This window comes from Chrysoperla carnea, chromosome 4 (genome assembly GCF_905475395.1).
Source record: "Chrysoperla carnea chromosome 4, inChrCarn1.1, whole genome shotgun sequence".
Lineage (NCBI taxonomy): Eukaryota > Metazoa > Arthropoda > Insecta > Neuroptera > Chrysopidae > Chrysoperla > Chrysoperla carnea.
Genome location: NC_058340.1, coordinates 28,429,781 through 28,573,959, shown reverse-complemented (window position 1 = coordinate 28,573,959; position 144,179 = coordinate 28,429,781). Strand labels below are relative to the sequence as shown.

At 28.4% G+C, this 144,179-nt stretch overlaps 1 protein-coding gene across 1 annotated transcript; it reads left to right on the top strand.

The window, feature by feature from the left end:
- Nucleotides 1-40,757: 40,757 nt before the first annotated feature.
- On the top strand, nt 40,758-143,572 carry LOC123298650. Its single transcript, XM_044880742.1, has 4 exons — nt 40,758-40,917; nt 88,370-88,598; nt 112,766-112,906; nt 143,440-143,572. The coding sequence occupies exons 1-4, from the start codon at nt 40,794-40,796 to the stop codon at nt 143,570-143,572; spliced, it is 627 nt and encodes a 208-aa protein (XP_044736677.1). The 5' UTR covers nt 40,758-40,793.
- The last annotated feature ends 607 nt before the right edge of the window (nt 143,573-144,179 follow it).

The following is a 144,179-nucleotide window of genomic DNA, read 5'->3' as shown; positions in this document are numbered from 1 at the left end:
TCCCAGCTAGTATTTCATAATTCATATTTTTGTAATAACGCTTAATAATAAAATGTCTATTTTAATAATTTGAAAAACACGCCGCAACCTTTTTTTAAAACAGAGACTAGAGATCTCAAATTTAAGTCTTAGACCGATCAATTTTAACATAAATCATAAAACGGCAGAGTACAGTCTGTTCTTTGGATTACCCCAAAATGAGATAGTTCGCACATTATTTTAAACAATGATTTTAGGAAGAAATCCTTTTCAAAACCCTCATTCAAGAGCACGTAGACGGAACTACTAACTGAGATATATACTATTTAACTTTCAATATCTAGAAAACTTTCTGTATAAAACCTCTAAAATCTAACGCAATATAACAATTTAATTGGATATATTGGAATATACGCCAAAACATGACACTCAATATTATACCGATTGTCTAAAAAAATTTGTTACAATTGAAATTATCCATGTTTAGAATAATTAAATAATTGGTTATAGTATTATTTGAAAGATACTATAGAGAACTTATCCAATTATATATTGGTATACCGCACTATTTCCACAAACTTTGTATGGGAAAATTTCTATCTATATAATTTAATATTACATATTATATTGTGTATATAATACAATGTTGAATATATATAATAATATACATACCATCATAATTCCCCAAAAATATAATCAGTAAATGCTATCTAGTGTTAAGTTAAGAGAGAAATGTGTAAAATTATTTCTAATAAAGTTGAATGAAGTCCGTTCGTTGTTATACTCACTACACACCAATAATACTCTTTGGTTTTAATTACATTATACATTTTACAGGGTCTTTAATAAATTTTGGAATGATTATACATAGGTCAGTTTCTACTGTAAAAACTATCTCATTCAAGTGGTAAAATTTTTGTGAAAACTTTGGTGGTTTATTATCACAATGGGCTCTATAGCCTAAGTGTATCCTTCGTGGACAGCCAATATAACCTTAAGGGTTTATACCATCTCTCATATTGACAGATAAGTTGGACGTTATTTCTCATTCAATCTTTCATGATACAGATTTTGGGAGGTCTATATCATTAAGTGATCAAATGATAATAGCGGGAACAGTCAGTAGGGGGAACTTAAACACAAACTCTCAACAGTCAATTTACTGTTTCCTTGAAATGCTCCTTCAGAATATATAATATTGCTAAACATGAATAACTAATTAACTATTATTTTTATAAGTAGAGCAATCGTATATTCTAAGGAGCATTTCAAGGGCAATTTTTTTATACATAATTTTTTTAAGTATTCATATTTGGCGCTAACTTGCTTATAGACCAAAATATGATTTAAAAAAAACCTATTTATGAATAACGCTTCCTCATAAGGAAAACGCTATCCAAATTTTTGGGAAATTAACCTTGTGTTGACAGAACTTTGAAATAAGCAAACAAATTTCCTATGATATAGAAAAACAGCCAAAGATAATTGTCCCATCTCCTATTTTCCACCAATGCCCAATCTCGTAACTCTATTTAGCAGAATGATATATGAACACCAAAAATATGTATCACGTCAGTTTGAATAAGAGAGAAAGACAAACTCATCTGTCAATCTGAGAGAAGATATACTCCCCCAAAGTTTTCGCAAAAAACACGAAATTATGACTACAGATGAACAAAAGTTTGACAAATGTGACTCAAAGTGGCAAACAAAAAAAAAACCTTCCTTCTTACTATTTTAGATGTTAAAACAAAAAAGTTTGAGAGGCTGATATATCTGATGGAAAGCTTCAGATATCTTCCAAATAGTGCCCAATTATTATTACTCATTAATTTTATTATTTGCTTAAATAAAGACACTGTACAAATACAATAAGAGTTTGTATAAAACCTTTTTATATGTTATATTACCCTGATGTCCGTTATATATTGTATGAGAAGGTCCACACAACCACTTTTCTTCGTTAGCCAAAATCATTATCGTGAATGAATTGTTGCGAACACAATTTTGTACCCATTAACTTTTAGTGTAGAAAGAGGGATCGTATTATTAAGAATATTATTGACATTCTGACAAACAACTAGAATTATTTCGCAGAATATATATAATAAATATTACCATGACATTCGTCTAGTGTATAATTCTAGTCCGTGTATTGTGTAGTTTATTAATGTTGGTAGTACTTATATTATGAATACAGGAGGAACCCTTTACTAATTATGGAAGTATGTTCGTTAATATTTATAAATTACTTTTTAAAGTTATAAAATCATACTTTACTCTCTAATGCTAACATATTTATTCGAAAAATTCGTTTATTATTAATGATATTTCTATGCGCCAGCAGATTAATTATTTCAAAAAGTTTTAATTTGTCTCAAAATTCTACGAAAATAATTTTGGTAATCTAAGAAAAGAGAAAAATACATCTCAAATAAGTACAAATTTGTAGTTATACTCTGTATAAGATACTAGAAACATGATAGTAAGATTGGAGCAAAAAGGTTGCTGTTTTTTTAATGACCCTGACGAAATTGTCAAAAAATCGAAATAAATGTTTTGTGTCTATTTCTGTGAAAATATTTTAAAAGAAAGTTATTTTTTAAGGTAAAAGTTGTTTATGAATTTTTGAATCGACAATAAGTAAATTAAAACATGAAGGATTTTGAGAATCACGTCTCCTATCCAAATTTTCGGTGAATTTTTGTAAATTGTAGTTCAAATTCAGATAGAAATATGCTATAAAGAAAGCGAAAAAGTTTTGTTTTGAAATTTTACAATTTTTAATGGGTAAATTTTTTTCAAATTTGCCAAAAATTAGAAATAAATTTTTTGCCTCCAAGTTTTGTGAAATATTTTTTCTAGTATAGGTAATTTTAATCCAATAAAAAGAAAAATCTCAGCTCAACTAAAGACAATTTTCTAGTCCTTATATTTGACTTTTTGAATCCATAATGTCGAATTAGAAAACGAAGACATTAGTTTCAAAGAAATATTTGGGATATTGTTTTGATAGATACTATCAAAATTGTGAGTGAATTTTGTTATTTTTCGGTCAAAAGGGGCTGGAAACATGACTCACAATAAGTTTGAAGCAATGACGTTTTAGACCAATTTCGACCCAAGTAAAACGGAAGACACTCATAAAGTAATGGTAATTTTATAGTTCCCAAGAAAAGTTGTAGGTAGGTAGAAGAATTTTAAAATAATGGCGAACCAGAAAACGGAAACAAAAATTGTTTGAAAACTATGTTTTCTATCAAATTTGTTTGTAGTGCACAGAAGCTTTCTTGATCCATGATCTACCGGGCTTTGACATAATTTTATGTATAGTAATTCTTTATATGACAAAACAAATGAAAAAACAATTGTATTGCCTATTGAAACACGATTTCGAATCTGTGTCAAATATATTCGATATTGCACCACGCTTACTGAATAATAATAAAATCGATAAAGTAACAATCTGTAAATATCGTATAAAGAATTCATACTGTTAATAGTGTGATGTATTTTAAAATGGGTATTTAACGCTACTACTAACACATACACGTAACCAATTATTCCCTGAATTTGTGAACAAGCAACAACCCAAAAAAATCCTAAACGAAACAATACAAGTACTTTATTGTAAGGTCTAGGGACAGATCTAGTATTTGACTTACTGATTTTAAAACGAAGAAAAATTGTAGAGGCTATTGTATAAACTTTTTTCTCGACGTAAGTTTTCAAATCCAGGTGTTTTATTTCATATTCGCCTGGAATATTTTGTAATTATGCTAGTTTGTGATTAAAAATACACATATACTAGGAATCGAACCAGGATCTTTTGGATTCATATCAAGCGCCTTAACTGGGTCATATTGGCTATAAGCTATATAGGCGAATTTTCACTTTTATTTGTATGCCAACACTACACATATTTATTAATGATTTTTGTTTGAATGCTAAATTTTGATACCAAAGTCTACTTTCGATTAATATAACTAAATATTTTATGATAGAATGGCGTAAACTGTAAGGACAAATAAATTTTCGAGCGAACTATAATAAAAGAGAAACATCAAATGTATTTATAGGTGAATTTTACGAATTTATTCTCAAAAAATTTCGTTTTTGTAACTTGTCTTGATCTTGGTCTTTTGTTGTCTGATCTTTCGAGAGTCAAATAAAACAATTTTCGCATTTACCATTCAATTATTTTCTAATTTAAACATCGTCATTGATGAATATTTTTTAATTTAAGATTTCCACGTAATTAGTTGAAGATTGTCCCCGACTGGAATAATTTCTGTGAAAAACTGTTACTGGCCCTAGACACATGCACAATACTACCAACCTTTAAAAAAAACAAAAAACTACTAGAAAATGCATATGCGTCGAGTGTACCCAATGTACATCGTATGTATTCTGTTCGTTGTTTGGTGTGCACTATGTGTAACTACTACTTCATGATGTTTCTTTTTTTTTGTGCTTTCTTTTTTTAAAACGTGTACACAATTTATAAAGAATCGTATGTGTTGTTCTTATACGAGAGCATGAATCACGAATATGCCGGGTGTTGCAAAATAATCTTCCAAAGTTTTGAGTAAATAATCTACATATATGTATGAGCGAAGTACAACTGATTCACTGATTCATCACGAGATATCTAAAACTGTACACCCGATCGACTTGAAATTAAGCAAAGTTGTTCCTTGTGCAATGAGGACGCTGCCCAAGAACGAATTTCTGGAAATTTTACTCCTGAGGTATTGGGAAAAGTGGATGAAAGGTTTCCAAACGAAGCAAGTAGTTCATTTCGAGTCCTTAGATTGTAACTCACCAATGGATTTCCGCTCGACTGGTAACTAAAAACAAATCATAAATTGAATACCAATAGGAATTTAGCAAATTGTTAAGTTTAAACTCAAAAGACAAAATAGACATCTGACACTTTTCTCTTGGAAATGACTTGTTTTTATAAAATTATTTAGTATGAATATGATAAAAATTGATTTAAAATGAACACGTTGATTATTGATTAACCTTGTCGTCCCTGTTAACAAAAAATTAATCAAAGTGTTCGAAAATAAAACGATGGGACCATGGTTCTACCAATCATAAGGTTAGATAAAGAATAGGATTTTGCGACTCTGTGTACTTACAAAGAGTATATAAAAGTGAAGTGCTTAAGTATTGCTCCTAGCAATGATGTAAAGGATTGTATACAGGTGAGTTGTTTAAACTGGCTATAGATGAAAAACTCGAAAAAAGTTTTATATAATTAAAATTACACTTGAAATACATCAGCATTTATTTACTATCCTTTATAAATTGAATTGGTTATCTACAAAAATGTTTATTACTTAACCTTCTTGTATATATTGACCATTTCTAATTAATTTTTCCATTTTTTATTCGATCCAAAAATTGGATATAGACATTACGTCCATTCTTCGTTATATCTATATTTTCTAGGTTTCAAAATATAACATGATTATTCTTTAAATTATGAATTTGAACCACAGTATAAATGAACCTCAAGAACAAGAAAAGAAGAAGTATTGGAGTATCATCAGCATAATTCTAACTTTGGTTAGTAAAATTTCGGAATAAAAGATTAAAATACTTTATTAAAAATATTTCTACTTATGAATACATTTGTTGAAGACGTTTTCACGTCTTTGTTTACATAATTGATTCATTAAAAATATTTAACAAAAAATTGTCGTTTAATAATATAATAAAAAAAAACTTAAAAAACTGACTATATAAAAATAATATGGGATCACTCATATATAATACATACAGCAACTCTCTTGGTTCTCTTGATGATATATAAAACATTTTTAAAAAGTGTATTTTTAAATGTGTAAAAGCTTTCGTAATTTCACATTATATTCTTTGCCCACAAAGCCATTCTTTACTATTAAGGCTTCAAGTGTACTTGAATAATATTCATGCAAAGTAAACATTATTTCTCTGTGTTTATTTATTTTTATTTATATATTATACATATAAAAAATTTTCAACTTTTTTGTTTATAGTTAAAAATAAAGCATTGTAATCGAGCTGGTTGGAAAAATTATTCAAGTTTGGACTTAATCTTAAAGTTTCAGGCTTTTTTTTTCAAAGCTTCTTTTATCAGGCTACTTTTGAGTTATGAAATTGAAATTTTCTGTAATAATGTTTTTATTTTCGTTATTTGACAGTAGAAAAAATAAAAAAATAAAAAAATGGTTTTAGAATTATTTTGAAATACTTAAATTTAGTTTATTAACTAACTTAATAAACGTTTTTATATTATTTACACAAACAAGTTTTGCCCATTGATCGATAGTGAATTTCGTCATAAACACTTGTTGTTAGATTACATCATGTGCCTAGCTTCACAAGCAAATTACACGAAAATTGTAAATCTATAAATGTTCAACTATCAAATATAGTTGCATTTACATAAAAATTATTATTAAGACATTAAGTGAAATTTTGGACAAAAATTCTTAAAAATTTATTAATTGAATTGAGATATTTTGTAACTGAGAAAATATGCAACCAAGAAAGACTAGGTATATATAAAATATATTTTTTGAATAGCACATATACATGCAATAGTATATCACAATCTTAAAAGTAAAATATTATTAATGCAGGAAAGAATACTTGACTTTCTATGCACTATAATTGGCTGTTGTTCCAATATTTAATTTTTGTTTTGTTTTTGTTCCAAAGGTTTAATTTTAATCTGGACTATGAATTTACCTACTGATAAGGTTTTTAGGTTTCCTTGTAATGGATTGTTTCCTATGGGTTAAGCCTTGCATTTGGAAAGCCTTGGTAAAATTGGAAAAAATTGGTAAGCCTACTAATTTTTCTTCAACTGAATCAATATCCTAGTTTTTAATGCTTTATTGAGTCACTGTCAAATTGCGGTCGCTAAATAACGTCATCGCTCTCCAAGTAAATCCTAGTCTTAATAAAAATAAAAAAGTAAATCTTTGTGACATCATTTTCGATACTATTTTTTATATATATTTATTAAAGGTATTGTTATGTCGATGCGTTACAACATAGAGATGTTGCTTACTAGTACATTATATTTTTAAAAAAACACACATTTATACTTAATGTACACAAAAGCCATTTTCATATTATTATTTTCAACTTCCATTATAAATGCTTACTTTGCTTACAATCACTACTATATACCTACTCTTAAAAAAACTGAATCTAATGAAACTTGACATAAAGTGGATATTTGTAACATAAAACACATTTCATATTATATAGGTTGTATACGAATAAGTTCCAATAATTTGTGTGTGATTGATGTAACGGATTCAAAGCCTACAGATTTGTCCCTTTGAAATAAAATACTCTCAGTGGTAAATAGGTAATAACTTATGAAAAAATAACAAATTATTTACTGTCGTGAATTAATAGCAAACAAAAGTTTTAACTTTTCTTAATTTCACGGAAAAACCGCGCTTAACCGATTTAATAAAAGTACAATCGTACATTGTAAAAATTTCTATAGCATCCAAAAACTTCGAAGTATATAATACTTCACATAAAAATATTTCTATAAAACTTTTAAATTTTATTTATTTCTTCATTTGTATATACTTTTGTATACATTCAAACATACATTGACTTTTAGGAGTTGAATGTATTCGAAAAAAATTACGATAATATTTTTCAATACATCTATTATTTATGTACGTACTAAATACGCTTCCACATACATTTAACTTATACAGACTTGAAAGTGTTGCTTAATATTATTTAAATACACATATAGTAGGCATAAACAGTTTTAGCACATCTCCAACACCAAAAATATAGTAACGATTACAGGTTTTTAATATGAAAGAAGAAAGTACTTGTGAGTACTTTCTTCTGGCTTAAATGCAATATTATTGTTTATTTTATTTTTAACCCCCGGCCCAAGAAAAAGAAAGGCACTCTGAGTTCAAGGTGTATATGTGTGTTTCTATCTGTGGCATCGTAGCTCTTAACTGATAAAAACCGATTTTTTAACCTCCGACCAAATAAAAATGAATGTTCTTAGTTCCACGTTTGTGTCTGTGTTTAAAGATCGGATAATACCTAAAAATTGCCTATTGCCTGAAAGCTGTCTGGTACCCCATTTCACTCCTCCCCCTTTTTATTTCATGTAATTTTAAAATTTTGTATATTTCGCTTGTTGAAATAAGAATTATTCTATTACCAAACGCAAAGAATTTTGATTTTCGCAACCTGTCACATTTGATTTGTGAAAACGTTCAAATTTTGAATGCCGGGTACTATAGTAACTTAAGCAGAACAAATTCGAACTCGAAGTGGGAATTTATTTTACTTGAAAAAATGTAAAAAACTAACTCGTTAATTTTTCAGCAGTGTATCTCTACATATATTTTCTTGAATGTTTCAAAATGTGTCCATTTTAATCAAGTAATGTTTTCATAAAACTTTCATTCATTTTGTTATTCTTGTTCTGTCGGAAATTTTAATTTTCTTTAAATAATATACGAATACATTGATTATTAATACATTGATTATTTAATTAATTGAAGATACTATCGTTCAAATGAAAATGGAAGTGAAATTCTAAAAGAAGTAATCTTAAAGCTTTCTCGTTATTTAAAATAGTATTTTCTTTCTCAAAATCATTCTGAATAAATTTTTACCACCATGCCCCTGCATTCCTTTTTTACTGCTAGGTATAACTAATAATTTATAATTTATAAGTTTCAAGTGTCTGTACATCTGTTTTTTTATAGCTTCTCCAAAACAAATGCGTTCTTTAATTTGAAAATAATCCACTTTTTTTCTTGATTTCAAATGTTTAGAAGTTGAATAAAGATTCTAAATTTTGGTGACCAAAAAATGATAGACATGATAAAGTAAATTTTTAACCATTTTGTTTGTTTATAACAAAAAAAAAAAAAAGAAAAAACTTAATTATTCAATACTAACAATAATAATAATTTAATAATTAGTCAGTCAGTCTCAATCAGAGTCTAGTGGTTTTAATTTTTAGGTACAATTCTTCAGATTGGCTGAATATTTTAATTAATAACTAACTATCCGTGCATCGGATTAAAAAGTGGAAGAGGAATTTTCGTCTTAGAATTTTATTTTCTACCTGATGCAACAAAAGCGTACGGTACTTGAGGGACACCTTGTATAATAAATTAATGGTAGTTACAAATGGTATTTTAAAATTTTTTGAATTAGTCTTGTTTTTCATATTTTTATTATTTAGATTTTTTAAATTATAAATTATTACTCAAGGTGGAATTTACATTTGAAGATCAACCCACTATATAAGGAATGATTTACGATTTAAACGTCATCAAAGACACGAGATATACATTATACTCATTGTTGTGATAAAAAAATAATAATAATACTAGCATTTTACATGTTTAAATTTTTATTTTTTGAAATTGACTTTTAATTGTAACAAAATATACTTCAAGAGATATCACCTTTAACCATTTGACTACGGACCAGGAGGTTGCGGGTTCGAATCCAAGCAGCGGCAGTCTGATCAATTATAATTAATGGGGCTCTTAATTGATCACACTATCGTCCCTTGGATAAGAACGAATTAACCGACTCCACCCACATCATAAACATTTAATTGTATATTCGGATGTAGTTTAAAATATTGATGTGGGTAACCTCTGTTATAGATATACATCTGATAACGGAGGTTAAACCCCATATTTATTATTTTTATTATTATTATTAAAAGAGGTATTTAGAAATGCAAGTAGAACAATCACTTTAAAAAAAAATTATTTTTTTATCAAAATTTTAATTTTTGAAAAAAGGTTCCTCTTGTTTTGCATTTTTGTACCCTAAAACAAATCGATCGGGGTCCATTTCTGATCGATGAATAAAGAAAAATCAGTCTTTATAGGATGGATCTTCTCATCTTTTCTGCATGATCCGTACATCTGAAAATGAAGAAAAAGAGGGTAAGCATGAGGTTATCAGCCATAGCAATGAGATGTGCTTATGAATTCAGATGAAAAGGTGATAGTGTTTACTTCGGCAAGCTCTGGCGAAGATACTTGGCGAGGGTACTCCGCGAAAGTTTAGAGGAAAGTCCAAAGTTTGCTTTCTAAAAATAATCATACAAAAATCCTCGTAAAATGTAATTAGAGATTTCGGGCTACTATTTCCACAAAATACTTTTTAAATGCATATTTATATACTTTTAACCACAGATAATATTCTATGATAAAGCATGTAAGTAACTTTATAATTTTCCCAAATTCCCTAAAAAATCACAGAAACGCATGTTAAAAGTTTAAATCACTTTTTTTGTTTGTTTTACTAATAATCATAAGAACACCACCCTTTTCTATTTTTCATAGTATTTTGATTTTAATCAGTCATAAATAATTATACACCTCACTAGAGACATATTTCAGATAAGTTTATTGAGTCCCATGTTTGTAATTTACTTCGAAAATAAGGTACATACGTAGAAGGTAGAAGATAGAAAGTGGTTTGGTATATGTTATGTTTTCTTGTGTATATTTGTATTACATTTACATACGTACTTAATTTACATACATGTTACACAATATTACATAGATGAAAACTGCTTGAAAATAAATCTTTTGTGAGCTGTTTCCTTGTATATAATAAGAATAAACTTGTATAACCAAATTCAATAAAATATGAACTGCAACCTGGTAAAATTGTATTTTTGGGTCAAAATAACCTTATATACTTAGTTTTATCGAAAAATTTTCCTTTTTGGAATTTGATGAAACTTGGTGGATGGGGTAATTTTTATCCAAAAATTATAAAAATCAAGTTAATTTAATGATTGGATCTATAGAAAGTTACAATGCCAGCGAGTATCATGAGCAAAACTTCATTTTCAAAAAATTAAAATCCATCAAATTGTGAACAAAAGGAAGGATAAGGGAGGGCTATAACGTGATAAGTCCTTGTTTTTAAAGTAGAAATTGTCCAGCAAAATAGGCAGGTATCTGATAGTAATGAATAATAGTCTGGTTTAAAAATTTGTAACATAGTTCAATAAATAATTTAAGAAAATTTTTTAACAAAGTATTTTTAACAAAATTTAAGGAACTTTATTCCGATTTTTACATAGTACACTCAAATAGTTTGATTTTTAGTACACAATTTCGTTATATTATCTAACCCCTCAAAACCCGAATTGCTAATGTAAAAACCACATTCTATTATAATCGGTTATATAGCACCCAGGTGTCTAAAAACTTTTTGTATATTATAAATACTACACACACATACACACACTATCGTTTATACTCATCCCAACACTCTCCCCCTACTCTTATTCCCACTCCAATTCACGTATTATTAATATACTTAATGTGTGTATACCTTATACAACGGAAGCCTGAATGGCTCACTGTCAATTTATGAGAAAGTGGTGGAAAAACACTTGCTTATTTTTTAAATATATACTACCCACTAGTATAAAACCAACTTTTCAAAAAATTACTAGTTCTCTTTCAACAAGTGCACTTGTGACTTGTGGCATTATGGAACTGAACCCTTTTGAAGATCGGTATTTTTCAAGTACAGATTTCTAATTATGCTGTCATAATAAGCACTTAAGAATTTTTAAAGATTAGAAAGTAGAAATATGCAGATGTAAAAGAAAATAACAAAAATGACAGTATAATATTTTTTAAATAATAAGTACTATAGCAAATTTTTAAGTAACTACATAAGACAAATTATAAATAAAGTATCATTAATATGTATATAATTATTAATAATACCAGACAGTTTCGGTAGTGTCTTATTATAGGATTTTCATCCCCGACTGACAACTTCAAGAGGGTTCGTTTCCATAATGCCACAAGTTGCACTTGTTGAAAGTGAACTAGTGACTTTTTTAAAAGTTGGTTTTATACTTGTGGGTAGTACACATTTAAAAATTAAGCTAGTGTAGCACCACTTTCTTATAAGTTGACAGTGAGCCAATCAGGCTTCCGTAATATACCTCCTATATGTAATATTTATGTAAAGGTTTTAATTTAGTTTATTGCTGGCAAACCAATCTTTTGTATACACTTAATTTAATTACTTAAAATTAATCAATTAATTACAGTTTACATGTTTTTGTTATTGTTAATAATTTTTAATGAAATTTCGGTTAAAAATGAGGTTTTGTCACGTTCGCATGTATGTAGTACTCGTTGATGTGTACTTCAGAGAAAATCTTACTTGGTTTTTAGCTTTATTTTTAAGGCGGTTATTTAAATTTTAAACATTCTTTGATTGGCGTGAAATTTTATAATTTTTTATAGGAATCCTTAAAATATTTATTGGTGAGCAAAAATATTTACCAAGAAAAGCGGTTTTCCAGACAAGAATGGTTACAAGTTACAATTGAATTTCAAGCACTGCGATTATAGCCTTTACACTATCGATATGTTATAGGTATTCATTCTCTACCTGCCCCGGGATTATATTTCGAAATTTGATAATTTTCCCAATTTTCATTTTTCACACCCAGGTACAGTAGAGTAAGAAAAATTCCTATAGTTCTAGAGCAAGTAAAAATATCCTCCCATTATAATGGTGAAAGAAAATTGTAAAATTTTAATGGGAGGCTATTTTTACCTGGCCTAGGACTATAGAAACTTTTCTTATTGCTCTGTACTGGGGCGTGAAAAAAGAAAATTAGGAAAATTAACAGCATTTTTGAAAATTACCGTACCGTAAAGTACCGTAAAAAGTAGTAAAAATTTTGAAATATGGCAGATAGAATACCTATAACATATACAAATTTCTAATCGATAGAGTAAAGAGTATAATCACAGTGCTTGAAATTCAATTGTAGAATCAAGAATTTGTGCATAGTGCCGGTCTTCTACTAGACGAATAAACAAAAACAAAACTCAAACTCAAATAATTTATTTTTCCGTAGACTTTTTGCAGACGGTTTGGCGTGTTTTGCGACAGTTGGATAATAATAATAATAATAATAATCAAATATGGGTTCAAAAAATTATAAATGTCCAATGGGACAGTAAAGGTTTTTTTAAATGATAAATACATACTTGAAACTTCGTGAGCGGTTTCCTTTTGATGAGTAAACAAACAGGCTGCGTTTTCAAATAAGCGTGTTGACGTCATATTTGAGTTATCGCTCTAAAAAAACGCAGCAGAGACTTTGTCGCACTCTATCACCCCTTGATAAAATAAGTAAAGAATTAAAGAGTAAAATATTTGCCCGAATACACTAATGGTTAACTTTTGCTGAATTGTATAATAATTATTCACGTTATCAAGTGGTCATAGTGTTTGACAAATTTCCTGCTACCTTTTGTTCAAAATTGTATTTAAAATATATTTTGAAACAATTTCAAAAAATATTTTACAGTAATTCAATTTCAAAGAATTATTTTACAGAAGTAATAGTTAAACTCAATTTCATTGAAAACCTAGGCATGCAAATTCTTTAATAATAATTCGACCATTTTACATCGTTTAGAAAACTATATATTTGTTCCAGGTAACAAAACAGTATGAAAGTTTTTCAAATATAAACTTTCCGGAAGTAATGTTTATAATTACTAACATTGAAATACAAAATTGAAATGCATATATTCTTTTATCAAAAAACAAAGTCATAAACAGGACCGTGAACCCATACCGAATTAAAATTTACATAATTTTTTGTTCATATTTAAATCATTAACAAGTTTGATAATAAAGAAGAATGAAGTTTTAATTTGGGGCTTCAAGCTTATGGAATCGGGTCGTTTCAATTTTCGGGAAAACTTTGAAATAACTGTGTTTTTTTTTTTATAAATTTTTTAATTAATTACAGTATAAATAATTAAAATTCCATAATTCTTAAATTAACGTGTGTATAAAAAACTGTTATAAATATACCCACCCGCTTCGCTGGGTTTAAACGTAAAGATTATAGAAAGACCCTTTTCTATAACACTCGAAATAATGGGAAGGATTGTTTTACACAGGTAAAATATATGTATGGTTTTCTATTTTTGTAAATGTATAATAGCCGTAATTATTCATTGAGTATAACAAAAAAATTGGCTATAATATATTTTAAACTGACTATTTTTCCAGAAATCTGTAATTTATGGTAATATCAAATTAAATTAATTTTTATTTTCTTTTTTCATTAATATATCTTTATAAATTATATCTCATGTGTTAATCTGAAGTATGAGCTATATTGATGTACAGTTTCATTAAAAACCATTCTCTAGTTTTAGCTTGAAAGTCTTACGAAGAAACAAACAAACATGCTTACTTTCGCATTTATAATATATGGAGATGGAGATTTAAAAAAAAAAAAACAACACAGAGTGTTTTAAAGCGCTTAAAGAAGTTTTATCTTCATGAAGTATGGAAACGCGAAAATCGAATTCGAGATAGACTCGACAAATGAGCAACAATTAAAATGCCATTTTTCTTTCTAATGAAACTAACCTTTATCAATTTCCACAATGGTATTATGGACTCACTGTCTTGAACTATATAAAATAATAATAACCTGTATGCTCTATATCGTCTTTATTCTCTCATATATTATAATAATATCTCTTTGTTTATTAATTAAAAATTTCATTATGTTTTTCTTTTCTCTGTATAATATTGAAACTAACAAAACTAAACTCTGAAATTACCTATTCTCAGAACAAAGAAACAATTATATTGTTGTGTATTCAATGAAAAAAATTGTTTTAGTTGTTAGGTTTTGTTTTCGAAACATTAATTCCTGTTTTTTTTTTCGTCTGTTAGAAATATCTTTTATGTATGTGGATGAAATAGCAAGCCACAAGCTAGCGTGATAATTATATTTCATTTCACCATTAGAACTGAAATGCTCATCAATTTGAAATGTACAAGAATTTGCATTCAAACGTCTCGAAAAATTCATTCAATTTTCTGGTTCTCATTATCCCATTGTGGTTTTATATGTTGACTTACAATTTATAACGAATTTCAAACAAATAATATTGCAAATTTCATTCCTTAAAAGAATTTATGTGTATAAAATTGCTTTATTCGTTTAGTTTCGTAGAGAAGTGAAGGATTAATTGTGAGGCAATTTACTATCAAATTGGCAAAGCATGATTCGTTGAAAAGTTTACTTTTAAAATATTTTAGAGGACACTCTTTATTTTTGAGTATACATACGGTTCCTACCTAAGGAAACATTTATTTTCTTCAAAAATTGAGAAATTGTCGGAAGCGGTGATTCGGCTGATGATAAATATGAAAAATAGGAATAATTTCTAATGGGTAAACAAGGGACACTATTTGGTCATCATGAGACAGAATTTAGTAATATACAATCATTTTTTACAATTTGTAGAATTTTTATTGCAATTTTACGAAAATTAACTTTAACACGCTAGAAATCTGATTAATTATTTTCACATCAACATGTAAACTAAACGCCTCATCCAATATTCCTTTTACATAATCTGGATGTAACTATCATTTTAACCATTGGTTATAGAAAATACAAACTTATATCTCTTATACAGGATGATCAATCTGGGATTATACTTGTTTAATTTGAAATAAAAGCAATACGGTATGAGATTTATATGAATTTTATTTTTTAGCTATTGTATCTTTTTTTCTTCAAAAAATATGATTTATTTACGCTTCCATAATACAAACCAAACCAAGCTGTTAATTTTTGTGGGTGGCAACATGATAAAAGAACAACAATTTAAACTTCAAGGAGACAGTTTTAGTTTACTTTCGCCGATAAAGTAATTGATCTGCTGGAACACAGAAATTACCACTTTTTTTTTTGTTAAATGTTTTACTACAGATAACCCATATGTTCATGAACCACTATCATATTCACAAAAATTCATAGGTTTTTATGTATGGAGAGGTAATTGGATAGTAAATTTGAAAATAAAAATAGACATGCTTTTCAGAGAAGTGTTCATTTACATGACTTCATTTTTAAATAAAAATAATCTAATCTACTGTCTAAAGTTATAAAAAAATATATTGATATCTTATAGCTACCATTTTATTTCTATTCCAATTATATAATGTATAACTCTAATTTGATCATCCTATATAACAATCACCAATAGATTATTTACAGAACTTTGTCACGTTCTCATTCGAAAATCCATTACATTATAAATGAAAATCTTATAATGATAATGAAAGTGTCAATGGTTATCATACTACATGGATATTGGATTCGTTATTTGTGGTAGTATTTTGTGTTCAATAGTATTCTCACGATAGTTTTTTATCAAATGTTTCTATAAAAATTGTAATTTTATTAAAATAATTTTTCGATAATATTCGATCTATATTTTAAAGGTTTTATGCATACAAAATGCGTTAAATATTATGCACTCTAATAATATTGTTAATACCATCCAAGAATATAAAATTGACTCATGGGAATTCAAATATTATTTGTACCTTTTTGTGAAAGTTATTGTAGACACTAATCACAAGTTGTCACACAAATTATATGAAACAATATAAGCTGTTTTTTCGATTTCTCAAATGTAAAAGCTGTATAAAAAGTTTACAAGAAGTTATTTTTCTACCAAAGTTCTTCACCTTCTTTAAAATGATATTGATTTGTATTTTATTCTACTCTTATAGAACCACATTTATAAAACCAATTGGAGTAAAATCACGCTAGGTTTTACTTGCTAATCGTTCATATCAGTATTTTTCAAGATTTTTATCCAAGAAGTGTGACAGAGAATTTTTTTCTTTAATTCTAAACAGCAATTGAAAATATATTGAACTAGAAGAAAATAATTTATAAATTCATTCTTAAATTATATTTTTTTCTAAATACGACCATATTCTTCGAAAAATTATTTATTGCCAAATGGTTAGCCGAAAGTTATGTGAAAAATTAGAATTATTTTTTTATAAGTCTATTTGTTACATGATACAAAAAAATTCCCTGTAAAAGTAGCACTTTCTTTTAAAGGTGCTCTAAAGCTAAATGAATGTCGTTATTTTTGTTTTAAATGATTTAAAAAAATCATTTTCATTGAGTAACTTGGACGAGAACATCTTTTACCTGGCTACTAAAGTTATAATTTGCAATTCATCACTTTTTCTGAGGAACAATTTTTAAAGTTTATATTTCTAGAGCAGTTACGTGGAACTTTTTTATTTAAAAAATTTACAAATATTTTCTCTAGTCTCTATATATTATAAATGCATGTTTCTTTGTTTGTTTGTTTGTTTGTTATGCTTTCACGCTAAAACTAGCGAATGGTTTTTAATAAAACTGTACAGCAATATAGCTCATACTTACTTCAGAATAACATATGAGCTAAATTTAAAAAGATATATTAATAAAAAAAAATTAAAAATCAATTTAATTTTACATTACCAAAAATTACAGATTTCTTTAAAAGTAGTCATTTGACATTACCATAAATTACAGATGTAAAAATAGTCAATATAAAATATTTCACGGCCATCTTTTCTGATATACTCAATGAATAATTTAAAACAAAACGTGCAAAACAAACCTTACCATTATTTCGAGTGTTATACAAAGGGGATAAGCGAGAGCAATCTCTATCAATCTTTACTTTTAAACCCAGCAAAGCGGGTGGGTATCACTCTAGTATTTAATAAAATGACAATGTATAAAATTCAATTATTTTATGAAAATATGATTAATGATTACTATAATATTTTCTAGAATTGATATAACTTTTTGAAAATATTCATGCATCAAATTATAGAAATGTGAGTGAAGTGGAAAATTAAATTCATCTGAGAAATCGGAAAAGTTTGTTTTTTTCTTATTTTTTTACGTAAAGAAAATCAAACACTTGTCAAATTATAACAAATAGATGAAATAATAATAAAAACAAAAATAATGTATAAAAATTATAATATAATAAAAAAAAGCAACAAAATCGAAAAGTTTCGTTGTACTTTTAACGACTTCATACATTTGTTTGCTGTATACTATTTCAAAAATAAAAAAATTACTTTTCATACGTGAATTCAAAGTACCTGAATATAAATCAATACAGGATGCCCTAGTGTTTCGAGAATAAATTGACATTTGATATCACACAAGAATCGACCGAATTTCAGAGCAAGATTGGGTGCCAAAACAAAAAATAATCGTACCAATAAAATATAATTCTTCTAAACATTACAAAATTTAAACAGATTGCAGGCTATTTTTTTGTAAAATAGTATAAACAAAATTACACGGGCGTGTCTATTCGGAAATTCTCTAATGACGTCAAATAGTCAATATGGTAGTCATGAGCGGGCTTAGACATAAAAAGTGTCAGTGGCCATTGGAATAACTAGACCACTAAAAGAATGGGCTATTAATGACTACTATGTGAATTCATACATTTGAGCATTTTTGTTGAAAATTACCATGGTTACTCGTCTATACTCATCTTAATACTCTTATTCAACGCCTGCTGAAACCCAATTTAAGCCTGTTTACGTTCTTCTGATTTAATCCTTCGAATGTCGCATGTCAAAATGATTTTTTCTATAATAATCCCATGGCCATCATTTCATTCTGAAAATAAGTATGCCTTGCATTACCTTTTCTTGCACTTTCTCTCGTCTTTGAATTGGAGCAATTTTCTTTAGTAATTGAATTGGAGCGTTTTCAAACTTCTCCTTTCAAATTACTCATTTTTTGCTACTTCTTACTTCTTACACTTTTAAAAACATAAATAATTTATTAATCCATGCAAGTGTATTTATTCGTGACTGCAAAGCTAACACCGGAGGCCGGCCACGTGCTCATTTAAAGACTAATATGAATTGAACTCAAGTTTCAACCATACTTAAAAATCACCGCACCAATGTGAATTTGCCATTTCACAAACCTCATATTATACCGATTTCTATGAAACTCAACATTCATTCGAAGTAGATTGAAATGTAGATCATAATTTATAGGGACGGCAAACTTAACTTTTAAATCCATCTCTGCATATGCCCTCTTAACTGGTTTCATATGTTCTATTATCATATTTGCATACATACATTTCAAACCATGAATCCATATTTGATACAAACAGTTATAAAAATACAAACATTTTTTATAATACTTTCATATAAACTTTTTGAAAAGCCACAATTTGTTCTCTTTTTACCTCGACTGAATAATAATTAAATGGTAAAAAAAAGTAACTTAGTTTTAAACTTCCCACATAAAGGCATTGTTTTGACCCCGATTCAGGAAATAAATTTTGTGATGGATTTATATTTTTAGGCGTTTTGTAGATGGTGTAACAATTTAACCCAATTTTGTTTGGCTTAGAAAACTTTAAGCGAAGGAAAAGAAGCGTATAATGATCAAAATTTGCAATTATTCTCTTCATTTCAGTCAAACTGTTTACCACTAGTAGTTTTTAAAACTAAATACAAGTCTAGAATAAGAATTTAGAATTTATCCCTAGACCACTTTGAAGGAAAATTTATGAAAATTACAAATATATTTGCAGTCTTAAGTTTAAAAACAGGAGTTTAAAGGGGTTTATTGAATAGTAATACACAATCAGAAATATTTACAATAATTAATTTCCCATGCCTCTTCTCTGAAAATTCAATTTTTCAAGGACGTTGACACATAAATAAAAAATTTATAAAGAAGCCCCCGACACAAACTCAGGTCTGATCGATTCGTTTGTGGTATCGTAGATACTAAACGATTTTTTTTGAAGCGTACCACCCCTCTTAGTTTTTTCGTGTCCGGAAAACTAAACTCGAACTTAAAGTATAGGCCTGATCGTTTCGTTTGTGGCAACATAGCTCTTTAACAGTTGAACCAATTTGATTTTTTTTTTTTTTTTTTTTTTTTGAAAAGAAGTTTGATCGATTGTGTTCTGAAGCTATGCTTTAAGAAAATCTGACTTGCCGTTTGAAGATTGTCACCTATTTACCAGTTGTTATCGTGTACAAAACCCTTCACTTGAACTTAAAATATAGCTAAGAACACTCTCAAACAAATTACCTTTCAAATTAAAAAATTAAACAAAATCGAGTAATGTCTTAAGGAGCAATGATGCCGCACAGGTATGAAGACAAGTTAAACTTATTACACCCCTCTTTATTAGTCGGATGTTAAAAATAGAATATTTTGAATGCGTTTTCTTTCATTTTTAAACGATTTTGCCAATTAAAAAAATTTCTGGTAGGAAAAAATGTTAGGAAATGAAATTATTCCGCCAGAAAGGTAAAGCACTGGAGTTTTAGAGTAAAATCCACTGCAACTTTGTTTTATTTTATTTCCTACAACATATCATTCACATACGTACAGGGTAAAAAAAAATTTTCAAATGTTTTATTGCGGATGGAAAACAGTAAAATAAAAAATAAAAAAGTTAAAAAAAAAATTCATATAATTTTTTATGATAAAAAAAAAAAAAAATTTAATTGTTACCACTCAAAATATAAAAATGAAAAACAAATTTAATAAAGTTGGAAAGTCTCGGATAAACGGCAAAGGATGGTTTTTATAAAAAAAATATATTGTGTTTGTTATTAGTAGTTGTTATTAAGTAATTATGGTAGACATTAAGATAAATGGTTATTGTTGAAAACATTTCATAATTGGTGAAAAATACTTTTTGGTCAAAAAAGTTTTTCTGTGTTTGTGTGCTATTTGTCTCTCTTTTTCTGTTTTCGGTTATTTTTCATAAATTATGATGTAAATAAAACTTATTTGTGTGTTACAATTGTTTTATGAGTTTATTCAACTCGAAGCACATTTTAAATATTCGGAAAATATAAAATTTTTTTGTAAATTTTGCAGGACATTGAAAACATCTGATTTTAAACACTAAACCCTGGCCACAATCATAAGCGTTAATCTTTGAAATTAAAATATACATTTTTAGGCATGATTTTCAATTTACTAAGATGGAAACAAGAAATTTTTGTCAACAAGAGAAGTAAGTTAAAGGCTAGTATACTAGCATAACGTGATTGTTGAATGAGGTTTGAGAATGAAAATATTTGAGCAGAAAAATAATGTAAATAATTAAATTCATTTCAACTAATTTCATCATATTTCTATCAAAAATTTTTTTTAAATTTTGTACAACTTATAAACTAACGAAAGTACACAAAGATGCCCGAAAATTTCCGACGTTAATATTTTTTTGCCTACACCTTTACTCCCGTACTGGGAGAAATTCTGCATATTTCTGAAGGACTTGAAAAAATAATTTAAAAAAACTATAGATAAATTTGAAATATTTATAATTTGAATATAAATAAAATTATATGCATATATACCATTTGAAAAATAAAATTTATTTATATTTAAAAGTGTGATCAAAATGCTGAAAACGGGGGTATTTACGAGTTAATATCAATGTTTTTATTCAACGCCTGCTGGAAACTAGTTTAGCTTGTGATCGTAGTTCTATTTTAAGATCCTTGTTGAAATATTTTTCCAATAGAGATAATTAGACTTTTTTAATGTCCCCCAAAGGTTCTCTCGTAGATAATGTACACAAAACAATACTACAAAAACACTATCCCTTAAATGTTTTATTCTAAAAATCATCAAAAATACAACAATACAACCGCGTTATAATAGATCGTCAATAAATATATCAAATATGACAAAACAAAAATATTAGTTTATCACTTGTCATTTTTATTTTGATTGTATTTTAATATCATGATATAAAGTATATATCTTTATCTATCTATCTAGGAAGGAAGATATATAAAATGAGATATGAACTCTAAAATAAACGACATTATTTTTGTTATGTTTCACATGAAAAGAGATTTACAATAAGCTGCTGAGATTCAGAAGTTTTATGAAAGGTATATAATATATTTTTTTTTTTATTCGATGTGTATATAAAAAAAATACTGCACTGGTACACAGTTACAGTTTAGTAATATGATTTTGTGTGTTTGTAAATAAAGGGTGGTTAATTGAAGCGATCAAGCTCACAGATACATCCCAGGTAAGGTTAAATATTGTCAGGTCCAACCGACAGAGCGGCAATTTTCAATTCTTAATTGAATAAAGTTTATGGAAGTATGGTTAACAGAACGATACGTTTAAGTATATAGGGTGTACCATTATGCATGAAGAAGAACAATGTAGGAAGTACCATGAATGATATCACCGTTTAAAATACTTGTTTCCGATAATTTAATAAACATTAAAAAATAAAAAGTTTTATGACACAAGTTCTTTCAGTTCAATGTATTTTTTTTTTAATTTAAAATTTTGAACGATAATATTCCTGCAAATATGAATCATGAAGAAGAAATGATCAGAGAGTATCAATTTGTCGACAGTTCGTTAAGTTTTCGACAGTCTTCTTTACACTACCTGCTTCATGAATGTAATTGGATACAGTTTTCGATGGTGATTAAAAGAAATGATATTAGTGTTCTTTTTAACCCACAACTGAAAAAATGGTATTGTGAATTTAACGTGACTGTATATTTGTGTATCAATGTATCTGTGTGGCTGTCTGCGGCATAATAGCTCCTAAACGTAGGAAGCGATTTAAAAGTTTTTTTTTAAAGATTGTTTGACCGAGACTGCTCTTAGCTATGTTTCAAGTGAGATTTTAGATTTCCTTACTCACACACAACTAGAGAAGAGATGATGATATTGAAACGGCTGAGTATGTTTTCTTGAAAAATAGCTAAAAACGCTGTTACTCAAATAACCTTTGCTAATAAAAAATCAAAATAAGTTGATCTGTTTAGGTGGTATGATGTCACACACAATTTCATCAAACCTGAAAATATTGGTGATTTCATTAAATTTGAAAGTTAATAATATTCATAGATGGGTTTACTTTTTTACTTTTAAGTTTGATGACCACATATCTTAGAAGCCCGAATATTTCACATATGTTCCCTGAACGTTTTTTCGTAAGACATTGGACGGCCAACATTCTCTTCAATCGATAAATCGTAAATTTTGTGCAGGCCTGTATTAAATTTCGAAAATATTTGGTACTAATTTTGTTCCTTATATTTTTTTTTTCTAAACATCAAGAAACTTCTAAAAGAAACTTTCTAAACATCACCTTATATGATGTTTAATAACAACCAAAATCCCCAATACATATCTACTTGAGTTCTATATATCTATAATATGGTTTATCGGATTACATGTTAATATACTTCTTTTTTTTTGTAGTAGAAATAAGGAAAGGTTCGAATGTATCTTTAAATATTCTGTTTATATTCGATAAATGGACTTGACGGTATAGGTTATTACAGGTTTGCCTGACTGTGTGTGTGTGTATTTGGGTTTATTGGTTACTAAAACTTAGTTATTTAAAGAATTTGTAGTTATTTAAAAAATTTGATAGCTTTGGTGCTTTTGAAAATTTTGAAAAAAAATCGACAAAGTCAAAAATTATTGGTCAAGATAAAGTTTTGAAAAATTTATTGGCAAGACTGCAAATAACTAGGCTGAAATGCGTTAAATTGTTCGTAGTTTTAATTACCCCTTTTGATGCGGTTCCAGTTTTAATAGATTCCACTACATCAACCATCAAAATTTTACAAAATGAGTAGTGGTTGGCTATCCGAAACGCCCAAAACTACAGATTTTAAGAGAGCAGACAATCTTTTTTTGCGTAGTGTTAGTCAAAAGATTAGTAAATTATCTTTTTACACGATTTTCTTTGACGGTTACGATCAAAATTAGTTCAGCTCGCTCCAGGTAGCTATTCCAGTTAACAATCCAATACAGAATATTTTTTCACTTGCAATACAGGGTTCCACACCCGAAAAAACTAATGGCGATGATCTCCAAAATCGATTCAGTTTGGAAAAGGCATGACATATAATTTTAATATATATATAATTATTATGGAAATGAATGGTCAAATAAACCTGGCTCAATTCATTTCGAGAAGAGAAATGGTAAAATAATTAGGTAATTCAAAAGAACAACTCAAATATTTCAATTTCAATTAAAATTTTTCCAAAAATTTGTCCCAAAAAATGGTAGCTCTCTAAATATCCTTTTCATCTCATCTAATGTCCTTGACCAGCACTTTGATATTGATTTAAGAAGGAGTGTTATAAGTTTAAAGTATTTATCTGTGCATTTGTGTGTTTCTCAGTGGCATCGTAGGCCCTAAACGGTCGAACCGACTTGATTGAGAACATTTTTATAGCTAAGTCTCCAAAAATGGGTTTACAAGAAATAAATCGCATTTGTCGGAGGTTTTTAAATGTAAATTTCACTTGTATTATCTGTGTACTGTGTGGAGGGATCAAGTCTTTAGACTGGACAAAAACACAATAATTTTAACAATATATTATATTGGAAGTAATAAATTTTATTACCGTGGCTTATTGTTCAATTTATATGAAGATGTTGTTGAAGAAAAATATTCTTCATACATAGTTATATAAAAATTTTATTCATTCAAAACAGGTATCATATTTTGTGATCATTTATTCTTCTTAAAACAGAGAAGAAAAATGTTTACCTCGAACAGATCATAAGAAAAACAATGCAAATTATTCCACAAGACCTGAAATTCTCACTTTAAACGCTTGGAAATATTTAACATTACGCACAGGTCGCACATTTTTTTGAGGATTTATAAATAATTTCGTGTAAACCAAATTAAAAAAAAAGTTAAATTTACCAAATTTAAAAATCCTCCGACAAATTTTTTTGGGTACGGAACTCTATACTCGCACTTGAAACATATACAAGAATACTCCATTAAATTACCTTTTCCCTTAAAGAACTTTGAAGATCGTCGCCAAATTTTTTGGGCACGGAACCCTAACCTGCACTTGTAATTTAACTTAGAACATTCTCCGTTAAATTACCTTTCAAAAGATATCAAAAAAATTAAAATCAGTTAATCTGTTTAGGTGCTACGATGTTACAGACAGACACACACACACACACATAGCGGTCAAACTTATAACACCCCTTTTTTTAGTTCGGGGGTTAAAAAGCTACCTACTCTCAATAATTTTTTTCGGAAATTGTAAGATTTGAAAATGAATATTTGTTATTTGAAATGTTTGGGAAATTATAGAGGTTAATATATGTTTCTGGATTGTCCCTGCCTTAAAACAAAATTTTTGAAACAATATTTGGAGACTGTAGAACCCTCTTACACCTTGAGAGCAATGTTTATATTTGTGATAGGAAACCTTAACCAAAAACAATGGAAACTTTAAGAGCAATGTTTATATTTATGATAGGAAACCTTTACCCAAAAAAATAGCTAAGCAGTGATAATTTTTGCACTTTATATGCTTTGAAACGCAACACTTCAAACTTTAGGTAAAGGTATAAAATTACTTGGTTTGACTTGACTACAATTGTTGTCTGTTCCCAATTGCGGAAATGAGAAATGAAAGTCAAAAAAAGAAAAATAACGCAAAAAATAAAAACGAAACCATCATTTTTTATCAAATAATAACTTTTTAATATCTTTCTACTGTTATATCGTGTTTAGTGTAGTTTCATGATATTAAAAAAAATTTTGTTTTTTTTGTGTTGATCAAACTAAATAATGTTCATCTATCTCTTCGTGTTTGCTACTTTGGTTTAGTCGAAATTGATAGAGATTTAATGGTTTTTATGGTTAAATTACTTGTGTGCGTATATAAAAGTAAATGATCATCATGGCTTGTTAATGTCCTCACCAAAAAAAAAGAAAAAAGAAAAAAAAAAAGAAAAACTAACGAAGAAGTTAGAAAAGTTCGAAGTTATTTAATAAAAAAAAAATACATTTAAGAAACGAGGGCAGAAAACTATAATATGTGTTTTATTGGGTTGCAATTCATTATTTTCCGCTCATTTTCCTGAACTTGTTTTATGTTATAAAAATTAGTTAATGTTATGTTATTTCGATGGTATTGAATCAATAATTTAATTTCTTTACGAAATTTTTGATAAAACATTAAATCCTCAATAACTTGAATTCCTTGATTATGTATGTTTCTTTTTATTTCTCAATAGTACTTGGATTCATTTCTGTCTCCAGAGGTCAAACATATCAAAATAGGTAAGGACCTAAAAATTAAGAAGGACAAATTTTAAGCTAATATATGTGTGTTTACAGTATTAATTAACACTGACCATAATTTGATTATAAGAGTCTCATTAAACTGTAGCTCAATTTAATATTTCAATAGTGAAATAAACCATCGTCTTTAAATCTGACAACAAAACGTTGTTCCTTAATCGTAAACATTTTATCAATTTTGAAAGAGATTATAAATTTGAAAGAATGTCTTTATTCCTAGAAATAATGAAAATTAAAAAACCTTAGATAATGCCTTGTATTTCATATTTATAAAAGAGATTACTTATTTGAAATGAAACAAAAAACTCTGAATGGTTGCCATATAATTTAACATAATGAAAATTATTGATAGCGTTTAACATTTTAATGAAGAAAAATTATAATTTTATTTTTTACGAATCAGCAATTTTAAAAGAAATACATTCAGAAAAGAAACGTATAAATTATGAATACGGAGCGACTCAAGTATAAAATGACTTATCGTTAATACAAAGCCAAATCTTGATTTGTTAAAAAGAGCGGATTGTTTTGCATATGCCTGTCAGAATTATTCATGGCTAGAATAGAGTTGTTTAAAAAACCAACTGAATTACGGTGGCCTTTTGGCTGCCATTTATTTGATTTTCGAAGATTATGAAAATTATGGAAGGTATTTTTTAAAAGCTACCTGGAAATTTGCACCTCTTTATCTTTTATAGTTTTGGAGCAACACTAAAGTTTTGTCCTAATTGGCGCCCTCATGGGTAAACATTGATGTTCAAACAAATGTTGTTTATTTTTTTATAAGGAATATTTTTTATAATAATTAAACTTTGCTTTTACCTCTAACGGTTTACAAGAAGAGTCCTACGGAGGAACCAAGCATAGATAATATAAGCATGTTAAAAAAAAGTACTTGTTGCAAGAAAATATGTTCTGAAATAGAGAGAAAGTAAATATTTTCTTGTTTTAAGAAAATTTTACGTAGTCAAATTCAAATAACACTAACGGCTTGGAAAACGAGTTAACTTCGAAGCATTCTTTGCAAGGTTAATCTTGACCTACTTTTATAATTTGCCCCAAGTTTTTAAAACATACTATCTTAATATAGCATATTATATAATAAAAAAATTGTTTGTATTAATATCTCAATATGTGTTTCAACATTTTTTTTCAATTTGTAAATGTTGTATTAAAAGTTGTTTCTTTATCTTTGTTGTTGATGCTACGCCTTTACAGATGAAACATTACAACAAGGTATGAGTTCTTATCTGGATCATCATCGCCATTATAACTATACGTAAGGTGGTAAGGTACGAACGTAGTACATACCTTATTTACGTAAAATTTTCTTTTATTTTCCGTACATAGTATACATATAAGTGCGTGATCTGAATATAACTACGATTATTCAATATATGTATATATACATTTAATGAAAAATATACAAAATGAAAGTATGTAGATGAATATCATAGAGCTTTATTTTTCTGCTGATGTAATAAAAAATATTTTCAACAAAAATGAACGAATATTGTTTTGTACAAATAAATAATTATAATACCGACGCAATATATATCTGCTAAGATAGCTCACGGTACCAGAACTAGCAACGTTTTAGGGAGTTTTTTTTTCTATATCAAAATAGTTTGTTTTGGAAATCGCTTTATATTTAACTTCCCAGAGGAAGTTTATGTAATAGGGATTTTGGAAATCTTCAGTTTTACATTTTTCCGCAGTTTCAAGGTCACAATATCCGAATCAAACCTTTTCATTGTGATGCCTGTGTGTGTGTGTGTGTGTGTGTGTGTGTACGTATGTGCGTATGATCGTTCGGATTCTTTTGCCTCGATTATCTCGCGAACCAGTTATGGCATTAACACGTGATTGGACTTATTCGACCCACAATCGCGTACTTAAGGACTGAAAGTTTTCAGCAGAATTAGTTGAGCCGTTTTTTAATGGTAATAAAAAAACTGGAAAAAAACTGAATAAACAGAATCTGAAAAGTGGATAAAACACATCATTTATCTATGGAGATAATGATCTTTCCAGCATAAGCAGCAATACATGGTCGAATAATAATCTATGAAGGCTAGCAAGACTTTTTTTAATGGTATTTCCCCCTCTGGGAAGGTAGTCGTGTGGACCACAGGGATCGCATTCACACGACTTCAGTACCACACCAACTATGTACTGCACATTTTTTCTGTAATAATTTATGATTCGAATTTAGAAAGTTAATAAATGCTAGAAATATTCCCGGTCGAAATTTTCGGAATGATTACTTTTTTTTCTTTTTGTTAATCTATTATATAACAAGTGAAAACAAACAATTGACTGAGTTAATTGTTGAAATACCATGCATAGACAGTTGCTAATTGCGTTTACATTTTACCCAGAATTGCTTTAATCTAAGATCCCACTTTCCCAAATGAAAGCTTACCCTGATAAAAAATAGAAAGAGTATTAAGTCTGTTTGAGTCTTGAATCACTTTTGTAAGATACTTGAACTATGTGAGGCGTGCCATTGAATTACACAAGAAAAATTTAATTAAGATAAAAATCAAAGTATCAAAATATTTGGAAGAAATAAGAAAGATATCTAGGACATATCGACAAAGAAATTGAATTTGAAAGAAAAAAAAAAAAAAAAAAAAGAGTCTAGTAATCAGATTAAAGTAATTATCTTGTAATAAAATTAAAAAATTGTTTAACTGTTGAAAACAATACGTATTACACCGCCAGTATGCCTCTGCCCCGTAGAACAGTCATGCACAATGCCAACGGTGGTCGATCGACGTGCTATGAGTGAAAGTAAATAATTTTGTTAAGACCTACTGTGTTGAAGCCGGCTCAACTCGACTCGGCTCCTATTTATAAATTCATGATATTCATAATTACATATTTTGTTTCAAGTATTAAATAATGCCCTTAATTTATTACATGTACTGCAACTCTGCAAGTCATTTTATTTAATATCAAGTATTTTATAACGCAATTTTACTGTAATTACCTGTGAATGACATCGGTAAAGATCGATTTAACACGATCTTAAGAATTCAGTGCAAATTTTAAATAAAAAAATAATAAAAAGTTTAAAGCTTGTTTCTTTCTTGACAATCGAAGATACAAATAGGGTTTTTTATTTCGCATTTTATACTATTTTACGCATATAGGGACTGATTAATCTAGTTGGGAAAAATGTTCTGGGAACATGAATTCTGGATATACAGGGTACAACATTTTAATCTATTATGGCTAAAATAGTTCGTTCAGATTGAAGCTAGTTTTTGGGGTTGCTTTATTAATCAATTTTAATCCTAAAATGTAAGAGATAGCATAACACATTAAATTAGGAAATTGGTTGAAAATATTCTTTCGAAAATTGTAAGATTTGGGAGGAAATACGACGAAATACGAAAAATATATCATTGTTGCATTGAATCGAAAGAAAAAAAAAACGCAAGATACAGAAAAATGCTTAAGCAAAAGTTGTCCAAATGTTAAAATAATAAAATAATATTTGCAACTAATTTAACAGCACTTAGAATCGATATCCTAAGCCAATATTTATTTTCTAGTGATCAATTAATAAATTATTAATTTATAAAGAAATAAAAAGCACAAATTTTATTACAAATTTTATATTTTCCGGCATTGAAACTTTATGATACCTTCAAATATAATTTATATGAAACAAAATATTGAATCACGAAAACCATTGAATCTTGTTGAGTTGGATAAATGTTGTTTTGGATGACTTATTTACAAGAAACATAAAACAAATACTCACGTGTGCTGTTAAGTCTGTTGTTTGTTTAAATGTTTGTTGATATTATTTATATTCGATGGATATACTTGAAATTTTGGCAGATCGTTGCATTTTTAGCCAAGATTGTCATTTGTAACCCAAAATTCTCACTGCAAAAGAAAGGCATTATAAAAGAAATTTGTATCCGTTTCCACACTACCATTGAGGTAGGATACATCAGCGCGTTTTTTTTTACGTGGTATCCCCTATAGGCCTAATCCACGATCTTTTCCTTCTATTTAAGTGCATCCGGTTACATTTAAACAGAAGAAAAAGATAAATAATCATCCAATTTGTCGTGACCGGAACATGACAAATTGGATAACATTATCGCAATTCCTAAAAAAACAAAATCACAATCCCCAAATACTATCAGCCTAAATTTGACATCACTTAATATAATTACAGGACAGGTATTCCTAAAATATAAGAAAGAGATAAAAAAAAACATAAATATCCCTGGAAAAAAATTCAATTATTTCAAAAAGAAAAGGAATAAATAAAAATTGCTTATTTTACAATAACCTTTATGCATAAATATTTCTGAAGGTCCATTTGAATTAACCATATCAACCTAGTTATAAGTAGACTTACCCCAGAATGAAACCAATCCAAAATATCACAGGCTATAACACAGGCGAAAAATCCATGTAATCAAGATCATTTTTTCCGTACATTATCTGTCTAGATATACCTAACTCATTTTAAGTGATGACTGCTCACGTTGCAGATGAGACTGAACGACATCATGAGTTGATACAGTCCCCTATCGAGGCGCTTGGCTTATAGACAGACATAACGAGAAAAAATTGATTTTTGACTACACAATTTCTCATAGTGTTATAACACATGCAACAAATCGAACGAGTTTTTCCTGAGAAACATCATACTAACCTTAGTTAGTCAACGTCGCTTCTCAGGATATAGGGCAGACCGATTTTACAAATTTAAATTAATGAACTGATATTTAGAGTAAAATAAATTGAAAAAAACCAAAAATATCTCTGGGCATAAAAGTTAAAAATTGCTTAATTTTCAATAATATTTATGCATAAACAATTAAAGAAAGTTCTAGGATAGGATATGATAAAAAAAGATAATTCTAGGATAGGATATGAATTTTACAAGTCACAAACACAGAATTATACAAATGACAATGTCGGAGATGAAAAAGCATAAATATCTCTGGAAAAAAATTCAATTATTTTAAAAAGAAAAGGAATAAATAAAAATTGCTTAATTTACAATAACCTTTATGCATAAATATTTCTGAAGGTCCATTTGAATTAACCATATCAACCTAGTTATAAGTAGACTTACCCCAGAATGAAACCAATCCAAAATATCACAGGCTATAACACAGGCGAAAAATCCATGTAATCAAGATCATTTTATCCGTACATTATCTGTCTAGATATACCTAACTCATTTTAAGTGATGACTGCTCACGTTGCAGATGAGACTGAACGACATCATGAGTTGATACAGTCCCCTATCGAGGCGCTTGGCTTATAGACAGACATAACGAGAAAAAATTGATTTTTGACTACACAATTTCTCATAGTGTTATAACACATGCAACAAATCGAACGAGTTTTTCCTGAGAAACATCATACTAACCTTAGTTAGTCAACGTCGCTTCTCAGAATTTAGGGCAGACCGAATTTACAAATTTAAAATAATATATTTAAAAAATAAAATAAAAAAAATTTAAAAAGAAAAATTAGGCAATTTTTCAACCCAGTTATAAGTAGACTTACCCCAGAATGAAACCAATCCAATATATCACAGGCTATAACACAGGCGAAAAATCCATGTAATCAAGATCATTTTTTCCGTACATTATCTGTCTAGATATACCTAACTCATTTTAAGTGATGACTGCTCACGTTGCAGATGAGACTGAACGACATCATGAGTTGATACAGTCCCCTATCGAGGCGCTTGGCTTATAGACAGACATAACGAGAAAAAATTGATTTTTGACTACACAATTTCTCATAGTGTTATAACACATGCAACAAATCGAACGAGTTTTTCCTGAGAAACATCATACTAACCTTAGTTAGTCAACGTCGCTTCTCAGGATATAGGGCAGACCGATTTTACAAATTTAAATTAATGAACTGATATGTAGAGTAAAATAAATTGAAAAAAACCAAAAATATCTCTGGGCATAAAAGTTAAAAATTGCTTAATTTTCAATAATATTTATGCATAAACAATTAAAGAAAGTTCTAGGATAGGATATGATAAAAAAAGATAATTCTAGGATAGGATATGAATTTTACAAGTCACAAACACAGAATTATACAAATGACAATGTCGGAGATGAAAAAGCATAAATATCTCTGGAAAAAAATTCAATTATTTTAAAAAGAAAAGGAATAAATAAAAATTGCTTAATTTACAATAACCTTTATGCATAAATATTTCTGAAGGTCCATTTGAATTAACCATATCAACCTAGTTATAAGTAGACTTACCCCAGAATGAAACCAATCCAAAATATCACAGGCTATAACACAGGCGAAAAATCCATGTAATCAAGATCATTTTATCCGTACATTATCTGTCTAGATATACCTAACTCATTTTAAGTGATGACTGCTCACGTTGCAGATGAGACTGAACGACATCATGAGTTGATACAGTCCCCTATCGAGGCGCTTGGCTTATAGACAGACATAACGAGAAAAAATTGATTTTTGACTACACAATTTCTCATAGTGTTATAACACATGCAACAAATCGAACGAGTTTTTCCTGAGAAACATCATACTAACCTTAGTTAGTCAACGTCGCTTCTCAGAATTTAGGGCAGACCGAATTTACAAATTTAAAATAATATATTTAAAAAATAAAATAAAAAAAATTTAAAAAGAAAAATTAGGCAATTTTTCAACCCAGTTATAAGTAGACTTACCCCAGAATGAAACCAATCCAATATATCACAGGCTATAACACAGGCGAAAAATCCATGTAATCAAGATCATTTTTTCCGTACATTATCTGTCTAGATATACCTAACTCATTTTAAGTGATGACTGCTCACGTTGCAGATGAGACTGAACGACATCATGAGTTGATACAGTCCCCTATCGAGGCGCTTGGCTTGTAGACAGACATAACGAGAAAAAATTGATTTTTGACTACACAATTTCTCATAGTGTTATAACACATGCAACAAATCGAACGAGTTTTTCCTGAGAAACATCATACTAACCTTAGTTAGTCAACGTCGCTTCTCAGGATATAGGGCAGACCGATTTTACAAATTTAAATTAATTAACTGATATTTAGAGTAAAATAAATTGAAAAAAACCAAAAATATCTCTGGGCATAAAAGTTAAAAATTGCTTAATTTTCAATAATATTTATGCATAAACAATTAAAGAAAGTTCTAGGATAGGATATGATAAAAAAAGATAATTCTAGGATAGGATATGAATTTTACAAGTCACAAACACAGAATTATACAAATGACAATGTCGGAGATGAAAAAGCATAAATATCTCTGGAAAAAAATTCAATTATTTTAAAAAGAAAAGGAATAAATAAAAATTGCTTAATTTACAATAACCTTTATGCATAAATATTTCTGAAGGTCCATTTGAATTAACCATATCAACCTAGTTATAAGTAGACTTACCCCAGAATGAAACCAATCCAAAATATCACAGGCTATAACACAGGCGAAAAATCCATGTAATCAAGATCATTTTATCCGTACATTATCTGTCTAGATATACCTAACTCATTTTAAGTGATGACTGCTCACGTTGCAGATGAGACTGAACGACATCATGAGTTGATACAGTCCCCTATCGAGGCGCTTGGCTTATAGACAGACATAACGAGAAAAAATTGATTTTTGACTACACAATTTCTCATAGTGTTATAACACATGCAACAAATCGAACGAGTTTTTCCTGAGAAACATCATACTAACCTTAGTTAGTCAACGTCGCTTCTCAGAATTTAGGGCAGACCGAATTTACAAATTTAAAATAATATATTTAAAAAATAAAATAAAAAAAATTTAAAAAGAAAAATTAGGCAATTTTTCAACCCAGTTATAAGTAGACTTACCCCAGAATGAAACCAATCCAATATATCACAGGCTATAACTCAGGCGAAAAATCCATGTAATCAAGATCATTTTTTCCGTACATTATCTGTCTAGATATACCTAACTCATTTTAAGTGATGACTGCTCACGTTGCAGATGAGACTGAACGACATCATGAGTTGATACAGTCCCCTATCGAGGCGCTTGGCTTATAGACAGACATAACGAGAAAAAATTGATTTTTGACTACACAATTTCTCATAGTGTTATAACACATGCAACAAATCGAACGAGTTTTTCCTAAGAAACATCATACTAACCTTAGTTAGTCAACGTCGCTTCTCAGGATATAGGGCAGACCGATTTTACAAATTTAAATTAATGAACTGATATTTAGAGTAAAATAAATTGAAAAAAACCAAAAATATCTCTGGGCATAAAAGTTAAAAATTGCTTAATTTTCAATAATATTTATGCATAAACAATTAAAGATGGCTCATTTAATCTTAATTTACCTTTATTAACATAAACTTACTTAGAAACAAACCCGAAAATGAAATTTAAGATTTGGAATTCAAATGAAGGGAATAGATAAATGTCAAATAAATAAGCTATTCATAGTGAATAGTAAAACACACACTCAAATTAATTATATTACTTAGAATAAATTATCATATGATATTTAGAAAATAAAAATAAAAATTTTACTTACCTGGATTTTGAACTCCATACCTGTGTAAGAGGACTCGCTATACTCTCTGCCACACGACTTGATGCTTGTTACAATTTAAACGGCCATAATCGGTGGTAAAACTGGACCAACCTAATGAATAAATATATTTTAGTGATAAATAATTAAAATAATTAAAAATAATTTTATTATTAGTGTATGTACAAATATCAGCCAATTGATTCTCTATAGGTATATGTTCAATTTTTAAATTATCTTTTTTTAATTCTGATCGAATGAAATGGTATTTAATGCCAATATGTTTACTTCTTTTACTTTCCCAATTCTTAACTTATTGAATACTTGATTGATTATCCTCAAAAATTACTGGTTTAACGATAATATTAAAACATTCATTTTACAAACCGCAGCTAGTTAATGCAACAATATTCTGTTTTTTAGATTTTCAAAATATATTATTTCCAAATAATTGAAGGGCGTACATGCGTCAACGATAATAGTAGAGAAATAAAAAACAATATGGTAATGCGATAGTTTAAATGATTTTCTATGATTTAAGACAAGAAAAATAACCTGTTATCGAATTATTTTCATTGAATTTTAAGTTTAAAAAATTGACTAAAAGTAAGATTTAATATGGGACTAAATGGAAAATATAAATACGATATTTTTCTAAAATTATATCGATACCAATACTTTTTTTTACAAGCTTTTACCAGGTAATAAGTATTTAAACTTTTAATAGAATTTCAAAAAAATTTCTATTAATTTAAAATTCTTTAAAATTTACATACTGTTTCCCTATGAACGCACGTAGCAAAACAGGCTCACGCATGTACGTGAACTTAAATAACATTTCATTCGATCAGAATTAAAAAAAAAATTGATTATATACCTACAAAAAATGAACTGGCTGATATTTGTACCAAAGGTTTATCAAATCAAAAATTTCACAAATTTGCTAAGTCCATAGAAATCTGTTTTGTTTGAATTGAGCGGAGTGTTGAAATCAATTGAATACAAATTTAGTTTTATTTATTATTTTGATAGAATTTTTTTCGATATTTAGTAACGGAGTTGTTGATTAAAACAATAATATTAAAACGTTTCATTAATATTATGAATGTTCAAGTGATGTAGAGTTATTTAGTTATTCATTTAAGGACGTACATTCATGAGACTTGTAAGTAGACAAATAAAAATAATTATGATGATAAAAAAGTTTAAATGATTTTGAATGATTTAAGAAAGAAAAAATATACAATTATATAAATTAATCGAAACGTAATTAATGTTAAATTTTAAATTCAAAAAGTGACAAAAATAAATCTTTAACATAGGTTTAAATGGAAAATATAAATCGATATTTCTCAAAAATTATATCGATAACTATACTTGAAACTTTTATCAATTAGTAATTATTAAAAATTTTAATAAAATTTCAAAATTATTTCAAATTTAAATACTATTTCCATATAAACGCACATAGCAAAACAGGTTGATGAATGAACGTCTTTAAATAAAAATTATAATTATTAATATTAAAACTGTGTGTTTATTAGTAAACTCTACATCTAAAATAACACTAACGTCAAAAAATTTTATCGAACCATAGTACATATTCATTTTGTTATATTTATTATAAATAAATTTTGTATAAATGAGATTGAATCTCTTGGGAATAAACGCAAGCTCGAAAAATTTTGAAATCAAATAAAAATACTTGTAGTCAATCACTAATAATAAAACAACTAATTCTAGAATGTGATTTCAATTGGAAAAAATAGACAAATGATTCAAACATAATTTTTTTTAATTAATATTAAAAGTTTTGTGTAAAAAAGTATTTGGACAAAATGTGAAACAAATTAAATGTAATATAGAATTTTACAATGTACAAAAAAAGAATTAGAAAAATGCAAATTAAAACAAAAACTTACTCAGAAACAAATTCGAAAATGAAATTTGACGTTTGGAAGTCAAATGAAGGTGAAACACAAAGCACAAATGTAACCAACTGTCCACTATGAACGATGAAACACTACTGACCTAATGAATAATTTTGATTGACCACACCCGAAAAAAGCGCGGAAATTTAACACGCATTTAAATTAATGAAATTAATTTGAATAAATCAGAACATGAAATGTAGAGAAAAAATTTAAAATTTTTATTTGCCCGAGCTTTGAACCATAGACCTTCGATCTACGAGTCGCACTCGCTTAACACCGAGCTGCGACACCTCTTATATGATGAAACAATATCAAGAGACATTATCGGTGATACAGCTGTACAAACCTAATGAAAAACTTTGAGTGACTAAAACACCTGTGGGATTGTTACACAAACTTAAATTAATAACGTAGGTGAAAAAAAAATTTTTTACCTAGTGGGTTTCGAACCCACGATCTTAGTACTACGAGTCGGACTCGCTCACCACTTCGCCATATGACCCGATATATATACATACAAATTACACAAGGAATATCAGTGAGAAAATTATATTAACCTAATGAATAAATAAATTTAACTTATTCCAAAATAAATGCGTATTCAAATTAATTTAATTGATTTGCAAAAAATCATATTAATAAATTCATTAAAAAAAAAATTAAAGTTTATACTTATCCGAGATTTGAGTGAGAAAACCGAATAAGTATAAACCGAAAACACATGCTTCTAAACCGAAACACATTAAGTCATTCGGATACAGTGTAGTAATAACTATTCATAGACCCTATTTATTAAGAATTTTTGGCTTCTATTATAAAATGTTCTATTACAAATATCAGGTTTTTCCTCGGTTTTTTTACTACATTTATGTTGTAGTTAATCTCTTATACGAAAAGTTTTTTTTACAGATTTCACATGATTAATGCTTTTTTTTCCACTGTAAATGATTAACATAATGATTATCATTAAAATTTTTCGATATGTGGAGTAATTTTTAAAATATCGAAAATTGAAAATTTTGTTTAATTATTTAGCTTTCGATATTTCGATAACCAAGACAAATAACGAAAAATTTCGTATTTTCATGATCAAAGTTGAAAATAAAGAACAAATAATTTCAACCACGAATCTCAACTTGATATTACTATGGGCCATTTTAGGAACCGGACTCTCTTAGGTCAAGGAAAATCCCAAATCGTTAGAAATATTTTCTAAATCGATATTAATGTATTATTTATGTATTTTTATTTATTCATATTCCAAAGTATTTTTCTTATTTTAAATACACAGTTCGTTAAAAACTTTTCCTTCATTCAATTTTTTTTTCTTGATACAATTAGAAAGAAAACCAATTATTTGTGCACTTCATTAAAAGGGATGACTTTCTCCAGATTACGTACCTACACTAAGATCAAAGTAATCAAAAACAATATAAAAGAAAAAAACTCAATTTTCAATTACTGTTATTAAAATTATTATGATACAAAGAAATATAATCACAGTTTGAATTTGATTTTATAAATTTTATAAATTCTATTTCTAACGGTTTACAAGATGAGTCCTACGGACCTAAGACCCAATTGACCAATGTTAATATTTTTAAGCGTTACAAACTTGGGACTAAACTTGGTATATTTCATATACATGTTATAAAAGGTTTTTTGTTTTTTACTTGCAACCATTTTACTTGATGTTGATGATTTTATAATAAAAAAAAAACAAGTGAAAACAAACACTGAGTTAATTATATTAATACATACTATAAAATGTGCACCTAATTAACGCCCTCGTGGGTAAACAGTGATGTTTACAAAAAAATGTTTCAAACAAAAGTTTTTTATTTTTTTATAAGGAACATTTTTTACATTTAAACTTTTGTTCTATCTCTAACGGTTTACAAGATGGGTTCTACGGACCCAAGACCCAATTGACCCATGATGCTCATTTACGAACTTGACCTCACTTTTTACGTCCTGAGTACGCTGTAAAATATTTAGCTCGATATTTTTTTTCTTTTTTGAGTTATCGTGTCCACAGACGGACGGACGGACGGACGGACGGACGGACGGACGGACAACCGGAAATGGATTAATTAGGTGATTCTATGAACACCTATACCAAAATTTTTTTCCTAGTATCATTATTTTTAAGCGTTACAAACTTGGGACGAAACTTAATATACTATGCATATTTCATATATACATGGTATAAAAAGAGAGTGTCTGTTTGTATGTCCCCCATTTTCTCTAAAACTAACCATTGACCTTCGGTAGGGGATTATGTCATTGGGTAGCCCTTAGGCTCCCATTGTGAATAAGGGAGTTTGGTGGGGATGGAATTAAAAATGATCTAGGAATTCATAGAAAATAGATTAAAAAAATAGTTCTAATAGTACCATAGGCCCCACTGTCAATAGTACAATTTTCACTGGATGGCGCTACTGGCGCAAATGTCTTTCGATTTTTCTCGAAAATTCTGGAATGTTCCATGGAATTCTATGGAATTTTCTAGAATTTTCTTGAACATTCTGGAATGTTCTATGGATTTCTATCGAATTTTCTAGAACTTTCTCGAATATTCTCGAATGTTGTATGGATTTTTATTGAATTTTCTAGAATTTTCTCGAACATTCTGGAATGTTCTATGGATTTCTATCGAATTTTCTAGAACTTTCTCGAATATTCTGGAATGTTCCATGGGTTTCTATCGATCTTTCCCTTACTTTTCCGTACACACAGAGAGTGTAGACATAATATTGGGATCGGCCAAAAAAATCTTACTGTTCCGTACACACAGAGAGATTTAAAAAAAAAGTCTTTCATTTAACAATTTTGATATTTAAATGTGCAAAAACAACCCATCGAAGCGGGTTTAACAGCTAGTAGGTTTTATAAAAAACGTGATTATTTAAAACACATTTTATAAATTAAAATAACTTTGTAATCATTATTTTCAAAATAGGTAAATCGTACAAAAATGAGCTTTAAATGTTTGTGTTGAATGCAACTGACATTTTAAATATAATTTATAAACGAAATAGTTTTAAAATTACTTTATACAGCATATAAACTATAATAAAATCTAATGAAGAAACTTTCCTAACAAGTCTTTAATATATGTGCGGCACTTTAATCATGTTATTCGTATATAGGCAATTCCACGTCAAATGTACGTACATTAGAAGCAAAAACGAGTTTAAATGTAGATTTTGAGTTTTTTTTTCAAAATAATTGAAATGGTTTAAAGCTCGACACAGTAACTGACAATGATAGAAACCTTTAAATTTGAAATTTTTTTGATGAGGTTACAATTCTTGTGATAAGAAGGAAAATTTAGTTCAGCGATAATCTCTTAATGTATCTCCGTTTGTGGAACGAAATTTCCACAAACTATAAATCAAGAGTTCAATTAACAAAATTTCTAATCGATGCTAATCCACATTCCTAATATCATTATTTTTCTTTTCCTGTCGTAATCTTGAGCCACCCCAAAACATGTTCATGAAAGTGTCCTTTTTATAAATATATTAGTTCTTCTTTACGTATACATATGACATGGAATTACCCATTTATATGAATATCTATATATATAGAAAGAGACGAAATGAATGTTTTGTAATATATTCTCTACTCGAAATTTCAAATGCATGTTTTTGTCGGTAGATTTTATTTGGACAATCATTTATAGTATATGGGGATATTCATAGAAAAGATATTTCGTATTTATACATTTTAAGCTTTTTGTTTATATTCAACTATAAAATGTTGAATTGTGTATAATTCTGCCCATTAATATCTCGGTAAAGCCTCGCTTACGTCAAGGTTAAAGTAAAGCTAAATGTAGTCTAACTCATTTCTAGTATATTCTATTTTTTAAGATTATGTGACGACGCTTTGTTACTAGCTACAACGCGTTTTTTTTTATTCTGTGATAAATTAATATCCAGTTTGAAAATATAATCAAGTAACATTGTTTTCATCATGAAACCAGTATGGTAGCTTAAATTGTGCTCAAGACATTAGGTATTATATCTAATAAAATCGCCAAGAAATTAGAATACCATTTTTAAGTTTTCTCTATTCACGAAAGATAATATCTGAATTTAAAGCCTGTCTCAAACAAATTAGTTTTATCTAAGACAAATCACAAATCGCATCAATTTGATACAAAGTGTATGATTTTTCACAGTTGTTTTTCTTCTTATTTTCAGATGCACTTCAAAGTTTAGGAGAATTAAGTAACGCAATGGGAGTTATAGGAATGGATGGAGAATTAGACGGAAAGAAACCAAATTTTGTGACACCTGGTCAAACGTATCGAATTGTGGCGGGCGCAACGGTCGTTCTACCGTGTCGAGTAACAGAAACAGGTAAGTTATTTACAATTTTTTTCTTTGAAATTTTTCTCTTACTTACTTGAAATTGAATTAATAGAAAAAAAAGAAATGAAAAACTAACAATCATAAATGAAAAACTAACAATCTAAATCTTAACAAGTGAAATTTGCAAAATTTAAAAAAACCCCCACAAATTTTTGGGGTACTCGCACTTGAAACATGTATAAAAGCACTCCATTAAATTACCTTTTTCTATAAAGCATTTTGAAGAATATCGCAAATCTTTTTGTTTTTTTCGGGTTCGGAACCATAAACTCTGTAAACATACCCAAGAACACTCTCTGTTAAATCACTTTTCAAACGAGACCAAAAAAATCAAAATCGTAACGGATGGTTCAGGCGCCACAATGTCACAGATAGACACATACAGATAGCGATCAACTTTATGGCACCTCTTTTTTTTCGTTCGGGGGTTTAAAAGAGGAATATTTTCAATTTTATCACAGCAGTTACAATAAAGTAGGTTGCCTCATAACCAGCCGCTCCGCGAAGAAGTCTTGATTGTATTTTACAGGAGACTGCTTTAAATTAACCAATTTTTATTCTTCAGGGTTTCCGTATGAACACTATTTGGGAAAACTATGATGCGTCATGGCATATTAATCAATAGTAGTGGCCCGCCTCTTGACCATATATGAGGCGTGTATGACCCGTTTCTTGAAACTGCTTATATTTTGAAGGGTATTAAATTTTCATGCTTCGAATATTCTCTTTATTAAAATATAATATTTTATCGAATTTTTAATTATTAGTCCAAATACACAAAATACAAAACATATTTTATTTAAATGTATACTCCGACGCTGTTGTTTTAAATACAATATAATAGCATTTTAATTACATTTTTGAACTTATAAGTATAATACAAAGTACGCCTTATTAACTTCAATAAGTTATAATTATTGTTTTAGCTTGAACAATATCGAGTTACAATTTATATTATAAATTTAATGAACTGGAAATCGGTGATGAAATTAATCCTCTTACAAATACAAGAAATTTGATATTATAATTTTATACAATTTATGAGATCTTATCTAACAGGAAAATGATAAGATATTACAAAGAAACTATCATAATTTTTTCCCGAAAATTTTTCACCAAACTCTCTAAACCTTGTTTAAATCAATATCAAAAATAATTAAGTTTCCACCTTTCATTCCTTTTGCTCTATTTATTTAAGCGGATTTCATTATAAAGTATTTCGATGATTGAATATTAGGTTTACAAATTTATTTGAAATCATTTGCTAAATTTTAAAGTCCAAAAATTTCTGTGACGCTTGTGGTAGCCCAAAAAACTGAACCATAGGGCAGAAAAATATTAAGTATTGCCGATGCGTTTTTTGAATTGTCCTAAAAGGTGAATGTTCACGAAAAACGAAGAATATAACGACATATGAAATTTAGGCTCCCTACTTAAAAATTGAGACTTTCTTAGCATTGTTCTTGTTCAGCATTCTAAGGTGCATACATTAACAAAAACTTTGGCCATTTGGGAATAATTCTAAAATTATATTTGCTTGATTTGTACTAAAATGATCTATATTAATTAAAAAATGAACCGTTTTTCTTTTCGATCAATATTTGCCTATAACTTGAATTTATTTGACCAAAACTAGCGTTTTTCTGGTTTATGTAAAAAAAAAAGGCTAACAATATTGCTAAAAAGTTCCATAAAGTTTTTAAAAATTTCTACAGTTATTTCTGATTCCTACCATTTCACGAATTATGCGAATTATGGTGGAAGCGCAAATAAATATTTAATACATACTTGAAATTAATATGCCATATCCTTTATTTGCGTTTCCACCATATATTGACATTTCATACCACTGCAATAGTTTTTTTAACCAAAGTGTTTTTAAGTATTTTTTGAACTGTTATAAATCTTGCTACTACAATTTACATCTACAATATTTTAAAAACTCTCTGTGCACGTTTATATTAATTATTCGACTGTAGGTATACAGTTGATTACCAGTTTAACGACAATAAACAAAGTTTTCAAATGTCTAGTCAGGGAATTGTAGACAAATGCTTTTCAAATCGGAAAAGTAGGTGTATAACTATATATGAAATATAATTCAGACATACAAACAAATAGTTTATTCAGTATTGAATGGTGTTATGCCATTTTGAACACATTTTTCAGAATTTATTTTCATATGATTGTGCATTCACAACAAATGCCACACAGAATTAACTATATACAGACATGTATAGAATAGACCATTTTATTTATAAAGGTGAATTCTTTCAAAGGTATACCATGTGTTCATCGATGAGACCATAAATTTGATCGCCAATTGTAAGAGGATTACAGGTAAAAGTACCACCCAGCCATGCAGCCTCAAGTTATTCAAACCTTACTTTATCATTGCACCAGTGCACGAGCGATGGCCAATTACAAAGCGAAAACCGTTTTACACCTATGCAACTATATTTTAAATTTGGCCGTAACCTTTTGGAGGCAGTATGGATAGACACTTTTGTTGATGTTTTCTTCCAGTTGAACATATCTTCTTCAATTTCAATACTTTGCCTGGACGAACATCCATCCATGTTTGTTACTCAATTACGCCAGAACAGCTGAACGGATTTAGGTGAAATTTACACAGATAGTTTATAACCTAGATTAACATATAGGCTACATTTACACGAAAAAAGGCTGAAATGGTCTGAAATAGGGGACAAAAGGGGTGTGCTTCAAAAACTTGCATCGATTAAGTTCAAATATTGACACGATATACCAGCTTCAAGGATAGTCTTTAATCTTCGGGGATGAAAGGGCGAAGTGAGAAAGTGGGAAAAAACAATTAAATATTTGCAAATGAAAGAGCGCGAATATAAACTGTACTGACAAAATGTGCCAAAACAAGAAGCATAAAGTTGCTAGAGAGTTGAACCACAGACGAAAAAAGGTCAACCAAATTGTCTTACACGGTTACAATGAAGCAATGTTCAAGGAGTCCTGCGATTGTATCATTTTAGTTAAGATGTGGTATGGCCTTTTTAGATAGTATTGGATTTGGTTTTTACATTAACAAAAACGGTGGCATAATCCTTTGACCTGGATTATTTTTTACAATCCAAGATAAAAGGCATTATTTCAGTTCGACGTAGTCTACTGAATACCATTTCATGGTATTCAAAAAGTTAGTTCAAATTGTACCATCCATATACGTATACGCTTGTATAGAATTCATGCAATGTGTGTAACCATGTTTTAGTTTATCGTTCATAATCATGCTCAAACAATATTTACAACTAACTTCATTATGATGTTGTAAATAAAACAAAACCATAAATTCTAGAGTGTGTTGTAGCTTTAGGTTGACTCATTGTTTCTCGTTAGTCTAGTCTGCTTGTCCAGCTAGCAATGTTACTATAACTTTATATATCTCAACATTAACTAAATTACATTCGAGATCCAAACATAAACATTATATACGTATATATATTTGTAATATATGTGTATAGATATTTAACATACTCTTCTCCTTCGCATAGTGTTAGGACATAAATATGTGTATACAAATGTAGGTACAGCTAACGCTGGTGCAAATATTTCCAGACTATCCGTTCAAACATTTCCATTTCAGTATTAGTGTAAGCGTACTACTTTTTCGTAAAAATTCGTTACAGGGTAAACTCACCGGGAAAGGGTTTAAAAAGGGACTACAAATGTTGGGTAAAACTGAATGTTTATCGGTAAAGAGGAATGGCAGTTTAAGAAGTAGCATACAATCAAAAAAAGTAAAATGTAATAGTTCTTTACAGTAAAACAAATCTAGAAATTTTATTTTTATCATTTTTTCGATCGTTATGTAATTTGGTACAGTTGAGTCTATTTGAATTCCTAATAGCCTGGTATTTTTTTATTTTCCTAAGTTCAGTAGTTTCTGATAAATTGGTAAGGATAGGCAATTTCTGCGACTGTCATTTTCTTCATAAAGACATCAAAATTCATATAAAGAAATAAAAATATGTTACTGTACTGAAATACTATTTAATAATCAAATTTCATATCCATTCCCATTTTGTAATTTTTAATGCAATACAAGTTACATATTTGATGTAATATTGTGTAGAATATGATATTGCGATTCTCCTCATGAAAATATGGCTGCTTTCCTGCTAATTCTGTCAATTTTCACTGTCTATTCCATCTGTTATTATTTTGATGGCATAAATGACCTTAAACTAAGAAAAACTGCCATGCTTTACACATAAAAATGACTATTTCCTCTACCTGAAAAATGTGGAATGTTGACTCAATGCGAAGATGGCTTAAATGTCCATGCATTCCAAGTATTCTCTAGCCTCTGATTTACTACATTTCCACTTAATTTACACTTTCCATGTCTCGAACTGACTCTCTAAAATACAAGTCACCTGCCAAGCCGTCCTAAATATCTTAATTATATCGAATAATTTGACAAGATTACTTTAAATACTTAGGATACCACAGAATTCTTACAATGAAAGGCGTGACTTTTGTTATCGGTAAGATCTCAAATATCATTGTTTTAAATTAATAACACAAAGAATGTACCCATTGAAATTCGCCTTCGTTGGAAATTTTAATGCTGCCTGAGCATGTGTTAGCGGAAAAATTATTTAAACACTTTAACGTTATTTTATAACATTATTGAATAACGAGTGAATTTTTTAACAAACTTTTACCATTCCACGATTTTTAATAAATAAATTTTTGATTTAAAAAACCAATTAAACTAATTACACATAATTCACTTTCTCAATCTACAATACACCGATGGGTAAACGAGTACTTTTGACATTTTTATGTTCCCTATAAAATAATTCAGTTGAGAGAAAGAATTATATTTTTGACTTTATAAATTCATTTTCTAAGAATATGTCAGAATTTTTTTTACATTTTTATTCATAATACGAAATAAATAAAAGCGTAGAACATCTGTCACAATAAAGTGTCGTAATAATTTTTATAAATTTATTATACAAAATGTCCTGCGTTTAAGTTTAATTTTTAGAAACAAGGTAACTCAGTTTATACTTGGGTGAATAAAGAGCCGAGTTGATTATAATCCTCCCAAAAAAATTGTAGCTACCGTTGTTTTCTACTACGTTTTCTTCTAAAAATTGGAAAAGATAAACTACTTGACTTAATTCTCTTTTACATTTTCTCAATTCAATATTAATGTATTTTTTGACAAATAACTAGAAAGCAATGTACAATTTATTAAAAAAAATTTGACGAAACGAGATAAAGATTATATCCTTCTAGAAAGGAAAAAAAACCCTTCCTTCGTTCTTGTTTAGATAATACTTACGGAGTTCTGTTGTGAATGAAGCATTTTGCTTGCCAACAACATTAGTTGAAATAATTGTCTGAACCAACCTTTCGAGGCACATTTGAAGTGAACCGTGAGACTCCATAAGATTGACATGAGCATCAAGAAAACTAGCCCTAAGATTGACATGGGTATCTAGAAAACATGTGTACTAAAAACCATGGCTTTGATTTGACACATTATCATAAAACCCTCTCTTGATGTCGTTTATTTCTGAATTATTTTGAAAGCTTATACCAAGTAAAAAATTCGTAGGACAGGAACTGTGTTAGCTAAGCGAATTCAATATTGCATTTTTAATTTTTCAAGACTTTTTATTTAGAAAACTAAGCGTCTAGAAAAAAAATCACATAAGTACTTTTTTGCTTTAAACTGTTTGAACAATACAAAAATAATTTTTATTTTGAAAAAATTTAAAATTTTGTTCTTTGCCGATTCCCCATTCCTTGTTTTTTGGTAGATTTTTCTCATTAACGAACTTGACCTTTCAAATACCAAAACCCTTCTTGATACAAAATTATTCGAAATAAAAAATTCAAATCGGAATTTCGACCGCTGCGCTAGAGAGTTAACAGACACATAAACGCATATGTATATACATACATACATAGATTTTTGACATTTATGACAAAATTCCACCGTCGCATCAGTACAAAAGCAATAGCTCCATTTCCTTTAACAATTCGCTAAAAAATTATACATAAACTATTAGAGTTTCTATTTATTTGTAAGTCTCGAAACTATTCGAGTTTCGGGGACAATATTTTCGAAAACATTTTTGAAATACTGAAACACTCTGTATTACTTAAGAATGTAAATTTCTATTTTACAATATTGACAAGACATTATTTTTTTCTTATTGTTAAATTCAATTGGGAATATTATTTACATTGTTCGTAATATACATTTATCGATATTATATTATTATATGTATAACAAAAAAAAGGTCTTATATTATTGTAAATAATATAATAATAAAATAAAATGCATAATATAATTTAATTTATATTGAGCTTTATACTTTTTCTTTTATATTTAAGGTCCTATTACTTTTTACATTATTCTTAAAAAAAGTTATTGTTTTCACTGAAAATTTAAGTAACAAAATTTAATGATATTTCTTCCTTTTAATATAAATGATACACCCCCCCCCCTCTGTATGTACTTTCTTGTGCGTAACAACGTTCTTATTTTATGTAGAAGTGTTGCTACCTAGTTGGACCCTTCCCTTGCTAAACATTTTAATTTATTATAGATTTTAATATATCCTATATAGGATACATCTAGAAATATATTTCGTCGTCCTCAAAAATTGGCTCAAAGGTATTTCAAAAAATACTGGTCTGCCAATATTAAGAAAACGGAAACTATGAACATTAATTACTTTTTAAAATATACACTATACAATAGTTTCTACCCCGCTCAATTTTTATCTTCTGTAAACCTAATATTTAGAGAAATTATTAAGAAATTAATTTTATAATTTTATGTAATATGAAAATAATTTTATAAGAACCGTTGAATGATCCCAATGCTACTTGGAAGAAAGCACGTTCTTAGCCTCTATGCAATACATCTTTGTTGCTAATAAATAATGAATATTGCAGTGCTTAAAGCAAGATAACATAATATTGGCCTATTTAAAAAGTCAAAGTTTTGTTGAACGTATAAAATTTGGTTAGATAATAATTTAAAATGTATGAATGTTTGAATATTTTTATTAATAGAAATTTGAGTTTTTCATTTTCATCAAATAGTCATATATCATCTTGCCTAAATAATGTTTCCTGATCCAAATCATGATTTTTATTGAAAACTAGATGACCGGAGAATTTAAATGTTCATTAATCTGTAGCTTGAAACTTATTGGCAGATATAATATGCATGACTCCCCTTAGATCGCCCGCTAAACACATTCTTTTTTTCCATCTCCAGGCTAACTAGACGCCTATTGACCTCAGGCCTTCACGACATGCTAGCTCTGTTTTATACCCATCGAATAGGTGACTGTTAAAACATATATTATTTATTATAGATGCTTGCTTGGTATAATGGCTATGTACATCTACAAATATATAAACAAATCTATAAATATACAACCAATTTATATACTACATATAAAGGATGTTTTTTTAGAGGTACACATCTTTGAGTTGGGCAACACTGTTTCATTTTTAGCAGATTTGACAGCAGACAGTTGCTTTGTGTATAATTTTGATTTGTCGTTTCATAATAAATACACTCACGCCAGAGGAACACTTGCAAACTATTGAAAGTTTTTTATTATTATTAAATATTTTTATTAATATTTATGAAATTTTTTTATTAATTTCCCGTATTATGAACTTATTAATCTGTCTCGAAGATCATGCAAGCTAAAATACGTAGATTATTTTCTTTTTGGATATGTAAAGTAACCTGTTTATGCCGGTAAACCAAAGACGACCGCACATATGCCGGTAAACCAAAGACGACCGGAATATAAGATTGGGGAAATACGAACGCGATTTCTGCCAAAAGTATGTTGAAAAAGTGTACATCCAGATGGTCTACACGCCATCCTTGGCGGCTATATTATAGTCTACAGTACAGAGGGGGGTATAATTTCGTGATTTCATTTCAGTGTTACAACATTTTTATTTACGAAAACTTTGTAAATCGGGGCGTTAGCATAATAAAACATATTGTCGTTAAACTGAAATGTTTAAGACGTAGGTCTGAGAAAACGGATCATGAAATATGTAGGCCAGTATGTACATTTATTTTTTTTTATGAATATAATTCACCAATTTCTAAAGTTTTCGTAAATAAAGCTGTTGTAGTGAGTGTGTTAGTCACGAAATCATACACCCTCTGTACTGTAGACTGTACCGACGTCATATTCAAATATTAATGGCATAAAATTATCTGTCAAATAAAGCTAGTTTTATTGATATGAGAAATATCTTTCTTTGTTTTATTTGAATTTATGTTAGTAAGTTGTGAACCTCTAAAAAAATCACCCATTACGTATACATGCACCTCTAATAAGGTTGTAAAGAGAGGTAAGTCCTTTTATTGCTATTAGATTTTCTCTGATATACATATAAACAAAGCATTACGCTATATATAAGTATATTTGTTTTATAGCCATGTTGTATAGTAAACTATTCATTAACATTTCTGTAACTATCCATTAATTATATTGCAATTACAAATGGCGCATTTTACTGTTTTCCTTCCTTTACTGTAATATCGTTTTGGATTTTATTAAACACTCATTCTAGATGTACCCGATATACCGTATGTATTCTTATTATTTATTCAAAAGTTTTACTTTTATTAGTTTTATTCGAAACGAAGAAACTTTTATCCTTTTTTTATTGTACCACACTATATTTTGAAGAGAAATAAATTACAGTACATTTTATTTCTAGGTACAGATTCATTATCTCTAAAAATTTTGGTTCTTGCTTTAAGACTCAGTTTGGCAGCACAATTTCTTCTAATTGGTCATCTCTCACTTGGTCATCTTCCGTATATTCTCGTAATTAGTAATTACCTATTTAGTATAGTATTTCTGTATATCTGTGTGTCTGTTTGTGGCATTATAGCTCCCACACAAATGAACCTAATTTCGGGTATTATGGAAAGATAATTTGATCGATGTGCTATTAGTTACTTTTCACTAACAACTGGAAAAGCCGATAACAACTAGAAAAGAGATGATGATCTTCAAACGATTGAGCAGACTTTCTTGGAACATTGCTAACGACACTCTCGATCAGATTACATTACGAGCAAAAAATCTAAATTGGTTCATCCGTTTATTAGCTACGATAACACAAACAAATATATCAGACCTGATTTTATAACGGGAGCTTCTTTAAACATTTCAAACAAGAGATTTTTATTACATCGGATGTAGATCCAGGTGCGTATAAACAAACACTTGATGCACAACATTCTATGTAAGTGGGAATGATGCCTTAAAAACTTTGAACTTTGAACTATTACAATACATTCTGTATTATAAGAACGATATTAAATTGTATTATAAACTAAGCAAACTTCCTATTTATTATAAATGGGTACAAATTATCAGGCATAACATTGCTTACATCCGTTATCCAGTATTCCACATTAGTTTATGGATATTCTATATGTTTGTACATGCTGATATTATATAACATGTATATGTTAGAGAAACAAATTTCTTAATAATCACATTTCACTGTGAAAATAAGTCATGTACAATGTAATAGAGATGATAAATACATTAATTATGTTTTACATACATTTTATCGTATTTTATAATACATAGCAGTTTCGCGACCGCTTCGCTAGACAATTTCAAGTTTTCAATGATTATTTGTAAGTTAAATTTAGCATTAGCTCCGTAATATTAATTTACGTAAAACTCTATTTTCGACAAATCGAAAAAATATCTTCGATTCAAGGATCACACGGGAAAAGATTTTGAGCTATCGACTTTTTCAACTGATCAATACATTTTTGTATAATACACATTTTTATTCTAACTAACTTACCATAACCTGAATTATGAAAACAAAACATTTAATGAACAATAACTTAATTTAAATTATTTAGAAAATAATACGAAATTTAGTCATTTAACGGAGAGTGTTCTTAGGTATGTTTCAAGTGCGAGCTTAGGCTTCCGTACCGGAAAAAAATGACGATGATCTTCAAAATCGATTCAGTTTGGAAATGCATAACATATAATTTTAATATACAAGTAATTACTATGGAAATGAATGGTCAAATAAACCTGGCTCAATTCATTTCGAAAAGTGAAATGGTCAAATAATTAGGAAATTCAAAACAATAATTCAAAAGATTAAAGTCAACTCAAATATTTCAATTTCAATTAAAATATTTCCAAAAATTTGTGCCAAAAAATGATAGCTCTCTAAATATCCTTTTCATCTCATATGATGTCGTTGACCACCACTTTGATATTGATTTAAGAAGGAGTATTATAAGTTTAAAGTGTTGATCTGTGCGTCTGTGTGTTTCTCAGTGGCATTACAGTCTCTAAACGGTTAAACCCACTTGATTGAGAAAATTTTATTGTTAAGTTTTCAAAAATCGGTTTACAAGGAATAAATCGCATTTGACGGGGTTTTCTTAATTTTGTAAATTTCATTTGTTGGTTTAGATTGATCGGATAATAATGAAATGATCACATTTTTTAAAAATCGTAGTCATGATAATAATACACAAATGACCCCATCGAGCTACGCCTCTGGCTTAACACATAAATATTCAAGTGAATATGATAGTCCAAACTAATTTTTTTGACAGACACACATAAATCAAGAAAACAATTATTAAGAGTTATTATTAATAATGATAATATGTTTTTTCATCATTTTTCATATAATATATAACATTTTCCACTCTTCCTCTTTCAATAAAAGAGAGGTAAATGGGTAAAAATAATTGTATATGAAATATAATATACCTACCATTTATGTATAATGCATATATATAGGGTAATGGGTTGTACCTTGACGGTAAAATATCTTAATCACTCTTCAACTTCTTCACAGATATTAGTTTCTATGATACATAGAATCGGTATGGAAACAAAGTTTACTTACCAGACGTTCAGCAACTGAAAGACTGATAACCTTTTTGGATTTCTTTTCAATCAAAGTAGAAATAAATACTCAATATTCGGTTATTTTTTTCTTAATTGACGGTTGTGTTTTGTTTTGAAATAACATTTGACCTATCACTTCTTATTGGTCCGTAATTTGTTATGCTATAATAACTTTGTGGAGTTAACATTGCAATAGGCACATCGGATGGAACCGGAATCTTGGATCAAGAAACATACTAGAACAAATTAATTCCAATAACTAAACTTAAACTTATGTGATTTCCAATCAGGTTTTATCTTCAATGTTGAAAGAGCGCTTTCAGATTCAATCGATTGAAGTATAAAAGTAAGTGATTCATGATACATCATTATCTTGTACCATGAATCACAATTAAATATAATATGTATATATATATATATATCGTTTTTATCGATAGTTGTCTTAAGTTTAATGATGCTATCTGTAACTTTATAAGTTACTATATATTTTTTAAAATTGCCTTAAAAGGCATGAAAATGTGATTTGTGATTCGTGGTACAAGACTTTGCCCTATTATACACATAAATGTATTTATTATATATAATAATATGAATTGGTTATAATCCTTTAATAATAATACATTGTGTTTTAAATCACCTGTGCTGTGTACATGTATAAAATAATATAAAGAAATATAAGTACATTTATTTATAATATAGTATAACTAGCTCGACCCGTAAGGAATTCCGCAACAACAGTCATTTATTTTATTTTTATTTATAGGTAATTTAAATACAGCTATAATATACAAATTACATAATGGACAAAATTAATACTATTTCTAAATTTTTTCTTATGCGGTACATTTTTAGACCATAAAATGGGATGTAAACCATGGAATTTAATAAAGAAGATATCGTGACGACAAGACAAAACAAGCTAGAGATAAAATATATAAGATAATGAATGAATGAATGAATGAATGAATATATTGTAATAGGTATATAGATGTACTCAACAGATCAGAAAAAAGAGTGATTTAGTCATTAGTCTCCCTCAGTTGCAAATTTTGTAGAAGTGACAAATGATTTTTAGTATGCTAAAGTGAATACTTTCTAAAATTAAAAAGGTTTACTCGAACTGTATTATTAATTAAAAATCCAAATACCAACTAAGGGGAAATTTTATCAATTTCATAAATGTCATGGAACAACTTTGGGAATCGAACTGTCTTAATAACTGCAAAAAATTCGTCATTTCTACACCTTCTCACCAAATTTTTCAATAGTTTCTTAAAATTAACTACTAAAAAACTTGGTTTAGCATAGGTGAATTACTGAGTACATTACGTCAAACGGATCTGATGAGAAATAAGCGAACACAAAGGAACAAACAAATTATCTCCAGTTTTTCATGGTTTTTGTTTTTTTTTTACAAGATCTTTTTGGTTGTTTTTTGATATCGGCTTGTTACAAGTAAAGAAAATGAATATAGGTTTTCTTTTTGAATACAGTGAATATTTCTATTCTTTATCTGGAAATTCTATACTTAAACTTAAATTAAAAGAAATAAAAAAATGTAAAATCATTTTATTGAACTCGAGTATACTTTCAATGTATTTTAACGAATATAATACCTGGAAACAGTTTTGATTGTATATTTGTCCCATCTTGAACAGGATGTTTTAAGACGAAATGGAATATGTAGGAGTAGTAAGAAACGAAAACATACATTCATATCTAATACTTTTTTCATAAATCGTGTAATAATATGTTTTAATGTCTATAATAAAATATATTTATATAAATGTCTATGAAATGAAATAAATAATAAGAAATACTAATATATTTTTATTATGTGAAAATCTGTTGAAAATTATCGTAAATGAGAGTTTGTAATGAAAAATTTTGATCATAACGAAATATATTAAGTTTTTTTTTTCATTTATTTAATCGTATAAAAAATGATAAAACATCTCAAAATTTCTCACCACTAACCATAATCGTATCGCTGTATATTTTCTGATGAAATAATATTTTAGAATACTCCGATAATTTTCATTCCCTTTTATTTCCAAATACCTATAACTATTGAAATTTTATCTCCAAATTTCATCTCTTTTTATTTCAACACAAAAAGTGGGTGTGCATTCACAGAGGCGGATTAGTTTTTTCTTTAATATGAAACGGATTTTAAAAATGGCCGGAATTCGTATCCACAAACACTTTTCTTTTCTTAAAATATATAATATATCATAAGCCAAACACCATGCATCAATTTTGTTATAGTTGTGCATTGTTTATCGTTGGTAGAGATTGCTAAAATATTTCTAAGTAAACTTGAATGACATCTACATGTCTGCACATTTCGGATTTACAGAAGTAAGTGAATTTACAGAACGTTTAAGTGATACACCCAATAAAAACTCCATTGTAAACTGAACCATACTGTATATGAATGTAAATGTTACCAGTATTTTATTATTTATAGACTTGTAATCCAATTAGATACCTACTACAGACACATAAGTCCACTAGGTTATAATAATTCATAATTATTACATATTTATTATTATTTTGTGGAACCATTTGTGTATTGAAAGTAATTATAAAATAGAGAAATATTATTATTATTATTCATCCATACAGGTACCTTTAATCTACTGTCGATCCATTATACTAACCTCGAAATATAAACCTGTTTCAAATACAGACATTTATACAATTTTATTATAATTTTACATTCGAATTCCTTCAATTGTTTTTATTAATCCCTTTAGTTTAGCCATAATTCAATTTCATTTGCTAATTTCTCATTGTAAAAGATTGTTTAAATTACATAAAAATGCTAATTTAAAGTTTGTTTAGGCCGTTCAATCATCAACCAGTTCTGTCTCTTGACAGTTAAATGATTGATAGTTGCCAAAACGTATAATTAAAAACTGTTTACAATTACTAGCTCATCAATCATTCTGTTCTGTTTTTGTGCTGGCTTGAGACATATGGTCTCAACGCCATTTTCTAAATTGAATTTCAAGTTCATATTCATTATTAATCGTTTGCTTTGGTTGAAAAATCATCTTTTCTCCAACTTATTTCAACTTAATTAAAGTATTCGTTTTTACGTTATTTGATTCTAATTAAAGTAATTTCTCGAACCATTTGTTCATTTCACGTGCTTAACGTGTGAGCCTTTGTGTTTCGATTTAAAACTTAAATATTGATTCATTCATCAGTGTACAACTTCAATGAATTGTGTAGTTTTTTATATTCAATCTTTACAAATTTAAATTCCGTACTTAAACACTGTGTTTTGAAATCACCGACGTGCCATCATGTGCATCGTTCAAGAAACATCCAGCATCGAGGTTTGATCGATCTTAGAAATATTTCACCCTTTTCCATCCTGTTTTCCCACCAAACCTTATGGCATGCGAATAACATCGAAACACATGTGAGTACAAATTAAAATCAGCCATTCTTTTTTTTTGTTTTGGAGCAAATTGCACAAATAAAGTTTATTTTTTAAACCTCATCTTAATGGCTTTTTGACGTTATAAATGCGTATTTCCACTACAATGTTGCAATCATCAGTAAAAGCTAGCCTGATACAGTCTAATGTGGGAAAAGCTTGTAAAATAGTTTTTACTGAAAGAGGCACTTTTTAACGCTCAAATTATTTCTACATGCATTTACTAGTTTTCAATTTCGTACTTGGTCATTTGCTTTCTTATTACAAATATTTTATTATTACTTTAAACTTTGAATTCGTTACAGATTTTCTCCAAATATATATTTGAACAAAATCCACTAAAATTGTTGTGTATATATAAAGGAAAATTCACAAAATGATCCAAATGTTAAATGTTGAATAAACTTTTATCTTTGTTCTGACTTAAAATGAGTATTAAACTTATACAGTACTTAAAATATAAACTCAATAAACCACTTCTGTGAACACACAATATGTGCACAGCACTGAGTACACACATTGGGTAAACAAGCATTCTCGTACCCGCACTCATTTATACGGGGAAAGTGTTGTACGCGGGATAAAACTTTTCAATTTAATGCTTTAACGCCAGTAAAATCTAACAAAAAAAAAAAAACTAAAATCGCAAAATGCGATGTAAAGCTACTTTTTTGGTTGTTTGGTTTGGTTTTGTTATTTGGCCCCTTTAGAGGAGTGTGAAACTACGTTTTACAATAATAAGTGCTACCTGCGTAATCCGTAAAGAACTGAAAACATTCAAAAACTATAAGCTTTTGGCATTGGTTGCTACTATCATTAGTACAGTTTTGATTTAAGGTAAATTGCATCCAGGGTACTTTACTTACCCTATTTATTGTAACATTTGTAATAGCACTTTACTAAGCAACACACACATACCCACACACACATACAAACCACCAAAAGTAATGTATGTACTTTAAATCGTTTAGCGTTTTAGATAAGTATTTTCTAAATTGCAAAATAATTTCGTTTTAGAGTATAAATTAAATAAAATTATATGTTTGACAATATTAAAATACTTTATATCAGACCGTGAACCCATAACAAAGCGAAATTTAAGTAATTCTAGTCTGCTTTCCTCAGAATTGGTAAAGAAAAGTTGTTAATTAAAGAATAATTGATTTAATAATCGCGGATTTTAATTTAAAAAATGTAATTTTTTCGATTTTTGTTTTTTTTTTTATGATTTTTTTTTTTTTTTTGGTTTTGAATGAATTTTTTCGGTGTCTGAATTTTTTTAAATTGATAAATAAATGCTTGACAATTGAAACAAAATTGATAACTTAACTGAGTTTCGATTTTAATATTTTAATATTTTGGATTTTAGTTTATGGTAAAAAAAAGTTTTTGTATACACAATACGTGAAAAGAAATGGATTGAAATTCCGAAAAGCAAAACAATTATTCAGCTTGTCCGACATTTGGAAATTTTTGTCATTTGTTCTTACCATAATGTGTTGCTAAATATTTTCTTTAAAACGAAAAATATCAAAAATACCGAAAAGTATCGTTAAAATTTTTGTTTCATCATGGGCTCACGCACGAGTCTACGTATATTAACAAATACACGTTTTATTATTTATGTTAGATTGTCGCGTTGTATTAAAAGTAATTTTCAACACGTATGCTAATTCTTCAAAATGTTTTTTATAGTTAAACTATTGAAATTTCAATTAACTGGAAAACTCTATAATTTCCTCGGCCATAAAGTGGGTTTTTCATCATTTCGTCACTGTGAGGAAAATAGTTTATCTAGAATTATTATCGAAAAGAACTTCGAAACAAAAAATAAAAAACCAACTTCAATAACCTCCTTATCGTTAAAAACTGAAATTATATTACATAAGTATGCTTTAAAATTTGTGTGTAATTATTATTCAAAAAATTATCATTGGGATGTAATAAATTTTGAATGCACAATTTTAACATAAAACAAAGGGACTAACTCAGAGTTTTCCCCAATAATTCGTAAAAGACAAGTATTTCGAAATAATTAGTCAGAATGCTTACATATCTGACAACAAAAATGAGTGTTTTTCACAAATAAAAACAAACATAAGGATGATCATAGAAAAATTCTGAACACAATATACAAATACAACAATCGGGGAAGTTTCGAAAAACAAAACCAACGTAAATGAATGGCGTTAGAATATATAATATCCTATTGCAATATCTCGTTTCAGGACACAATTTTTTTTTTTACGACTAAAATTTATATTAAAAAATTGCTTTAGAAGTACCTTATCGATGGCAAAGTCTCGTAGAAAACATTACACTGACATTTGAAAAAAATACATAGCGCAGTGTATTATATACCAAATATATAGAGAAGATAATTTTCTTCCATACTTTTAAAATATTAAAATATAAATTAATAATTTTGAATATTCCGAAAAAATGAAAGTACTGATCATTTATACTTCCTGTTTCATATTTGTATGGCAAAATTTATTTTTTAATGGAAGACTTTTAATGATAATGATAATGCTTTACGAAAATATTATTATAAAATTTTATAATTTTTAGTATACACTTTGTCTTTGCTTGTGAGTGTGTGAATATGTGAATTCTGAGTGATAGACAAGTTCTTAGTCCGAAAAAACGGTCAGGACTCTGATCTGAACGTCATGCGCATCTACAAAAACCTCAATCTAGCCTATTCTGGTAATTTTTATTCACGTTTACTACAAAAAAAAAACGCTTAAATTTTATTTCTTAAAAATGGGAACCATTCATGTCGATACAAAATTGAGAGTGCTTGATAAATTGGTGCTTATTTAACTTATTTTTAAAACCGAAAGTTCAATTCAAAATGTCCAAGAATTATAGACTTTTGCTTTATAACCTGCTTTGTTCTAAGATAAATAAACGCCTGAAGCTATTTATAAATTTTATTGCAGTTTTCATCTTTTATCATATTGTATGAAAATGAAACAACTTTGCCCCGACTCATTTCTCAAGCTGGAGACTGGTCTATTATGTTACTTCTAAAAATAAATAATGCGACTGTGTATGAGCTTGTGAGCTTTAATAACATCATTGTCATCATCATATGATGTTAGAATAACGTCTGCCATCATCAGCATAATCATGCTAAAAACTAAAGTGCTATAATTAGTATTTATATTAATGTTATATAAGTTCACATTATACTTTGTTGGTTAAAATATTCACCTAACATTATTAAAAGTTAGACCAGACGTTAATTATCATCATATGATTATCAGAATTTTATTAAATTCCCAATGGGTCTTTAATTGAGTGAGCGTCCAGAAAATTATTCCCATGCTGTTCTAAGCGATGATGTCAAGAAAATTTTACAAAAAATATGATGATAAAAATCTGGAATTACCCCAAACTAAATTCCAGCATAGAATATTTCATACTTCTATACATCCCAGGGTCTTTGCTAAAATAAATAAATAAAAATACAAAAGCTGTTAAAGCATCAAATCGTAGGCAAGGAAGTTTAAAAATTGTACCAAAAGGACTGCTGACATACTTTCAACTTATAAACTCCCGATTGAAAAAAAGGGGCGTGGTAATCTAAATTTAACATGTATGGAAATCTCTGTATCTTTGCATCTATCTGTGGCAACGTAGCTCCTAAACGCGTGAACCGATTTGATTTTTTGTTTGTTTGAATGTTACAATAATTGATATTGAATTTGATCGAGAATGCTCTCAGCTATGTTTTAGGTGCGAACTTAGAATTATGAACCCGAAACAATTATAAAAGAGGCGGTAATTTTCAGACGGCTGAGCATAAAATCGGTTAATCCATCTAGGAGCTACAATTTCTGTCAGAGGTTTCTTAAAATTTTTAATTTAAAATTATTTTTAAGACTTCAATTTGGGCTTAGAAATTACCCATATGAAGTAAACCTGAATTCTTTTTAAAGGTAAGAGTCTGTGAGTTAAAGAAAAGCACTTGTGTTCTCGCGGGCGTGTTAAAAAGCTTGGCTCCTGAGTTATGTACTGTACCGTAACACAAAATCCGATTATAATTCTTCATTTCGTTAAAATTGTCATTTATACACACTGTATACAAAACAATCGACTTTAGCTAGTTTTGTGTCTTCTTACTTGTGATTTAGTTAAATTGAAATAAATATTGACTCAATAATGTTGTGCAGATTAAATAAAACCACATATCTACTGCAGTCGTCTTTACCTTTTTACTCATATTTGTTTACAACTTTTTACGCTCTAGATTTTGTAATCATATATATTTTATACGTGACTCTGATGTCATCTAAAGTTAAATTGTTTGTTTGATTCATATCTAAAAACCACTTTCAAATGAAACATCCTATACAAATATATTATTTATTCGGCATAATAATACCGCTGTTAGCTGTTGGTGCTTTGCTATGTTAGTGTGTAGATATTATTAATCCACTTTCGTCAAAGTATATACACATATGTAGTATCAAATCCGTGTTATGTGCCACTCTTAGAGGCTACATCAAAGGCTTTCTGATTACTTAAAATAATATATATATAAATACATTTTTTGATGAACAAAGTTTCCAAAAATCACAAAAAATTCTTAGATCATCGGGAGTTTTATTATTATTTCATCGTTCAAAGTTGTCTGAAAAATGATGAATCATATAGGTTATCCTTTTCAATTGGATATTTCTATACCAAAAAATCTAGAAAGTGTGATAAAAAACTATTTAAAATGTTTAGACAATCTTGTAGTTAAAATAATACCATAAAAATATAAGGTTGCCGAATATAAAAACAAAATTTTAATTTAATTATGAGTCCATCGAAGATTCATCATTTGATAAACAGAGACGCCTATAGTTATAGTATTGATGATTGAAGACCGATATCTATATTATCAAATTTATAAGCATCACTTGCACATAATATATTATATGTTTTTGTATTTGCGTGGTATTGTAAAGCTAAAAATAACATATTAGTTGACTACAAAGTATGTATTTGGTTTATATGTATGTACCGTGCAAAAAACCAAAACTCTTTTACAATACTGTAGGTATACAATCACCTTAAAATTAATTAAGTGAAAAGGCATAATTTTTACAAACAAACGCACCCACAAAGACACATTCGCACATTTTGATTTTTGTTTGTTTGGAAGGTAATTTGATTAACAATGTTCTTAGCTGTGTTTCAAGAAAATTTCTGAGCTGTTTGAAGATCATCAACACTTGCTGGTTGGTATCGGGTACGGAACCCTAAACTCAATACTCTCGTTCAACTTATAAAAAAAAAATTAAAATGGGTTCATCCGTTCAAGGGCTGCAATGCCACATGCAGACACATAGAAACACATAAACGTTAAACTTATAACATCTCTTTTTGTTTATCGAGGCTTAAATATAATTCATATTAATAATAATATTTATGATCTGAAAAGTTTAGAGTCGCATTCACATGAACAGCTTGGTTTGATTTTCGTGTTGAAAGCAATAACTTTTTATTAGAATTTTAATAAATATATCCGTTGTTATATATAAAACTAAGAGTCGACGTACACACGAATTGAACTTGATTCTATTATCTTTTCTAAAACATATATGTGTATACAAAATACAAAACTTATTTATAAAGCTATTATTTAATGTGGGCATGTTTGGGAAGGCTTAAGTTTCTATTTTGAAGAAGAAATGAGTGTGCAAAATGTACAACAAACAATATACTATCAAAAACGATTAAGCTCGAAGTGAGCCTTGACAATTTGAGAGTTCAAGTTTCTGCTTGCTGCCTATAAGTTTTCTTCAAATTACTCAGCACAATAGTTAACTCACAATTCTTGATTATACCGGTATCTTTTGATTTTATTATTTTGAAGACCAGTTGTGGCAAAGTTTACTAACTGCTACGAACGCCACACTGTGTACTGTATTGAGGAAATAGTAACATTAGCGATAGTTATGGCGGACGAGCCAATGCAATATGATGGATAGCCCTATACAATACTGTAATATTATTATGCTAACAATGATACTATGTATAGTATCTGCGTCTATACCATGCATTGCAGTATACCTCATGGATTTCTTACCGTGTAGATTTAGATTCATCGGCCTCAAAAACTCCTTTGATTTCTTTTTATTTTTATTTTTGTTCCGAAAAAATACTTTTTTTTTTTAATTTTTGATATTAATTTTTAGTTTTTGACCCTAATGGCTTAGTTAAAGAGCTAACTAATTCCCTACGCAGTATGCTTAGGATAGTGGACTCTGCCTTCTTAAATTCACTATATTTGATATTTGATGCCAAGATACTATAGAGCATGGTTTATTCATTTATCCTCCCCAGCCTTACAAAATAACTGAGGATTTCAAATATTAGCGAAAAAGGTGGTAAAATACATATAATCTATGAAAATGGGTCTATGGACTCCGAGTGAGTTTTGGCCCGAACCTGTCCTTCAAACTACTTGTTTGACGTAAGTCTGAATTGGCCTGTAAATGTAATAAAAATACGTTTCCTCAATACTTGCTGACATCATAAAAACGACAGGCAAAATTAATTTGCTTAAAAAATATTAAAATCAAAATTTTGTCTATGAAAAGATAAAAACAAGTTAATTTCCAGAAAAAAATACTACATGACGAAATACACATTTAAAAATTTACGTTTTTACTCTAGGAGAGTAAAGTGTTTTATTCGTGTTTCAACGTGTGTGGTTTAGAGTCCGAAAAGATTTGAATGCTAACATTACGAGAACATAATTTTGAATTAAAGCCAAAGAAAGCCGTTTTCGGGTGTATAAGAAATAGCAAAAGGCTAAAAACTGTCGAAGGTACGGAATGTTTTTAAAAAGGTTCGATGTGTATATATTTAATCGATAGAATAAAATAAGATCAAGAAACTTCGATCCAATTCTAAATATATTTATATGTTTACTTATTCTCTATATTATATTATACGAAAGATAAATAAAACCCTTTCTTCACAATATTATTAACCATTTTTTTTCCCTAAAATTCAATTCGATTAAATTTTGGTAAAAAGATTTTATATGTAATACAAAATTGTTTGGTTGTACAAAATTGTTTGCCGACTAATTTAATAAAAGAGTCGAAATGGAAAAAATAATCGAATCCTATAATAAATAGTCTGTCGAATATAAAAACTGTATTGCAATCTGGAAATAATGAATAAATGATTGATTGATTCTATTTTAAACGATGATAACCACAAAATTATTTTTAATAGATGTGAACTTGTGAAATATTAAAATATCCCCCAAGTGAAACATTAAACCGTTTTACGTCGAAAAATGTGATATTTTTATAATAAAAGTGTTGTGAAATAATATATGCACGGAAAAAGCAAGAACAAATAATTGTGATCCTTCACAACGAAACTAGTTATAACGAAATCAAAGATGCTCAAAATTTATTATCCTGATTTTCGTATTGAAAACTCAGTTCCGATTTGTATAGTTATAATAGTTTACTTTGTACAAAAAAGTAAAGTAGCAAATACATGTTTTCATTTTTTTACCCCCGAATCAAAAAAGGGATGTTTTAAAACATCGTATGTCTGTTTGTCAAAAAAGTAATTTAATGGAGAGTATTCTTAGATACGGTTTACAAGCATTACTTGTCATAGCAAGTGGAATTTTCAAAATTTCTAGAATTTTTAAATTTTGAAAATTTCACTTGTTATGAAAAGTAGCAAGTCTCAGAAAAAGAAACAAGTCCACTCAAACTTTGTTTGTAATTTCTTAAATATACAATACCTTAAATTATGATTATACAATTTTGGTGTTAAAAACGCAACACCAAAGATGATTTTTAGAAGTTTATATCTTTGAGTTGATAAAACTCTTTTGCTTGATAACCGATTTGATAGCAGATAATATCCTCGTATTTAGTTTGGATTGCCATTTCATAATGAATAGGCTCACGCAAGAGCAGTGCTTAAATATTCTTCTTTGGGAATATTTAAAGTCACATGTTTACGATGATAAACTAGAGACGACTGAACACTTGTAATAACACTCACAATTGCTGTAAAAAGTGTAAATCCAAATTGCGCTATTTATGCTCCAGCCTGGTGTCCAAATGACCGAAACCATATTCAAACATGGCTTAAAATTATCTTTCCAATAAAGCCAGTTTCATTTATTAAAGAATATTTTTCTTTGTTTTATTTTAACTAAGATTTTTGAAAAAAAAACACCCAAGGAAATAGAATAGCAATTATATTTGTTTTTAGCCCTATAAGCTCAGTTATCTAAGGCGTAGCCAATTCCGTCCGCGGTATGCTTAGGGTAGCGGGTTCGATTCTCGCCGTCGCAAGAAAATTAATTTAATTAATAGTTGTGATGGTGTAGTGCATGGTATATGCATGGAAGAGGTGCACTCACCCTCTGAAATTAAGGAGCTGATAAATGAAATTATCAGCGGAAAGGTGGTAAAACACATATATGGTATGACAATGGGCTCTATAGCCTAAGTGTTTCCTTCGTGGACAGCCAATATAACCTAACCTTACCTACGTGAAAATACCCATTTTGAGTACCTTTCCCTGAATTATGTACCTATTTTGAATAATTCAAACACTATTATCTATTATTTTGGAATTTTTTATATTGTGTTCATTTAAAGTCGCTCTGACAACCCAGGTCCATGTTGGAATTTTGTATTAAGTAATTTTGCAGTTTCTAAATGAGTACTACCCCATTGGTACATAGTGTTGGCGTAAAGTTTTGATTTTCAGATTTCAACAAAAATATCAATTCCTGAATAAAATTCTTCGTAATGTATTTTTTAAGATCTTTTAATAAAAAATATATAATGGGGAGGAAATATGACTTTATTGATGGAGCTTTCCTACTCAGATTTTTTTTTAAATTTTCCAATGAGGCATGGAAAAAATTCATAATACTATTGTTTGATTTTTATTTTAGACTGATAAGCAAAGATAATCAATATTGTTGCAACATAGCTTACACTATTGATATCGATACAGACATTACAAAACAACCTCAATAGGTACTTACACACAATGTCATAGACAGATGAAACAATCATACAAATAAAATTCAAAGGGTTCTTTTTATTTAAACAAAAGTTGTATATTCTCATTGATTTCATTGACACATTTATAATATATGACGATATTATTCATTTCAATAATGTTTTCTAGTTCGAGTTTTGACCTCCATATAAATGTATATACACATTGTTGCTGTATAAACAAATGTTTTAGTTTGATTACAAAGAGTTTTTAAAATACTCGAGGTGATTCGCTTAAAAGACATTTAATGAAATGTTAAATAATTCAGCAGGTTTTTTGCTATTACGAGTAACTTTGTGTACTGCAAACTGTTTTGATTCAATTTTTATGCATCGAGGAAGCAAAGATTACGAAATAAATTTTCAGGTCTATGGATTATTTACGAATTTACATATATTTTCAGGCCTATGTGTTATTTAATGTAATATGGACTGGAAAAACATAAAAATCCAATCAAAAATTACTCACCCAATCATTAAATCAATCTGAATTTTGTATTTTATGAATAAAAATAACTCATACTTACACCAAGTTTCATCAAATTCTAAAGCAAAAAAATCCGTCTCCAATTTGAACAAAAATCCGTTTGTAAAATTGATCTATAAAGTATAAAAATTGTGTCTATTTGACGATTGGGCACGTAGTTTTTGAAATATCAGGAACTTGCTGTTCATGTCAAAGTAAAACGAAATTTTCTTTATCGGTTCGATAAATAAAACTTTTTCAAGAGTCTTCAACCGCTTCTTAAGAACTTATCATTCATATCAAAATTAAACTTTTAGGTCTTTAAATAACTTAATACAATTGAGACTCAGTTAACATAAAAAACATCGTGTTTGGTGATTAGGCGATTATTTTTGAGATGTTTCCTTAATCGCTTCAGATTTTAGAATATATTTCGAAAATTACCTCACCCAATCGTTAAATCAATGCGATTTTAGTATTTTTAGGTGAAAATTTTTCTAAATACACACTTTCATACAAGTGATGTTTCAACAGAATCTCAAGAAAATTAAAAATTTCGTGAAAGTCATTGTCTTCGATATGGATAAAAATCATTTCCTCGAGTAAACCGAACATCAAAAATATATTGAGCTATGCCGTTCTCAAATTGACAACATAAGGACCATACTCTGAAAAAGATTAAAATTTACCCGTTCCTATTTTCAATAAGAAAAGAGTTTTTAGTAGTTTTGTTTTTGTCACACTACATACTACATAATTACAAAATTTATTGTGAAAGTGTGTAGATTGAATAACCCCAAGGGTACATCAACTAATAAATTAATAATAATAACAATAAGAAAAGAATTGTCCATAATCCAACCTTCTTAAAATACTTTTTCTTGACTTTACTAGCTCTTATGCAACAGTAAAATAGTAATTCCACCTCCAATACGCCAAGTTCTCCTCATAGATTAAACCGAAACCATAGAGAGAAATCAACAACAATATATTCTATTGAAGCTTGAAGCATATAGAATACAAGCAAACATTTGAAAATGAAATAAAGTTTGTTGTTTGTTGTAACATGTTGTTGTTTGTTTGACAATTTAATCGTGCCATGTTTTACAACACACAGACAAACACATGATGCATACACATATTAGGTAGGTTCTATGGTATAGAAGTGTGTCATACAACATGTGGATACATGTTTGCGGGATGTGTTCACATTAAAGTTTACGTGGAATCGTCATATTATTATATAATGGAATACAAGTTTTTGGTACATTTTGTTTAATTTCATTTTGGACCATTATTATATTTGCATATAAAGTATTTTCATTGAATTTACCTTTAATAAATTATATATTATTCTTTTGAGAAACAAACTTTTGCCTTTTTATAAAATGTACTGTGAGTAAAATTTTTAGAAATTATATTCGTAATTTTTTGAATTTTTTGAAGGAACTGTGCTCCATATAAACATTCCAAATAAGTTTTTTGTATCTGATGTTCAAAATTGGGTATTTGACTGGTTTCTGGAAATCATCTCACACAATTGATCGTATGTATGGGACCCATAAAAAGTGTTTAAATTTAATTATTTTATGTATATTAAACTAACAAGTGAAATTTACAAAATTTATAAAACCCCCGACAAATTTTTCGGTTACGGGACCCTAAATTCACTTTTGAAACTCATATCTAAAAATCACTCATCATTAAATTACCTTTCAAACAAAACCAAAAAAATCAAAATCGGTTCATGCGTTTAGGCGCTACAGTGCCACAGACAGGCACACACACATAGCGGCCAAACTTGTAACATCCCTGTTTTTTAGTTCGGGGGTTAAAAACCTCTTGATCCTCATTTTAGTTGTTTTTTCCCCACAACGTTTTACGGTTAACAAGATCGAACTTGCGGACTCATGCCTCAATTGACATATGTATTTCGTTTACGAACTCAGTCACTTTTTAAGCTCTGAGCACGCCATAAAAATTTTGGCAGAGGCAATCAATTCGATTTTTAGTTATCGTGGCGATTGACAGACAGATTTTTGGTTGAAATTTTGTATTTATCATAATTATAAACGTTACAAACTTCCGACTAAACTAAATATACTCTGATACTTGTTTTCATATATACAGAATATAAAAATCTCCTAAAATAGGCGAAAATATACTAATCGATGTTTAAAAATAAATGTCATGGTATTTATAACGAGCTCAAGTCGAGATTCATTCAATGATGAGAAAATCCAATATGTCATATTTAACAAAATGATATTTTAATGTCAATTGACAGTATTTTTTAGGCATAAATAAACATAAATATTTCATTAAAGAATATTATTAATAAATTCAATATATTAAATAACATAATACCCATTCAATCTAATATTTTATGAAGTTATAGTTATAAAAGAGGTCGGACCAGCTATCGTCAGTCCATATACATGTATAAATATTATATTTTATTTATAAATCACATAGGTGTATGTAGTATCCTACCCAACTCTTCCATCCATATGGTAGACTATATTATTACTACAAGTTCTATGAATAATACAAAATGTTTTATCACAATCATAACAATAGCTATTGCCTTCTATCTATTTTAGTTAAGCATGGAACGGCGCAAGAAAGATAAGAATTTGTTTACGCAATTTTATTCAAATTTTTTATGGTCAATTTTTCAACATTTTTCGACCGATGAGTATCGGGACTGCAGATTCTTTGAAAACATGTCGTGAATGAAGCATTTTCGAAAAACGATCTATAAGAGTATTCCCTTTATAAAAATAGGCAATTAAAAAAAAAATTTTAATCTCGTACTCGAAATTTGTTTGTGATTTACCTTTAGGATTTAATTATTAATCGGTTTGGATTTAATTATTATCGACTCAGTTTGGTTTAAACTGTTAAAATAATAGTTTCTCAAACACAGTTGAAACTTTTTTTTAAATATCGGAAAATGGAATAAATTTTTACATGCTAGTTTTGATAAATAATTTTCACTCCGTAAATGTCTGAATCTTGGGAGATGGGTTATCTCTTTGTTTTAATACTGGAGTTAAGACTCTCTGAATGGGGTTGAATTACGTAATAAAACATAAAAAATTGTATTTGCTTATTCGAAAACCACCAGTGCATCATAAGCCATTTGGAGCTGATTTGCTGATGTCATAATTCAACTATTTCCTTTTTAAAAATGGTTGACCCAAAGTGTGTTATCTTTACTCATACCTATGTCAGGTCAGTCCTATGTTATAACTGCAACTATACTAGGAAAATTCCCGCTCATACCTGCCACTCTCTGCTGGTCTATTACAAATTAACTCATGAATTGACATTGCATATGAATTGATATGTATAAATGTTACCTCTATATTTTATCCGATTCATATACAGTGTGGCTCACCCCATAAAGTTAGTCGATAAACAGAATGTCACTCATTATAGACAAAGAGATAGTCGGCAGATTAACTGTCATGCATGAACACAATAGATGAGCATAAAAATGTAAACCGTTTCCTATAGTATGTGCATCATAAATGCTGTTATATTCCGGAATTTCCAAAGAAAAATAAATTTTTACATGCGTGCGTATCTACAAACGTCCTTTTTGAAATGTGAATATAATGGCTTGGAAATTTAGCAAAAGCTTAATTTATTGGCCTCTTCGGAAAATATTTTTTGGTAAAGTTTGTGTAATTTTTTCTACGCTAAAATATGACAATAGTTACACTTGAACCGTGACACACTGTATAAGTATTGTGAATGTATAAAATATCATTATCAAGTTGTCGATTTGTATTTAGAAGTTTTTGATTTGATTTATATTTCAACTATTATATTATACATATATGATTATATTTTGTGTTTTTGTTAATATAACTCGTATATTTCATTATTATAATATTTTAATAGATACTATAGTGTCGATATTATGATTGAACATATATTTGATATTTCTATGAATAAATAAAATCAAAATTTTGAATGTATTTTGTTGAATAGTGGTATAAATTATTGGTAATTTCCCCGAAATGAGAAGATTTTGAACCGTATGAACCCATTATGACCACTAGGAAAAATACAATGTTAACAAGGCTACAGAACACAATTTTTTTTCGTTCGTTAATATCAATAAAAGTTTTATTGATTATTGTTTGATAAAAAACTTTAAAAGAGAAAAACTTAAAATCTCAAGATTTGAAGAAACCTGGGTAGAATACCATAGACTAGTTTTTATACTTTTTAATATTTACATTGAAGTATTTCCGTTGAAAAAGTCCATCAGGATTTTCATGAAATTTGTGAATTCTCTCTGAAAATATTTAAAAATTAAATTTTTACTAAATAACACTCTAAAAATTTCAAATCGCAATGAAATTAACGTTTTAATTATTTAATTAATTCTACTATAAATATTACTATATATTATTATAATTAATTCTACTTAAATATTATTATTATTAGGTATAAATAATTATTTAATTCTACTTAAATACTACCTATTTATTCGATTTCCTGGAAAAAAATTTTGGATAAATTCAAAATCGCTTTTGAAAGAAAATGGATGATATTTTCTGATTGCGTAAATTTTTAATGAGACCCAATTATCCCCGGTGAAACATTACTTCGAATTTAATTGACAACCAAGTTTTTCTTTCATTAAGGGACGAATTTCTCGAAAACTCATGCTTCTTGGATAACATTTGTGTTGATCATTGTTATTATCCTCACTTATAAACAACACTCAACACTAATCATTCATTATTTAATATGTTTATAGCAGCTATCATACATAATACATAAGATATTAATTTAATGCAAGTAACCAACCAATAATAACACAATATGTCTATAAATATATCCGATTGTAAAATATATAGGAAATTTATGATATAAATAATTAAGCTAATTTGATCAGAATTATTAGAAAACAATGGATGACTAATTAGTACAATACGAGAATACAATAATATTCTACTGACACACACTCTAGTGTTGGGTTGAATTGATTTTATTTAGATTAGATACAATTATTTCACTATATAATAACAAACTTCGAGATCTTGCCAGCAAATTGTATATATACTGTGTTTAAAGTCATACTTTTCCCCGGAAATATAGGCGAATGAATTTTGTCGAATGTCAACGAGAAGGCTTGAGGATGCACCAGTATAAATTCATTGTAAAATTTACAAATATGTCTATTTTTGTTTCCCACTAAAATTGCACATCTCAAGCGGTCCCGTGTTACTCTAATTGAATTACAGTTTGATATGTAGAATTGTATGTCATGCAGAGCAATGTTAGAAAGGTAGGGTAATTTGTAAGGGATTTTAAAGGCGAAAATTCAAAAAAATTGAAATATATAATTAATAAAAATGCTCTATATTTAATAAAAAACAGAAATTTTTCACTGTCTAATATTAATAATCAAAATCTGCATTAATAACACACTAGAGGTATATCCAGTATAAAAAATAGATACTTTCTTATACATATATCTTGAAACCCTTTTACTATTATTACCATTTTTTTAATGATGAATTTTTTTGTGGCAAGAAAACGGTTCTTGCTCCATTTGCTGAAAAGATAAAAAAATAGAAAAAATAAATTATAAATTTGCAGTTGTGTGTGCCTATTGAGTATGTGTATAAATCAATATCTTGGTATTGTACACTGTCGTCACAAATATAAGATAATGTTTTTAAGAACTTGGCTACAGCGATATGAATCACTCCAAGACAATTTTTAGAGAAATGTTATTGTGGTTGCCTCCTTTTTTATGTAAAAATATCGGATTTACCACTTTTTAAAGAACTTGCGCACTTGCATTTTGCCATCAAATTGAGTTAGAAGGTTGGAAATTAATTTGTGAATTGAGAAGCTTCAACCTAAAGTGTGATTCTAGCCAAATAATTCGAAGAATCGAAAGAGTGAACTTTTTCGAGGATTTTAAGACTTCAGTAAATAAGTTTTGAATCAGTATCGCTCATTCCGTCCCATTTATATGTACCCATATTCCGAAATATATTACCCTATTTTAACTTGATGATAAATCTATAGGTATATTAGGTACTGCTATCAAATATTTCATACACATACACATAAATTTTATAGTTATTACATTACTAACTCTATTTAATAAATCATTTATTACATGTAGCGAGAGCTACGCTACCTTATTAGACCGTAGTCCCATAATGAAGTATAATATCCACGTTTCTTTTTCTTTTTCGTTTTTGTTTATTGTATAATGTAAAACAATAGTTGACAACACAATGCGTTAAAAAAATTTGCTTACAGTTTGCAATTATTGAAAAAGGTTGAAAAATGGTTTTGTTTTATATAATTGCACTCCATTTTGTAAAGATTTCGACAGACTTTGTTGTCATAAACTTTATTTTACACAACAGAATAAAAAAATACACAGAAATTGTGCTTCATTATGTGCTCACGATCTCTACCTACATATGGAGCTAATAACCAAGAGCTATACACATATCCAAACGAACATAGTTTGGACAAATATGTACTAACCCAATACGTCCAATTTTATTTCATAGTATGTGGTACATATTTACTACAATTTGAAATAGCCAAACAGTTGGTTGTTTTCATACCAAAAAGTTAATTCAATATTTTATTAAAATAAATGCATTTTGAGGTCATTTGTTTTTGTACAAATTATATATTTTATTACATTCGTTTAGGTAGTTGAATGTTTGTATTATTATCGTTCCAATTTTAGTTTTTCTACTATGTTCAAAGAATTTGTATTTACAAACTTTAATTTGATTTCATGTGTCACTTACCGGTTCCCAATTGAACTGAAATTTGCATGCATTTGATCTGATTGCTCATCGTTTTCACCATATTTGAAAATATACGCTTTTATACCATGTATATATATGTAAAATACATCAAGGTATACTAAGTTTACTTCCAAGTATGTAACGCTCAAAGATGGCGTTATGTGTTCATGAAATCACCTAATGAGTTCATTTGTCCGTTCGTCTTTACGTCTGTCTGACTGTCTGTTTGTCAACACGATAACTCAAAAACGAAAAAAGGAATTAAGCTGAAATTTTAGAACGTGCCCAGTACGTAAACAGTAAGGTCGAGTTCGTAAATGAGCAACATAGGTCAATTGACTCTGAAGTCCGTGGGACCCATCTTGTGAGGGTGCAAATTATATAGTATTAGATGGGAAAATTAGTTATGTGTGTGTGACATGTATGTATGTGTGTATATATCAGCATTGCTAAATCAAAACTTGTTGAAAAGTTTATAAATTATCTAAAGTGATTCATAAAATGTCCGGTGTTTCATATCCTTCCCAAATTATAGGATGTACCGAAATTATAAGTTATAATTTTATAAAAGGCCTTTTATATTTATTTGATTATTCAACAGATTTCATTTAATATGAATTATAATGTCAAAAGTACCCAACTAAATGAATTAACATTTTATATTATAATATAACATTGAAATAAAATATCAAACAAGCAAAATATTTACCAAAACATGCATAAATATACAGTGATTGGAAAAAGTTATTTCAATCGGTTCAAATAAAAGTCTGAAATTTTAAGGATATTATAAAATGGATGATTTAACGATAATACCAAGCAGGCAACTTCCTCAGGGAAGACATGGTAAGCAGAAAAACTTTTTTTATAACGGACGGAGAGAAAAATGATGGATGACTTATTTGAAAAAAAAATGCCTTGATTTTCTGGGTTTATGTAGTTTTTTGTGACCTATGCGGAAAAAAAACAGATGCACGTACACCTGAAGGAGATCAATCAATAACTTTTAGACGGTCCGCGAAAAAATTATGCGTGAGTGCCACCCTATAGACAAAGATTCTAAGGCTTGTTATTTCCACATTATTTATTTATGTAAGCGCAGTCTGATTTGAGTGTATTTTTTTGCGCAAAAATCTTCTAAAATCGACTAATTTTGAATCATTTGCTAAAGAAAATCTATGTTCTCTGCTTCCTCTTTGAGTATTACGTGAGCATCCTTATCGTTATACGATCCGTATTATAATCTCTTCGAACTCATATAAATTTCAAAACAATAATATTAAAACGTTTGAAAATAATTTGAAGTTTCCCGTACGTTTTCGCATCACTGTTTCCTCAACAACTTTTTAAGCGAGAATCATTTTATAAAGTCTTTATTATAAATGATATTAATATAGATTTTTAATCATAAGTTTACTTTATATAATACATTTTATTTTGATAAATAAATTTAGATAACTTTTGTATAAAATGTAATATATATAATCTGAATACTTAATGTAATTATGCTAATGCATGGTACTACCTAGCTACTATTCATATGCATAATGCATATAATATAGGGTCAAGTGCTGTACCTTAAGCAAAATGTACCTTAGATATTTCTCTAGATTCTTAAAAGATATTATCAAATTTTTTTACCTGAAGGTAATCGACCCAGAAAGATATTTTCCATGTGGTTACAATTTTACAATGAAAATTTGTTTTCTAGCTTATATTCTACTCAAATCATTGATTATATTGTTGAATATTTTTTATGCCACATTTTATTTTTAAATATTAAAATCAAGTTTAAATAGAGATGCACCGTTTTATACCTTAAATTTTAAAATGATACTTAATGTTACAATTATCTCTCTTTTTTGAAAGGTTTGCAAAGCTTGTCGACAAAACACCAAAAAATTTCTTGTTCTGAGCTAATAAAAAAAAAGTAATTGAAGCTGCTACTGAACACACAGTGAAGGTAATGTAAGAGGACTTTAATAAGAGAATAGGAAATTTCAATGCGTCAATCCAATATGTCCTATAATGTTGTGGACGAAAGTGAATTCTATTGATTACATGTTATCTTTAGGTAAAACACGTATGGTTGCTTCAAGGAACATTAAGGTGTGATCGATGTAGGAACAAGTAATTTGATAATTGTGCCATAGATTACTTAACAAAAAAATATATATAAATAATAAAAAAAATCTTGCGTTTTAGGAATTCTGGTACCATATTTTTCTATATTTAATTGAATGGCTTTTTAAACATAAAAGAAAATTGTAACTCTGGGTACGATCCTCTACCCTTTGACTGTATAGTATCCATTACAATGTATAATATAACAGTGTTTTTCATATACTCAGTCAATGAAAATAAGATATAATATAACACATTAATAAACGTAAGAAACTTAGTTTACTTACTTAGGTAATGCATGTTAATTAAATACACTTTATGAAGGTAGTACGAGCGCCAAAGCAAGTTTTAGACTTGTGGTTGAAATTATTTGTAGATTATTTTTTGATGAATTTTGTTACAACTTCATGAATTTAGACGAAAAATAAGAATAAAGTTTTCGATATCGGCCTTGGTTTTCGAAATATCGAAAGCTTAATAATTTTAAAAAAAATTCAATTTTCAATATTTTGAAAATTACTCCAGATATCGAAAAATTGTACTCTTACTTTTCGTTTTATATTATCAAGTTATTATTCACCATATAACATTATTCACCATCAAAATTGATAATATATTTTTTTTACTTTGTGTCCACAATATCGTGCTCACACATAATTTATTAAGATTTTAACTTTAATTTAAAAAGTTTTTTTCACCAACTAGTTTTGGCAAAATTTATGAAAACATATCATCCAACCTCTTCCTATACTTGTAGTTTTCCTATGCTTGTGAAAATTTGATTTGTTGCACTCTAGTTTTTATTAGAGAAATATTTCCATCACAGTTTACTTCTTTTGATCTCCCAGTATAATAATAGCCAAAGTAACATATATTAAATTTATTTAGATTATTCATAACTTTTAAAGTCATGAAGTCATATTTTACCAGTTGCATATATGCAGAAAACCACATAGAACAAAGTTTACATTTTGGTTATAATTCCTTTATATGTTATTTACAAACGGCTTGAAGAAAACTTTATTTTTCCAACTCTGTTATACTACTCGGTAGCACACTTTAAATACGGATTACCTACCATGTGACTTCATATTTTACAAACAGAATTAATAAAGGTTGCTTTTTAGTTGCAAACTATAGACATTTACAATACATAAAATATAATCGGTCGTGGTGGATATATCTTTTTGAAATTTGACCAACTTTCTGATAAGAATGAATGAAATATTTATTAAGCCACGACCAACTAAGACAGATGTTATAATTTTCACGCCTCTTTTTATCTATTTATCCGTATCTGCGTTAAGAGGCTTTTTAAAGTGAAAACTTCTATAGGAGCGTTAGACGATATGTATCACTATATATTATTATAAATGTGAGTGTAAGGGCGTTTGTTTGTTTGTCTGTTGCGCTTTCACGTAAAAAATACCGAATGTATTTGAATAAAACTGTGCAACAATATAGCTCATACATCAGAATAACACAAGAGCTATAATTTATAAAGATATATTAAAAAGAAAAACAAACAACAAAATTTAAAAAAATTAAATTTATTAAATTTATTCTTTTACTGCTCCATCTATGAGCATTATTTTGAAGCGTAAATTAAAAATTTTTATGACACTCACTCCGTTCATGTTACTTGCATATGACACTGTACATACACAGCTCAAACTAGAAGGCCATTATATAATTTTTGTTTTCGATTTTCAGATTGAAAACAATAATTTTCTATCAGAAAGTTCGTAAAGTACAAACATTACTTTAAAATCTTTTTCAATACATTAACTTTTAACTACATTAAATTGGAAATAGGTATATATGTTACATTTTAAAAAAATAAACAGGATTATTTTTACAGAATGGGTCGTTTATTCTCAGGCTTTTAATTCTAGATAAAAAAAAACTATGTTGGATACAATGTAAGGCTTTGGGTAAGCTCTAGAGACATATATTCTGTTTTTAAATTTTAATGAAAATCTTTATTTTTTTCCCAAATTTAATATTTAAATTTATAAAATAGGATACATTTACCATATTTGTTTCAGTTATTCATATTTTATCGGTGGTGTAAACGGCGTCAAGATCCAATTTACATATCAAAAAAAAAGTTCGTAAAATCGTTTTTTTAACCTCTGATTACCACAGAGAGGTGATATAAGTTGAACGTGTCGGTGCGGGTCTGTGTGTGGCATGCAGTAGCTCTCAAACAGAGGCACAGATATTAATAACTAGAAAAAAGATGCATATGGCCAGAATTTGTTTGAAATATAGCTTAGAACACTCTCGATAGAATTATCTTTCAAACAAAATTTTTTAGGCTATAATTTTTTTCATTTTTTGATAATGTTTCATAAAACCACCAGTGAATCTTCCTGCATATTGTCAACTATCAATTCCCTATCTTTTATACTTTTGGATAAAATTTTGTCCTAATTTGTTTTAAGGACCTTTGTCTTATATTTACTATTTTGTTCTATCTCTAACGGTTTAAAAGACGCAATGCTGCTCATTTACGAACTCGGCATCACTTTTTACGTCCTGGGCATTCTATAAATTTCAGTTTGATATCTCTTTTCGTTTTTATCGTTCCCACAGACAGACAGACAGATGGACAGATAGACAAGCTCTCAATCGGAAATGGACTCTTAAGTTGATTGATGACACCTATACCAAAACTTTGTTTGTAGAATCAATATTTTCAAGCGTTACAAACTTAGTATACCTTGATATATACCAAATATATACAGGGTATATTTATTCAAGCTATGTTTTTTTTTATTGATTTTCATTTTATTAAATTTTTTTTCAACGATAAAAGTTAATCAAATTAAAAGCTTTACACAATTATAACATTGAAAGTCCTCTTCGATTGAAAGAATATGTAGGAAGAATGTAGAAGTCAATGACTGCACTTAATTGTGATGATTAAATGGATAAGAAATTATGAGGTTCAAGTCAATTCTTGTGTCACATGAAACCAACAACCACTTATATTATGAGAACGTAAAAATGTCAAGCTTTAATTAGGTATGTATTCATATAACAACAAATTCATGGAAAGTTTGTGCTAAATAATCCATATTACAGTACTTACACTATGTGTATGGTTGAACGTTAAACATTCGCAAGATAAACATGATAATACGTACCAAGTAAGCATACCTATATGAGTATAAAAAGTTTATGAAATAATAAAAGAATAATATAGGGAATAAAGATTTCATTTGGGAAAAATCCGGAAAGTAAGATTTGGATCAAAATGACTCTATCCTTTGAGTTTCATCAAATTCCAAAACAAAAATTTTTTTTCGTTTTTCTCGATTTTTTGCATTTGATGAATAATTTTTGGTTGATTGATTGGTCGAATAATTTTTGAGATATGGACTAATAGTTAGAGAGATGTACATATGATTTACTGATGGTCATGGTAACTGTCTGCTGAGCCTTAAATATGATAGTAGGTAATGTTCCAAGTCGCCCTGTAAGGTTCCTCGAATTTCTATGTGTCATATTCCCCTCCAGAGAATAATTCGTGTTTTTCAAAGTGCTGCCAAAGAAATCCCTGACCACTTGCTTTTCTGCCAAACATATTTTCCTGATCCTTTTGATATCCTCAACACAACCAATCAAGTTTTACACAGTTTCCAGAACCATCACTTCAAATTTTTTACCGCGTAACGACATTTTCAGTTTTTAGGCATAATTCGGAAATGGGACGACTTGTTGAGCTCAAACTTTGCAGGATGACTGTTCAGAATCACATCTAATTAAGTTTCAAACAAGCAGATAGTTTCCAGAACCATCACTTAGTGACAGTTTTTCAAATCTCCGCCTGGGGGGGGGGGAATTGACACGTAGAAATTCGACGAACCTTATAGGGCGACTTGGAACATTACCTACTATCATATTTAAGGCTCAGCAGACGGTTACCATGACCATCAGTAAATCATATGTACATCTCTCTGACTATAAAATCAGAAACTGTGCTTCCAATGATTAAATTAACCTGATTTTTTTACTTTTTGGATCAAAATTACCTCATCCACCGAGTTTCATCAAATTCCAAAACAAAATTTTTTTTGCGTTTTTCTCGATTTTACCCCGATCGGTTTTTACCCTTCTTAAAAAAATTGCAAAAAATCGATAAATTATCTCCAATTTTGATAAAACTCAGTATATAAGGTAATTTGGACTAAGAATGTTTCAAACCATAATAATATTTTAGGAGAACTATTGAGAAGAGTGATTTTTTCGTTCACTTTGCTCGTATCGACACTCCGCAAACATGAGTACTTGAAATTAAATGCAAAACTCCGCAAACATGAAATTAAAAAATTAAACATATACTCTTCCTGAATAATATGAAATTTTCTACCTTCAAAATTTTTAAAACTCTCTGTTTATAAGGTAAGTAAAACTATGGTTTCATTCTTTTGCATGAAATGAAAACAATTTAATGTTTTATTTTATTGTTTACATTTCTCAAAGAACTCTTTTCCTGTTCTTAATGTTTCTTGTTTGTAAATGAAATATCTACAAATAAATGTACAAAAATCACTTATACGTTTTGCATTGTTTGTTAAAATATTTTTTGAGATATTTTTCAATAGAGTTCTTAAACCATGTATACATAAAATATATCAAGGTATACTAAGATTAGTCCCAAGTTTGTAACGCTTAAAAATATTGATGCTACGAACTAATTTTGTTTTATAGTTATTTACGATACTAGAAGGATAGGATAAGAGGGTACGAGTGCATTGGGCGATTTGGGTAATCACAGAAGTACGTCAATTATGCGTTGTTATCACACGTAGGTACATGGTACGAAACTTTATATACGCTTCTTAAGGACGTTCATGCGTGTACCTGTTTTGCTACGTGCGTTCATAGGGAAACAGTATGTAAATTTTAAAAAATTTTAAATAAGTAGAAAATAGAATTTTTTTTTCAATTCTATTAAAAGTTTAAATAATAGTTAACTGGTAAAAGTTTCAAGTATGGTTATCGATATAATTTTTGAAAAATATCGATTTATATTTTCCATTTAGTCTCATGTTAAACCTTACTTTTAGTCACTTTTTAAACTAAAATTTAATGAAATTAATTCGATATTTTTCCTGTTTTAAATCATAGAAAATCATTTAAACTATCGCTTTATCATATTGTTTTTAATTTCTCTACTAATATCGTTGACGCATGAACGTCCTTAAATAAGAAAATTAACGATAATTATCATTTAAAATTTGTCATGGGTTATTGAGAAAAATAGAAAATTAAAAAATTAATTATAGTGACTTATTATACCATGCATATATGAAATATACTTAGTAGTTTGTAACGCTTTAAAATATTGATATTACGAAAAAAATTTTGATATAGGTGTTCATAAAATCACCTAATTAGTCTGTCTGTTTGTATGTCAACACGATAACTCAAAAACGGAAAGAGATATCAAGCTGAAATTATATAAATTTATAGCGTTATAACATCACTGTTTACCCGCGAGGGCGCAAATTGTATAGTATGTATTATATGGTAATATTAGTTATGTATGTACGACATGTATATATGTGTAATGTGATAGTGAAATCAACACAGTCTACACATAGTATTTCAACAATCAACTCAGTCAATTGTTTGTTTTCTCTTGTTGTTAGTTTACATTTTGACAGTAATTTTTGGAGTGGATTACGATACAAATGCGATACTGAATTTATTACCGCACTAGGGTGGTAATAAAATATTTTTCGCACAGAAAAAGCAACTTGTTATTTGTTTAGATTTTGACAGTTATTTGGCTAATTATAGATTGATTGAAAATGAGTCTGGTAATGACAAAAAGGAGTGTGGCAATTAAAAACTGAGTGTGGTAATGAAAATAAGTGATGCAATAAACTATTTTTCGCACAGAAAATGAGCTAGAAAATTAATTCTTATTTCACGGACGTAGATAAAATTTATTGAACTATTATTTATTACAAAACTCTCGAATATGAATTCATTTGATACTTTCATCAATCACATGTTTATGACTGATTTAGTTGGTAGGTGTATATCTACTATTTAATAATTATTGAATATTGAAGGTTTTCAATTTATACAACAGACCTAGTTGTTCATGCAACTAGATATTATCGATATCTAGCCAACTAATATACGTAGGTAGTACGCTCATACGTGTAGGTACGTAGATATTGACAACAATTAGATGCAGTTAAATAATTACTGTGCATAAACGCAATGAATTGTTTAACACTTCAATTGAGATCTAAATTATCAATTAATTTTAATAATGCTTATTGAAATATAATTCAGTTAACTATACAATCTATATATGATTGTATAGAAGTTTAACCACATTAAACAATTAGATGAGAGAAATAATAATAACTTGAATGATTTATTTCTAAATTGCTACCAGTTTCACATATCAGTGATTTGTATTTGTATGGATGTGTGTGCATGCGAGCTTGTATTACTTTAATTTATTGGATTTGCGTTTTTAGGCCAAGGAAAAAGTTTCTTGTTTATTATTGCAAATAATTTTTAAAATTTATTACAATTGTTATTGGGAAAATCGTTTTGTAATACGACAACCAATATGTTAAATTACAACTAATAACAAGCTTAAATTGAGCTTCAACAGTTGTTAAACATTTGCAACAACACTGTTAAAATGTATATTTTGTCTAATAATCAATTATAGTTTAAACAAGTGAAATTTACAAAATTCGGCAAATTTTTCGGTTGTGGAACCCTAAACTTGCACTCGAAATATATATAAGAACACTCTCCATTAAATTACATTTTTCCTTAAAATATTTTGAAGATCGTCGCCAACTTTTTTGCCACAGACAGGCAGGCACGGAGACAGACACACACACATAGCGGACAAACTTATAACACTCCTTCGAGGGCTAAAAAACTAAAAAACTTCGCTTTATAACACTAAAAAGCAGATAATTAATTTAATTTTTAATGTTAAATTCAATGCGTGCGGTGTTCTAAATATTAATTAATTAAATTCCTTAATTTGACTCCTTTGAACTTTATATTACCATTAAAATTTTTATTCACTTTTTAGTACAACAAAGCATGTTTTTTAAGTTTCAAACTATACTTTATTTTCTTATTTTTTAAACTCGCCAAGATGTATATTTTGTACTCTTTAGGTCACATATGAGAAAACAGAAATTTTAATTTCTTGGATGGATTTTGACCTCGCGATCTTCTTCATGAGGAGAGGGTCAGCGAGCATCATCGCCACTTCAACATTGACCGTTGACTATAATTTTTATATTTCATGATAATATTAATAAAATAATAAAGATAAGATTAATCCTATAATCCTGGTCAAGACTACCACACAAGACACTTAGCTACTACACAAGACACTTAGCTATGTTTCAAGTGCAAATTTAGGGTTCCGCGCCCGAAAAAACTTGGCGTTCATCTTTCAAAACGGCTCAATTTAAAAAAGGCAATTTAAAGGCAAATGGGAGTTTGGAGTCCGTAGCAGAAAAATTTGTCGGGATTTTTTTTAATTTTGTAAATTTCACTTGAATGATAGTGTACATAAATTTAACAACATTTTAGTTTTTCAAACTACGGACTGTTATTGCTGAAAAACCACCATATCGGTGATATACCAAAGTTCTTCCATATGATATTATGTGGGCGTTCAATAATTATTGATCAATAATTCATGATAAAATGTTCATTGAATTATAACAATAAATTGAATAATAAACATGAATTTTTTATTTTTTTCAAATTTATTTTTATTTTTTAATCTATATAAAAATGTAAAAAAATGAATGATTATAAAATATTAATAATATAATCATAATTATATTTGTGGTTGGTTGTCAATGACATACACCAACCAACCAACCACATATAGTACTTATAAAGTACTAGATAGTACGTAGGTACATTATTTATACAAAATTATAGTACATATCAGTTGACATGAATGAGTTTTAATCATTGTATTAAACCATCATAAATTATATGGTTAGACAAAGACTTGATAAAATAGCGTTTATATCAACATCTAATATATCTATATCTATTGTATATGTATATCGTATTAATAATATCTATATGATGGGTCTAGTCAAACGATTTAAATAAAGTGTGAATGGCATAAAATCTCCATAAATATATGAGTTTACCAAATATTATTCAGTTAAAAACAAATAATTAATTTTAAAAAATATAAAAGTTATATTTAACCGGAATTAATTACCTCTGAAACAAACAAAAAATGGTCAGTCATAGGAAAATTTCATAAAATCACTACATCAATCTGGTTTTCACTTCTATTGACACTCCGGGCAACAATTATATGTATGTTTATATGGTTTTTTATTATTTAAATATATAACGGGCAAAACAAGATTATGACAAAATATAAATACAATCATATGTTTTGTGGATAATATTTGTATTAACATAAATTTCAATGTACTTTTTTTATACGCAGCATTAATGTTACACAATACGTCAGCTGTGTAGCTACAGATACACTGCTATAAGCTTGTCGGCGTGCGCACAGAATGTTGGTAACGCGAACCCGTAACATTTCCCCTACCAAGAAGTGCCCAACGTTTTCACTTCACAAAAAAAATGTAAAAAGCGAAATGTTTTCATAATATGTAAGATAATTTTGATCCCAAAAAGACAAATATTTTGGCCGATTGGTTAAGTAATACCATAATAAGACACAAGTTTCTGTTTTGTTTTTGTTTGTCCGTTTAGTGGACAACCGGAAGTGAAATGTAAAATTTTTGCAGTATTTGGGAGACGTATAATCGTTAAGTTGTCGAATAAACTATGTTCTTACTGATTTGATCAATATTTTCCCATACATACGAAAACCAATAGCAAAATCCATGTATTTGTCCATGCATCAAATACGTCAAACAGAGCTTCACCAAAATATCTTGGCCAGTTGTTTGTTGAATTTTCAAGAGAATTCTATTTTAGCCGCGTAAGCCGATTTTTGGTTCACCATCATCAATATACGTGAATACACAGATATAACAGATAAAACACTGTAGGAAACCCAGGAAACTAAAACTTATTTCAATAAAAAAAAAACGACACCTATGTAATAAGAATTAAAACTGTTTAATTAACTATTAAAAAGTGATTCTGATCTTTGGTAGCTTCTGCTTACTGTTCACTGTTCAGGTGGTGATATTCGACTGAAAAAGTTTTAGTTTCCTAAGTAACCTAGATGAAAATAGTTCTTTTTCAACAATTCTTTTCACTGTCGAGTTTCAATTAGTTGTCACATAGTTATCATAGTTTTATCGAAAGAAACCTAACCACTAGATTACCATAATATTAACGTGGATATAGTAACACCACGATCATGCTAGCATGAAACTCTACACAGATCGAATAAAATAACGTTTATATCAACATCTAATAAATATATCTATTGTATATGATATTATATATTAATAACAATAATGAGTAGTAATGTTATTAGTAATTTACTTACTTATGAGTTCAGTTCCTTTTTGATAAATGTGAATATTTAGACAATAATTTACTACATATATATAAGTATGTTACTACTATGTATATATTATATTGTGCGCTATTATAAATAATCATTTCGCAGATCAATGCTTTTCTTAAGATATATATCCTTACATACATAATTCGTATTATATATATGCAGTGAAGGCTTGTGGCTCGTTAAGCTAATAACATTTGATCTATGGTTTAATATTACTAATGGAATAATAAATTTGAATTTTATATAGATACCTGCTTTATATTGTATTCAAAAAGGTATAAAGTCCTCAATCTAAAATTGGATAGAAAGAGAGAATAGGAATGGTTGGTAATCGGCAAGTAAGTATTTATATTTTTTTCGGCAAATGTCCGACTTTTCTACTTTTTACCACAGGTGATTACCTTAGAATTGACTTAAGAATTTTTGTTGTTATTCTCAGAAAATAAAAAATGTTTTTTGTTTATCGAATTCCTTTTTGGAACTGCAATATTGTGTTTGTGCTAGGATGGGTATAGCCTATACTAATAACATTTCAATAGAGGTACACTAGTCTAGTGGCAGAGCAGTGGTTTCGCCACCGGAGACCAGTGTTCGAGCTAGGCTAAAAAAAACCTTAAAAAATAGCTTGATCTTTTCATCCTTCACTAACTTATATCTCCCTCTCAACTTGATTCCATTTTTCGTAACTAACTCAACTTGATCCCACTTTTCGTAACTTTCGTAGCTTGATCCTACTAATTCTGATCATACATTCTCCAGTTTACTCCCCAAGTCAAGCGTGCCTAAAGAAGTTTTACTTCAAAAACTCACCGCTAATTTCTACAACCACAAGAAATTTATTTTGGCTCTTCTACAGGAAATATTCATTCGATTTTTTTCATTTTGCCTCTTGTATCTAAAAAATTACACGTGCACCATAAATAGCCTAGAACTGCAACTTTGACTTGAATATGAAACGAATTTTAGTAAGAGTAAGTCGCCACTCTTACTAAAATTCGTATTCGTTCTATATAGATTTTTGTTTCACAGTCTATTTCGTCCTTTAATATATAAAAATAGCATTTATCAATTTTTTTAGATTTGAGTTCTTTAAAGTTGATATATGCGGGGGTCAGAATCAATTACTGGATCAAGAAGCAAACGTATATGAAAATTATGTGAATCGTAAAAAATATTTCTTTAAGGAATTTCGACGTAATCAAAAACTCCGATTATTGGTAGAAATTCAATCATGACTTTGAATAATTTAAATAAAAATTATCTAATGCTATCCGCATGTTCAATCTTTTATTTAAAATCAAACTTTTTCTTCAAAGCTTGTATGATTCATAAAATAAAAAAAAAAACTTTCATTTCCTCAATTATACGCAAAGATTAAATGATATTAATTTCTCCTATTGTATCAAACGTTGTATAATAATAAATAGTATTGATAAAAAGTTTTTATTTCCGAAAATAAAATGAAATAATTATATTAAAGGCCACGAGATAACTGTATTGAAAAGTTCGTTTTTATAAACGATTTTGAAAATAAATTCATCAAATATTCAGTATGCTTTTGTTATAATTATAACATCAATCACAAAGTGTGTATATTATTAAAGGAATTATACATTATACAAAAGGTTTGTAAAATATAGAAGGAAGTGCGTAAGGTTTTCGGGAACTACACGTTCTTACATCATTCGATTGAAGATTAAGTCTTGTGCTAACTAACAATTTTTACACATTTTGTTGCCAGTAATTTTCTTTTAATATACGACTGTTTATGTATGTACTATTAACCCAAGATTAAAGATTCAATTTTATTTAAACGCAAACAGTCAGAATCATAGAATATACACCTCATTATGAGTCCGACATCTATATATAACTTAAAATTTGACTGTCATGATTTACTAAATTTGAAAAAAGAAAACCGACTTCAAAAGAATAACTTTTCCAAAACAAATTAATATGCACTAAAAAGTAAAAAAACAGTTTGTTACATTAGCTTGGCTGACACCGACTCCAAAAAAAATCACAATAATTTTAACTACATTATATTATCTTTTTTTTTTTACTTTTTCGTGCATATTAATTTGTTTTGGAAAAGTTTTTCATTTGAAGTCGGGTTTTCTTTTAGTTAAAAGTTTTTTTATTTTGTGGTTTTTATTACTCTAACTAATTTTTCACTAAAAAAAGAATAATCGAAATCGGTTGGTGTGATATTGATGATTTCGTTTTCTTGTCGTGCATACTTTATGCAAATTTCAGACTTTTATGATTTTCTCATGAATGCCGTTGTCGAAACTGTGCCAAAATGAAAATGGGACCACGCGGAAAGCGCCAGCTTTCAAATAGATAAAGAATCAAATCGGTTCAACCAGTCGAAAGTTCTGAGGTAACAAAAAAAAAATACAGTCGAATTGATAGGCTCCTCCTTTTTTGTCTGAAGTCGGTTAAAAATAGTAAATGGTACCTTGAGTGTTTTATGAATTCATTACAGAATGCATAGGTATGCGTGTACATACATTAGAATAAACTTTTGAACGAACAATACAATTTTCATGACAATAGACTGAAAATTATAATTTATTCATTATTTTGACAGTAAAAGATATTTAAAGACTGATAATAATAATTGTTATGTGTATTTTACTTTTACTAAAAGATGAAGAAGGGAAAATTTTGTTTTAATTGAAATTTTGTTTTTACTTAATGAACAAAATATGTTGAAAAAGAGTCGGAATACTGCAGTAGAGAATTTGGTATATAATAAAAGAAAATTTTTGAATTTTAACTAGGAAAATTTGAAAGAAAATAATTATAAAGATTTTAAAGAATATATTATATATTCACTTATGTAAAGATTCTTTTAAATATTATCATAGATAAAAACCTTTTTGTTTTTTATATAATGTATATATGAAATATACATAGTATATTGAGTTTAGTCCCAAGTTTGTAACGCTTAAAAATATTGATGCTACAAAAAAAAATTTGGTATAGGTGTTCTTAGAATCATCTTATTAGTCCATTTTCAGTTGTCCGTCCGTCCATCTGTCAACACGATAACTCAAAAACGAAAAAAGATATCAAGCTGAAATTTTACAGCGCACTTAGGACGTAAAAAGTCAGGTCGAGTTCGTAAATGAGCAACATAGATCATTTGGGTCTTGGGTCCGTAGGACCCATCTTGTAAACCGTTAGAGATAGAACAAAAGTTTATTTGTAAAAAATGTTCCTTATCAAAAAATAAACAATTTTTGTTTGAAACATTTTTTTAAGCATCACTGTTTACTCGCGAGGGCACACATTAGATGCAAATTTTATAGTATGTATTAATATGGGATTATCAGTTATGTATGTGTGACATGTATAGGTATATGTGTAATATGATAGAGTAATCAAAACTGTCTATACATGGTATTCCAACAATTAACTATTTTAACTTTTTGTAAATGAAACTGGAGGGTTTGTATTGTTCAGTTTCCTCTATTCTCTCTTGGCCTTCTATCAATATCTTAACTAATATTTCTTGAAATATTTTCAATTAAGTATAGATTTTACCGCTTGAATGTAAAAAGGGATCCTTTTTAAGACAGTAACGGGAACTGATTCTCTCTTTCTGCGCAATGGTCTAATGAAATAATAAATTTAAAATTGAGTGAAACATATTAAGTTGTAGAACAATAAGCAAATAGCTAATTACCCACGAAAAACGGTGTTGAAAGAAAGACATCCTATCTTATCAAATAGAATAAATTAACAACGATATGGTTCAGCCAGAATGGCCATTTCAAACTATGCTTCTTTGAATTTATTTTTCATTCTAAGAGAAAACACTTCAAAATTCACAATCGAAAACAAAAACAACTTTATTTAAAATTTTCTTCAGTTCTGCGAACAAATTTTATCTAAGTGGGAAGGTATAATTTTATGTAAGTGGGCTGAGTTAAGAACAAACAAGTGAAAACAAACAATTGACTAAGTTAATTGTTGAAATACCATGCATAAAGAGTGTTGATTCCTCTATCACATTACACATACATACATGTCATACATACGTAAATTATATCCCCATATAAAACACATTTACGCCTAATTTGCGCCCTCACGGGTAAACAGTGATGTTTACGAAAAAATGTTTGAAACAAAAGTTGTTTATTTTTTTATAAGGAAGATTTTTTGCACTAAAATTTTTGTTTTATCTCTAACGGCTTACAAGATGGGTCCTACGGACCCAAAGGGCACGAGCCACTTGACCTATGTTGCCCATTTACGAACTTGACCTCACTTTTTACGTCCTGAGTGCGCTGTAAAAATTTCAGCTTGATATCTTTTTTCTTTTTTTGAGTTATCGTGTTGGCAAACAGATAGACAGACGGACAGATAGACAGGCGGACAGAAGGGGCAGACAGACAGACAACCGAAAATGGACTGATTAGGTGATTTTAAAAACACCTATACCAAAATTTTATTCATAGCATTAATATTTTTAAGCGTTACAAACTTGGGACTAAACTTAGTATACCTTGCATATTACATATACGCATGATATAAAAAGGTTTGTTTTGTTGAAAATACATTGCCAAGTAAAAGGGATCATAGAGCTAACAAATTGGTTAAAACCATCAAGGGATGAGACTTTCGATGACACTGAAGTTTTAGCTACTCGGAGGGTACACAGGAGGATTGGGATACAGAACCTTGCCCAATTTAACAAAAAGTTAATGGTCCTCTGAAAACTTAACTAGTTTGTTTAACGACATCGTAATCCGACAAACAAATGTCAAGAGATATAAATAACTTATTTTGACAAGTGAAAAAAAATGTAATTATCACTTCTATTTGAAAAAATATATCAGTAATATTTATGTAGCAAATTCAATTTTCTCGCTTCTATTAAATGAAAAAGGAAAAATATTTATAAAATAAAAATAAGATAAAAATAACTAGTTTTCGATACAACAAATCTGTAGTGTGGAGAGTTCAAATACAACACCAATTTACTATAACTTCTTTCTTTTTCATTTTGTTGCAGGAAACTACATATTAGTGTGGAAACGTGGTATTGCAGTATTGACCGCTGGTCCAATGAAAGTAACTCCTGATCCTCGTGTACGTTTGTTAAGTACACCACAGCAATCATCACCGATACATGGTTTATCGGGTGGTGGTTATAGTTTAGAATTAAAGGATGTACGTCCACAAGATGCTGGTGATTATGTTTGTCAAATTGGTACATTAGAACCAATTGAAATCACACATACGTTGGAGATATTAGGTAAGTTATTTTTATTGTTTTCTTTTCAATTAATTTGTTTTTTATTTGATTATAGAAAATAGTAAATTTTTCTATAAAGTATATTGAAATGTGTAAATAGCGTATTCTAGGAGAGTTTTCTTTTTATTAACAAGATCATTTTAACAATTTTATATTAACATCTATTGTAACTAAAAATGTGATAAAGTCTAAGCAGTCCTGACCAAAATTACCAGGAATAATAATATTATCTACATTACTTCCATAGTCTCTTAGAATATTTATAATAATCTTAACTAGCAGATACCCGCCCGCTTTGCTGGGTAATTTCACCTTTAAAAACAAAGACTACCACGTTATAGATTTCACTTATCCTCCCTTTTATTCACAATTTTGTGGAACTTAATTTTTTGGCGGGGAACTTTTTTGAAAATGAATTTTTGCCCATGATACTGTAACTTTCTATAGGTCCGCTGACATTGTAACTTTCTATAGGTCCAATCATTAAATTAACCTGATTTTTATACTTTTTTGATCAAAATTACCCCATCTACTGAGTTTCGTCAAATTACCAAAAAAAACATTTGCTTGCTTTCTCGATTTTTTCAATGGGGTACCCTTTTAAAAAATTGCAAAAAATGGAGAAATTTTTGTTATCTCTTAGGTTATTTTGACCCAAAAAGTACCAAAATCGGGTGCATTTTCTGACTGGTCGAATAGTTTTTGAGATACGGACTATAATTGATCCAAATATTGCGATATCTCAGCAACTCCAATCAACCTGTTTTAACTTTGGCTTAATAAATTATGTGAAAAATGAAAATATGTTGTTAAAGAAACAGTTTCTACGAATAAAATAATTTTTCTTTCACTCTATACATTTTTTTTCTGAAATATAAAAAAAATCTACAAATTCACAGAAAAGGATTCGATTTTGAATAATTTTCATAAAGTACGACTTAAACAAAATTAGATATAAATTTATATTTCTGTAATATTATTTTTCAGAAAAAAATAATATTTGAATGATTATTTGAACAAAATAACAGTTTAAGAACCGCCTACACAAAAACAGTTTTCATACAGAAAATAAATAAAACGGAATGGCCAGGGATGAAACACGTAATATAATAATATAAAAACTCTTTTTATACATTAAAGAGCCTTATTTTAGTGCAATTTATATTTAAATAGGCTTTGATTATATCTAAAAATAAACGTTATCATAATAATATTGTTCTTGAAGGTCCGTTCATTCGTTCCAATGAGTTTTAATACTAGGCAAAAGTGTTGTTCCTTGGTCACAATGTATCTTGGATCTCCCTTCAGTTACAATAGGTCGACAGAATACCATTTTTAGGTGGACAGAATACCTTTTACCATTCATTTATTTGCAGGTTCACTTGTTTTGTATTGTAATTTATTTAGATGATCTAAGGTACAACTGGATATGATCTGTGATACATTTTGGTCTAATACCATGAATCATATGCTAAAACAAAATACCTTAATTCAGTTTTAAGCAATAGTAAAATTTCCAAATTCTCAAGAAAATATTTGGTACTCTTTGGGAAAAATTAGAGTAATTCAAAGGAGAACTAAGACATTGCTGTCATCTATTCGCACCGTGCGTGAGTTTTATAGGAGGCGTTTCCATGGTAACGATACACTACTTTAATCATAGAATTGTATGGATGCATATATAATGGATTGCATTTATGACTTACATTGAAAATTTAATATTATTGTCTAACAAATTTAAATAAACAACTATGATAATTTACGTCTGAAAAATGATATTTGTGCAATTTGATTTCTTAGTCTCACAATTTTTAATGCATTAAGTTTAATAAATTATTGTTTTTCAATAATTTTAATTTGACATTTTCTATAAGATTAACATGTTAAGAACTGCAGTCAAAACAGCCTCCTTTATCGCCAAAATTTTTCATTGGAAGCGCTGACATTGATATTATTTTCCCTACCATGACTGCTCACACAACGAACAGATTTTATATCTACGGTAATATAAAAAGCTACAGCCAGTCATAGAATTATGACTGACTATTTTATGATATTGTGTAGCACCGGGTGTTGTATGGAACCGATCTAATGATTGAAATGTATTTTCTCAAATCTCTCCCTTGAATAGGTCTAGGAGACTATTTGCATTAATTTTTCTTTTTTTAATATGGCAATAAAAAACAAATATATGAACATTGTGTTCCAAGGTAAAGCACTCTTTCTTACCATATCATCTCTTGCTGGGGAAATTTTTCTCAAATAAAGGTTTTATTCCTACACAATAACATTTAAGAGTTTATATTATATTTAGTAAATAATACTATTATTTTCCAAAAATTTAAATAATTATTCAGAAGATAATCATAAAGTTTGAAATTATTTGTAAGTATAAACAAGCTTACCAGAATTTAGAGAAAATATTATTTTTTACCACCTTTTGTAAATACGTAAAATTATACAAAAAGGGAGTTTTTGAGTGATGAAAAAATTCAAACTATGTCTACCACGCACGTCTGGTGAAATGATGAAATGAGAAAATAATTGAAATTTTTGTGGTGAAAATGTAATTAGTCTGAGCTAATGGAAAAGATTAAGTAATAAATTAACTGAATAACAAATTAGATTCAATTTATTTCGAAAATTATCTTATTTTTAGCAGTTTTTCACGTTATGGTTTCATCTATACCGCCATAAACTCAGACTTTAAAATATATCCCAAAAATTTCCCATGGGCCACAAGCTACAGACTAAGGTGGCCCTTTAAACTAAGTACATACACTGAGTCGTTCGATAAAAAGGAATTTTATCGCAATATTTTTAACAAATTATCTTGTGGTAATCCTATACAATAAAACCTAAACCAACGAAATTTTGTACGTGCGGTAGACTTCTTACGTCCCACATGAATTGCAGAACGGAAGGTATGATTTTGTGAATTAAGATATATTTAGTTTTAAGAAATTCAATCGGTTATAAAACTAGTTTTTAAGAAAATTCAGTATCTTTACAAAAGAAAATTCTTTTCAAAACTCATTGACTATTGTTTAAAAGAATGAGCAATGACATATTTTTAAGTCAAAACAAGTTCTTGGGCAGGTTTGGTTTGACTGACAGTTTTTATATTCGAAGCTTGGAGAAAACGTTGCCGCTATTTACTAACTTCATACTATAGGTATGATTTTTGTAAAATCATATAGTATGCAATATATTTTTCATAAATGGTATAACATTTCTGTTATATAAATTGCGTATGCCATATTGTATTATGATTATGAAACAAAATAATTTTCACTGAATACTAAAACTAACATTAGACATTTATATCTCAATAATTAACCTAAAATAAATAACTATTACACTTAAGGATGTTTGGGAGGTGGTATATTAAAATATTAAAACTACTTACTGAACCATTCAAAAGCTAGTGTAATTTTTAAAACAGTTATTTTACAAGTTTCTTATGTTGATTTTTTCATTCAATAGATAAAATTCATTTCAGTTGCTATACTTAATTCTATTTACATTAACGATTGTAGAGAAAAAAATGAAAAAAAAAAATAAATCGAAAATACGGTTTTTACTTGATCAAAATCAAATTGAAACATTTGAGCAGAGTTTTGTCTTTTGAATTATTGTTCTGAATTACTTAATTAATTTATCATTTCACATTTCGAAATTAATTGAGCCATTTTTATTTGGCCATTCATTTCCATAGTTATTATTGTATGTTAAAATTATATGTCATGCCTTTTCCAAACTGAATCAATTTTGAATATCATCGCCAATTTTTTAGTTTTTCGGATACGGAACAATAAATTACTTTTCAAATGAAACCAAAAAAATTAAAATCGATTCATCCGTTTAGGCGCTACGATGTCACAGACAGACACACACACATAGCGGTCGAACTTATTACACTCTTTTCCTTAGATCAGTGGGGGGGGGGATTTATTAACTTGCTAATATGCTGTACTTTTTTAACCGATTTTACATCCTAAACATCCTAAAAATATATGATTACAAAATGATATTTGTGTATTCACAAGAGTGTATGTTAGTTATAATAATATCTATCCAATTAATAAAATATTTAATATTATTTTGATATTTGAAACATTAATACCTACAACATAACCATATCACATTATTAATAGAACATTAAAATTATGTGTGTGACATAAATTTTATGTACATATGATATATGTAATAATAAGATACATAACATTACATACATACATACATAAATGAAATGTAATTAATGTTTATTGCTGTTTTATACCAATAAAAGAGTAGAAAATAATAAAATGGATCATTAATTAAAACACACATTCACATCCACATTATAGAGAACAGAGATTAGTTAAATATTATTATATGTGAAACAAATTAAAAAGTATTTTCCATCCGACATATTATGTACGTTTAATATGCCTAACATCGATCTACAATCTTAATAAGAAAATGTTGAACGAAGGTTGGAATCAAAATATTGCTAATTATTCACGCAATTATCAAATAATATATAAATAAAAAATTAAAACCCCCCCTCTCCACACAAAATAAATCTGATCGTAGCTCCTAAACGCTTGATCTTATTTTTAACCCCCGAACTAAAAAAGGGGTGTTATAAGTTTGACCGCTATATGTATGTGTCTGTCTGTGGAATCGTAGCGCCCAAACAGATGAACCGATTTTAATTATTTTGGTGTAATTTGAAAGGAAATTAATCGGAGAATGCTCTTATCTACGTTTCAAGTGCGAGCTTAGAGTTCCGTACTCTAAAAAACTATAAAATTGGCGATGATCTTCAAAATCGATTCAGTTTGGAAAAGGCATGACGTATAATTTTAATATATAACTATGGAAATGAATGACCAAATAAACCTGGCTCAATTCATTTTGAAAAGTGAATTGGTAAAGTAATTAGGTAATTCAAAACAATAATTCAAAATAACAATCTCAACTTAAATAATTCAATTTCAATTAAAATATTTGCATAAATTTGTCCCAAAAAATAATAGCTCTATAAGTACCCTTTTCATCTCATCTGATGTCCTTGATCATCACTTTGATATTGATATTGATAAGAAGAAGTATTATAAGTTTAAAGTGTTTATCTGTGCGTCTGTGTGTTTCTCAGTCGCATCGTAGCCCCTTAACGGCCGCACCGACTTGATTAAGAACTTAAGCTTACTTTTATATAAAATGTTTACATGTATATGCATATGAGATATTCTATTAAAGACACATTTCTACTGCATACGTCAATCCCTAAAAAAATTTGAATTACTAGCAACAAATCATTTTAATACAGTTCAATTTTCGTCAATAGGACGGTACTAATTTTGGTTTGTTTATTAATACAACCGATTATTAAAGTTTTTAGATAGCATCATAGTATAATACCTATTTTTATGATGCTCTCTCCTATGTCACTTTGGTATACACTATTAACTTTCATATATAGTTATTTTTAAGGTAAGCTTACTTTTATATATAATGTTCACATGTATATGCATATGAGATATTCTATTAAAGGATACATGTTTACGTCTTAAGCCAACTGTAAATAGTCTTGGTAGTCGCATAAAGGAATACATAAATTAGCCATTCTTAGGGAGTCCTCATTAGGTAGGAGATACGATTATAATGATTTTTTTTAAATGTTTCTTTTTATATATTGTTTCAAATCAGAAGCTTTTGGTAGGGGGGAAAGTATCTGTAGGGGGAAAGGGCAATATCCCGACTGATATATCAACATCTAGCCTCAAATCGGTAATGATTGAAGTTTGACATTTCGAAGTTGAACAAATATTGCTTTAACAATATAAATAACAAGCAGTTACCCACGTTATAGCTTTCAATATTCTTTCCTTTATTGTTGTTCACTAATTAATGGATTTTAACTTTTAGTGCGAATCCCTTATTATTTTGAGAAGAAAAGGCGGCCATGTCACTTGCTGGTAATGCAGTATTCTATAGATGAAGAATTCTTAAGGTTGCTTACGTAGTGGACTCAAAATTACCAGTTTCACTCTTTAATGAATTTTTAATTTTGATGCTCTCATCCCCTATTTCATCTCTTTTGGAGACAACCACTGCAGGATAAAATCAATATTTTATAGAAATTTCAAAATTCTTTCAATAGCGATATATGAGCCGGGACATTACCTTTCACTCCTCCAGATTATTCCCCCCTCTGAAATGCGTATCATTTTAAATAATGTACAAAAACCAGCATTTTGAAAAGAAAATAATCAAAATCGGAGCTGCTTTTGAGAACTCCCGAGTTAAAACATTCATTGATGCGACTATAGCTGTTATTTTCAAAAATATGTAGGTGTTTTATCCTTGCTAATAATAATGTTCTCTTTAAAATAAGCTTGATTATTTTGCTGGTTATTTTGCTTAGAATATTTTAACTAAACTAATGGTAATCTCTGGAAAAAGTATGAAGTTTGTATAAAAATATTAAACATACTTGGTCAAATGTTCTATTTTTAAACAGAAAAAGGCATAAAACTGGTCATTTTTTATGATAAAATGTGTCAAGGTTAAGGTAGCCATTTGAAATCCTTTACAAAAATTCGTCATAAAAAGCTTACAGTATGTTTAATATATGTACAGGCATAAAAGTGTTTTGTAAAGGGCTCAATTATTGCAATAGAAATATCTCAGTACCTACCCTTAGAATACAATCGAGAGTGTAAGATTTAAGCCACCAATTCCTTCAATGTTAATGGATGAAATAAAGATTAAGATTATCTGTAATTTTTTTTTAAAGAAAAAGTACTACAATAAAAATCAATGGAACCTATTCATTTTTGAATTATAAATAAACTTAGCGTGGAACTGGTTCTCGAGGATTTTTGTTGGAATTGTTATTATCGACACATTTTTCAGATTTCTTAATCACATGGCTTAAGACATAGACGGGGGCCATGGTTTTTTAAGCTTATATCACTTGCAAACATATTTGCGAAAAGGTGGCGGTTGGAAATTTTTAACAGTTATTAAAACATTCTGGTTTTCTTAATAGTTATTCTATGTAGTTACAAATAGGGTGTGTCTATTAAAAAAAAGAGAAACAGATGATTTGTAAAGACCTTTTTAAACAAATTTTGACTTTAATTTTTTTAAATATTTTGTGCCTGCCAGCAATTTTCAGAATGTTATTCCCCTTTAGGCTAACCTATATTTTCAATTTTGGCTTTGTTTTCCATTCATACATAGATTGTAATATATCCACAATGTTTCAGGAAGTGGTTTTGTAGGATGCTGTTACAGCATTAATTACGCGTTATTATTATGAATAATTAATAACATAATTAACAAATTTAATAATTTAGGTATTTAACTTACAAACTAATTATTCTATGCGTCACTGAGATAAATTTTGGTATTACATTGTCGTTTGTAACACATACTGGAAAATAAATACATAATGCTTTTATTATAGTTATCTGGTATTTATTTATTACTAAGAATATTCCAACATAAAATATTACAGCCACAAACACTTCTGATGTAAATAATACTTATTTCAAACTATCATAGAACAGCTATCATATCTATTTAAAACAGGATGTAAGAGAAAAATTTTATTTTTTTTAACACAATAGATATTTTTTTCTGGGGCAACGTAGCGCCTAAACGGATGAACCTATTTTAATTTTTTAGTTTCGTTTGAAAGGTAATTTAACGGAGAGTGTTCTTAGCTATGATTCAAGTGCAAGTTTAGGGTTCCATATCCGAAAAAAACCGAAAACAAAAATTGGCGACGATCTTGAATATGTTTTAATGAAAAAGATAATTTAATGGAGAGTGTTCTTATATATGTTTCAAGTGCGAGTTTAGGGTTTAGGGTATCCGAAAAGTTGGTCGGGGTTTTTTTAAATTTTGTAAATTTCACTTGTTATGTAATGAAAGAATGAAAAACACGGGTATAATAAACTGTATAATAAACAAAACTTACAAAATGACCTATGTTTTAGCCTCATAATTTGACTTGATCATTCAGTATTTGTTGTAATATAATTGTCAATATTAACAACAAGATTTTGTTATTTACATATAATATTATTTTATAATATAAATATAATGTATGTATTGAGAGTCATTATTATTTATTCAATCGTAAATAGTTTATAATAATCGACCATTATTATTATATTTGTTAGTTATTTGAACTGAACATACATACATACATACATACAAACTTACTTAAAGGATTATATTATTTGATTCTATTTCTTAATGGTTCAATTTATATTGTATCTCATATTTAGTAACAGAAAAGAAAAACTATGTTGGCATTGGTATTACTATGTGCGGTAACGTTAGAGTCTTATTCTCTTTTACTTCTAACGCCATTCGTTTAATCTTAATTTTTTTTGGAAGGATCTAGGGCTTTGGGTATGCATCATTTTCATAATTTCTCAACGATTATCCTCATATTTTTTGTTTAAATTTAAAAGTTGAGCAAAAACTTTTTAAGAGAAAAAATTATATTTTTAGTATCATTTTTGTAAACTTTTACTAATAATTCTGTGATAGTTAGTAGATTTTATAATACCAGCTTCATTATGTGTACCTTATGCATAATTGAGCTCAATATAATTGTTACAAATTAATTTTTGTTTTGTAAATTGCACTTATTTTAAAAATATAATTTAAATAACCTCAAATTTGTAATAATTATTGAGGTAAATTATTATTATGCATTGCATCTAGAGCACGTATAACCCAGTTAGTTGAGGCTCTTGAAACAAATCCAAAAGACTTTGGTTCGACTCCTGAAAGAGTGTGTATTTTTTTCAATTCTCTTTAATTAAGAAAAAGTGGGCAAGTTATTTGTGTTTATAATCTATGCCTTTGTATCATAAGAAGAATCAATAATAACTAATTGACTTTGACAAATTTGTATACAAAATTTAGTAAATACACATAATAAATAGAGTTCAACTGTTAAGAGAGAGTAAGTTGAGAGATTGTGTACAAGATCGTGCCTAACAATATTTTTCTCTGCGACAATTTTTTAGCAAGGGACTTTTCTTTGGGCAACCTGGAAAATAAAAACTTTACCTGGGCATGAGGCTGAACATTAGCGTTTTTATGTTATTATAGTGATACATATTTTCATACTGACACAAATTGTTTTTCAGAAAATACTCGTATATTATAAGGTGTCCTCAAATTATTAGATTTGAGCTTTACATCATTTGTGAGTTAAAGTGTTGACAATGAAAAACAAAGACATCTTGACAGAGCTCTTTAAGAATTTCTTAAAAAGGAAAACACAAAAAAGGTAATTTTAAGAAACCTAATGCTTATGTAAACCAATTCGCAACCGCTCACTACTACGGGAAAGAAATTTGAGGGATTTATCAAAAAAAATTCATTTCATGTCAAAACCAGGAATTGTACAATATTTACTATAAATTTTATCAGCTATACTACTCCGTATATAACCGTACGTTGTATACATTATAAATCAATAATGATTTTACTATCTAGAATTACTTTTTCAAAATTACTGTTTACATTAATTTTGAGACACTCTTTACTATGCAAGTACGGATTTTTGCTTTTGTTTTTCCAGAATATTTCACATTGAAGATTTGACATACTTTAAGCGTTCACAAGAAGATGTGTTCATTATTGTGAAAGCTTATAGCTTTATTGTAAAGTTAGGTGTTTATACAGCGATAATAAACATATAACGTATGTATATGTTTACCTTAATATTAATACACAACAACTATGTCTCTCAATAAAAGATGATTAAATGGAAAATATTCGTAGGGTGATTTTTTCCCTCAAGTAAAATTAAACGAGAGAAAAATAAACTTAACATTGTTGAGATTTATTTTATAAAATTTTAAAAATGTCAGAAATGAATCTTGTAAAAACCAAGAAGTCGCGAGTTCGCGGCTATTGAGAGTTAGAATTCAGAATTCTAACTGATATTAATAAAGTTGTAAATAGAAGCGAATATTTTTTCAAAATAGTCAATTAATGCCAGAAATGATAGATTCATTAACATTTCTATTTCTTAAATCACCCTATTATATCTTAAATGTACAGTAAAATTTCGCTTGAATAATAAATATTCTTAGAATTTCTGCTTATAATTAAATGCTCTCTGAATTTCTGTGCAATGCCTACAATATCAATAATATCAAGATAAGCAGTTATTTTTTCCTGTCTAAGTTTGGTCCTTATTATACACCGTTCGCATTCTAGAAACTGCATTTTCCTTACTCATACCGCTTAAGTTATCACTGCCCGCGTAATGTTTTGTGAAATTTAAAGCAGCTATCTTCAACCGATTGGGCTGAAATTTTGCAAACACGCGTGGCTTTCATAATAATGCATGATTAACTCATAGTGACGTGATTTTAAATTAAATATGGCGTAACAAATGACGGACTAGTTATTTTTGTGCAGTTTCATGATACTGATAATTAGTAGTTGCAAGCCGTCAACCGGCGATAATAGTTACTTATTAAAACAAGAAGTGAGCCCCATTTGTGTAGTTCCAATTTAAACTACCAGGTGACAATACTTGTCAATATTCAAATTCAAATCGTACCAACTATCGATGGGAATTCGTACTAGTTAAAATAGGAAGTACACCGCTTTTTCAGTAATTCCAATTTATATCACCAACTTACTTACCATTTATCAATAGGTATCAAATGAAAGGGTTTGCTGATACGAATACTAATAACGTATGTAAATGAGATGCAGTCGCATTTTGTGGCAAGCCTGTGTTTTCCATCGCTTGCAGAACGTTTGATGTTTATACATTTTTTACTTTGGCGTCACACATGTATCTTTTTCAGCTTTTAGTAGTGGTTCTTATTTAAAAGATTTTATGTTTTTTTAATTCTTTTTAATTTTTTTTTAACAATCCTGTATATGGTTGTTATATTATTCCAACTATTGTTTTAAACGGTAACCACACAGATTAAGAAGACTTTATGTACAACACACGTTGCAATTTAGTGACGTCAATATCATAACATGGCTTATAATTGTTGTAAATGTATGAGTATCACGTGTTTATTAAGCTCAAAAAATCAGTACCAATTCAATGGTGTTTAATTTACTGCTTTAATTAACACAACTCCAGTAACAAGTGGTTTCGCCATTATCATAAGCAATAATTATGTCTTAAATTAGACACTGCAAAAATATTGGGAAAGCACGGGTAATGGCGCTCACCATACAATAATACTCACTCCAATAACTGTATAAGGCAATACAGGTAATGATATTGTGACCAGTAAATTCAATCAGTTCACATCACTTGAGATTAAGGTACCCTACATGCCCAAGAAAATGATCCTCTACAGGATTGATAAATGTACCAACATTCAAAAATCGGGAGTGCTATTGTACTTTCAAGTGTAGGTACATAAAGAGGCGAGAGATTCGGTAACCAAAAAACAGTCGTTGTTTATATCAGTCGTACCTTAAACATTCCCATCTATTAGTATAGTTATAGACATGTTAAATGCTAGGTAATGTGAAATTTTTCTTCGAAAAGAAAGCTTAATTTTTCTTCTCTTTTTTTAAAAATTACAGTTTGTTTACAACAAATTCTTTTTCCCCAACTTTAATGATAGTGTTTCTCCAACTTTAATCGTGTATCTAAACACAAACCAGTTGTTTTCAGTTTTAGTTCCAACGCTGGTTTGTCCTACCACAGTGTGAACTCAATGATTTTTCTACGGTCTACATATTCAAAAATCTTCTTTGTTTCGAAGAAAGTTGTTCGCCATCACGACTAAAGGCCCTAAAATTGTTAGTTACTTCTGAAAATTTTCGTAATTTTTTTCGATTGGAATTGATGAGAACTTGGCTTACAAAGTCAGGTGATCTAAAAACTTTAAACGAATATGATAAATATCCATTCCATGTTCTTCTTGGTTAATGATCTTAATTATTCTTATTATTTGGATACTTAGAATGAACAGGACCTTTCTATTCACTTTTTCATATTGGTAATTTTTGTAAGTTTCCCTAAATATTGGAAATAAATTAAAGTTATCACATGTAATGAAGTAAGTGTTCGTTTTTTGTAATTTGCCTATGGCCTATTCATTAAAAATTTATACCAGTTCGGATAACATCTTTTTTTCTGTCTAGTCTCTCATTTCCTTTTCGGGGCGAAAATATTTTTGTTGTACTTGTAGATCCCTCTAAGTATTATTGTTATGTAATTTTTTGGTTTCATTTGATGATTTTTTTGTTTTTCATTAATTTGGCATAGACATAAAAAGTTTGTCAATTGTAAAACTAAAAGTAATATTTGATTTACTTACATCTACTGATTTTGTTTTATATCAAATAAATTATCTGCTATCAAATACACTGATTTATTAAAATAAGATATATAACATCAAAAACTCTTACATAACCCCGTAAAAACTTCTTAAATTAATTTGACATAAATATAAAAAATTTGTCATTTGTAAAACTAAAAGTAATATTTGATTATTTGATTGACTAACATCTATTGATTGAGAAAGTAAGCATGTTTCTTTGTTTGTTTGTTTGTTACGCTTTCACGCTATAACTAGCGAATGTTTTTTAATTAAATTGTACAGCAATATAGCTGATTTATCAGAATAACACATAAACTATAATTTATAAAGAAACATTAAAAAAAAAAATATATATGAAAAAATTTATTTTTAATTTGACATTTGACATTACCATAAATTACAATTTTCTGTAAAAGTAGTCATTTGACATTACCATAAATTACAGATTTCAGTAAAAATAGTCAATATAAAATATTTCACAACCATCTTTTCTAATATACTCTATGAATAATTACGACTGTTATACATTTAAAAAAAATAGATTACCGCACATATATTTTACCTGTGTAAAACAATCCTTACCGTTATTTCGAGTGTTATAGAAAACAGATAACCGAGAGCTACCTTTATCAATCTTTGCTTTTAAACTCAGCGAAGCGGGTGGGTATCACTCTAGTATCAAATAAATGAATAAATAAAATATCTGCCATCAAATACACTGATTTATTAATATAGGATATGTGACGTCAAAAATCTTATATAACCCCATAAAATCATTTTAAATTAATTTGACTTACTAAATATACAAAATTTGTCAATTGTAAAACTAAAAGTAATATTTGATTTACTAACACATATCAGAAGAAACAATGCCAAAAAAAATTATTTCTCATAATGAAGTCATACTGGAATGAACGAAAAACAGGAAAAACATAAAATTTAATGAACTGAAATAACTTGAAAATCATCTTAGAAACGATGCTTGTACTCATTTCTTTTCCTTACAAAATCACACGTACTCTTACACGAAGAAAGAGCGTATAGCATCAAAAAAAGTTACTGTAAATTTTTTTTATCTTTGTGAGTTTTATTTTAAATTAATATAATAATTTTTGTCGAGTAGGTTTATAAAATTCATTTTAAAGCATTTTTGTGAAAAACAAGACGTTATAATCATAATCATAACCATAACTTCCAGTCAAAGATAATAATCGTAAAGGAGAAGTATATGTGGGTTTTATACATAGTGGATAATAAATATTTAGTTTTACATAGGTATTCTCAAAGAAAACGTGATGGAATGAAATTTTTTGATTCAAAAATTGATTCGTGTAAGCATTTACAAAAATATAATATATTTACGATACTAGTGGGATAACGTACGCGTGCGAAGGTTGCACTACGAGTGCGTGGCACGAGTTGGGAAATTGCAGAAGTTCATTAATAATGCGTTATCGCACGTATATTAAACGTATAAAAATATTGATGCTAAGCAAAAAATTTTGGTAAAGGCGTTCATAAAATCACCTAATTAGTCCATTTCCGGTTGTCTGTCTGTCATCTGTCGTCTGTCTGTCCGTCTGTCATCACGATTACTCAAAAACAAAAAGAGATATAAAGCTGAAATTTTTATAGCGTACTGAGGACGTAAAAATTGAGGTCAAGTTCGTAAATGATCAACATAGGTTATTTGGGTCTTGGGTCCGTAAGGCCCATCTTATAAACCGTTAGAGATATAACAAAAGTTTAAATGTAAAAAATATTTCTTATAGAAAAATAACCAACTTTTGTTTGAAACATTTTTTCGTAAATATCACTGTTTACCCATGAGGGTATGTGTAATGTGATAGTCATCAACATTGTCTATGCATGTTATTTCAACAGTTAACTCAGTCAATTGTTTCTTTTCACTTGTTATTATTTAAAATTTGTCTTGACTTATTAAAAAATAAATAATGAATGCTGCTTGAATTTGAAGCAGAATTTTCTTTTCGTTTGCACTTTTGTCTCACCTTCAAACGAATCCAAAAATCGATTAGAAATAAAAATTTTACTTCTATACTTATTTGATTATCGTTACAAAAAAGTGTCGTTTAAGGTAGCAAGATGTACTTCACCATAGCCTTCAAGTAATTGAATTGATTCCAATATGTGCTTTCTTTTTTTTTCAAGCCTCAGTTAATAGCTCCTTTCGTTTTATTTGGATCCGATGACAATCAGCAGAAGTTCTTGGTAATTTAAATTGGTAATTTTAAAATTCCCCTAGACTTAACTTTCCTGATTTCTTATGTTATAGGTTTTTGTTTTAAATTTTCATAGATTTTAATAGAATCCAAAAAAATAATCAAAATTATCGTTTACCCAAAGTAACGATAAACACAAAGTTTAATTTTAAAATTAGTTAGATTCTGGATTCCTTACAGATTTTCTCTTTTGTATACCTAATATAATACGAAATTATTAAAATAAACATCCAGAAATAGTACGAATCACTAAATTTTATTGAATAAGATAAAATGAAACAATTTTCAAATCAGATATATTCAATTCAACATTAATTTTGACAAACCAAAGCCTGTTTAAGAATGTAAGACAAACACTTTTCAGTTCATATATGAAATATTTCTGGATGCAATAACATTGAATGTAGGTATAATAATAATTCTCCGAAATTTTACCATATGAACGTACATAAACTAACACTTATGTAAACATGAATAATACATTAGTTGTTTATGTATTTACCGGTGTATAGTTTGATTAAATGTTCTATAATACTACTTTTAATAATATATTACATGCAAACATTTCCTAGAGAAATTCTAATTCAACAAAGGTAGTCTTGTTATGAGATTAGCCATCAAATCATCTGCATAAAGGAATGTTGGAAATAATTGCATGCAGGTTTATTGTTGAGATGTAAGAATACATCTCTACTATTTTTTTAAACACTATTTTTTATGATGAGAGTGACTTAATAATCCCTATATATTATAAATGTGAAAGTAAGGTTGTTTGTTTGGGACGCTTTCACGAAAAAACTCTTGAATGGATTTGATTGAGACTCTACAATAATATAGCTCATACATCAGACTTACACATAATGTATAATTTATAAAGGTATATTAAAAAAAATTAATTAATTAATTAATTAAATTTAGTCTGGCATTTCACTATGCAATCTATGAGCTTCATTTAAATCATTTATAAAAGATTGGCCCTCTGATCTGATATACTCAATAAATTGTGACTATTTTACAATTAATTTTAAAAAAATTGAAAATTGTACATATACTTTACCTGTGTTAAACAATCTCTATCCTGGTCCGGAGTGTTATGGAAGGGGGATTTGTGAGAGCAAGGGAGGTGAAGGCTATGAGACGGTGGTCTTTACCAGTCTTTACTTTTGAGCCCAACGAAGCTTATGAGTATCGAGTTAGTAGTTCTTTTCGAAAATCTTAAGGCTTATTAAGGTTAACAAAGCTAATGAAATGCGTTGGGATTTAAATTTAGAATTAAATTGAGTTGAAATTGAACGGCAGTAGTGAGAAGTTTACTATGTGGCCATAGTCCCAGAAGCCGTCAGCATGTGATTGATTGACACATCACTAGAAATTTTTGCATGGCTTCATTTTGCTTATCCTAAAAGCTTATTTATCCACAAAAATTTTCGTAAAATCTATTCAACTGGGCTGGAAAGTTTGGGATTGCTCGGACGGAAAGTAGACCATGGTGTTCAGCTGTGGAAGAATAAAGTAAATAGTTTCTATTAATCATAAAACTACAGATTTCAATAGGCGAATTTCTCAATATGCTAGGCTTGTAATATGAGGGGCTTCTTTGTCTTCTAGTCTTCCAGTGTGTTTCTTCGGTATTAACAATGCAAAAAATGATGTTTAATAATTTACCCTTTTATACTCAAGCAAACAAATAGGGTACTACGAAAATTTAATCTTTGAAGTCCGGTAAATACAAAATAAAAGTATGAGAAATAGTTTATCAAAGCCTTACTAAATACTCTTTAATGTGAAAAAACGTAGCCTTCCCTGCCCAAATTGTACATAGTGTGTAAAACATCTGAAAAATCAGAAACACAGTTAAAATGTATATAAAAGATATTGAACATGAATAAATTTAATCTAGCAACGTTATTGAAAAATTAATATTTTAATCAATAAAAAGTAATCAGTAATATCTGATTCCACCATCTTAATTTATTTATAACGTAGTAAAACACATCTTTTTCATTTCCTAAATTTATGTGTTTGACATCGTCCGTTAAAAAAAAAGATATTAAAATGTCATCCTTTATCTTCAGCTGTGAAGAAATCTCTACGGTACGGGTAGAGTAGTAAAAAATATGATATCAATATATATTTATATATTTATAACATTGCGGTTGGACAATTTTGATAAAGGTAGAAGTGTAGGTGGATAACCATAAAAAAGGCAGTGACATGCTTGTTCATTGACAAACCAAAAAAAAATTATTTTAAATAGTGTTGTAGAGATATGTAGTCAATAGTCATAAATGTTTGTTAGCTTCAATTGGTTTGAAACAATATATCACTTCCAATCATATTATTGCCTTCCCCATATAATCAATGAAGTGATCTTGAAAAATCTTGATGAACTTTGATGAATGCAGCCTCGATCCAATCGTGGCCAGTTCCATGCCGACAAATCTCTACAATAACTTACCAAATAAAAGGTCCAATACCAAATTCACAAAGTTAAGAAACAGAATTACCGAAGAGTTCAACATTCCGTCCGTTGAAAAAACCGTGCGTACAATCGTCTGTATCCGAATCCGAAACAGACCTACAGACCTACTAAGTTAATCCAAACATTGTATTTAAGTGCAGTCGCCAAGAACCTGAGTTGTCAGAGCGACTTGAAATAAACACTTTAAAAAAAAAACTTTTGCGAAAATCTTTTTTCATAAAGTTTTAAAAATCCCTGGGTTAGTGATGCCAAGCCACTTTTCCAATCAGAAATAATGGTAATAGGAACCAATAGTCGGTCTTTTTATCTGTCAGAAAAAATTCTTGATGTAAGATTATTTATTATGCGAAATTTTCTACTTTATGATGGTATTCTCGAGGGAATATTTGATTTTTTAATAACCAGGCTTTCTAACATGTTCGATTCATGCTTTGCCATACTAGGTGCCACCTTATTTGTGTATGACTAGCGATATTTACTTTCCAAAAATGATCACTGGAAAAAGAGGCCATTTGCTGAATGTTTTGACATTTACATGGTTCCTAAAGTTCATTTAAAAATTGAGTATATTTATTTATTTCTCTTTTTGTATTTATAAAGAAAGTGGAAATAGAATGAGCATCTTCATTGAATTTCCACCGAATATGTTACTAAAATTACGTGTTACGAAAAAAACAATTTATTTCACTGAAGCTCGGTTTATGTAATCTAGGAAATCTATGAAATGAGACTTCGAAAAATAATTGACACTGGTATCATAAAAAAATAAAGATATTGATTTTATCCGTGTTTACTTAATTCTATTTACTCGTAAATAACGAGATAAATTCTTAGTTTCTACCAGATTTTGTGTGTATTATAGACAGCATAAAAAGAAGGTATTCTACTACATTATTTGCATTATTATAGTCCTTATTTTCAAAATGTAAACATGTTATTAAACATCAAACAAGGGCCTTAATTGAATGTAAATAAATGTGAATGTAAAAAAAACAAGTGCATAGAATTGGTAAAACAACACCCAAAGAATTATCGTCTTTCTTTCACAAATTTTTCATTTCAGTTTTTTTCTATTCATATATTTTTTTATCTCTTTGAATTGAATGGATACATACAAAAGCTTGTGATATTTTTAAAGGTCATGAAAACAAAATAGTTGTCAGAATAAATTTAATTTATTCATCAATACTGCATACAAAAATATGATAAAATCCTGAAGGAAGAATTTTATCTCTTATGAATTTTATAATTTTATGTTTGAAGACATCTGTAAAATCTAGTGTTGTGGACCCAGCGATAACTTATTCGACTAATTCGAAAACAACGCAAGTTTTTCAATTCAGAGAATGAATGGCGTAATACTTTGAAGGACATAGATTTTACATTCAATTCAACCTCAGTTTCATGCTTTTTGGATGAAATTGAACTAAATACGATTAGCTTTCGAATTTTTTTTTTTAAATATTAAAATTCGATAATCGAATTTGGTTTCCTATTTTTACTTTGTTTGAATTTTTTGACGCAGTAAAAATAAAAATGTAGGTGGTAAATCGATCTTTATAAGTTCTCAGATATCAGCTCCCCCAAGGGTAGTTTTACTGTTCTTAGGGTTGGAAGTTTTAAATTTTAACTGCTTCATACGTTGTTCAACATTCCAAGCAGTCGCTGTTTCGTAATTCAAATAAACAAACTTTATCCACAAAAAATATTCCTGTTAATTTCGTCCAAGTGAAACTGATGATGTAGCAAAAGTTCCGGATGAAATTGTTATCACTTCATTGTTATGTTATGTTTTTCTTCCGTAATTTTATTGACTGGACATTTCAACTAATTCCTGTATTATTGAAGTACTTTACTGGGGGAATTAAAATTTCTTAATTTTTATACAGACGTGACATCATAGTACTGGCTTATCAAATTTGTTGACATACTGTATGGTATTAATTACTTACATTTTATATGGTATTATATTGAGTTATATTATTCTACGGCTTTTTATTAGAAATCTTAATAATAACCAGTGTAAATTCTGTGTTGTAAATTAATTTTTTTAAAGTGTAAATTATACATTGAACTGTCACCAATTGACAGATCACGTGTACCTATGTGTCATCAACAGAGAGGCCCAAAAAACTACGTTTAAACATCTCAAAATTATACTGCATTTTAAATGAATTAAACAATGAATTAAAAATATAAAAAAAAAAAACATAAATATTCCCTCTTGAAGACTTTATTTTAAATTACATTCCTTAAATTTAACCTTCAATATTTTCCAATCTCTTTATTCATATCTTTAGTTGTTAAAACGAATTGATTTTAATGTTTTTTATTTAAAAAGAATTCTACCAGGCGTGAATAACAAAAATTATTAAATGGTAGATTATGTCAAAATTTTTTTTTTGTAAAATTCATATCATTCTATTTTTTTTTTATACTTTTCGCATTCAGATTTTTAAACGTTTTTTTTTTTTTTTTAGAAATTTTATTTTTAATCAATAAAAAATAATGTTAAATGGTTTTTTATTTGTATATAAAATATTTAATGTGAATATTGGTTTTTGTATTCCCTTTGAAACAGGTCTATTGGGAAAACTTTACTAAAAAATCATTTTTATCCCTGAATCTATTTGAGTAATAAGGGTCGGAATCGTATTTATTTAATTGTATTTTTTTCATGTGAAAAATGTTATTAAAATTCATAAATAAAGCAATGTTTAAGCTTTTGAAAAAATAATTTTACGATGATATCAAAAGAAAGCGGGAACGAAAAGAGCAAAGCCGCGAAAAGCTATAACTAAAGTAAATAATATGAGCTTCTTCGAGGTCAAAATTGGTTATGATTTTAAAATAGTTTTTCTTTATAAACACCCTAAGAATATGAGTTTTTCGTAATTTTGTATAGCTTATGTAAAGTATAGATGCGCATCTCGATTTCCGCATGTTCTATTAAAGATTTTGGCGGGAATGAAGATTTAAAAAATTAATGTATAATAAAAAAATTTATAAAACTGTTGTAAAATTCAGACAATATTCAATATATCGACTGAATTTCTGTATTACCTACTTAATAATAAAAAAACTTTTAACAAAAAGAAAACCGAATTCAAAAGAAAACTTTTCCAAAACAAACTAATATGCACTATGAATGTAAAAAATAACGATAATATAATGTAGTTAAAATTATTGTTATCAAAATCTGTTCCCCAAGTCGAAAGATCTGAGGTAACAAACATTTAAAAAATCTAATTGATAACCTCCTACTTTTTTGTTTGAAGTCGGTTAAAAATATGAACCAGAACTCATTTCTAAACCTCAAATCATGGTGAAGAATAAAACAAATAAGTTTTTTCTCTGAAAAAAAATAAAAACAATTATTTCTCCAAAAAAAATCAAATTTTTCATGACAATAGCAAAAAAACTTTTTTTTCAGATTTATTGACCAATAAATTGTACCATTCTATTTAACAATAATCTACACCTTGATATGATATCATTTCAACGATATTTTAGCATCGTTTACGAATATTTTCATAAAATATGCTATTAAATTAAAATTCTCAAGAATATTATGTTCTCGATAATAAAACACTTTCTACATAGACACTTCTAAACGGGAAAACGTTTACATGCTTACATTTTAAAACAAAAAACGGTTGTAATGAACGCACGATAAGTTTTATATCAAATTTTATAGAAATTCTAATGAAAAAGTATAAAATAAATTTTTCGTTACCCATAAAATGGTCGTTTTACAAATAACTTATCTAGCATAAAAAACAAATTCAAATTATTACGATCAATATCCTACATACAGTATGTCCTAAAAGCCATCCATAATGCTCAAAACTGGAAAACATAGTAGAATTTTCAAACTCGCTTAAATGCTTAAACATCAGATTCGTTAAGTAACGAGTAACGAGATTAGATTTAAGAATTTCTCTTCAAATTCTGAAATCATGAGAACAGATACCCCAAATTCAATTTATTATGCCATGCGAAAACATAACGAGGAAGAATTTTTTCGCAAATAAGACACCCAGATTGAAGGTCAAATTATAATGGAAATATATTCACAATGCCTTAGGTAATACTTTTCAAATAAATGCCAAAGGATTGTATTTGTATTACCTTTTGTTTGTTTTCCCGAACTAAAACAAATAAGTGTAATTCTCATTATGTTCGTAACACAAAAGGATAAGGATAATTTGAGAGATAATTATTCGAATACATAGACTTGCCATAGACCGATAAGAACATTTTGTCGTCCAACACTTTCGCTCCTTTTTTTTAACAATTTATATGCCACAATTCGTTTCTTGTACCCCAAAAAAAAATTATATACATATTTTTCTCAAGCATATAACAGATACACCCAGTATAAATATTCAACAGCCTGCTCATCTAAACACTTAAACGTTCAACTATGGCTAAACCCGAATTCTAGTTAGAATCTGGTTGTAAAATTGTAGGTATATCATAAAAATTTATTGTTCTGTTTTCTATCATATCAGTGATTGATTGTAGAGGTTGCCATACATTTAGTACTTTGATTTATATACTTTTTCGAGCTACTAAAATGAGGCAGATAGTCATTTACAATTTCAAACAAAAAGGAAGAAGTCGAACAGTTTTTCAGTAAGATAACTGTAATTGTTTTCGGATTTGTATGAATAAATTGTAAGTAAAATGTTAATGCAGAAAAAACTATGAAGTTTTATTGTCTTAGAATACTTTCTGATGAAAGACCATTGGTCCACTATTATCAACTTTATTCCACTTTATATACTCGTATATTTTACCATCTCGACTTTGACGGCGCTAGTGAATTTGAAACTTTAAAACAAGTGAAATTTACAATATTTAAAAAACCCCCGACAAAGGCGCTTTTTCCTTGTAAACCTATTTTTGGAAACTTAGCTATAAAATAATCTCAATCAAGTCGGTTAGACCGTTTAGGGGCCACGATGCCACTGAGAAACACACAGAAGCACAAATAAACACTTTCAAAGTGATGGTCAAGGACATCAGATGAGATGAAAAGGATACTTTGTTGGAAAAAATTTTTGGAAATATTTTAATTGAAATTGAAATATTTGAGTTGACTTTGTTCTTTTGAATTACCTAATTATTTTACCATTTGACTTTTCGAAATGAATTGAGCCAGGTTTATTTGACCACATATTTCCATAGTAATTATTTATATGTTAAAATTATGTATCATGTCTTCTCCAAATTGAATCGATTTTGAAGATTACCGCCAATTTTTTAGTTTTTTCCGGAGCGAAACTCTATGCTGACACTTAAAAAAAAACACTCTCCGTTAAATTACCTTCAAAATGAAATCAAAAAAAGGAAGGTTCATTCGGCTTGACGATACGATGCCATAGACACATACACATAGCGTTCAAACTTATAGCACGCCTGTCTTTTTAGTTGCGGGGTTGAATACTCAATTTTAGCATGTTAATCACGTATGCTAGAATACTATAGTTTAATAAATCTCACCGATTACAAATATCTCAAATATCATATCGAGCATTTAAATCAATATAAAAAACCTTATTTTAACCGTTTTGATTGAATATTTTTTGGCATGAATACAAACAAGGCAAATGCTGTACAAAATCATGTACGGTTTTGTGTACCATCCATACTAAAAACTAGGCATGTATAATAATATTAGCTAATCATACAGATTAAATGTTATACAGATCATCAATATTTATGTCTCTGAGTGGATATGTGTACAGACTCTCAAAAATATTTTTGTATGGTACACTTACGGTAACAATACAGCGTTAAGTACTAATTGCACTTCACAGATAAGTGTATCAAACTTAATAACTCTGACGTAATTTATTATATTTTACCGAATATATATTTATACTCTTCTCGAATCTTCGAATTATCATCAAATTCTATACATCTGTAACGAGATGTTTAAGATATTGCGATACCAAAACGAAAGTGTCTCAATTAATGAGTGGTATTAATTAATTATTAAAAACAGCCCTTTTTACATGATGGTATATGAAAAAGTCGTAATAAATGTTGGTTTTTTTATTCAATGCGTGCTTTTAAAATGTTTTACCATTTACATAAAAAACTTTTATCGATATTCATCAAGTTTTAAGCTATAAAATCATACCTAAATTTAAGCTATAAAGTCATACCTAATTTTAATTTCTCCTAAACCGTTCAGAACACCATATTCGATAGATTTGGTTAATTTCTTTTTTTTATAACGTATTACTATTTCACGCCAAATAGACGCCAATTTTTTTTCAAACAAATATCTATGGACACTGTTGAAATCCATAGCGTCTTTTGGAATATACAAGGTACCAAAGAAATTTACAAACATACATGCAAGATACGCGCGAAAAACAATACAACTCCTATCCTGGGCTCTATCAATGAGATAAATATAAATTTCCCCCTTTTATGGTGAAAACTTTCTTGATTAAAAATGAATATTAAATTTTTGATCAGCCAAATACTTATGTTCTGGAAATTAAGTATTTTGATCGTTGACTTAAGAAATATTTACTTCGTATAATTTTTATCCAGCAATTTTTTTTTCACCATGTAATCAGGCGAGCGAAGCGGGCCTCTACTAGGTTAAAATGTAACTTTTTGGAGGTAAACTTTACAAAAAAAATACAAAAGATTTAGACATGAAATGAAATGTTGTAGTTCCATATTTATGTGTAGATGTGTTATCAATCATTATTTTTAGAAAAACTTATATAAAAAATTATAAAAAAACAACAGTATTTTTTATTAATTACATATACAGAGATAGTGGCACCATCTGTGAGCTACATCTAATACTAATATATAATTTACTGCATTTAATATTAATTTTAATTGAGTGGCCATCTGTAGATTCTTTCAAGTATTAAAAAAAGTCATAATGATAAATACAAAAAACCTGATAACATAACATAAACAATTCATTTTTGCAGTTCTACAATAGAATAACTAAATATCACTAAAAATTAAGTGATATTAATACAATAAATGAAAAAATTTAATTATAGTTATTATAATTTTAAAGTTATTTATTAATTAATTGTAATTTTAGCAATAAAATGCCACGACGTCGTACGGTGACGGGTCGTAAAGAGCGTGATCGTAATCGATCATTAATGCGTGATCGTCGGACACGACGAAAACTAGATCAAAAAGAACTATATCTTTATCGAGATGATATAAATTTTAAAATGTATGCAGAGAATTTTGAGATTGCTCAAAAGAATTTGAATTTTGAAGTATGTTATGTATGTCATCGTCGTTGGTTTGATTTACAAATTAATAAAAATGGGGTTTGTTGTATTTGTCATAAATTTAAAATCAAAAATGAATTGAATATTTTCATAGCGGATAATAACATGGATCATGGTTTACAACCTGATGTTTTAAACAAATTAACGTTTAATGAGGAACAATTAAATAAAAAATAATTGTCAATAATTGAAATATAATTTTATTTTAGAAATTTTATATGATACCATTCGCGAGCCATTACAAAGTTATACTTTTAGCTAGTAATATTTTTATTCTTTCTGTACATTTGTTATGACCATCCAAATACACAGACAAAAAACATTGATTCTGGTTTTGTAGTGGTGTGATTTTCATGTGTAATTTAAAATAGCATATATAAAATTTATATAATGCAATTTTACTAGAATATCTGGTAGGTGTAGCTGTAATGCAGCAATAGGTCATGCAGCTATGATGTTTGAATTCGTTATGCATTTTATTTTATTCATATATAGAATAAGATATAACAACTGCATATGCATAAATATATATATGTATGCTTTGGTAGCAGCAAACAAGTCCAAATCAAATTTGCATTCATAGAGAGAAAATATATGCCGCTCGTGGGCTAGCTAGCCACATATGTATGTTTAACATTTTGATAGAAAATCAATTCCTTCGTCTCAAAAATCATAACTTCTATTAACGCCGTTCCGAATTATATTTACCGAGATATCAGCTTCACGGGACTCCAATCTAAAATCCAATCCTTAAGCTATATCTTTAAATATAAAATTAAGAAGGTCGATTTAAATGTGATTTTTATAATTTTCGGATCAAAATAACTATGCTAACGATAATGACGGAAATTTATAACAAAAACTGTTTGTGTATATTTCCAAGAGAAACAAAATCGTGAAAATTCTACAAAAGATTTTTCCTTCGATGTCTACAAAAATTCGGCCAAAATTCGTTCTGTATAATAATTTCCAAGATTAAAATCAGCTTTGAACATTTGTCAACATTTGAAAACAAACGGACTAGCTTAAATACTTTTACTGTAGAGAATAACTTCTGATAACTTATTTAGGAGTTTAATACTTTGAATTAGGAATTGATATTAGACTTAAACAAAACTTAGTGGTTTGGACTCTAATAGTCATAACCACAACCACTTTTTATGTGTGTGTTTAAACAAAAATTGTGTCTAACTTTTAAGAATAAATCAAATCAAATCTGATGCGCTTTCATGTATATAAATTTAGTCAGAAAAATTTTTTTTTTTACAAATAAAATGATTTTATTTTTACGAGACGATATGACAAAAATTGAATTATTATTTTAATCAATTTGGTTTTAATATTTTAATTACTTGTATGAAATAATCAATATTTAAAAATTCAGAATATTTTCTTCAGAATATTATATAATTAAATTCGTTTTCTTTCACATGTTATTACGACAGAGATAAACGAACACGCATCGTTACTTTGTTACAAAGAAAGAGAAGCTATTTTACTAAAAATCATTTTGGAAAATCTATAACAGCCATCAAAATTTTTAAATTATTAATTTTGAGATAATTCTAGAGTATTTACTAACGAAGCAGTTCTCTAGTTTAAGTTTTATAAATTCTACATGCATGAAAAACAATGCAATTAAAACGAAAAATTCGCTTTTGATACCTTGCTACCTTTTACAGGATTGGTAAAGTTGTCTTTCTTTATAAGACAATGCTTACGAACTATAATACTATACCAAAATGTTCATGGTACAACTTTTTGATATAGTTTGTACAACTACATAATTTACAAGTGAAAATTACAAAATTTTAAACACCTCCTACAAATTTTAAGGGTACGGAATCCTGAACTATCACTTGAAACATGTATAAGTACTTTCTTTATTAAATTACCTCTTTCCTTAAAGCATTATGCAGATCGTTGCCAATTCTTTTTGTTTATTTCGGGTACGGAAATTAAACTCGCACTTTAAACACTCTTTCGCACATCTTAGAACATTCTCCGTTAAATTACCTTTCAAACGAAACCAAAATAATTAAGATCGGTTCATCCATTTAAGCGCTACGATGCCACAGACAGACACACACACACACATAGCGGTCAAACTTATAACACCTCTTTTTTTTAGTTCGGGGATTAAACATGAAGGTTTGCATACTGTTTGATTGTTTAATGAGGTTGTAAGATTTCGCTTAGTTAACTTTTACCAGTCAAAGTTATCTGAAAAGCAAAACTTAAAAAGAAAGAATGACAGAATGAAAAGAAAATCGAAATAAATTAATTTTGACAGTATATATATATTTATTAAATAAATATACCTTACTTGAAATATTTTTTTTATGCATGGTAAAAAATCAAGAAATACCCTGTTAAAAAAATACTCCTTTGTTCAACGAATACACTGTAAAAAAAGTTCTGAATTAGTAAAATCAATTTATAATTTTTTTTATTCAATTGGTAATGTTAAATTATATCTTTTATCTTATTTAAAATAACTTTTTAACAGTGTATATTTTTGTGTGTTTCTCCTTCTTACCTCGTACTCCAAATGATAATCTTATCCGTTCCTATTAAACTTTCACATTCAGTCATGTTGGTTGTACATGGTTTTAGTATAAAGAGTACAAAGTGAAATCAATATAATCAAAGAAAACGTGAATACACACAGACGAATTAATTTTGTCTTTAGATTTAATATATAACTTTGAAGCTGTTAATTCGTGCAAACAGAGTAAAGAAATACACATACACACACACACACACACACATTGCCATACAACCAAAACCATTTCCCAATTTTATTGTGTGTAATAATGATAAATAAAAAAAAAATATTAAAGAAAAATATCATAAAAATTTATGTTTTTCCTTTTTTCTTTTATGTAGAAATTTTTTTCTATACCCATTTAAAATTTTTTGTGGAAGAAAACACTTTTTCTTGTGTTACAGCAATTGTTTGTAGATTTGTAAAGAATCAGTTTTTCAGAGGAGACAATCTGAAGTTCGAGAAATTAACATTGAATCAAAAAATAGAAGAATCGTATCGAACGTTATTTCAAAGTGTTTCTCCAGTCAGATTAAATTGATTCGATATAATTTTTTTGGAACGAAATGCGCCATGATCAAATTTAAAAAAAAAAAAAAAAAAAAACTCTACATGTATTTTTCGTTGGCATTTTTGAAAATTTTAATGAATACAAAATTGATTAAATTTAGTCCCCACGGACATAGCAAAAATCATAATTATTTAAATTGTATGTAGTTTAAAAAAAGTATTGTCTAGGTACATTTAATGACTGTGAAAAACTACAATAGTGATTTATCTCTCCTGTGTACGAACGAAGTGTTCTTTCACACGAGATTTTTCAAAAAAAAAAAAAAAAAAAAACTGTTTACAAAAAGGATATGATAATTGTTAAAATTATATTCATATATGCATGCATACGTATACGCCCCAGCTAATCGACCGGTAGCTAATAACACTTTAAAAAATCTTAATAAATAACGTCTATTCTTGATACAGTCTACCTGGCTACAAGGTCCACGGTACTAAAAAACATTTTGTAACTGGTCACAAAGAGAGGACAATTAAATGTAAACAATATTATTTAAAAAGTAACAATCAACTGTTGTTTGAATTTAATTAGACTTGTTTCTTTCTTTTTAGTTTTTATTTAGTGCAATAGGATATTTTATTTTTTAAGTTAATTTTATTGTTTAACACTCTTTAATTGGAATTTTCAAATACCTGGTCAATGTCACCTCAATTTGAATAGTTTGCCGACGTATGAATCGTTTAATTAACGCGTTATGATCTGGTGATTTGAACATGATTTTGACCTCCTTTAAAACGTCGAATTAACACGAAATATGCATACTTATCGAGGAACGATGAAAATTCAATATTTGAAACAGTACGTCCCGTAATTCCAACCACGATTTTCAGGATTAGCGTTGGTATCTGATACCTGGTAGTGTCTTTGTCATTAAATAATATTTTGAAAAATTAAAAAACAGTCTCTCTTAGAAACAATTTAAAGTGTTGCTAGCTGCCGGTCTATAACTGTATAAAATTGAGAACAAACTATTTAAATAATTCAGTGAGTCATTTATATGCGCTATATACTTTTTTTTTTCATTTGTATTTTAGATAAAAAGTTTCTACAACAATTATTATTATTATTATTATTATATGACAATAAGTTTCATGCATAATTGTTGCAATATGAAATACTAGTTTTTAGTAGTCTCACTATATTATTGTATATATATGTGAATGGAATAATATCTACAGGTTAAAAATCAAAAGTTGATTTATTTTAATGGCCATTTGTACGCCATAAAAATTTTGACCTAAAAATATATGAATTAGATCTATATTGAAAATTTCTAATCACATATCACAATTTTTAGGGGCTCTCTTAAAGTTTCCAAATCCTTAAAATTGCAGAAAACTTTATATTGCTATAAAAAGAGGTTGTTCCGATTTCTATCTGTTTGTGAACAGAATCGCATAAATGAACAGAATAAGTGAATCTGCATAAGTGAACAGAATCGATAGCCTTGAGAACTCCTATATCGACGTCGCCATCTGTTGATACATAAATGAACGACATCAGTAAATAAGTGAATACACTCTTATACATAGACGTATAAAAGTAAATTACTAGAGAGGCCCTTTAATTTAGGGTCTAGTTTTCGTGGAATTTTATCTAAAACATCAATAAGCCCGTTTTACGTAGTGTAAGAGTTCTGTAACAATGCAAGACAGTTTATTTCCACAAATGCTTGAATCCTGTTCTTAACTTCGTCCTTTTAACTCCTAGGGGAAGAAATTCTTCTACCTGTATCAAGGATGCAACCAATCAGGGATGTTTTTAGATACAATCTGAAGTTAATCTTAACTTTTAGCTTTGTCTGAAAATGCTATAGAGATGAGAAGGGCTTTTTCAATGTGAGAATATCATCAAGCTGGACAGACTTTCTTGAATGATAAAAAATAGAAGAATCTTTTGGAAACCTGGAACTTTTCCTCAATCTTTGTGATCTAAAGAATCATTTAAAAGTGAACTCAGTTTCATAACTGACGTAATAAAAAACAAAGAGGACCATTTTTATTAAAAAAGCCTACTTTTACAATTTTATTTTATAGAAATTATAAAATAAAATTATAAAAATTACACTAAGGTACTTACCTTCAAATCTAAATATTTAATATTAAATAAAAATATTAATTTAACAATATTTTTTTGTTGATAATTTCATCTGTTATACCTTAAAAGTAAAAATCCTACTATAAATATTTAAAATGGTTTACAAGTCTGAGAAAAAGAATTTACTTAAATTAAGATAATGAATATATTCTTTGTAAATATTAAATTTTCCAAACAATTAATAGTCAAGTCAACTTCTTTAATTTTAATTAACGAATTATCATTGAAAATATTCATAAACAAGAATTAACATAAGGATCAAATTAAACTACTTAAAGAACGTCTATCTATAAGAGAAAGAACTATTTATATTATATTGTTTTACTTAATTCCAGGAATAAAATAATAATTGTCGAATAAAACTGATCATTTTGGTGGTGTTACTACTATTCAGATATCTAAATATTGCAGTTGTTTCTTAGTTTTTCATTCGGTTTACAACCTTATGAATCGTTGTGGAAAAAGGTTGTTGATTTTTTTTCAAGGAACAGAATAATAATTGTATTAAGACCTGTCACTAAAATATACTTTAATAGGTTTTGTATCGAAATTTCTGGCCCAGATTGGATAAATGACTCGATGAATTAATTTTTCGAAAGCCACATTCTTAAGCACTTGTCTTTCTTTGAAATATAGTTAAACAGAAGATTTAATTTTGAGTCAGGTCTGGGAAGGTTTAACCAAAAAGTTGATTTTCAAATAATTTTCAAATATAATCAAAATTATTTTACTATAAATACTTAATTCTGATCTTTTCCGTCATTGAGAAATTCATAAGAGCTGATGCGATTTTATTTGCGCACATTATTACTTTTATTCAGAATACATTAACCGTCTAAGATCAGATTTCACTTTATATTTAAGAAATATCTTATATATTTTAGAATCTTACGTTCTCAATATAATTAAGATATACCGTTTGTCTTTAAATTGATTTTATATTCATATGTGGTGTCTCAAAACTATTGTGTTAAAGGACCGAGTTATATAGATGTTAAAAGTTTGAGAAGAAAATTATTTTTCAGTTTAAAATTCTATGATCCATTATCGAGATTGGGGATCGATAATTATCGTTTATAATTTTGATATCTTGACTAACATTAAATTGAAATTTTCATTATAAGCAGAGCTGAAGAAAAAAAAAGTAGGTACTACATTGAGTCTTTTCAGAACTTTTTCTCTTATACATTCAACATACTCGACATAAAGATTTATACGTAGTTATTGGCAAGATCATTTAAAACTCAAATAAAACTAAAAACTCTAGCTTAAACTATGTTTCAGCAGGCGTTAAACATTTGATAGATGATAAGAAACCAAAGAACCATCTCTCATGTTCGTTCCTTCCTTGGCTTAGAATTGACGAAATATTCGATAGTTTTGTTATTATAGTAAGAAAAAATTCAATGCAGAAATCATTCGTCGGGGTCCAGAAAAGGTGACTCTGTCAATAGTGTCATTGCTTAGTATTATTGGACTACCAAAGGACGACGACTTCGTAAAATTTTTGGCTTGTTACAAGATTCAAAATGTTTCCTGCTTTTTTAACCCCCCGAACTAAAAAAAGGAGTGTTATAAGTTTGATCGCTATGTGTGTGTGTCTGTTTGTGGTAACGTAGCGCCTAAACGAATGAACTGATTGGATATTTTTGGTTTCGTTTGAAAGGTAATTTAATGGAGTGTATTCTTAGCTATGTTTCAAGTGCAAGTTTAGGGTTCCGTTCCCGAAAAAACTAAAAAATTGGCTGATGATCTTCAAAATTGGTTCAGTTTAGAAAAAGGTTTAAGGAAAACGGTAATTTAATGAAGAGTATCTTTTGATATGTTTCAAGTGCGAATTTAGGGTTCCGTACTCGAAAAATTTGTCGGAAGTGTTTTAAATTTTGCAATTTTCACTTGTTGTTGCAAAATAAGTAAGCCATTGCGAACAACCAAACTATTTAAAATACGAAAGGTATATGTTTGTAAATATCCCAATTATATAATATAAAATGTTGTGTGGTATTGAAGTTATTTTGTTTATACGTAATTCTAAAAGTTTAAATAACAGCAATAATTATTATTATTGTATGCTTGTTCTAAAAAGTTTTTCAACAAAACATAAGCTTATCTTTAAATAACAGAATATACCAAAATCTGTTTTTGATTAGAAATTTATATAAATACTATTATGTATAAACAGTTTAATCTTATTTGAATATTTGTCCAAAATAAGTTTTATCGAGAAAAAAAAAACCAATAATATTTAAAAAAAAATAAGTATTAAGGTAGTACCAGCATGAAATCACTTTTCGACAGATTTGGCCGAATTTTTTTTCTCGGGTTTATAATAGCTTTATTTATGAATTCCTAAAATTTCATAATTTTTGACCGTTTAGATCGCGAGATATTTAAAGACAAAGTTTGCGATTTTGAGGGTCATGTCCCATTTAAAGCATGTAAAATGTCCGGTCTCTCCAACTATTTTTTATGATATTATTATATATTGAAGAAAAAGTAGAAAAAAAAGTTTATACAATACAATTCTAAAAAAAAAATTTAGAAATTAATTTTCACTTTCGAGATATTAATTTTGACTTAAATTGATCGAAATTGGGACGTTGGCATAATTATTTCCCATTTTAAACGGTCAAAATTTCTGAAACTTTGGGAATTAATAGTAAGCATTATTAAATTCTTAAATTTAATTTTTCGTTAAATTCTGTCGAAAAAAAATTGTACCATTGCTTTAACATAGAAACTGCAAATACCATGCTGGTACTACCTTAAGCTTTAAAATCATTATAATTGTCTTACAATTTTAATGCTTGTCTATTCGTTTTATATGAAACTTTTGTCCGTTTGAAAAAACTGAAAACTTTGAGTATTTTGTGGAATGAATATCTTAATCTTTATTTTGTGTTTTCATTTCTTGAAATCGGATAACATTGACAAAAGTTGAAATTTTTTTCCAAATAATACCTTCAAATCCGGACACTAGTGAACTTTGAATAAAATGTAAATAAATTTCGCTTAGTAAAATCCGCATTCATGTATTGTCTTAACGCAATAAGTTGTATTATTTAAAAAATCTTAGAAAATCCGAAGATTGACTTGTATAATTTTTAAACTCTAAGACTGTTCGAGGTTGACTTTTCAACCCTTCGAAAAGAAACCTATAACTAACGTTAAAATCATACAATCTTTTGAAAATACACACAGTTGTGATAAAGTTACAGAAGTAAATCCTATGTTTCGTTTAAGTTTCTAAGGTCCTAGAACCTTCAATGTCATAAGAAATTTGATAACATTCTATGTGTATCCACCCAACTTAGTGAAAGTCCGAATGAAAGGATGTTTTAACTGAGAAACTATATCATCACATTAATTTGAGTCTTTTAATTATGGAGGGTAAAAGTGAAAACCTGGGAAAGATTTACATGAAGCATATATTTGAAATTATTTTGATTCTATTCTAAAGGTTGCTACATAAAAATACAGTCGGTAGAAAAACTAAAATATTTACTTGTCATTCTATGATACAACTGCTCTCTTTAACATACGATTTGGCTATATCCTTTTTCTGTGATTTTTCTCTAAGTCAGTAAAGCCTCTTGAAGAAGTAGAATAATTATTGCCCATGTTTGGCATTCTTCAAATCTAAAACAAATAAATTTATAATACTTCGTGTTTATGAAGATGCAAAACCAAAACACATCCAAAAATTGTATGCTCTTTTTGGAAAATTGGAAATAATAGTATACGAAAGTAAATAAATCTTACAGAAATGATTACGTAACAAAGCAATAAGCCAAAACGATGAACATTAATATAAAAAACAATGTTTAAATGCAGTTTATATCACATAATATACAATCGTCATCAGGTAAAAGTTACAGACGTACGGTAGGTAGATTACGAGGATGCATAGATATAGATATTATAGTACGATGTCTTTGTATCATAACGTATACACTGTTTACACTTAAGTTAAATTAGAAAAAGATGGTTCTTTTAAAATACAATATCACTATCTTTTCCTACTTACACTTCGTGTACTATACCGAAGAAAAAAGAACAAATGTAAAAGGTATGCTTGTAAATGCAATATTACGATTCTGTTTTACTGATGTTGAAAATGAAGCTTGAAAACATTTATAGTGAGTAGTATTCAAACGTCATTAAAAATAATGTGCTAGAAGATAACGAAACTTGTTACCAACATTTTATATGTTCATCATAGATACAGAAATAATAATTACAGCATGTATTTCAATTCCTATAAAATCATTCGAATACAAAAAAACTATCCGTCTTGAAATGTATTACAACTTGACGCCCAAAGGGCTATTTTGTTAAGTATATAAGAAGGTTGTTCAAATATCTGGAGTGGAATACAAAAGCAGGAATAATTTTGCAGTCAGGCAGTATACTGTTTGTATGAATACCCTACAAATATAGTTGTGCAATGAAACTTGCGTTTCCTCCACGGTATATATTTTTAACCCGCGAACAAAAAAAACGAGTGTAATAAGTTTGACCGCTATGTGTATGTGTCTGCCTGTCTGTCTGTGACATCGCAGTGCCTCAACAAATGAACCAATTTTGATTTTCAAAGGTAATTTAATTGAGAATGTTCTTAGTTATGTATCAAATGTGACCTTAGGGTTCCGTTTCGTAGACTTCACTTGTATATGGGTTAGACACCAAACTTTAAGTTTTAAAACAAAATTTTCAAAATCTTCTAATAAAATTCACAGAAGAACATCGATTTTTTTGCTGTTTTATCATTTTTTTAAAAGTATTATTGAAATTCTAGGTTATCAACTTATCATTACAAAATAAATCGTTCACTTTTCCTGTCATAATAGTTGCTACTCAGAAACAATGCGTATGAAACTTACGTACACTTTATTTGTAGACATTAATATTATAATTTTTTTCGATAGAAATTTTTGTCGATTTTTTTTAATATTATCCAAAGCTTCGACTAGTTGTCTGCTAAACCTAAGGTAAATATGTGAGATTGAATATTGACTACTGGGCCTATTTGTTCGGAAAAAAAATTTATACTCAAATTTAATTTTGGTAAATATCTACTGCGAGCTACTACAGAGATTACGTGGAAGTTAGAAATATTCTTGATTTAGAAAGATAACTCACAAATTTTGAAGTTTTAATGAAAATAGCTAAAAAATGTTTGATGTAAAATTGCAGATCATATATGGTTCCATTTCACCAAACGAAACAGTACATTTGGCTTGAAAAACATACACTAATATTGTTGGTATATTTACAAAATATTAAATACGAAGTTTACCTATAACTAAATACATATTTTTAATGGATAAAACATACCAATTCCCTAGAAAATACTAGTTGAACTCTATTATCAAAGACTTATACATACAGTACTTACTTTATACCTGTATTTATAAAGTAGATTATATTTTATAATGCCAAAGTGATTTTACATTTAAAACTATACGTGGAATGCGTTTTTTTCTATGAAAACTTGTATTAAATAAACATTTTTTAGTGTATTACACCACTTCTTTCTACATTTCATCCACATGTAAAGAATTTGAAAAACTATATAAACAATTATTAAATAATCGATGAAAAATATGTGGAGTTTTACTTTATTTTAGATGGTAAAACAGATCGAGAAACAAGAGAACAGGTCGCTTGGAAGAATATGTTAGATAAAGTCAAGACCTAACGTTTAAACACAATGGACCCTTATCTTCATTGCGTTGTGATCTGATGAAACACTTAGTATTAATGGGTCTTTTTACAGTAAAATGTAACAATTTTTAGTAGACAATGAAAATTTTTTTAATTTTGTAAACTTGTGACTTGATTATATTGATTATATTGATTAAAATAAGTAGTTAACTTTTTGAGGGCTCATACACGCTGTTTTGAATCAAACTCAAATATTTGTCCATGAACGACCAAAATTTTTTGACCAAAATTACTAATCATTCAGACACTAATCTAAATAAGTAAATTTAGATGTTTCTTAGAAGTCGAGGCAACGAATTTGATGCATGGAATAAGACATTTCACAAACAAATCAGTCAATCAAATTTTTTTCAAAGGATGTAGTCAAACTAGTTTGAAATAGTTTCATTAAAATGTTTGGACAAAACATGGTTCGTGTGAAAACTATTCATCAAAAGTATAATAAGGACCTTCTGCAGAGGCAAGAATAATATTATGAATTTAAAAAATAATTATCTTAAGAACACCACGTTTATTTAATTATTGAAGTTCTACGTAAAAACATTAAATAATTTTTTTTGTATATCGGTATAATATTGTAAGATGTTTTTAAAGCATATATCGAGTAGAGACTTTGATTATCTTAAGATCTATTTTAAATTTAATATTTTAAAAGTTCTTTTTATAAACTTTGAAAGTGTATTTAACGTAAACACATCAAATATAATAAGCTATGAAAATTAAAGGAATTAATTAAACTCATATGTATTCCTAATAAGACGGAAAATTAAACAATAAAGGAAATATCTAATTAAATAAATATAATTTATTAATTGAATATAAACATGATTTTCAAATATTTTTACTATGGATGGCTCATTTCTAGTTCATTTTTTATATTTCAACCATTCAAGTAAACGCATATTAGGAATTAAACTGAAAATCTAACATAATATGTACAATGGTCAATAAATTTCGAATTTTTTTATTAGTATAGTAAATTGTATAGTAATAGGGGATCGGACTAAATTTTTATCACTTTAGATAAAGAATTCTCACTTCACGAATAGAAAAGTGATGTTAGTTTTTAAAAATTTTTACATGTATGCAAGATATGAACTTTTTAAAATTCCTAATTTAACAAAGAGGAAGATACCAACTTCTGACGTCATACGTGGGTGTCGCCAAAGAGATTACATAAAAAACTTTGTTTTGATAAAGGGAGATGGGCTCTGATTGCTTATTCATTTTTTATTCAATGTTAATTTCACTTTCAAACTTTGTCATGATATCAAGTCTAGTTTTACATTTTTATGGGTAATATGGTCATCGGTCAATTCGACATCAGGACCACTCTTGTTAATAGTTTAGTATAAATCAAGGGAAATGTTAGGTATGAGACCCTTCACTACACTTTAAGTAAGTTTTTTTCACGAATTCCGAAAGAAAGTTAAATATCTCGATAAATATTGTATTTTTATTTCGAGCACTTTGTTAAATTGTTTTCCTCAAATTTTGAATGCATAGTTTAATTCATTTCTTTAATTTTCTTAACTTTGTGTTTGCGTTAAATACAGCTTGAAGGATCAATCCGATTTTTCAAATCGATTAGATCCTTTCTACCCGATTTTAAAAATTCTTGTTGTTAATTAAGAAACCGTTTATTAAAACTTTGTCAATATTTAAATATTCATATAGTTTTCGTCATTTTCACGAGTTTTGGATAAATCTATGAAAACACATCATCCATGTACCGTTTTCCCATAGACCAATGTTAAATATGCCTAATTTTGAAGTCATTTATTTATTTAAATAATCGGGCAATCCACCCCAAAATTTTCAGAATTCATTTAGACTCAGTTTAATTTCATTTGAAAAAAAAAAAAAATTATAAAAATTGCCCTGACGTTCGTTCATTCTTTAATAAAAAAAAAAAAATATTTAAAACTGATAATTATGATTTGGAATACTATAAATATACATTAATCATTATCTACCTAAGAACATATAAGTATCCCGAACGCAGTGTTTTCTTAAAATACATTTTTAAACATCGCACATTGTTAATAAAACAAATATAAGGAATTTTCTTAGTATATACATTTTATTCTTACTATATATAATATGGTATATAATTTACTAGAAAACATATTATTTAATACTTTTGCTTAATAAAATATATGGTGCGTTGTTTCTCGTAAATTATAAATGCATGCGTTAAATGTGGATACACATTATTATCATTTTGATAGTAATATTACTATATAATTATCTCTAACGAAAGACTCTTATTATTTTATAGAATATACGGAGTGTATTAAGAAACGGGTAACCGGAAAAACAAAAGTTGAAAAGTTTCAAGGACCTATTGTGATCTTGCGACCAATAAAATTGCAACAAAGCTGTATAACAGATATATTTGGTTGCATTTTACTGTCCACAAGTATACATACGTGTATGCCATCCATCGGGGAAGGTTTCTTTGCATTTATGTGTGTCTATTCTAAAATATTTTGAGGCTTTTCATAAGGAATCAGTGTATAAAAATGTTTGTTGTATAATAATTTCTTGTGTTTTTCTTTTAAAATTCGTACTTTAATAGTTTTCTTTACTATTTTCAAATCCTAACAAAATTTTCAGCACATTTTCTTCTAGCATTTTACCATAGTAGAAATTACATTCATAAATAAAAAATTTAAAAAACCCTCGAGACAAAATTAAGTCTTATCGATTTCGTGTATGGCATCTAGCTCCCAAATTGGAAGAATTGATTTAGATTTTGTTTGCTTGTTTGTTTGAAAGTTAATTTTATCGAGGGTCTAGCTATGTTTCAAAAAAATCTGCTCAGCCATTTGAAGATCATCACTCTCTTCTATTTGATAGCAGGAACGAATCTTTAAGATTGCTCTGGAAACATAGAATAGATAATTCTCGATCAAACTACCTATAAATCAAACAAAAAATAAGAATAGGCTTGTCCGTTTCTCGGAGTGTTATAGATTTTGCTTAACCTTAAACATCCTTCTTTGCTGTGGGTTAAAAAGAGATCTTTTCCATTGTTATATATAGCTAACAAAGGAACAGATTGCTGTGGAATTCTAAAATACGTGAACTTTTCTAACAGAACCCATAATCGAAATAGCGAAGCCAAAATGAAGCCTAAAACCAAAAATTTTGTTATTAGTTTTGACTTATCAACATACTTCGTCGTTTATGACCTGTTAATCAGAAAGTTTTATCTTACTGTAATCTATTAGTCTTGATCTTGAAAACTTATACAAAACAAAGATTTTAAGCTCGTAACAGAAAATATTCAAACTTAATTTTACTGATTGAAATACCAACTCAAATAAAAGATAGTCGAAAATGGTTTTCATCGTGCTCATCATAAGCTAGAAAAACGTAGAAATACAGGGTATCATACAAGAAGGGCGATGAATTGCTTATTGCATACAAGACTAGATTTGCAAGCACGAATGAAATCAGAGACCTTTCAACTACGTAAATAAACATATTTTATTTTTTATTAGAAAGGAGATGTTACCGATCATGTAAAAGGAAAATCATTTTTTAATCTCCGTGTACGAATTTAAATGCTTGTATAGCACGTTTATTCAAAATATTATTCATTATTTTGTTCGTAATTTATTTACAATATAACATCATTTTCATGCAATGTTTGTAGATAACAACATATATTAATATAGTCAATGTGTCGAAAAATAAATGAAAATGGAACAAAAAAAACCCTCGTGCTGAAAGTTGGTGAGTGGTTAGAAAATGATGTAAAAAAGCTTACTTGGGCATGGCCACCTGCTACCTGTGTGGGTTTTTGAAAAAACTCAAAAAAGATTTGAAACGCATTTTTCTCGAAAACTATGCATTCTAAAGAAAAATGTATTCGAAAAAAAACGTAGGTGACATTGTTATCTACAATTAATGTCATTGGTGCAATGTTGTCAAACAAAAAATGTGTGCGGTAGGTGGCGCTAAACACAATTAATTTTCATACAAGCATAGTATTTTAACTAATATTCCTTGCCTTAAGGCATTATGGACAAGTGAGAACAAATAGTGGCTGAGTTAATTGTTGAAATACCATGTATAGACCATGTTGATTACACTGTCACATTACACATACATACATGCCACACATATAACTGATATATCCATATAATTTGCGCATAATTTACTCTCTCACGGTTATACAGTGAAACGAAAGTTGTTTATTGTTTATAAGGAACATTTTTTATATTTAAACTTTTTTTCTATCTCAAAAGGTTTACAAGATGGGTCCTACGGACCGAAGACCCAATTGACCTATGTTTCTCATTTACGAACTTGACCTAGCTTTTTACGTCCTCTACACGCTATAAAAGTTTCAGCTAGATATTTCTTTTCGTTTTTGAGTAATCGTGATGACAGACGGACAGGCAACCGGAAATGGAGTAATTAGGTGATTTTGTGAGCACCTATACCAAAATTATGTTTATAGCATCAGTATTTTTAAGCGTTACAAACTTTATATATTTCATATACATATGGTATAAAAATAAAATAAAATTGATTGTTAAAGCATAAGCTAGATTAAGGGTATTTTACTTAGAAGAGATATAACAAAAAAAATACTTGAATGGTGGTATCATAAACAAATGTGGGACGCACTTTGAGAAAATTATTATTTTTTCTAGTTCACTTTTTTCTTTGTTGATTTGAATATTTATTTTTGTAATGTTTCTTTCACAACCCACACTTTTTTGAAGATGATTAAGTTACAGGTATGATGATAAAAATACCATTACAATTATTATTTCTATATTTTTATAGTTGAAAAATTATGTTAGTTTTGTTCCAAATCGTAGGTACAGCATTTCGTTTCGTGGTCATTAAATTTCACAATGACCATTTTATTAAAAAAATTGTTTTTACTATAGTCATTTGGTTAAAAAAAAGGGGCTACCTCAGAAGTTTTCCGGGAGCTTTGAAAATGAGTGATTTTATAGATTTTGAGGTGCTTTTCTCGAATTTCCACTTTGCTCCATCATATCTTTGCCGATTGCAGAGCCACGTTGAAAAAATAGCGTCGAAAAGCAGTTTTTTTGATGATATCTTCTTTCCCAGTCATACAAAAAATATATACATACAAAATTAAACTAGAGAAAATTTCCTACAATTTTTGGCTTAACCATTTTTTTAATAAATTCAATAGTTACGGCGTACGAATGTCACAAAGTGTAGTGCTGTGGTACTGCTGTTTATGTTGAGACTTGTTTTTACAAACACCTCTACCTCGCTAACATACCTCTCAAAAGTGGTATGTTTCCTTTATTATAATAAAAGTCAATTTTTCTATCATATGTATGTAACCTGTAACCTGTATAAAATTTTCTTATAAAACATTTTATTTGTTATAGAATTGGATACTAACCCAATATTTTCTCCTCTATATAATTAAATTACTTAATATTTATTTACTCAGTTCTACATGACCCTATTATATAAAGGTTGTTTGTATAATTATTTTGTAAATATTAAGATGTTGAGTCAAAAAGGAATGTTAATAATTTTAAACACTCTCATCAATTTTTATAATAACGTTTACTGTAAAGAGTGCTTCTAAAGAATATGTCAGATTCGTTTAGACTTAAAATACTTATTCAGGATAAATTTCATTTAAGGTGTTTGGTTTCCCTGCAGTAATGTAAAAATACTTTTTTAGTTTATTGCACGGAACATACATATAAACCAAATACATGCTTAGTAGTCAAATAATGTGTTATTTTTAGCTTTAAAATACCACGCAACTACAAAAATATATAATATATTGTGTGCAAGTGCTCCTTATAAATTTGGTAATATTGATGCCTCTCTTCAATCACCAATACTCTAACTACAGTCGTCTCTGTTCATCAAATGATGGATCTTCGATGAACTCATAATTAAATAAAAATTTTGTTTTTATATCATCGACAACTTTATCTTTTTATGGTATTTTTATAAACTACAAAATTGTCTCAATCTTTTAGATAGATTTTTACACATTCTCTAGATTTTTTGATATAGACATATCCAGTTGAAAAGCATAACCCATTTGATTCATCATTTTTTTAGCCAACTTTGTACGAATCCAATGCTGTTCTCATTGCACTCTAGAAAATGCATATTTGAAGTTGAAAGAATCGTTTGCCAGTCTCTTATTAAGACCTTAAACCGAATATCAAAAAAAGATAAGATACATACTAAATGCACTAATGTACTCAATTTGGCACACCCTTTAAAAGTTCTGAAATCATTAAAATTAACAAATGATACCAACTTTGCTGCATTATATTATTATAACGAGTTCGCTGGAGACACCCTTTACACCCACATGTGTAGAATTTTGAGAGTATCAGAAATTTTCTGTAACACCATAATTTCAACATTATTCATATTTACAAACCGTATATTTAAATTAATACACAAATTTTGTAATATCAAAGTGATTTTTGTATAAGAAACATCAAATTTTCATTGTTTAGACATTAATGTTATCAAAATAACAAAGGTGATGGTGTTTGAAATTCTCATTAGATGTTTTTCAACGAAAATCTTTTGATATTTTATAATCCAATCATTGTAAATTATTGTCTTGAAGTTGGATCTAAAGAATAGAAAACTACGAACAAAATTTAATAAAAATTATTTAATGAGTTTTGAAAAAGAACTTCTTATTCATTACAAAGAATAATCAATTACATAAAAACAATAAATCATAATATTGTCAAAATTAAACAAGCTTTTGATTATTTGGAGAACAGATGTGTTATATAACGGCAGAAACATTCACCACGACATAGATAATACAAAAATTGTATTTAGTTTGTATATTTATCGCGAAATTACGATTGCTATGTAATGCCACCTCTCTCTTATTCTTCTTATGGCTTCAACGCCTCGTAGTGTACCTTGAGTTCATATTGTAAATTTTTGTTATGATTTTTATTAAAACCATTTTTTTGTTCAGATTTTTTTTTTTTTCGTATTTCATGGTTGGTATTTTCAATATTTTTAATTAATTTATTTATTTTTTTTAAAGCATATTTCCAAGTCACAATAAATTAAATATGCATAGTTTTTTTTTTTGGTGTGTATATTTCGATAAAAAATTATATTGAAATATACAGGTGGTGTTGTAATTTATTATGCGAATATATATTAGCAAATAAATTTAAAATTGATATATTGATTCTAACATATTATTTACTATATATCAATACTAAATTATAAAAAAATCATATTTCTAGCAAAAAAAAAATTTACATTTTTTTTTTCCTTTCAAGCAAATTTAATGAAGTTTTGAAGGTGGATTAAAAAACACTGCACTAATATTATGGAAATGGCACTTAAATTAAATTTACTCATATTGCAGCACTATTTTCTAGATATTGCTATCAAAAGTCCCCATGGATCATCAATAATCCTATAAATTAGTGTCAAATATTTTATATTTTTGACGATATGTTGTTATATATGTATTTGTTGGGGTTAAATATTATTTCGCGTTATCAACATGCTATGATATAGCTACAGATATAACACCGGATCCTAGGAAATTACAACTTTTTTCAATCGAAAGAACGACACCTGTATAATAATAATTAAAGCAATACACTGAAATTTTAAATAAGTGTTTCTGATCTTTGGTAACTTCTGATTACTGTTCATAGATGACGTTTTTTTATTATTAATAATAGTTTCTTATACACACGAAAATAATTTCAATTAACAAATTATAAAATTTTAATTATTCATGCTATAATAAAGTTTCACTTTCGTCGACAGTCACATCAGACTGACTATCTTGTTACTTTTTTAACCACTTATCAAAGTATTTTTTTTCCTCTTTCACTGGAATTGAAATATATGATGCCTTTTTTTGGTAATTCTGTCCTTTAATCACTGTCGTTTCTTGGACAATGTATGAAATACTTATGACGCAAAAAAGGGTGTTAACAACTGAAATTGATGGGTGTTAACAATAAAATTGATCGTTAAAGTAGGCTGGATAGTCTCATACTATTATCAACATATTTTTACGATTCATGATTAGGGCAAGGCATTAACACTAATTTAGAGAAGAGGTATTTGTGTGTGTGTGTGTGTGTGTGTGTGTGTGTGTGTGTGTGAGTGTGTGTGTGTGAACAAAAAATTATATTGCCTTCGTTGGAGTGCCGAAAGAAGAGTATTAACGGCAACATGATCCAGTCTAGTTTAATTTTTATTAAATTTTTTTATTACATTTTATTATGGTGGGAAGTTATTTGTGTGGACCAGACTCTATCCACTTCTTGTTATTTTTCGTTTTAAAAATGTTTCAATAAATAATATAAGCTTTTGTGTTTTCAATTCTAAATAAGCGCTTTTTGATGACCAATACAAAAACAGAACATATTTTTTTGTACAAGTTTTATAAATCAAATTGAGCGTAAATAAATGCACCTGTGCATATTCATTATATGACTTTAGGCGTACGTGTTTATAAACACAAGCCTACGTGCATTCATACATACACGTAGGTAGCCTGTAACCTGCCAGCTATTATATGAAAAATAGAATAGACTATGAAATCGTTCAACAATAACATAAAATATTGTTTACTACACACCTGTTAGTAATTAACGTATACGATTATGTAACAAAAGAGTTGAAGCCATATATTATTATATGCATAACCTGAAAATGAAATTACTAATTAGTGGTAGGGTGATGTAGTACCTAACGGGCAACGTACCTTAAAACAATCTGTAGGTTCTCGGCAGATACGGTTAGTTACTGGATAGCATATATTTTACATTGTAGGTATTTTATTAGAATACAGGTAGGCTAGAGAATGATTGCTAATAAAGTTATAGAGTTTAGTTTTCAAATAGATTATAAAAAGCGAATTTGATGACTGGTCGAATAGTTTTTGAGATACGAACTAAAATCGATCAAAATATTGCGATATCTCAGAAACTCTGCATCCAATCATTAAATCAACCTGATTTCTATACTTTCTGGGTCAAAATTAGCCCATCCACCGAGTTTCATCAAATTCCAAAACAAAATTTTTTTTCTCGATTTTTTCAAAGGGGTACCGCTTAAAATCGGTCGATTTTTCGCCCTTAAAATCCCCTGCCTGAGATTGCTGTAATCCACATGTAGCACGGTTGGCTTATTGTCAAAATAAAAAAAACTCCATGTTGTTTCCTTTTTCAATCGATTCTTACCTCCACGAACTAAACTATATTACTGAACGATGTTTTTAATTTACTAAATGCCATTGTATAAAAATAATATCTTTATAAAATATAATGGTTTATATAATGAAATTGTATATAATATAACATGAAAAATAAACACCTTCTATAATTATCCTCATATTATTTTATGTTGATGTTCTTTTAATGTAAGATAATCTCCTTTATCCGTACGTGAAATGAAAAACTTTGTCTAAAAGAGAAAAAAACTCCGTATAATATTAAAAAATTAAATTTTTTCCTTTAGATTTACTTTAGCTCTTCGTTAATATTAAATTAATTAAGGACAATGAAATTTTTACCTCATATTTTGTCGTAATTATTTTATAATGAATTTTATAGTTGATAAACAATTAAACTTAGACATAGTAGACATAAATTTATTCACTGACGATGATTCTATTTCAACCGAATTATCGATATTAAACGGGATGTTAATTTGTTGTAAGTTTTTCAATTGTATTTAAACCTAAAAATGATCCTTGAAAAACCGTCAATAAAATTAAAACTTAATTTATTTTCCAAATTATAATCTTTTCAGTGACTGTATTATTCTTAATGTGATACAGAGAGGGCTTCATTATCGGTTGACCTTCTTTCTGGGCTTTATACTAAGTGTCAGGCAAAGGGAAAAAAAAGTTTTTTTGCGCTTCAGTTGAACTCAAATTGTACTAGTAAAGGCAATTCTACCATTTGGAAAAATTGTTTTACATTAAAACAATAATTGTTGTAGAAGCGATATGTCTATTTCCTATAATTACGAAAATAAGATATACTTTTGAATACTGTTTGGAGATTGTGGATGTGGAAGGAAGAAGTGGATTTAAATTTTACAATAGAAAAAAATTATCCTCTATGTTATCCTCTGCTAACAAAAATGGTTTATTTTTAATTTGAATATGCACTAAAAAATTTAAATAATTGCAACAATTTTTAAATAACATTTTTTTGTGACTATTAAAACTAAATTTTATTTTTGTAAAAACAAATTTGTATTAAAATTTTGGACATTTTAATAATATATCCGGTTTAACTAAAAACATTTTTGTAGTAAAATTTAATATAGAAACCCAGATACGACCTCTATATAAAGTTCGAAAACTGTCAATTACAACACTTTTTGATTACTTACTAGATTGTAGAAACAACAAAGCATTAATACTAAAAGTTTTCGATATTTAACTATTATTTTATGAGGAAAAAAGAAAACTTTTAGGTTGTGGCCTTAACTTTTCTTTATAAATATATGCTGCATCATAACTACCAAATGGATCAAGATATTTCACGGTCGTATTTTTGGAAGCCGTTTTAGTCGAGGATGGTTGTAACGGGCTTTTTTTAAACGATCAGTCTCTTACGGTTTACGTTAGATCTTTTTTGAACACAGTCCAATGTAAGGGAGAGAGTGAGCGCTACTGAGCCAAATAACTGATTTTACTGAGCACTTAAAGATAATCAAAAAGGTAAATGTTACCTTAATCGTCATAATCAGTTAATTAAGTTCTTTTTTTTTTTTTTAAATATTTACTATGTGATTAATATTTTTTATTTATTTAATCTACTTTAATGGACATTCTGTTCATTTCCACATCTTATCCATTCAATTATCTAAAAAATAGTTGAATCAGTTTTTTAATTTAAAGGCTTGTTTAATTGAGATGGCTGCTAGTTAGCAAGCTTTTTTCAAAATTTATAAAACCTTTTAAGGCTAATCGGTGTTTCTCCGAGAAAATATATAGATATACATGATTATAACTTTCACTTTAACATTTCTTGTTTTATTTTTCAATTAATTTTTTGTGAGGTAAAGCAATACACAACGAAAATTATTTTTATGGTAAATTATTTAAAACTCAAACCAAAAAGCATTTCTATGCTGCTACTAGACTGCTACGGATGGCATCGATTAAAACAAATGCATTTTGACCATTGGAAACAAAATATTCGTAATTGTTAACAGAGTTACCATAAAAAAATGGAAAAAAATGTACATATTTAATTCATCCAAAATATTCTACAATCATTTTGGTACATAAATTTTCATTCGTCAAAATAAATTACATATTCATTACTGCAATATTTATACTCATACATAATTTATTGAATCTCTCTCTGCTAATATAATGAATTCAAAATAATATATTTATTTCGTAAACATTAACAACAACTAAGGGATACAGGTCTAGGGTCAAGCGTAGTATTTGATGGTCCGGGGAATTTGAGAGACGATGGTCAAATTTCTATACGCCCGAAACCTTTACAATTTATGAGTATTCATTGAGGACATTATTCAAATATTTCGCTAAAAGGCTACTTAACTGGATCCTGTAAACCATCTAGGATTACTAGATTAGTAATATGATATGATATTTGTAGTATGAAATAGCACTATAATAGCATTTTAGCAAATCCTGTCACGGCCACTTTTCGAATCCAATACTCATAAGTCGTGGTTTCTTGGATAATGAGCATATTTTTGTAGAAATGTAAGAAATAATATTGAAGTAATGTTTTTGTCTGAATCAGTATCAGCATTAATTACTATTTTGGCACCCCAACGATTTTGATGAAAATTTGAATATAAATAGTATGGGGATATATTTTTTACGGGGGATTTTTCTATGTGAATTTTTTGATAGATAATTTTTTGGAGCAATTCGTGAAGGGATTCTTTCGGGGATTTTGGAAGCAATTTTTGATTTATCCTAAATGTGGATGAATTAACAGTAAGAACATTATAACTAAATACATTATTAAATACATAATAATAATAATATATACATACAATAGCTAACTAAAAAATCCTGCTTTAAACAAGTGAAAACCAACAATTGACTGAGTTAGTTGTTAAAATATCATGAAGAGACAGTGTTGATTATGTAATCGTTTGTTTTTTTCGTCATGTAAGTATGATGATCTTAAATAATTTAGGCCCTCACGGGTAAACTGTGGCGTTTGTTTCATCTTGAACGGTTTACAAAATGCCCCGTTCCTACGGACCCAAGACCCAATCGACCTATGTTGCTTATTTACGAACTTAGTCTCACTGTGCTTACGGACAGTCAGATGGACAGACGGACAGACAACCGGAAATGGACTAATTAGGTGATTTTATGAACACCAAAATTTTGTTTGTAGCATCAATATTTTTACGCGTTACAAACTTGAGACTAGTATACCTTGATACATTTCATTTATGCATGGTATGTTTTGAAATGTAAAAGTGCACACTGCAGTTGTCCCGAATGATTCCACAACACAAATCTAGCCATAATGTTCATGAGATGTATAACTACGTCTGACTCTAAACCTTGCAACAACAAAGGGATACTTTTGTGAGTGTATTAAAGGTGTGTGTATACGTCTACATCAGTTCTATCTACCTATCAAACAAACTGTGAAAAGGGTTTTTAAGTGTCAAGAGATGTTGTATTCATACCTAACGCCTATGTCAAAACATTGTTTAGAACATTTTCTTTTTAAAACAAATTTTGATGTAAACTTTTATCATAACATGAACTTTCTTAAGATTCTTTTTTATTGTATGTTAAGGACAATGTTTTATTAATGTTTTATTAAGTTTTATAAGAGAAAAATAAATGGTAGTGTACTTAAAATTGTCTCTAGAGCTTTCCAAAGTAGATGAAAAATTTTTGTTGCTATCAGGAGATTCCCAATAGCCAAAAATCCATGTTTTCATTCTTCTGAGTTCACATTCCAATAAAGCAAAATATAAAAGAATTTTTTAATTTTGTATTTTTGTTTTTAATTATAAATTTTGGCTCAAGAATTTACAACCAACATTGACAACACAATTTACGGCTCAAATATTTTCGTCTGGAAACTCAAACTATTTGATAATCACATGAATACGATTATTAGTATGTAATAATAGGAAAAATATCTAGAAAAATATATTTCCTAGAATTGTAGCATTGTCTTTAAGTCAGTGGTATATTGTCGTATAATATTATAAATAACATAATAGCCCAAGAGCCAGCAGCCTTAATACAGGAAAAATCGTTGAAGTGTGGTTAAAAAAGACATTTTTTCGGTTATACGAGACTCGGACTAGCCTATGTGCGTTGGATAGAATTTTATTGTACTTGAAAGATTTACTAGCTTGTCTAGCCGAAATCAGGCCCAACAATATGCAAACCTTTTATAATTATTATTGTTGTTGACACTAAGACGGTCATCGTGGATCGCGCATGCTATACGATGCAGTCATAAACTTAATCATTTATGTATATGAATCTTTACCAGTATTTGCAAGTTATACGTGATAGTATTTGTAAGCTTACATAGTCTTTCATATGATGTGACGTAGTACCATGAAAGTATATCTGAATTATGTTTTTTGTCACTTGAACGGATGCATAGTTTTATGAAAATTATTATTTAAAAATATTAATTATCCTTAAATTTTATTAAAATTAGTTTTGTGTTTTCTTATCTACATATTATGATTAATCATTAGAAACGTTTATTCAACCGATTTAGTTTTAGTGGACAAAAGTCTTTTATCAAAGGTTTTAATATTTTTCGGCTTGATTTTGACTGGGCAAGTTTGTAAATCCTTCAAGTACAATAAAAATTCTTCTGGGTCGCATATAACTGAAAAAGTGTCTCTTTTAACCACACTTCAAGAGGGTCGGTTATACTCACCTAATTTTACTGTCGGCTCTCAATCTATAATAATAATGATAACTTTGATATTCTACTATTTTAATTCTTTGTAAAAGACATATCATTTCCTTTCTAAATGAGACTGATTTTATAAGAAAAGAGCATACGGTAGCTGACATATTATTAATGTGAGCTACTTAAATTCATTTTATATATGTAATAGAAAGCTTAATAATAAGTAGCATAACAGAAATAATATTATCTTGTAATGATGACTATGCATTAGACTTAAGAGAATGGAATGACAATATAGAAGAATCTTTATTAAATTGGCCCCTTCTTTTACGCAACAGGACAAAAATCTTAAATACTATGATATATTTAATATATTTCTTCGTTTGTCAGAGTGATTTGGGCAGAATTTTCTTGGTTTCAAGAAAGAAATTTTTGTGGCTTCTAGCTTTAAAGAAAATCTTGCATTAAGTGTTATTCAAAATAAATTTTCTTGCTATGTTGACTGTTATTGGTTCAAGAAAATATTTACTAGAATTTATTTAATTTTTAAGCAATCATATTCTTGAATTAAGTATTACTTAAGATATATTTACCTGTTATAAAAACATCACTAGCCAAGCAACGTGTTTAGATTAAGATGAATTTTGGCATATTTTTAAATTATTTTCATTAAAATGGAATTATTATAATTCCAAGGCAGTTTTTAAGATACATTATATAATTACATTCTTAATGAATGAAGGGAAAGGCGGAGGAGCTAAATAAACAGACATATTTTATTCTAGACAATACAAAATAATAAGTAAGAATATAATTTATATTATCTATGTATCAGAATAGAACGAATAGAACAACAGTTTAAAGACATTAGACACAGAAAACTACTCTATTATATTTCTATGTTAAATAATATATACATATAAGGTATTTTATGAATTTTGTAAGTATTTACATGTTAACGTTTTAATTCTGTCTCATTCCATTAATACATTAAATTTTCAAAAGCGACACAATCAGACCGTACAGCCGATTGTGATACCTACGGCGTTATTTAATCTACTCTTTCTATATGAATATGCCATGTTCTATGTAAGCACATCACAATTACTTACAAGTGATATTTACAAAAAAAACCCCGACAGATGGGCTTTTTAAGGACTACGGTGCCACTGAGAAACACACAGACGCACGCATAAACACTTTAAACTTATAACACTCCTTCTTAAATCAATATCAAAGTGTTGGTCAAAGACATCAGATAAGATGAAGAGGAGACTTAGAGAGCTATCATTTCTTGTGACAAATTTTTGGAAATTTTTTCATTGAAATTGAAATATTTGACTTGACTTTGTTCTTTTGAATTATTGTTTCGAATTACCTAATTATTTTTACCATTTCACTTTTCGAAATGTATTGAGCCAAGTTTATTTGACCATTCATTTCCATAGTAATTATTTATATGTTTAAATTATATGTCATGTCTTTTCCAAACTGAATCGATTTTGAAGATCATCGTCCAATTTTTTAGTCTTTTCGGGTACGGAAAACTTATCTCGCACTTGAAACATAACTAATTTAACACTCTTTGTTAAATAACCAAAAAAATTAAATTCGGTTCATCCGTTCCGGCGCTACGATGCCACAGAGAGACAAATACACAACACACACACATAGCGGTCAAACTTATAACACCCCATTTTTTAGTTCGGGGGTTAAAAATAACTCCTATTGCGGTGACTGAAATCGAAACCACAACCTAAGGCATACCACAACTACGTATAAAACTAATAAAATACTTCTAATTGATCTTAATATAAAGTGTTAAACTTTATAAGAAGGAAGGATAATTGATAACGAAGGTTTTTCTTAAACCTTAAACAACTTAAACCTAGGATCAACAGTTGAGTAAGATGCTTGGATGCTTGTTACCGTGTAAATAGATCTTTATAAAATTGTTTTTTGTGCCCATAATATTTACACGTATTATATTATGTGAATACCATTTTATGATTATATTTTGTGTATATGTTTCAAATATTTTACATTTTATCAAAACATATGGATGCTATTTAATTAACAATATATATTCGTAGCATTTTTTTGAGCTGTAAATTAAATTGTTCAAATGTTATTTACGTACCAAAAAAAAATTTGTTATACATATTGTGTTTACGACTTTATTAATTCCAAATATATGTATGTATATAGTTGATTTGTTGTATAGACGCATACTAGTAACTTTTTAATTACGTTAATTTATTGGAATAAATACCGTAAAATAATACGATTGAATCCACTATAGTGGTTTTTATTTCAATTAAAAACATTTCCTTCTAATAAAATATTCCACTTATCTGTAATCAGTATCAACTTTAATTTAAAGACCGATTCATACTTAAAAAATACCCAAAAAACATTAGCTAAATGATACGCATTCTTAAAAATGGGTTCTAGAAGCTGTAGTTGTTAACAATAGATGAAGAAAACACATATCAAAACAGCTATAAAAAATTTCACTTCGAAGTACACAAATTGTTCTTGAGAAAAAAGGCATTACAGTCTAATTACATAATTCGTCGAGATATTACTTTCTTTCAGACAATATATCAGAGAAAACTTAAAACATCGTAGGTTAGGTTAGGTTAGATTATATTGGCTATCCACGAAGGACACACCTAAGCTATAGAGCCCATTTTGATACCGTATATGTGTTTAACCACCTTTTCGCAGATAATTTCATTTATCAGCTCCTCAATTTCAAAGGCTGAGTGCACCTCCTTCGTGCATATACCATGCACTACACCAGCCCATCACAACTATTAATTAAATTAATTTTGTTGCGACGGCGGAAATCGAACTTTTCTATTTTTTTAACTATTCTTCTTGATTTTATTTTTTAAGTGAAAGAAAATATTGAGAAGAAAGACACTAATTGTGTAATAGGGTATTATCGTTAGTCAAAAATAAATCATGAAATTTGAAAAAAGTTAAATTTTATGTAAAAATATATTTAAATGTTCTGATTTCGAGTCATAAAAGCACTTTTTTCTTTTAAAATATTAAAATTGAAAATCGTAATTTTTAAACTGTATATCACGTGATTAAAAACGCGGGTAAGCCCTGCTGTGATGTCATAGCGGTATGAGTCACAGACCATCAGTTAGTTCAGTGTAGACAGTTGGGTATAATATATACATAGATAAGTATTTATATTTATATTATAATCAGATGTCTATGAATATATTTGTCAAAATTATTTGTGTCATTTCGTATAGTGATACCCATATTACGTCATCAAATTGGATGCCCGCGTTTTTGACAGTTTAAAAAAGGTTTAAAATTTAATTTAAGTTTTTGGCAAGCGTGTGTATTTTTCCGAAATAAATTTTTGGTGACTTTTTATTAGCAAAATCAACATTTTGAAGTACTTTTTCAAAAGTAGTGGAATACCCTATTTATCAAGCACATATCGAATTTTTTTCATACAATTATTCTTTCCTCGGGTCTGATAAAAAAATTCAAAATATTGAATGTAAAACAGCAGGAATCTTGAAAAAAAAAGTGTAACAAACAACATTCTGAAATATGGTTACAAAAAAAAACTATTTGGGTTCGCTTATTGATGAATTGAAATATTATAAAACAAAATATAATGTGTCAATATCATTCGAATTTTTAATTGAACTATTAATTAAATTGAATAGTTTTAATTCAATCCTATTCATGATTGATGTAATTTTATTATTAAAAATTAAATAGTTTTTTTTTCACTTTGACTTGCATAACTAATGTGATATTGACTTTAAAAAATTCAATTATTGATATTTTAATATCATTCACTGTATTTTAGTACCAAACCGATTTCACATCACGTTGCACAAATTGAAGGCTAAAAAATCTGTAATCTGACACGGCCAATCGTTATCAAAAAAATAATCTGTTTAAAGCGATTGTGATCAATATAACCAACCTATACTAGAAATATATTATTCCATAAAATAATGTCTTTATCTAATTTCTTAAAATATTAACTGACTGAAATTTGCCTTGATAAAACTAAGTACTTCAATACCCGCCAGGTTTGCGCAATACTATAAAAGTTACAAGGGAAACCTAACGATTCTGTTTTGTTTTTTTCATGTTTTTACCTTCTTATAAGAAGTATATTAAAAATATTGTAACCACGAATAAATTGAATGTCAAATTTTTGATGTACATCCGTGCAGACGCATGAGAATACATAGCTCGATAATTTCTTAGAACGATATCGAAAAATTTTCGAACTTGAAATTTCAATAGAAATATCTACTTGGCTATCCCCGAATCTTTTTGTAACAAGTTTCTGACAAGGAAGTTATTTTGTATCCATATCAGATTTATTTATATATTCCCTTTCAGAATAATTTAAAAGCTATTTTCCATTTTTTGCAATTGAAGAATAATTTCTTTACGGTGCATGCGAGGGATGTTTTTTCATCTCTCGGAGTATAATAGTAATGAAAAACAGGGTATAAAATAAAAGATGTGGCTGGCCAAAGGGGCATTGTTTCTCAGTGAGACATTTTCCATAAATTTAATATACAGAGTTATTCAAGTGAAACGACGCGGAATATATAACGCTGTGTTTTATATTAACAGCAGACTGTATACGTTTTCATAGAATGAATAACCCTGTATACACTTCATCTCTCCGCCAATTCCAAAAATAGATTGCCAATATTAAGTAAATGAGACAATGGCAGCAAAATGTAGTATAATAAAATTCAGTTTATTAACCTAAGTGCAACAAAATACATTTATTTTTCCCTTCTTTTGTTAAGGGCTATTGTAGCTTATTGTAGACTTGACACTTTAACGTTGAGTATTGCAATTATAGAATATTTCAATCCACTCACCCTCCGCCTTATTACAATTGAATACCCCCAATTGATTGATACAAATATGCAAGTCATGTGAGTTAGTGATTTCAGCATATAAATTATTGTTGTTTTACTGTGATGTAACACAACCAAAAAACAAATACAACAATCCAAACAACATACATATCAAACATTATATATTATACCACGCATACAGAGAGTATATCCATTTCATCGGATACATTACATTCAATTTCATAATGAAACGTGTGAAACGATAACGTGGAAACACAGGTAAGCCTAGGTTGCAGTGGTTATTTGCAGGTCCGTAACTAGTGCGTGGCAAAGGAGACACCCGCCACCGGCACATAAGAAATATGTTAGATGCGCAAAACAAAACGTATGTTTTATACGTAAAACAAAAAGTTAGTAAAGAATCACGTCAAAGGCGGCCATTAATTTACATAAAGTCATAAATTTAAAAAAATTGATTTTTGATAACACAGGACTCCATATTTTTGAAACATATTAGAGCTAGGTTAATTTTGATCGCTAATTTGAAAAATATGACACAAATTTAGTAGGATAACATACTTGGCTTATCCAAATTGGATAATATTTTAATGTGAAAGAGCAATTAAATTTTTTTCATTCCCATGACGTCATAAAGATAAAAAAATCGATTTTTTTGATAACACAGGTAAATTTGTTCCGATCACATTGGAATTTTTGTAGAAACCCACTAATTTTTTGTCATATTTTTTAGCCGCGATATCAGTTTTGCGATAGCTATCACTTATATTCCTAATCCCGGGACCAGGACTCCAAATTCTTATGAACCTAGTGAACCACTGAAAATGTTTGCAGAAAAAGGTATCGAAGTTTGGAGGGAAGATTAGCACTGCGGAATGATCTTTTCAATTTTTCCTTCTCCATCCTTACTTAGGTTACACCCTGTTCAAATAACATATATGCATTTAATATTTATGCATATTGAAAAAAAAAAGTATTATATTGAGTATTTGGCTGTTCTATGTGTATAGTTGTTGCTGTGTTGTTGTATTTTTGAAACTGTCAAGTACAAATATTGCTCGTATATTTACTGACACACTTTTTAGGTATAACATAGTATATTTTTACTATACTATCTATAATGTATCTGCATATGACACATGTCTACACATTATTATTATATGCTTATAGCTTTTTGTTAGTAATAAGCAGCAACCAGCTTGCTACACCACTCATTCAGTACTAGAATGTACTTATGCATAAAAAAGTATTGAAAATTTATTTTTTTGAAACAAATTGGACATGATTTTTTACCTCTATATCTTATGGGATGTTTCCAAATTTTCCGACACTATTTTAAGTGTGTGATCTCTTGTTCATAATATGGTAAAAAGGTTACGGAAATAATTTATTACCGTGATAGATAAAAGGACTTGTTTGGCATTAAAAATCTATTTATGAGTGAAACCACTGCCTTCTTATATGAACAACGTC

Coding starts and splice junctions, on each gene's coding strand:
- LOC123298650 (XM_044880742.1), top strand. CDS start 40,794: ATGGGAGTTATAGGAATGGATGGAGAATTAGACGGAAAGAAACCAAAT. Junction 88,599..112,765: donor CCAATTGAAATCACACATAC/GTTGGAGATATT, acceptor TTGTAATTTTAG/CAATAAAATGCCACGACGTC. Junction 112,907..143,439: donor GATGATATAAATTTTAAAAT/GTATGCAGAGAA, acceptor CATATTTTTTAG/CCGCGATATCAGTTTTGCGA.